Below are 140,876 nucleotides of genomic sequence, written 5' to 3'. Positions count from 1 at the left end.
AAAAAAAAAAAAAAAAAAAAAAAAAAAAAAAGAAGCAGAAATTCCTTCAGAGTAGTGTTCAAATTCTAGTTTGTATCTGTGTGCTTGCCTGTAAGATTTCACTTATCAATATATTATCAATCTGATAACAACTATCCCATGGTGACAAAAATCAGAGAAAAGTCCTCATTCCTTCCCAGCACTATAAATAAGTCATCCTTTGATGTATATGTGTGGGGGAGAGGGGATTAGTTCTAGGACTCCTACAGATGCCAAAATCTGTGAGTGCTCAAGCCCTTAAATTGAATGGAATACATAGTATTTCCATATAACCTATGTGCTTCCATATACTTTAAATCTCAGTCAGGCATAATGACTGACTCATGCCTGTAATCCCAGCACTTTGGGAGGCTGAGGCGGGTGGATCACAAGGTCAGGAGTTCAGGATCAGCCTGGCCAAGATGGTGAACCCATGTCTACTAAAAATACAAAAAAATTAGCTGGATGTGGCGGTGGATGCCTGTAATCCCAGCTACTCAGGAGACTGAGACAGAGAATTGCTTGAACCCGGGAGGCAGAGGTTGCAGTAAGTTGAGATCGCACCACTGCACTCCAGCCTGGGTGACAGAGCGGGACTCTGTCTCAAAAATAAAAAAAAACAAAACCTAATGTAACATGAATGCTATATAAATTGCTCGGGCTGGACACAGTGGCTCACGCCTGTAATCCCAGCACTTCAGGAGGCTGAGCCAGGCAGATCACCTGAGGTCAGGAGTTCGAGACCACCCTGACCAATATGGAGAAACCCCATCTCTACTAAAAATACAAAATTAACTGGGCATGGTGGTACATGCCTATAATCCCAGCTACTCGGGAGGCTGAGGCAGGAGAATCACTTGAACCTGGGAGACGGAGGTTACAGTGAGCCAAGATCGCACCATTGCACTCTAACCTAGGCAGGAAGAGCAAAACTCTTGTCTCTAAAAATAAAAATTGTTACACTAAATTTTTTTTTAATCTGTATTTATACTCTGTGTACCATTCTCTCCTATGATGCGAAGAGTTTGCTCTAAGTCTTTGAGTTGGTGACAAGACACTACATTCATCAAGAAAATATTCTGTCCAAGTGTGATGGCTTGAGGCTGAGGTAGGAGTATTGCTTGAAACCAGGAGTTTGAGAACACCCTGGCCAAACGCAGTGAAAGCCTGTCTCTATAGAAAAAGAAACTATTTTCTTACATCTGCAGGAGACCAAGCCTTCCACTTTCTAATTACCAAGTGGCTGGGAATGTGCTATAAGAACCAGTACAGTGTGTGAGGTGGAGGGGAAAGGGGTTGTCTAGAAGCCTCCAGGACCTCCTGTGAGATTTTACAATCTGCAGCTGTTCTTGATGGATCCCCAGGTCTTAGTGATGAAAGCCAAGTAGTCCCCTTTTGTCCACCAGCTGCCTGACAGCTGCTCTCCCTTCACTCAATTAAAATTGCTGAACCAAGTTCACAACAAAGGAGAAACTGTAGTCCTTCCCTTAACTAACTCTTTGTAAAAATTCCTAGTGAATCCAAAAGCTTTGAGAAAATTCCTCCTCTCTTATTTTAATTCTCATGCCCCTGTTTAGGGATGTTTCAAATCAAAATAAGATTGGATTTTAAGTACTGATATCTAAGGGAACCAAGAGGCTAAGAAATGTGAGTTAAGTAGACAGAAGTGACATCACCATAGGCTGCTGGTTAGGCTAAGAGAAGGGAGAAGAAAAGATAGCTCTTAAAAAGAGGCTGGCAATCCTGGTGGGCATGGTGGCTTATGTCTGTAATCCCAATACTTTGGGAGGCTGAGGTGGGTGGATCGCTTGAGGCCAGGAGTTTGAAACCAGCCTGGACGACATGGCATAACCCTGTCTCTACTAAAAATACAAAAATCAGCTAGGCATGGTGGCGGGGGCCTGTAATCGCAGCTACTTGGGAGGCTGAGGCAGGAGAATCCCTTGAACCTGGAAGGCAGAGGCTGCTGAGTGGAGATTGTGCCACTGCACTCCAGCCTGGGCAACAGAGTGAGACTCTGTCTCAAAAAAAAGAAAAAAAGCTGGCAGTCCTAAAGTGGGAGGAAGTTAAGGCTACAAGTTAGAAAACACCTAAAACTGCAGAAAAACATACTGAGGTAGACTGGATATGTATGCCCAGAAACGAGTCCAGAGGAGAGAGGTCTGTGAGGGAGAAATGGGGAACATATCACCTCTGGGGCATTAGTGTTGCTGGAAAACTGTCTTAGGATTTTACTTCCCCAGTGGTCAGGCCACCTCACAACTCCCACGTCTAACTACCACAGTGCTCTAAAAACAAACAAACAAAAACGTATTCTGTTTCCACTGCCCACCTTTCTCCAATTTCTAAAACCCTTGAGTCTCTTGGAACTCAAGACCCATCATCGGCAAAATCTATATCCTCACCCATTCCTCCAAATGTTTCCTTTTCTTTCTTGCTCTTAGAGAATCTGGCTGTGCCTTGAGGACATTGCTTTCTCAAGTGGTGGCTGTTTCTTTACTCCCAGAATCTCATGTCATCAGATTATATCATCCATTAGCCTTCCTTTTCCCTGTCATCCCTGACTCTTGGTCTATCCTACCTATTTCTTGAAGATTTTAGCTCCTATAAATGTTCCTTTCTAACACTACTCCTATTTTATTGATTGATTGGTAGAGACAGGGTCTCACTCTGTCACCCAGGCTGGAGTGCAGTGATGCCATCTCAACTCACTGCAGCCTCAACCTCCCAGGCTCAGGTGATCCTCCCACCTTAGCTTCCTGAGTAGCTGGGACTATGGGTGTGCACCACCACATTTGGCTAATTTTTTATTTTTTGTAGAGGTTGGGTTTCACCATGCTGCCCAGGTTGGTCTCAAACTCCTGAGCTCAAGCAATCCACCCACCTCAGCTCTCAAAGTGCTGGGATTACAGGCATGAGCCACTGCACCTGCCCTACTACTCCTATTTTAATAATGATTTTAATATCCATGTAGACATACATGATCTAATATCCTGACCTCTTAGACCCTCCCCTCCAATAACCTTTATATTCCACCCTACATATGACACTGACTCCCAGGATCCTTGTTACTACCAATACTGTAGTCCATCCATAATCTTGTATTAAGCATCCCATTCTCCCACTGTCACCTTTTAACTTTGTAGTGCACTCCCCAACCCCCCTTTTTTTGCTCATTGTAGATGATGATGGAGTATTCCCACTATTATCCTGATACAGAGTTCTTCCTCCACCACTTCCCACCTTACTCAGGTTAAATTCCATTGTCAAGCATTAATCACTCCACAGTCCCATGCTGACTTCATAGTTCTTGTTGGAAATCACAACCTTGACACAACTTCACCTACTCAGCAGCTATACTCATGTAGGTGAGTATGGCTGGAGGAAAACACACACAAGAACTGGCTTCACTATAAACTCATGAACACAAACAAATCTCAAGCATGCCTTTAACACTGCCTGGCAGTCACAGGACATTGTCCCAGTCCATTTACTCTCCCACTGTCCTAGAGGGGCCAGCACACGGCAGCCACACTCGCTTATGTGTTGTCCATGGCTGCTTTCACACTACAATGGCAGAGGACAGTAGCTGCAACAGAGACCTGATGGCCCACAAAATTTAAAACATGTTATCTGGCCTTTTACAGAAAAAGTTGAGCAGGCTCTCTCCTTCCCAACTATTTCATACCTTCTCTTTCCATAGTCTCCTTCCCCATCCTCTCTCAATTGGCCTTTCTTCCTACTTTACTGAGAAATTTGAAGCAATCAGAAAATCACTTCTGTAGGCTACCATATCACATGTGCTCACGTACAGCACATGTGATAAACCTTGATTTCCCTACTGTTATCATAAACTTCCAGCTCCTCTGACCAATCCCTCTACTGTTTACTAGATCCTTCACTGGTCAAGGACAGAGCTCCAGCAATTCATCCTCACTCCTCTCATCATTTCTTGCTCTGTTGAATTATTCCCATTAGTTTTCAAACAGGCTTTGTTTCTCCTACCTTAACAAAAAAAACTTTTAAAATTTCAGGACCCTAATTCCTTCTTCCAGTTACAGCTCCATTCTTCTGCTCTCCTTTGCAGGAAATTTCTAAAAAGAAATCTGTATTTTCTCAACTCTTTTCTGTCATTTGCTCAAATCCATTGCAATCAGGAGTTTGCTACCACTCCACAAAATCTGTGTCATCAAAATTACTAGTACCTTCCTCATTGCTAAATCTGCTCAGTTCTCAGTCCTTATCTTTCTTGATCTGTCAGCAGCATGCGACATGATGGATCACTTGTCCTCTCTGAAACATACTTTCTACTCTTGGCCCAAGGATACCATGCTCATGGTTTTCTTGCTACCTCAACTGACCACTCCTTATCAGTCTGCTTTGCTGGTTGCTTCTCATTTCTTCAGTCTCTACACATTAGACTCCCCAGGGTTCAGTCTTTGGACCTCCTCTTTCCTAACTACACTATCTTCATGATCTCATCCAGTCTTATGCTTAATATGTATAAGCTTGTGGCCCCCAAATTTATATCTCCAGTCCAGACCTGTTTCCTGAACTCTTGACACCTATATCCAACCAGCTATTTGACTAATCCTTGTAGTTATCTAACAGACATCTCAAGTGAATGTCCAGGACTGAATTCCACATCTCTCCCCACAACCCCCTGCCCCTAAAAAACCTGTTCTACCCAGTCTTCTCCAGCTCAGTGGCAATTTTATCCTTCCATTTGTTCAGGCTAAAAAGCTTGTCCTTCACCCCTCAGACCTATGCCCAATCCATAAGCAAATCCCAGTAGTTCTACCTTTGAAATATATCAAGAATATGCTACTTCTTACCCCCTGCTGCTACAGAAGGAACCAAGCCACCATTATCACCTTTAGTCAGGTCCCTGTAGGAACCTTTTAACTGTTCTCCCAGTTTCCTCCCTTACCCGCATTCAGTCTGTTCCTAATATAGTGGCCACAGGCGTCTTGTTAAAACACAGAACAGAACAGATCATTTCAGTCCTCTGTTAAAATTTTCCAACACCTCCACATAGAGTAGAAGCCAAAATTTTTACAATGGCCTATAAGGCCTTATGTGATCTGTCTTCCAGCCTCCACCCCCAGCCTTTCTCACCTCATCTCCTGCACCCCTCTAGATCACTTCTGTTGCTCCCACCTCAATCGACTTCTACACATGCAGCTCTTTCTGGAGTGTGATTCCCCATGGTTCCTTCCTTTGCCATTTTCTCTCTCTTTTATTTTTTAGGGAGAAAGGGTTTTGCTTTGTCACCCAGGCTAGAGTGGCATGGCTCACTTGTAGCCTTGACCTCCTGGGCCCAAGTGATCCTCCTACCTCAGCCTCCTGCGTAGCTGGGACCACAGGCGTGCATCACAATGCCTGGTTAATTTTTTAATTTTTCTAGAGAGCAGGTTTCCATAGGAAACCCATCACAAATGAGCTGGTCTCAAACTCCTGGCCTCAAGTGATCTTCCTGCCTTGGCCTCCCAAATGTTGAGATTACAGGCTGAGTCAGTGTCCCTGATTCCTTTACTACTTTCGAGTCTGATTCAATAGAGCCTTCTGGTATAGATTTCCTAAATGTCTCTATTTAAAATCTTAACCATCCCTCCAGTCCTTGGCCCTCCCTATCTTTCTACTTGCTTTATTTTTTCCCAATATCGTCTGCTAAATATATCATCCAATTTTCAATTTTACTGGCCATCTCTCAACAAGACTGTAAGTTTCATGAATTCATGGAGAGTATGGTCTCTGATTTGCTGGTTCACTGCCTGTGTTAGGAACGTGCTTGGCACGTATTAAACACCTCAGTAAGTAAATACTTATTGAGTGAATGAATCAGGAGAGCTGAGAGAGGACATTCTTTTGTACCCATAACAAAAATTGAACAGCATACTGAACGAACTGAATTAGGCTAGCCGTCAGGGCCCCCAAACTACTGCTTCTGTCTAGTCAGCCTGCTACTACAGCCCTGGCCAGCTAAACCCTGCCGCTCATGGTGCCAGCCCAGAGAGGAGCCAGCCAGGAGATGGTGAGTGGTGTGGGCGTGGGAGACCCAAGGAGAAGATGCTGAGGAGGAAACTGAAAAACAGGGTAGCAGCTCAGACTGCCAGAGACAGCAAGCTCAAATGAGTGAGCTGAAACAGCAAGTGGTAGATTTAGAACAGAACCAAAAACATATACTAGAAAATCAGCTTTTATGAGAGAAAATGCATGGACTGTAGTTGAGAACCGTGAGTGAAGATAGCACTTAGGCATGGTTGCCCTGGTTACTGAAGAGGAGGCGGAAGCCAAGTTAATTCCATCTATTTGATGCTTGATATCCCTAACTAGGCAGATGAGGCTAGAAGTTAGTTTTGGTGGGGTTGAAAGTAAACAAATATCTTCTCAGTTCCAGTATGATATCCTGTTGGGTATTCTGGACAACTTGGACCCAGTAGTGTTCTTCAGATGTCCTTCCCCAGAGTCTGCCAGCCTGGAGCAGCTCCCAGAGGTCCACTCAGAAAGACCCACCTAAGCAGCTTCCCTTTCTCTGTCGGTGGAGGCATTATCAGCCAGGCTCAAAGCTGCTAATGAACTCATTCATTTTGACTACATATATGCCAAGCCTGTAGTCTGAGACAGAGGGCCAAGCTAATGTGGTAGTGAAAATCAAGGAAGCACCTCTCAGCCTCTCAGAGAATGATCACCCAGAATTCATTGTCTGAGTGAAGGAAGACCCTGTAGAAGACTTCATTCTAGACCTGGGTATCTCAAATCCACTTTCATCCAGCCATTGCCTGAAGCCATCTTCCTGTCTACTGGATGTTTATAGTGACTGTGGGTATGAGGGCTTCCCTTTCCCCTGCAGCAACATGTCCTCTCTGCTTGTTGCACACCATTCTAGGGAGGAGACTTTGGCCAATGAACTCTTACCTTAGCTGGTTAGTGTCTAAGGAGTGATCCAATACTGTTGCCCTTTTCCTTGACTATTAAACTGCTTGGAGGATAACAGAGAAGCCTGCCTGTGCTTCATTCAGAAAGCCAGAACAGAAAGTGTACAGTCCTAGAGAATTCTCAAGTATTTATCTGTTCAAACCTCAGATAACCCTAAGTTTTGTCTTTTGGCATCCAGCAGTCCAAGGTATTCAAGATGTTACTGTAATTCAGAACTACAGCTTTTGAGGTTGTACTTTTTTCTAAAGAGTGGTACTTTGACCTAAATATTTATTATGTTAGGGTGATTAGACAAGTGTCTTAGAAGAGACAGGGAATTCACGAATGGCTCTTTATCATTTCTCCTCCCCGCTTCTTAGTATCTCAGGCTTGCCTCTAGTTTCAGGTCCTTTAGTTTGCTTCTGCAAGCAGAGAGAACACCAACCTGAGGGGCTCTTTTCCCTTTATGTACAGTTCAAGTAAAGATCAAGAATTTTTTGTAAAATTACAGAGATTTATGTAAATGCTTGATGGAATTTTTCCTGCTAGTATAGTTTCTGGAAGGTGCTTTCTCCATTTATTTAAAACTACCTATGCAATTAAAAAGTATAATGCAAAAAAAATTAAATAAACAATTAGAAAAGATGCACATGAATGTGAATATAGATGATTCTCTAAAATTGCTGGCTACCAAGGAAACTCATTTTTCCTAATGTTCTGACTGAATGCTCATTAAATGTGGCATGGAGGAAGTGTCTTGGGAAAAGTGAAGGGCAATAGGCAAAGACTTTGTAAAGAAATCCCAGAGTAATGTTGGCATTTGGCTGAGGGATGCTGTTGGCATTTGGCTGAGGGATGCTGATGAGACAAGAAGGCCAGGAAGCCTGTTCTTTGAGCCTAGTGTATCACATCTCTCACATGTGGAGCCATGTTGTTCCTCAGTCTTACCTTCTTTAGTGATGGCATCTGCAGTCTCCTTGGCTTTGTCTTTTAGGTCCTTGACCACACTGTCCAGCTGGGACTCATGCTTCAGGAAGAAAGGACGGATGATGCGCTTGTAGAGCAGTTCAGCCCCATTAGAAGGGCTTGGGGCCATGCACCACAACAGGAAGCCACACTGCACAGAATAAGAGCCGGCGTGGGTAACAGGAGGGTGGAGGGGGTGCATTCTGACAATACACACTGCCTTTCACTACTTTGGGGGCAAGAAATGCCTGTTATCTTCTCCAAAGGCATTACCAGTGTTTTCTGCAGGTTAAAGGTGGGCTTTCTTTAGATGGAAAAAACATGAAGAGTAATGAGCTGGTAAGGAAAAGCTGAGACTAAAAAATAAAAGTTCAATCACAGCAGGTCCAGGGGCTTAACGATCTTCCTAACTTGGACCACTTTTTAGTATATAGCTGTAAGAGGTTTTTATTAATCATAACAACCCTTAGAAATCAATTTAAGAAAATATAGTACTTATCTGCCTGTATAAAGCCCTGTACAGATAAGCCTAATATCTAGGAGGCTTGTGCTTGGTAAGCTTACCTTGGTAAGTTTATCCCATTTATTCCTCCTATTATAGAAAAACTACCTTGTCTGTTCTTGAATTCTTCCCTTGGTGGAACCTTGGTTTTGGGTAGATCTTTAGCCTTCAATGAATCTTTACAGCTGTTCTTCATCTTTCATCTTGAACACAGTTATTATTCCTAACTTTTTCTTCACAGCTCTACTTTGCCATTGAGATTATTTTAAAAATTGACAATTCTGCCCTAATAACTTAAATAAGGATTTTCACACTATGTCCAAAAAATTTTTGTTTATTCAAATAATAAATACCAACTTGCCACTTCAAGTCATCCATGCAATTTGCTCCTTTTTAAGATAAAAAAAATAATGAAAGAAAAGGGAATATTCAGAGTATTCTGCTCATTTCCCTAGAAAGTTTAATAAACAATATACTGGCTTATTTTAGTTTAAAAGATTCTAACCACATTGTATTCTACACAGCCTAGGTGGGTCTACAAAAATACAGAAGTCACTTACAGAGATTCCAAATCAGTATTTTTTTTACAACTTCTCCTTAAAGTAAAAACATCTCAATTTCTTCTGCTTTAAATTTAACTCTGAAAGACTTTGTCCTTTTTATTACAAACCAAGGGATGTGCTCTAATAATCCTTTTTATTCCAAACCAAGGGATATGCTCTAATAATCCTTTTTATTCCAAACCAAGGGATGTACTCTAATACATGCCTTTCTAAGACAGTCTTAAGTGCTTTAGAGATGCAAAGCTTATAAAGGGCTAACATTGACAGAGTTTCAGTTTAAAATGCACAAATAGCTCACTCCATCAGCACCATGTTGGCTCTGAGAAACATACTACACTTTGAACTTGTATTACACTCAAAATACAGAAACAAAGCTCAAATTCTCAACAAATTAGTATCTCCAGATAATTATTTTTGAGAGTCTTACTCTGTCACCCAGGCTGGAGTGCAGTGGCATGAACATGGCTTACTGCAGCCTTGAACTCCTGGGTTCAAACAATCTTCCCACCTCAGCCTCCCAAGTAGCTGAGACTACTGCAGGCACAAACCAACATGCGTGGCTAAGTTTTTGTAACTTTTTTTTGTAGAGACCAGGTCATAAAATGTTGCTTAGGCTCCCCTTACTTCAACTACAGTAACAAGTAACTACTGAAAAGTAACCTTTGTGAATTAAAATTTGCTACAGATGCACAGAGTTTTTAAAAGACAGAGACCTGCTTGGCATGGTGATGTGCACCTGTAGTTCCAGTGACTTGGGAGGCCAAGGTGGGAGGATTGCTTGAGCCCAGGAGTTGGAGACTGACATGGTTAGGCTGTGTCCCCACCCAAATCTCATCTTGTACTGTAGCTCTCATAATTCCCATGTGTTGTGGGAAGGACTGTGTGAGAGATAACTGAATCATGCAGTTGTTTCCCACCATTCTGTTCTCTTAGTAGTGAATAAGTCTCATGAGATCTGATGGTTTCATAAGGGGTTTCCCCTTCTGCTTGGCTCTCATCTCTCTTATCTGCCTCCGGGTAAGACATTCCTTTGCTTTTCCTTAATCTTCCTCCAAGATTGTGAGGCCTCCCCAGCCATGTGGAACTGTGAGTCAATTAAACCTCTTTCCTTTATAAATTGCTCAGTCTAAGGTATGTCTTTATTAAGAGCGTGAGAACAGACTAACAAAGAGACCATCCTGGGCAACACAGCAAGAGTTCATCTCAAAAACGAAACAAAACCCAGAGACTACAGGACTAAATTTTTTACAAAACCCCCCAACTATAGCTATATGCTTAAGAAACATACCTACAACAAAATCAAATAGGAACACTGAAAATAAAGTTATGGGAAAGAAATATCAGACAAACACCAACTCCCAAAATAGCTCATTAATAATACTAATACATACACATTATTTAAAGCAAAATAAGTAAATAGAATGATCATAAGGAAAGCAATTCACCAAAAATATTAAAATTCCTGAACTTGTATATACTTTTGAAATATGTAAATTATATATAGCTTTGTATATATTTGTATATACATATATACATAGAGCTTTGTATATATTTTTTAATATATAATTATTTCTTATAAAAAATTATATATTTTATATATAGCTATAGACAGCTTTCAAATATGGCTTTGAAATATGTAAATGTAAAAGTCAGAATTATATAGAAAAATGGACAAAATCTGCAGATTTTAACATTTTAACATTTCCATCAGTAATTTATATACTGGCCATGATCAGGCCTGTAATCCCAGCACTTTGGGAGGCTGAGGTGGGAGGATCATTTGAGCCCAGGAGTTCTGAGACTAGCCTGGGTAACACAGGAAGAACCCATCTCTACACAAAAAATTTTTTTAATTAGCCAGGGCTGGTGGCATGTGCCTGTAGTCCTCCCTAGAGGCTGAGGCGGGAGGGTGGCTTGAGCTTGGGAGGTTGAGGCTGCAGTGAGCTGTGATAGCACCACTGCAATACAGACTTGATGAGAGAGCAAGACCCTGTCTCAAAAAGACAAAAAAAAAAAAATTGGTATATAAAACAACCTAGAAATTAGTTAAAATACAGAACAAAGAACACAAAATTTAAGTCTTTTTTTTTTTTTTTGAGACAGGGTCTCACTTTGTCACCCAGGCAACAATGCAATGGCACAAACACAGATCACTATAGCCTCAACTTCCTAGGCTCAAGTGATCCTCCCAGCTCAGCCCCCCCAAGTAGCTAGGACCACAGGTATGCAGGCACGCACCATCACATCCAGCTAATTTTTGTATTTTTTGTAGAGACGGGGCTTCATTATGTTGCTCAGCGTGGTCTCAAACTCCTGGGCTCAATCGACCTGCCTAACTCGGCCTCCCAAAGTGCTAGGGATTACAGGTGTGAGCCACTGCGCGCAGCCTAAAATCTCAATCTGAAGATATATACAGATCTCTCAACCCAACAAACAGGGATTCTAATAGCCTAGTATATAGAGGGTAACAGGATGGGCTCAAAGAAACTTCCATTCCTGGTTCTGCCACTTACTAGCTGAGCAGACCTTGTTCAAGTTACTTAATCACTTAATGCTGTTTTTTCCTCTATAAAATAGGTATTAATTGAAAATTTAAAAATCTACCCCTATAATTTTTTAAGAAAATAAAATTACTGAGCATAGCAAGGACTTTCTCTGACCCAAGAATACTGTCTTTTCTACCAACAGCCATGAAACATTACTAACAGGATAATTTATTAGCTTTCAGTGGGGGAAAGCAAATCCTAGAACCAAAAACATTAATCAGATATTTATTTTTATTTTTTATTTTTGAGATAGAGTCTGTCTCGCTCTTTCACCCAGGCTGGAGTGCAGTGGCATGATCTTGGCTCACTGCAACCTCTGCCTCCTGGGTTCAAGTGATTCTCCTGCCTGAGCCTCCTGAGTAGCTGGGATTATAGGCACGTGCCACCAGGCCAGGCTAATTTTTTTTATTTTTAGTAGAGATGGGGTTTTGCCATGTTGGCCAGGCTGGTCTTGAACTCCTGGCCTCAGTTTATCCGCCTGCCTTGGCCTCCCAAAGTACTGGGATTACAGGCATGAGCCACCATGCCTGGCCATAAACAAATATTTTAGAACTCTCCCTTTAGTACATGAAATGAAATTCAAATTTATGATATACTTAATTACAAAAAAATAGTCTAACTACAACATAAAGGAGAAACAAAATGAAAGTAATTTGTAATATATATAAGTGTACAAACAAAACAATACTAGAATACATCATAAGATACTCATAAGTAGAATCAGTGACAGTTGCAGCTATAAACAAAATCTTCCAAGTATGGACTAAGCCAGGCATGGTGGCTCACACCTGTAATCCCAGCACTTTGGGAGGCCAAGGCGCGTGGTTCACTTGAGGTCAGGAGTTCGAGACCAGCCTGTCCAACATGGCAAAACCTCAACTATCAATAGAGAGACAGATGTCCATATTAAAACCAGAGGCATTAAGGTGAACTGAAAATGACTCATTGGATTAAGAATCAGAAGAGGTAAGGTGTGTTTTATGACTTAGGCAAATCAACCTAAGAGACCGTTTTCTCTTCTGCAGGGTTTTAGGAAAGTCACAAATTAATGTACTTGAAGAAGTATACAATACAGTAGTAGTATTACCAAATCCTAAAGTTCTTATTGTAGAAAATCTCTGAAATACTACCTGCCTACGTAAATACCAACCCTTGAGCAATCCAGACAAGCCGATTATCCTTTCTGTTTGAATAAGTCAAGTGTCCACAGTTTTGTACCTCTTCAGTGTGATTATTTCATAGGCTAGACTGCAGACTGTTAATTTACTACTTTCTGATACCCTCTAGCTATTGTCTTGAGACAGTAAAATAATTACTGCTCTCTAGCTACATCCTTAGCATTTTCCAGTTCTCAAATGAAATCATTTTCTTATATTAAAAATAAAGTTAATTACTGTTCAACCCTCAAGGTGATACTCAGCTGCTGCCTTTTACAACCCTCTCTTCTTAATCTATGTAACTATTCTACAGCCCAGGAATACCCTGAGTTTATTAAAATCACTCACACAGATCTGGCCGTCTTTTCAATTAACCTGCCCTCAAAGTGCTAGTTGATGATACTCCCAAGGAGACCCACAAGCCCACTGCTGCCTGTAGTTCAGAGTCCATACTATTTTAACTGAACTCTTGGCACTATTAGCACTGACACAGGGACTCCTTAAATTACAAATTATAACAGGCCATTCCATTCCATCTGTGCTTCTAATGCTGTCACCATCTGATTTTTCCCCAGAAGAGGTATTTCCCAGGTAGGGGTATGCTTAACATGCAGTTAGGGAACTGAGAATTAATGTCAGAAAAAATGCACTTTAATACTGACTTCCTGATTGCTACAATGACTTGATCAGAAATAGAAATCTAAGAAAGGCTCTGCAATGTAGCTACAGAATAGTTACAAGCTAAATTTAAAAGCTTAAAAATAACATGTTAAAGGAAATAAAACATGTTACTCCTCAGAGTGCACAAATAAAAGCTTAAAAGTAACATGTTAAAGGAAAGATTTCCCTGTCTTTTTGGCCTCCTAAAAAGATTAAGAAGAAAAATGTTGCCAGGCACGGTGGCTCACACCTGTAATCCTAGCACTTTGGGAGGCCAAGGCGGGTGGATCACCTGAGGTCAGGAGTTCGAGACCAGCCTGGCCAACGTGGTGAAACCCTGTCTCTACTAAAAATATAAAAATTAGCTGGGTGTGGTGGCAGGTGCCAGTAATTCCAGCTGCTCAGGAGTCTGAGGCAGGAGTACTGCTTGAACCCGGGAGGCAGCGGTTGCAGTGAGCTGAGATTACACCATTTCACTCCAGCCTGGGCAACAGAGCTCAGGGTGGTCTAAAAAAAAGAAAAATGTTATATTCTCTGTCAATGGGTGAAATACCACAGGTGACAAACTGTGTCAGGACTTAATCCTGCCAGAGTTTACTCAACCTTGTTCTAAAAATAAATCTAGAAAATGATTTAAATGAAGGTAAACATGGGATACAAAGATATTAATTGCAGGATTATGTATAATCGTATGACAAATGTCCTAAATGTCTTTCAATTGGGAAATGGGTAAATTATTGATAATAGATTAGACAGCTCTGTCAAAGAATATTTAATAACATGAGAAAATACTCATAATGCTGTGTTAATTGAAAAAAGCAAGACACAGAATTACATATGTGGTCTCAACCACACATATGTGGTTAAGATAGCAATACATACATACGTACATATAGATATACACACACACATACACACACAGAGTTCTGTTTGTATTTATACACATAGACCAATATATTTGCACGTTTTAAAAAATGGGAAGGCTACTCTAAGATGTAGCATTACAAATGTTATTTTCCTCCCTACATAAAACACATCCCAACACACACTCACAAATGTAAACAGCAGGACAGCAAGGACTTTGTTTTAATCACCAAAATATCTGCTAGACATAGAACAGAATCTGGTACATGGGGGCTCTAAATAAATATCTGCTGAATAAAGGAATGAGCATATGTAAATTTCATAATCAAGGAAAAAAGATTTTAGATTTATTTTTAAATCCTCTTTCTCAAGGCCAGATCTCAGAGCAAAGCTCAGTACATGCGTGATCCAATTTCTACCTAAATACATCAGATATTATCTTCTCGACTAAGCTTTGATGCCTAGCCATTGGCTCTTTTTATTTTCCTTCAATCTTACAAGCTGCTTTAGAAAAATGAAAATAAGGCCAACAATATTAACTCTGCAAAAAATATACATATATTAAACATGTCCTTGGGCCAGGAGTGGTGGCTCACGCCTGTAATCCCACCACTTTGGGAGGCCAAGGCGGGCACATCGCTTGAGGTCAGGAGTTTGAGACCAGCCTGGCAAACATGACAAAACCCCACCTCTACTAAAAATACGAAAACTAGCCAGGTGTGGTGGTGCGTGCCTGTAATCCCAGATACTTGGGAGGCTGTGGTGGGAGTATCACTTGAACTCCAGAGGCGATGGCTGCAGTGAGCCGTGATGGTGCTACTGCACTCTAGCCTAGAGGACAGAGCAAGACTGTGTCTCAAACCACGTCTCCCCCCCCCACCAAAAAAAAAAACGATCTTGCTTGTAAATTTCTTTTCCACACTTCCAGTCAGCATGCGATTCCAACAGCATAGGTAAGATAGATTCTACTTAAAATTTGATACTCTCCTGAACCTTCTACAGACTCTGCAATTCAGAGGCTTTTTCTCAGTCTGTTTACTAAGTGATTCAGAATATGCCACTAATGCAGGAAGAAAGCATTTTTATTGACAGCATCATGAATTTTTAATCCTTTCAAGTATATTATCTATTTGGAACATAGGCAATAAATTCACTCCCATGAATACTACGATGTCATGCAGCTGGAAACTACTAATGGATACACATTCATTTTAACAGTAGGGAAGAAAATTTGCTGCAAGGCAATATTTTAAATGAACTTCAAAACCAAATATATATGATTCAGTGACTATCATTTATTTTGGATCCTCTCTCTACCCCTGTGGCCTCCATTAGCAGAGGTGATTAGGAGCAGGCTAGAAGTCAAGCTTGCTCACATTTTGGAAGTTTGAGGTCAGGTACTACTGCAAGTAGTTCTTCTCACAAGATACTATTCACTGCCACAAGCAGGTGGGCCCAAAGCAAAAGCCAAGTTTCTTTCCACTAGGGACTGCATTGTGAAGTCCCTACCATTAGAGGGATCTTATTAAAGGCTTTAAAATTATTTGAAGTTTAAATTATGTCATGTCCAAATTAAAGATTATAAAACATTTTTATAAATGTTAAATGTCTTCGAATAATACAAACAAAAAAATCCAGTCTTTGAAATCTTAAATCTTTTCACAGACCAATTTTTATTTTCTTCCATCAGCTTTGAAAGGAAAATTCTTAATTGCCTTACAAGGCATTCTGTGATGATGTCATTCAAAAATAGAAAAGAATCTATATTGAGCATATTTTCATCTAATTTTTTAAACTTTAAAAGACAAGAACTATATATAATGTCTTGTCTTTTTCTTTTTTAACCATAAATGGTGTCATGCTGTATTTAATGTTCTATAATGTTTTTTCTTTTCTGAGACAGGGTCTTACTCTGTCACCCAGGCTACAGTGCAGTGGTATAGCTGACTACGGCCTTGAACTCCTGGGCTCAAACCATCTTCCCACCTCAGCCTCCTGAATAGATGGTACCACAGGCATGCAACACCATGCCTGGCTTTTGTTTGTTAGTTTTTGGTCATCATGCTGTGATCTGAGAGCCTGGCTAATTTTTCAATTTGTATGTGTGGAAACAGGATCTCACCATGTTGCCTAGGCTGGTGTCAAAGTCCTGGCCTCAAGCAATCTTTCTGCCTTGGCCTTCAAGTATGCTGGGATTATAAGCAAAAGCTAGCACACCTGTCCTCTATACCTTTTCATAATTACTAAATCATGCAAAAATTTCTGGGTCTGCACATATGGATCTATTTCATTCCATTTAACTGTATGGATATGCCATTAATTCATTTAATCATTTACCTGCTGATGGACATTTCAGTTATAATGTTTACATTATGCAGTTCATATTATATACAGTTTACGACAAAAAATGCTGCCATGAATATCTGTATGTAGCTCTTTAATGCACAGTGACTATTTTCTTAGAATTGTTACAGTATCTTTCAATTCAATAAAAAAATTGTTAAAAGGTCCCTTAAAAAGGTTATTCCAATTTATACCACTACCCTGTTAATATCCCTTATCTGAAATGCTTGGGACTAAAGGTGTTTTGGATTTCACATTTATTGATATTTTGGAACATGTAAATTATATTAACTGAGCATACCAAATCAGAAACTCTAAAATTTAAATGCTCCAGTGAGCATTTCCTTTGATCACCACGTGGGCACTCAAAAAGTTTGGGATTTTGAAGCATTTAGGATTTCAGATTTCAGATGTTCATCCTGTTCCATCACATGTCCGTTTACCTATACATTCACCAATACCAGATATTTGCAATCTTTGAAATCTCTGCCAGTTTAATGAACAAAATATGGGATTTCACTACTTTAACTCACATTTCCCAGATCACTGGTGAGCTGTTTACTAGCCATTCATTTTTTTTCTCTTCTGGGAAATACATATTTAGAACCTTTTCCCATTTTTCTTTTTACTTATAGAAATTGTTATGTATTCTGGATGTTCCTTATTTGGTGTAAATATTGTAAATCTGTCTTCGCAGTCTGTCATTATTTTAACTTTGTTTATACTGCCTACTGTCATATAGAAATTTAATTTTTAGACATTTTATTTAGTTGAATTTATCAATATCAAGTCTTTTTCTTTGTGACTTTTTTTTTTTTCTTGCTTCTATACCTCAAATTTAAAAAATACTGTCCTCTACTTTTTTCTAAAACAGAGGTTTTGGCATAAAAGTCCTGTCTTTGCAAGTCACTGAGGAAAATAGATGGACACTAATTAAGGGCAGTCACTTCCCTACTCCTCCTGCTTCAACCGCTGGAGCTGTGAACTATAACCCAGAATTACTTCCTTTTGATGCTGCTTTTCTGGGGTGGAGGGGGTCGGTACGGTGAAACTTTGACCTGAGGAGCTGTTTTGTAGGTGAAGACTGGTTAACTATGGTTCCTCTGTGCCTGGGGCCCCGCACTCCTCGGTCTCATCCACCCCCTACCCAGAACTTACTAGTACTAGCATGGACTGGGGCCCTCTCCATTTCAGTGCCTGATAGGATAGCTGATACTCATGGATGAAAAGGAGTTTGTAGAAAAAAATAACAATATATTTTAAGAGTACATTTTTTCTTTCCTTTTTCTTTTCTTTTCTTTTCTTTTTTTTTTTTTAAGAAATGGAGTCTCCCCCTTTCGCCCAGGCTGGGGTGCAGTGGTGCAAACTCGGCTCACTGCAACCTCTGCCTCCCTGCAACCTCTGCCTCCCAGGTTCCAAGCAGTTCTCCTGCCTCAGCCTCCTGAGTAGCTGGGACTACAGGGGCACGCTGCCATGTCTGGCCAATTTTTTTGTATTTTAGTAGAGACAGGGTTTCACTGTGTTGCTCAGGCTGGTATCGAATTCCTGAGCTCAGGCAGTTTGCCTGCCTCAGCCTCCCAAAGCACTAGGATTGCAGGCGTGAGCCACCACGCTCAGCCAAGAGTACATTTTAAAAGAAAAACAACACAGTCAGCTACAGATTTTTGTCAGGAGCAAGAATATTAGAAGTGCTGACCAACAATTTTAAACTAGGAAGCAGTAACCATACTAAAAGAAATGAGAAAATATTAGCACTATGAAACAAGAACAAGAAAACAGAACAGAGTCAAGCAAAAACATTAGGTATGAACAATATGATAGTTGAAATGAAGAATACAATATATGGCAGTAATAGCAGAATGGATATAATATAATCAAGGAATACAGTTGAAAATTAGAAGGTCAGATTGAGGCGGGGCACGGTGGCTCATGCCTGTAATCCTAGCACTTTGGGAGGCCGAGGTGGATAAATTGCTTAAGGTCAGTTTGAGAGCAGCCTGGCCAATATGGTGAAACTCCATCTCTACTAAAAAAATACAAAAATTGGCCAGGCATGGTGGCATATGCCCATAATCACAGCTATTCGAGAGGCTGAGACAGGACAGTCACTTGAACTTGGGAGGCAGAGGTTACAATGAGCAGAGATGGTGTCGCTGCACTCCAGCTTGGGCAAAAGAACAAGACTCCCATCTCAAAAAAAAAAAAAAAAAAAAAAAGAGGTTAGATTGAGAAATCTCTCAGGAAGAAGTGCAAATAAAAAAGATTAAAAAAAAAAAAAAAGGCTAACACCAAAGAAAAGAAATATATATCCGTAATTAGCCAGAACTAAAACCCAAGATTCTACCATTTGTGATGGTGGTTGGGGTGATGGAGCTTCCTATATTTAATTTCCTATATTTCTTTAGATAAAAATGTTTAAAAGAGTAGCCAGCTGCAGTGGTGTGTGCCTATTTAGTCCCAGCTACTTGGAGGCCGAGGCAAGTGGCTTGCCTGAGCCCAGGAGTTCAAGTCCAGCCTGGACAACAAAGCTAGCCCTCCTCTCTATAAAAATGTACATTTTTTAAAAAGTAAATAAACATTTAAAAAGAAAGTACACAGAAATGTAGAATAAGTAGGACAAACTGAAATAATAAGGATGCTACAAATAACAATGATTAATTCCAGGGGAAATAAAAACCTTCAAGAATAAGTATACTGTAAAGTCCAACTGAAGAGATTTTTTTTTTTTTTTTTGAGACAGGGTCTTGCTCTGTTGCCCAGGCCTGTCTTCTTCATAATCTGAGACAGAGTCACAGATGTACAACATTCAAGCATTTATTCCTACTTCTTCTTTACAGGTCCTGAGACGGAGTTTTAGTGGTAAGGAAAACCAACATACCTTCAGCATGTAGTAGAAGGGGAACCATGACAGGAAGAGATCTGAGAAGAATTCAGCAATGCTGAACACACCATACACTACCCAGTAGGTCAACCACTGGGTATCATCTTCTTTGTTGGGACTCTCTATAGCTTTAATTCTGAAAGGCAGTACAAAAGAAAGTATATCATTTAGTAAGATATCAATGAAACATTTTCAAACACACTTTCATAGCCTGTCCTCCGATACCACTGAGAAACTCAGGTACATATAGGCACTGTGTCACTAGATGCAAGAGTGTAGCTTAAAGACTCAAAGCAATGTGGATATTGGGACAAGCCATTATAACCACTTGTTTCTAGTCTCCTGGTCACCAGAGAAACCAGCACTAGCTGTCACTACCCTGTATCTCCCTCCTGTAAGGCCTCCCCCAAAGAATATACCACCAGTGATTGGAAACTAGAGCAATTTCCACTCTCAAGCTGGGTCCTGCCACCAGGGATATATCAGGAAGAATTCTCTTATGATAACCAAGTTCTTATGTGCTTTTAATGATTGAATTTAATAGGAATTTCCCATAAAGCAACATTTGGTACACAGGTTAGGCACTGCCAAAAATCCACAGCGTATTTTATAGTGAGTGAGTGAAAACAAACAACATGGTGTTCATTTAGCTCAGAATGTCTTTATCTGATCCACAGGCTGTGGACTTCCTCCCCTCCTCAATTAATAACAGGACTTTCCCAACCCTAACTATTGCTTAAACAAAATTCATTCTGCAAATGGATGGAAATAAATTTAAAATCATTCCTTCTTCCAAATCACAGACATTTCCTTCAGTCCTAGGAATCTCATTTTAAACCTGAAGCTCTGCAATTTCTTATCCTATCCTAACAGATCTATATGTTTATCATAACTGAGTTGGACTGAAAGAGTAAACTAAAAGAACTCTGAATCTTGTTTAGCCTATGAGACAGGTTAATGACTGAAAATACATTGGCAGGGAGCTAAGCTATGAGGATGCAAAGGCATAGGAATGATACAGCGGACTTTGGGGATTCAGGGGAAAGGGTGGGAGTGGGGTGAGGGATAAAAGAACTACACATTGGGTATAGTGTACCCTGCTTGGTTGATGGGTGCACCAAAATCTCAGAAATCGCCACTAAAAAACTTAACCATGTAACCAAACACCACCTGTTGCCCAAAAACCTATTGAAATAAAAAATTTTCAAAAAAACAAATGCATTGGCTGCTCCATAAAATCAGCTCCCCAAAGAGACTGCTAAATCATGCTGGGTCACTCACTAAGAAAGTCCTTCTACAGTTAATTGGAAGCAGCTATGTGAGTTTTAAAAAATAACCAAAGGAGAAAAATAGCTCAATGAGAAGATTACTAATGAGGAAGACATAGGCACAAGTGATAAAGTGAATGTTGCTCTGAACTTCAAGACTAGGCAAAATTTTTATTTTTTTGAGACAGGGTCTCTTTGTTGAGGCTGGAATGCAGTTGTACAATCATAGCTCACTGCAACCTAGAACTTCTGTGCTCATGTAATTCTCCTCACCTCAGCCTCCCAAGTAGCTGGGACTACAGGTGCACACCACCACACGTAGCTACTTTCTAAATTTTTAGTAGAGACAAGGTCTCACTATGTTGCCAGGCTGGTCTCGAACTCTTAGCCTCAAGCAATCTTGCCTCAGCCTCCCAAAGTGCCATGTGATGGCTCCCACACCTGGCCCCAAATTTTTCAGAGTATAAGAATCATATAAAATGAATTTAAGAGAGCTGATTATTAAAAAATGGCTTGTAATGTATGCACACAGTCTGTCTTTTTTTAGCTTCCTTCAGATAGAAGCTGGCTAATAGAAGGCCAAAAGAAAAGTGTAGGCAAGCACGTTAACCAAAGAACACAGTATACCCTTTATGTATACGATTTCTGCCCCCACTGTGTTTCATTTGGTATACTATGGCTTATCCATATTTAAGTGGATTTATTTAGTTATTAGTATAATAACAATTTGTTTCCTGTACATTCATTCTGGACAGAGGAGATACATAGTTATATTTCATGTAAGGTCTTAGTTTTGTGAACCAAAGCATTTTACGACTAAAAAACCTACTATGTACTTCCAAAGGAAGGTACTCTCAGGACATACCTGGGAATTAAACAGTCTTTTCTAGAATATGACATGAAAACTCAAAATGTGATGGGACTGTCATTATTACTTAATTCAGTGTCTTTTAAATTCTTTTAGCCACAACTTTCAGTAAGTGATCCAGTGAACATCGTGATCCAGTAAACATACATCTTCATATAAAAATATAAACTGAAATAGATGTTTCCTGAAACCATTCTGCTATTTTAAGTTCCATTCATTTCATTATTTTTTAAATGTTAGTCAGGTTCCACAGATTGAAAAACAGAAAACCTAACCGTTCAGCTCTTTTAGGAATAAAAAAAAATTTTTTAATTCATATCTACAATATGAATTCAAAAGTCCCCATGTTAATATAGTAGAAAACCGTATAGTAACATTAAAAGATGGAAATGAAAGAACTTCAAATTGAATGCATACATTGATCACAACTTTGTAGAAGACCAAGGCACATGAAGGAAGCCAGGAAAAGAACCACAGTCTATTAAGCTGAAGAGATTTTTTTAATAGGTCTTCTCATATTATTGAAGCCATTTAGTTATTATTTTAAAATAGCACAGTGTTCATTTAAAAAAAATGTCTTTATGTGTCATAACAATCATAAAATACCCAAAACAAGAAAAAAGGGAACAGATGGTCTAGCTCACTCAGGAACCTGAAGTTCAAAAAGGTGAAGTACCCAATGTAGTCATGGTGAAAGAAGAAAAAAGCTTAAAACTGAGGTTTTCTGAATGCTATTTACTTATATATCTTTTTTAAAAATATCGATTGATTGATTGAGACAGGGTCTTGCTCTGTCACCCAGGCTGGCACACAGTGGTATGATCACAGCTCACTGTAGCCTCAGCCTCCTGGACTCAAGCCATCCTCCCACATCAGCCTCTCCAGTAGCTGGGACTACAGGTGCACACCATCATGACTGGCTAACTTTTGTACTTTTTTATAGAGACAGGGTTTTGCCACATTGCCCAGGCTGGTCTTAAATTCATGGGCTCAAGTGATCCTCCTGCCTCAGCCTCCCAAAGTACTAGGATTACAGGTATGAGCCACCATGCCCAGACTAGTTATATACCTTCTGAATAGACTTCCTTGTCAAGTTCAGTGATTCTCCAACAATACACTCTACTGCCTTTTACATTTATAAATCATATTCCAACTTGGTGTATCAGAATAAAGAGGTAGCAATTTAGACAACATAGAGGATTCATGAAACCGTAAGATATGGTCTATGCTCTTATGTCCCTTGAAGCCTAACCAAAATGGCCAAGCCATAGAATGGAGAGGTAGAAACCTAATAATTATTTAATTTAACCTTCATAATAGCTGAGAGGGATAGGTACTGTTCCTGTATTTGAGAGGAAGAAACAGGCTTAGTGAAGAGAAATAACATGAGCAGGGCACCCAGCTACGAGTAGCAAGAATCGGATTTACACCTAAAACTAACTCCAAAGCCTGCGCTTTGTTCACTATTCTATGTTGTTTTCCTAAGAGAACAATTCAGTGGCAAGCTGCATAGCATTTAGCAAAATGTCTGGTACAAAGAAAGAATTTAATATTTATTGAATTAAGATACATATAATAGGAGGTCACAATCTTACTTTTGGAGGGGACCCCAGAGAAAGGTTAAACTGGTCACAGAGCAGAAAAATAGGAGGAAGGGTCATAGTCTTAATGTCCAGATCCCTGGAGGTCCAGTCTCCCCTCCACCCTACTCACCTGGGTGTGCAGCAGGGAACTATCAGAAGTGAACAGGATGGTGTTCTGAGTTGGTGTCCTAGTCCACTGGTCCTCAGACTTGGATGATCATCCACATCCGTCTAGAGAACTTATTAAAAATACACAGGCCGGGCGCGGTGGCTCAAGCCTGTAATCCCAGCACTTTGGGAGGCCGAGGCGGGTGGATCACGAGGTCAAGAGATCGAGACCATCCTGGTCAACATGGTGAAACCTCGTCTCTACTAAAACTACAAAAAATTAGCTGGGCATGGTGGCGCGTGCCTGTAGTCCCAGCTACTCAGGAGGCTGAGGCAGGAGAATTGCTTGAACCCAGGAGGCGGAGGTTGCAGTGAGCCGAGATCGCGCCATTGCACTCCAGCCTGGGTAACAAGAGCGAAACTCCGTCTCCAAAAAAAAAAAAAAAAATACGCATGCCTGGGTTCTTCTTCAGACTTAGTAATTCAGCTGTGCTTACAAGGCTATGCAGGTGATCATAATGCAGAACTGTGCTTGGAAACCAGCTCAAAGTTCCAGTCTTCACAGCACCTCCCCTACTTGTTCTAAGAAAGGAAATCTAAATGGCCAGTTTGGGAATAATCAGCTGTAGCCAGAGGGCAGCTACCCCTTTCCAGTAATGAGTAAGAGGCCAAAAGAGAAGAAAATTTGGACATAGAAGGCAAACTGAATAATGTCTCTACTAAAATTAGAATAAGTCAACTCTAATGATCTAGAACCCTCATCTGAATATTCTCAAATTTATAAAAAGATTCAAGATAACGATACTAAAATAAAACTGATCACTAAGATTTCAAGAACTGCATCTAAAAGCCCTGTAACTGTCTAGCTGGAACATCAACCTGCACAGTTCATTTCACCCCTAGCTAACCCCCAGAGGAGTTCTGAAATGACCCCATGGCAACTGGCAACGATTCCTACCACTCTCTCCACAGGCCTGGTCCACTGTTTTACAGGCTCCTCTCTCTCTAGTACCGCCTCATCCTCTGGCAGACACACTGACCCTGGGTTCAGAACTTCCAGAAGACACACCCAAATAACAGCTTCTGTGGACAGACACCACAGTCTTACTGCTCTCTGCACTCCTTACTGTCATATTCTCACCACTGTTCTAAAACCTGGCTACCTAGGCCCAGTGCTATGGCTTCCTTATTCTCTCTCCTGAGCCACCTACCATGTTTTGGGGCAGCACTTTGCTTCCCCTAAGCAGATATCAAGAGAAGCCAGGGATGGGTGAGCAGCAGAGGCACGACTACAGTGCAGAGGATGGTTGGCACAACTGTGGGAGCAGCTGGCAGCTCTAAAATTAATTGAGCAGAATTAGGATTCATCCATGTGTGGAGTTGGAAGACATCTCAGAGATGAACTAGTTTAAATTCTACATTTTATAGACAAAATGAAATATAAAGAAAGGAGTTATATTTAAATGAATTTTACTCATTTTAACTCATTAAACTAAAAGGTTACAGAGCATGTGTATATAAAGGGCAGTATTTACATTTTGACATATCCATATAATGAAATATTCTGAAGCCTTTAAAAAGGGTATTAATAGGGAAAGATGTCCAAGATACAGTGTTGAGTGTAAAGAGTGAATTCTAATTTTTTGTTTAAAAAAAAATGTTTTTAGTGGGTGTGGTGGCTCACGCCTGTAATCCCAGCACTTTCGGAGGCCGAGGCAGTTGGATCACTTAAGGTTGGGAGTTCAAGACCAGCCTAGCAAACATGGAAAAACCCCATCTCTACTAAAAATACAAAAATTAGCCAGGCATAGTGGTACATGCTTGTAGTCCCAGCTACTAGGGAGGCTGAGGCAGGAGAACTGCTTGAATCCGGGAGGCAGAGGTTGCAGTGAGCCAAGATCGCACCACTGCACTCCAGCCTAGGTGACAGAGCAAGACTCCAACTCAAAAAAACATACCACTCTGATAGGGGATGTTGATGGTAGAGGAGGCTGTGTACGTGTAGGCGTAGTGGGTATGTGGGAAATCTTTATATCTTCTGCTTAATTTCACTGTGAACCTAAAATTTTTCTAAAACATAAGATCCATTTAAAAACAAAAAGGAAAAAAATTCACTTACCACCTAGGCATTCTGTAATACCAGATTTTTAAAACTATTTTATTACCATCATGCCATTTTGGTTGTTTTGATCTAGAGAGAGTATCTGTCCCCATAAATTTAGATACCATGTATATGCTAATAACTTCCAAATTTGTATCTGCAGCTCAATCTCACCATTGTACACTACCTGACAGTTAACTATTGACTATTGAATGATGGTCACCAGCATCATCAGATTTTCACAATAACACTGCTGCTTCAGAAATCCTATTATAGCAACGGGTCACTATCACTGCTCAAGGAAACAGCAGACACTGTTCCTTGCCTATAAGTTAGCCAGTCCTTCCTCTTTCTACTCACCCACAGAGCCCTGATTTTATGTACCTGTACCTGGCAGATCTGCCTTGACTCAGGGAAGCTAGACTCCTGCCTCAGGCCTAGGGGATAAATCAAGGTTGGTACAAAACCCACCATGGTAATCCCATTGCCTTTTGTTAGATACTAACTTTCTTAGCGCCCTTGGAATTAAGGGTATCCACACAGTTCTGAACAATGAAACAGAAAATGAAATATGATAGCAGGCTTTGGGACAAAATTTTCCTCTGTTAATAAAATAAGAGAGGCTCACAAATAAAAGGTCTTCCAACTTCCTGCTCTTGAAGACCTTAACACTATATGGCAACAATCTTGCTGTATGTTGAGGAAACAGGCAGGGGCAAAAAAGATTATACTCCAAGGTCACTGGAAAAAGGGCAAAAATTTCTGCTGTACTGCCTTGAAATTTCAACCTCCAGACTTTTTACATGAGATAATTCAAGGTCATTATTGTTCAGGCCACTGTAAGTGGCTACAGCTCACTGAATTGACATAAAAAGTGTGCAGCAACACCAAAAGCTTTCTAAGCTAAGCTTAGGTTAATTATCTTGATACTGGTCAAAAACTGCTCTTCTTCTCTTGCTGAGGTTTCATCTATCAATTAATATTTCAAAATACTTACAGCTAATGCTTATTTGGAGGGGGAGACAGGAAAGACATAACCTTCCATACTATTTTTCAAATTATTTCAGACACAATAAATCATCTGGGAAAACATCCACTTTTACATGTTTTTAATTCAGATCTATTTTGTTCTTACTATGCAAAATAGATCAAAATGCCTTTCTTTTTTTTTTTTTTTGGGACAGAGTTTCACTCTTGTTGCCCAGGCTGGAGTACCTGAGCCAAGCATGATCTTGGCTCAACACAACATCTGCCTCCTGGGTTCAAGCGATTTTTCTGCCTCAGCCTCCCAAGTAGCTGGGATTACAGGCATGTGACGCCACACCCGGCTAATTTTTTTGTATTTTTAGTAGAGACAAGGTTTTTCCATGTTGGTCAGGCTGGTCTCAAACTCCGCACCTCAGGTGATCCGCCCGCCTCAGCCTCCCAGAGTGCTGGGATTGCACCACACCGAGCCAAAATGCTTTTTTATATGTAAACTGTACAACTTATTTATATTTCTGATTTGAGTTCTTACCTTTTTTAGGACCAAGTTCATATTTCTTGTGCATAAGATTTAATTTAATATTAAAAAATTGTTAGTCCGCTGGGTGTGGTAGTTCACACCTGTAATCCCAGCACTTTGGGATGCTGAGGCTGGTGTATCACCTGAGCTCGGAGTTCAAGACCAGCCTGACCAACATGGAGAAACCTCATCTCTACTAAAAATACAAAATTAGCTGGGCATTGCAGCGCATGCCTGTAATCCCAGCTACTCAGGAGGCTGAGGCAATTGTGGTGAGCCGAGATCATGCCATTGCACTCCAGCCTGGGCAACAAGAGTAAAACTCTGTCTCAAAAAAAAGAAAAAAAAAAATGTTAGTCCAAATTATACTCAATGTTTAGGAACATATATACCATTGTACCAATACAGAATGAAACCACTGGCCATATCACATATTTATAACTTGGAAGAACAAAACTTTATTGTGTTTTATTGTTGTTTAAATAATGATGTCTTCAGCTGATTTAAGTACAGGAAAAAAATAATACAAGGAACAAAAAATAAAAGTGAAAAACTAAATGAAAGAAAATACTATTTGGAAGGTTTTTCCTTAAATCAATTAAAAGCTTAATGACACAAAGTTAAAGAACTATGACTATTATTAAGTCAGTTTTCCTCTATGTTAATGAAACTAACTGCCCTTAATTAAGAACTTACAGACTACCTGATTTGTGCTAAACATTTGACGTATGTTATCCCAACTCTCCGGTACCCTATCCCCACCTTTTACATATGAGAAAATTTAATTTTGTAAAAAAATTAATTTTGTTTGCTCAAGAGGTAATAATCAGCTCCATATACACATGCTTATGACTACTCAATCCCAAGACACTTAAGTATATACTACCTATACTGTACATGGTTCATAAGTAACTCAGTTGCTACAATTCAAACTAGCCAAATGACATAAAATTAAGTAATAGTATATCTTCACAGCATTGGCTTTATTATTCAAACAAGTTGTACCAATATCAACTGTATTACCAGAGACTAACAGTGTAAAAAAAAAAAAAAACAACAGTTCACTAAAATATATATATATGTATATATCCATTTATATCCATATATATTTTAATTTTATCCAAATTTATGGATAAAAAGCTTTACGATGTGCTATTGGATCATCTTCTGGTCCATCTGCTTTATATTTTACTTTTAATATGGTAACTTATGTTTAATAGCAAATATTTGAGGTCAAGATAGCTTCTTTGAAAATTTAATATGAAGAACATGGACCATAATGTTTATAATTCTTTTTGTTATGGCAAATACATAACTTGACCATCCTCCATGCCCACCGTGCATGGGATTGCTTCTGGCTGTATTTATCAGAGAGTGTGATATAGGAATTCCTAGTAATTCAAAATGGTTTTCCTATGATCAGTACCTCAAATAAGAAGGAAAAAAGAATCAGACATTTTAAGACATAAACACTAGTTTGTTTCCATGTCAATAAGGAAAAGATTTTTCTCCTTCATAGAAAAAAAGAAGGTAGGAAGCTATGGGTGATCAGAAAGTTACATATCTTTTTCACTGCAGAGTATGTGAGTAACTTTTTAAAGCAAGAGAGACAACCAACAAACAGAACAAGAAAGACTTATAAAAGATTGGCTGGGGGTGATGGCTCACGCCTTTAATCCCAGCACTTTGGGAGGCCAAGGCGGGTGGATCAACTGAGATCAGTAGTTCATGAGACCAGCCTGGCTAACATGGTGAAACCTTGTCTCTACGAAAAATAAAAACATTAGCCAGGCATGGTGGCAGATGCCTGTAATCCCAGCTACTTGGGAGGCTGAGGCAGGAGAACTGCTTGAACCCAGGAGGCAGAGGTTGCAGTGAGCTGAGATTGCACCATCGCACTCCAGCCTGGGCAACAAGAGATAAACTCTGTCTCAAAAAGAAAAAAAGAAAGAAGAGAAAAAGAAAGACTACAGAGGCTGTGGTGTGAGGATAGCTCAAGCCTGGGAGGTCAAGGCTGCAGTGTGCCATGACTGCTCCACTGCACTCCAGCCTGGGTGACAGAGTGTGACCCTGTCTCAAAACAAAACAAAAAAAGTTTAAGATGAGTCTACAGAATACCTATAATGGAGGATGAAGTATATATATATATAAAAGCAGTCATTCAGTGGTCAAATCTTTTGGTGTTTAATTACAGTAATCTCATTTACCACTGTCTACCATTTTGTTTTTAAATGCAAAATGGAATAGTTGGTCACAGTCAAATATAACAATGTGGAATGTTGACAGGACACAGGCCAGGGGACTCAGACATCCCTACGCTTAGGACTGAACTGGTCCCAACACACTTGTGATCTGTGTTTATGGCCTTGATTTCCACATCTGTTAAAGGTGGCTATCACCCCAGAAGCTTAGTCTCTAAGACCCCTTTTAACTAACATTTTATAACTGAAAACTGAATGCATACAACTGTCTTATTTTTTTTAAAAACTGTTTGTTTTTTCATGTGTGTGTTTTTGAGACAGTAAGTGCAGTGGCATGAGTGCAGTCTGTCACCCAGGCTGAATGTAGTGGCATGAACACAGCTCACTGCAGCCTTGACTTTCTCAGGTTCAGGTGATTCTCCCACTTGAGCTTCTCAAATAGCTGGAACTACAGGTGTGTGCTAATATTTTGTATTTTTTGAAGAGATGGGGTTTCGCCATGTTGCCCAGACTAGTTTCAAACTCCTGGACTCATGCAATCCACCCATCTCAGCCTCTCCACCAGCCCTCTAAAAAAACTGTTTGATAGATCAATGGTAAAAAAGATTAGCACACATATGTTCATTGCAGCACTGTTTACAATGGCAAAGACCTGGAACCAACCCAAATGCCCATCAATGATAGACCGGACAAGGAAAATGCAGCATATATACTATACACCATGGAATACTATGCAGCCATAAAAAACATTGAGTTCATGTTCTTTGTAGGGACATGGATGAATCTGGAAACCATCATTCTCAGCAAACTGACACAAGACCAGAAAATCAAACACCACATGTTGAACAATGAAAGCACATGGACACAGGGAGGGCAGCATCATACACTAGGGTCTGTTGTGGGGACCTAGGGGAGGGACAGTGGGGGTGGGGAGGTTGGGGAGGGATAACATGGGGAGAAATGCCAGATATAGGTGACGGGGGGATGGAGGCAGCAAACCACATTGCCATGTATGTACCTATGCAACAATCCTGCATGATCTGCACATGTACCCCAGAGCCTAAAGTACAATTAAAAAAAAAAAGATTAATGCCAGAAGCAATAAAGGAGCAGAAGCATATCCTACTGGGACAACCCTTTGTCAATAAAATTAGTGGTTCTACAAATATCTGTGCAGATTGGTATCATAAAGTTTAACTTAACCTCAAGTACCCTCACAACTTACATGGGGAACCACCTATGCAGCCTTTTCCTAGGTAAAGGAGGGCCACCTTAGATGTGGACAGCAGTGTAGAGTTACCTCTGACATGTAAGTGGTCCCTTAACTAGATCACCAGGTCTGTCAGAGGCTGCAGGATATATATATAGCAGTCACATGACTCGGAGTGACTGATAAGTTCCACTCCCAGGAATCAGGAAAGTGTGCAAGTGACAGGATGAAGTCAGGGTACATTTCTACAGCCCCCACTTATATTCCAGCTGCTACAAAAAGTAATTTCATTCATAATTTTGAAATTGTTTTAAAACTTCTGCCATATTAATTCATATTTCTCCAAAATTAATTATTAATGTTATGAATTACCACTAAATACCTTAACATGCTACATTTGTATTTACACTTGTTTTAAATGCCATGTGAAAAAATTAAGTTGAAAACCGAGTCCTCATTCAAAGTCTGTCCTGAAAAAGAACAGTCCAGGTCAGAGGGAGATGAGGGAGGCTATGACAAAAAGAAGGACAAATAGACTAAATCTCTAGGGCCTTCATAAAGAGAAAAAAAAAGTTCATAAGGAACATTCCAGAACAGAGTAATAGAAATGAGATCCTCCTCTACAACCCCTTTAGAGCCCAGAAACTCAGATTATGAATAAATAATTTAAATCATTCATCTTCCTTGATTTTCAAAACTTTATTTTCTTTATGACACAGGCAAGGAGGGGAACCTTAACTGAAATGCTGGCTGTCATTATTTTATAAAATAGCCACACAAATTGTTATAAGGCTATTTTTGTTACTTTTTCATTTCTTCACAACACTTTCATCTTAAAAGAGTTCAGCCTCTTAGCAGTAATGTTAAGTAAAAACAAGGACATTAAAAAAGTTGACAAAGGTTAAATGTTTAAATGCTTAAGATTTCAGATTTAAATTAAGTAAATTAAAGATTTAAACATTTCAGTAAATTACTTAAGGGGTAATTTGCAGAATGCCAGTTATATTTTTTATCTAAGTCCAGATTGGCCAGAAGGCCACATTGGCTTGTGCTTCATACTACTCCAGAAGGCAACACGAAGGCATGCATTGCTCTGCTCTTAAACACTTTAACAAAGAACATATAGATGCAGACAGAAAAGCTAGTGTAATGGGAACATAAGCAGCTTAGTAGAAAACATGGCTGCTCCGAAGTTCCCATGAGTAAAAAAGAACAAAACAATTACAAGTTCTCAAAAAAACAACAACAAAAAAAAAAAACAACAAGAAAACAAATACACCCCTTACTGATGAGTTCAAGAAGAAAACTACAAGTACACATTCTCCAGTACTGTTAAGGAAACTTAGCTCTACTTCCAATGACTAGCTGCAAAACAAAGTGTTCACAATTGTCATTCACACCATGGCGACTTTCTCAAAGTCTCCTCTGGGTAGTAAACCTCTTTAGGAGTCTGTCATTGCATACCTTATGCAAGTAGACTGCAACTCTTTTTAACCTTTTTTTCCCAGAATGTGTCCTCCCTTTGTGTGCTGGGCATCATTAGCTAAGAGGATGCTGTTGCTTTTACTTGTGGTTAACTGTGTTACAACTCTTGTAGATCTTTTGTTTTTTTTTTCTTCTTCAAATTTACCCCCTCACCATCCTTTTCTGATCTGACCTCCATAGGGGTCATCCCCAAACATCTCCCCTTGAGATACACGGCCTCTTGAAACAGAACTAAAGGCAATGCTGCATTCCCCTGGGAAATCCAGTTCAGTGTGCCATTTTCAGGTGGCCTTGTGCTAGTAAAACAGAGCAAGCCTCCGCTGTCATAAGTCAAAACTACATAACAGATAACAAGATAAAGAAATTGTTAGCAACATATTCTAACTAATGTCTACAAAACACAGTCAATGCCTATGTGTGCAGATACATGATTTGGGATGGCAGTACCTTATTGAAGAGGAGAAAAATACACTGCACAAAGGTAATGTATTGACAGGGTCACACTGATTTTTTTAAAAAGCCTACATCAATAGTTCAATTTTCCTCTCTACATAAGGTTATGGTATGTATCTGTGGGATATTCAAAGAGCCACAAGGGAGGCAGTATAACATAATCATTAAAAGCATGAACTTCAGAGCCAGTTCATGCTGGGGTTTAAATACCAGTTTCATCACCTGCTAGTTGTGAGACCTTGATCAAGTTATTCAAATTCTCCTTCTGTGTTTCCTCATCTGTAAAAATGGGAATAATCATAGCATTTACATAATAGAGTTGTTATGAGGATTAAATGAGCTATATTTGCAAAGCACTTAGATATGTACGTGTCTCTTAAATAAAATGCTGCACAGATTTCAGGAGCCATGCAAAGAGCTAAATGCAATATAACTCTTTACACCAGCAGCAAAAGCTTAAAATGGCTGGTGAGGACACACAGAAAATAAAATGACACATCACAGAACTGGGCATGAGATTTCTAAAGTGTTGATTTCAAAAGATTAAATATATAGTGCTGGACTCTAAACATATTCAATTCAGTTCATATATATATATATATATAATATATAAACCTAACATATATATATTTATATATAAATTTGTTAGGTTTATTTAAAGAGAGAGAGAAACAGGAGAAGGAGAAAGAAACAGCTAAGTATCACAGTGAATGAGAGAATCCAGAAAGATGGAATCCAGGAGAGGAAAGCAGCTTCCACACTGAATGGAAGGGAATAGAGAGAGATGGAGTTTAGGAGGGAAAGACAGGCTTCCACGAGAGTGTGTGGAAGGGGACTCCAGAGGGGAAATCCAGGAGAGAGAAAAACAGCTTCCACGAAGGGAATGTTCGTGATCCACCTGCCTCGGCCTCCCAAAGTGCTGGAATTACAGGCGTGAGCCACTGCGACTGGCCCTTCAATTCTGTTCTTAAAAAACTTTTGAGACAGGGTTTCATCTGTTGCCCGGGATGGAGTGCAGTGGTGTGATCATAGCTCACTGCAGCCTCCAACTCCTAAGCTCAAGGAATCTTCCAGCCTCAGCCTCCCAAGTACTACAGGTGCATGCCACTATACCTGGCTAATTTTTAAATGTTTTAGAGAAATGGGGTCTGGCTATGTTGCCCAGGCTTGTCTTGAACTCCTGGCAAGCCCTCTGCCTTAGCATCCCAAAGTGTTGAGATTACAGATGTAAGCCATCATGCCCAGCTCCTTAAATATATTTAATCTTTCCAAGATTGTCACTAAAATATGCCTAAATGTACTTTACATTCCTGTGTAGTAACAGGGTTCCAGACCAAGCCTGGCCTCTGTGTGACCTTGAGAAACACACTCCACCTTTCTCTGTCCCTGAATTGTCAGTTTAAAACTAAAGGAACTGTACTACGTGTTTGATCTCTAAGGCCCAACTCTGGGTGGCAGCCCCCAAATCTTAAGGAAAATATGAAATAAAGAGAGAAAAGTAATAGACATTTTTATAGAATTTTAAACAAAAAGGTTGCTGGGTAGGACAGAAAGCAAACCTTCCCCCTTTCCTTAAATAGAGGATAAAGTCATTAGAGTTTGCTTCACAATTCTATTTGTACAAAGGAGCAAGTATAGGACTAGGACCCTGAGTCACTAGCGCCCACAGTGGAGGGACTGCACCAGGAGGACTGGCTCACGTATGAGGGTGCAGCACAGCATATACCCTCCAGAGGACTCTTATTTGTGAAATCCCATTAAAAGCAGGGCTGCAGCAGACATTAAAGGCCCTATATTGTATGATTCCATCTACCTGAAATGCTCAGAATAGGCAAACTTGTAGAAACAGAATGCAGATTCGTGGTTCCCAGGAGCTGGGTAGGAGAAAGAGGGAGTGATTGGTAATGGATTCCCTTTGGGGTGATAAAAATGTTTTGGAATTAGACAGTGGTGATGGTTATCCAACTCTGTGAACATGCTAGCCACTGAACTGTATACTTTAAAAGTGTACAATTTATAAGTATCTAAGTTGTATCTCAGCAAAGGTGGGAGGTCTATCTTTATAATAGAGATTTCTATGATTATCTAGTGGTCTGCCTCCTGTTATCAGTAATAGAGGAAACTAAGGAGATTAAGGTAATTATGTCAACAGTTCTTGATAAAAGGAAGGCTGGAATTAGATTCTGAATTGCGTATATAGAGTGGCCAAAAATTCTAGAAACTAGAAGTCAGAGATTAAAGGCCTTGTTCTCAAAGAGCTCAAAGGGAAATTATGCACACAGAAAGAATAACCAGTAGGAAGGGGAGTATACAATAAGATGGTACTGGTTGCTCCCCAGTGAGCACTGGCCAAGTCTTCAACCATCCACATGCTCCAGCACAGACCCTGACCAGGAGCCAGGTGCACCTGAGCTTCACTTGCAAACTTCCAAAGGGAGTGAGTCATAAGAAAAGCTAGGAAACCCAGTGAGCTTTTCCAAATTTCTTCTTTGCATCCTGCAGTCTCTTTACCCAATACTGACACTACTACCCTTCCTGTGATGGCCCAAAAAGAGGAAACAGCAAAAGCAAAAGCTGAAAGGTGAGAAAGGAAGGAAATTTCTGGCAATAGTTTGGCAAGATCACCAACTCCTTCCAGAGGTCACAGCAGCCAAAGTGACCTTAAAACATAAATTGTATCGTGTCATCCCCTAAGACAATCAAAAAATGCAATCAAAAAATGCAAACTCCCTACAACCATCTGGAATGAAATGCACACTTCCACCACTGGCCCTGCCTGCTGGCACCTGCACCTCTCTGGTGCCTCCCCCACCACTCTGCTTACACAGAGCTAAGCTGTCTGCTGCCTCAGGGCCTGACACATTCTCCTCCTTCTGCCTGGCTCTGCTCTTGCCTGGCCCCTTCTCATTCCTTAAGTCCTAGTATCTCAGATGAATAGCTGAAGAGGCTCTTTCCTGTTATTCTCTACCAGAGCTGTTTATTTACTTTAGAGGGTTTACCACACACTCACTACTTTGCCTATTTCTTGCCTGGGTAGACTGCTCATTCAAAAAGGACAGAGAGGCTGGGCGCAGTGGCTCATGCCTGTAATTCCATGACTTTGGGAGGCAGAGGTGAATGAATCACCCGAGGTCAAGGGTTCAAGACCAGCCTGACCAACATGGAGAAACCATGTTGGTCTCTACTAAAAATACAAAATTAGCTGGGCATGGTGGTGCACGCCTGTAATACTAGCTACCCGGGAGGCTGAAGCAGGAGAATCGCTTGAACCTGGAGGCAGAGGTTGCAGTGAGCCAATATGGCGCCATTGCACTCCAGCCTGGGCAACAAAAGCGATACTCTTTCTCAAAAAACAAACAAAAAGGACAGAGAGCAAGTCTACCTTATTTCTTGCCATATCTAAAGTGCTACCACATTGCCCTGCATGTGACTGGCATTTAATTTTTGCTAAATAGATTAACCGGTATCTTAAAAAATAACTCTGGCTGGGGAGCATAAGAGTTACAAGAGGTATGGCGAATAATTAAAACAAAGGTGACTGCTATGGTTTGAATATTGTGTTCCCCCAACAACCATATGCTGGGACCTATTACCCAATGTTGTTAGTATTAAATAGTGGGGCCTTTAGGAGGCAATTAAGACATGAAGGCTTGGCCAGGATCCCAGTACTTGGTGGATCACTTGAAGTCAGGAGTTCAAGATCAGCCTGGCCAACATGGCAAAACCCTATCTCTACTAAAAATACAATAAGTACCCAGGCGTGGTAGTGCATGCCTGTAATCCCAGCTACTAGGGAGGCTGAAGCAGGAGAATTGCTTGAACTTGAGGGCAGGGGTTGCAGTGAACCAAGATTGCACCAGTGTGCTCCAGCCTATGTGACAGAGAGATTCTGTCTCAAAAAAGAAAAAAAAGAAAAGGAAAAGACATGAGAGCTCTGCCCTCATGAATGGGATTAGTGTCCTATAAAAGAGACTTGAGGGAGCCTGTTGGCCCCTTTGACCATGTTAGGAAGCAGTGAGAAGATACCAACTTTGAAGAAGGAAGCAAGCCCTCACCGACCCAAATCTGCTGGTGCCTTGGTCTTGGATTTCCCAGCCTCCAGAACTGTGAGCAATAAATTTCTGTTGTTCATAAATTACCCAGTCTAAGGTATTTTGTTATAGCAGCCCAAACAGACTAAGTGATCATAGGTCACACTTTGGATTTTGATGCTACTAAAGAGCACCATTTTCAAACTTTTCTTTCTTTTGGACAGTTATACAATCATATTGGTTAAGCAATGAACAGACTTAATTAGCCTAATGTAACACTGACTGAATGTTTGCTCATGGGGGTCTCATGCTTTATACTGTGCACACAATCCCATTTTTCCTTGAGCCTCCTCCATAAAGCAGAGCCTAGGGTAGGCTTCAGGGGTGGCTACCTTTCAGTAGGTAAACTTTCTGGATATGACTAAGTGTCTTTACCAAACTAACACAGTAAATACTACTTAGGTAATTGCAATTTAATTATTCAAATCAGAGCTAACTTCTAAAACATGTTTCTTCTCGTAGTCATAGACTAAATTCTAGCCTGACTAGTTACAAACAAAAGGTGTAATAATGTGCTATCTGTATTTTAGCCTCCTAGTTGAAATTTTTTCTTCCTTTATTTTTACACCTGTGGTTGAAGAAAGTAGCAGAGACCAACTGAATGAAGGCAAAACCCACTGATTTTCTTGGAAAGAACTGTAGAGCACAACAAAATTCATTTGTGGAGAGGAATAATTCCTACCTGAACGAATGGAAAAGTGAAACTGTAGAATCAAAAATAAATACTTGGTAATAAATTCAGATCCTAATCACAAAAATTCATTTTTAATTAGCTCAATTATGTAAATGAATCACATATAACCAATGAGCTATATTATGAGCATTAAAAAAATTTTTTTAAATTAATTAAATTTATTTATTTTTTTTTTAGAGGCGGGTTTCACCGTGTTGGTCAGGCTGGTCTCCAACTCCCGACATCAGGTGATCCATCCGTCTCAGCCTCCCAAAGTGCTGGGATTACAAGCATGAGCCACCACGCCCGGCCTTGTTATGGAGCATTTTTAAATGTTTGTTTTTGTTTTTATACTACGGTAAGCATTTCCCAAGTTTGCCTGTAATGCGTGGCTTTTTCAAAATAATAATAATAAACTTCTCCCTAGTGTCTGAATTAACACAATTATAAATTAAGGAAAACCTAATTGATGGGGTTTTACTCTCTAGGTACATTTATATATGGTGAAATATTCATTAAAATAATTACTAGAAAGAAGTGCTCACCTCCCTGTACCTTCTGAGATCCTCCCACCAGTAAAGGCAGGACGACAGAGTGGTAGCGCTTTCCATTTAGTGTGCCAAAGAGAGAGGACACTGGTCACCAGCATAATCTAATGAAAATACCTTTAGGCTGATTGTCAGGAGATAGGGATTAACTTAAATTTCCAAAAAGGTGAACAGTACCCCCAACCCTTCATTTTCCTCCTGGTAAATGCAGATGTGCAGTCTACCGCAACAGCCCGGGGAGTGGGCGGGGAGGGAAGGGGAAGGCTGCAGGGTGTGTGACTTACGAGACGTAGGCTGGGTAGCCAAATCCTATCAGGTTGCAGAGGAGAGAGGCTCCATAACCGAACACAAGGTACAAGGCCACCAGTCCAATGACACCTGGGGACCACAAGGAGAGAAGTAGGTTGGGCGGCAAGAGGCGCTCATGCGGCACAGCCGCCGCCCACACCGCGAGGCTGGGCCTGTTCTAGGCGTTTTCCTCCCGACTCGATTAAAGGAGCGAGAAAAACAAACCACACCAAGGCTGGGCCTGCGCGTCCGCGGAGCCCTGCCTTGAAGTCTGGGGATACCACGCAGCTACCACCTTTGTGTTTCTCCTACCTCCCGCAGGGGGCCCCGGCGCTTCGCGCAACAACCCTGGGCGTCCGGAAAGGTCCGGGGCACCCCCGTCCGCCCTCTCGCAGGGCCCGTGGGGCAGCGCCCCAGCCCTGGAAGCTGCGGTCCGCGGGGAGAGTCCCGAGAGGCCCGGACTCCCGCACCCTCTGCAACAGCAGCCCCCGCCCACCCGAGGGGGCGCCCCTCCCCAGGCGGAGCTTCACCGAGGGTCGGATAGGACCGGCTACCTCCGTCACCTCACCCGCCCGCAGGGGCCCCGCCGTCCGCGGCCACCGTGCGGGACCGCGGGAACAGGGCGCCCAGCCGCGGAGCGGACACGTCAGCGCCGGCCTTTCCAGCTGCCAGCGCCGAGCGCCGCCGCTGCCCTCCAGCCCCGCGACCCTCAGTACCCGCCGCCCCGGCGGGGTCTCTGATCCCCGCGCTTTCCGGGAGGCCAGCCTGGTCTCTGAGGATGCTGCTCGTCCCGTCTGTCTCCGACTCCACCTCTCCCGAGTCCTCTCCCGCTTCCTTCCCAGCAGCTGTGGCAGCAGCGGCTCCCGGGGCCCGGCCAGCGGCGGCGAGCCCAGGCCACTCACCAAGCGCGATGAAGCTCCGGTTCACGCCGGTCTTGGCCTCGAGCTTGGCCAGAAGGTCAGTCATGCAGTTCTTCTCGTGCAGGAACCGGTCGAACCTCTCCCTCATGGCCGCAGACATGGCGGTGACCGTCGCGCCGCCCGGGCTGCTCCTAACGCCGGGTGGACTGGAGCGGGGACTGCAGCGGGGCGGTGGCAGGCGGGGACCGCTGCGCGTCTACGCGTCCTCCGCTCGCCTCTGCTCGCCCCGCCCGGCCTCCGCTCGCCCCTCCTCCCCCGCCCCGCGTCCCGCGGACAGCGCCACACCCGGGCGGGGCGGGCCTGCACCTCCGCGGGCGCTGCGAGGTGGCCTGGCTGTTGACAGCCTTAACTCATTGCGGAGTAAAAAGGGTGTGGTGCAGGGACATGTATTTTGTGTCTCTTGAGGGCCCCCTTCTCAAATAGGCCTATTGCAAAAAGCCAGGCAGAAAGGAGGCAGGCGTCTTTGTTGCTCCCGCCTGAAATTTAATGAGACGAGTTTGGCACCTACTTTGCTATGCTAAACCTGCTAAGGCATTTTTGATCTAAAAAATGGAAACGTATGAGCATCCTGAAAAACTCTTTGGATGCAGGCCTGCTTTCTCCCTCTTTGCCTTAACTCGGCAGTTTTTCTCACCTACAGACAATCGTTGCCTTGAAAAGACTCTCGAATAAATCTAACATATCCTCCCTGCGGTACGCCTTTTCCAAAAAAGCCCTGGGTTAAATTTTTTTTATGGTGGGGTTGCGTTGCCTTGTTGTCTGATGCCGAGGAAAGTATCCAAATTCTCTCTGTGGAGCCATGTTGCCCAGCCTGGTCTCAAATTTGTGAGCTCAAGTAATCTGCCCACTCGGCCTCCCAAAGTGCTGGGATTACAGGCATGTGCGGTTGCGCCCAGGCTCAAAATTTGATTGTTTTATTTATTATTTATCTATTTTAGCAAAGGAGCAAAATCCCTTTAAGTTAGATGTTTAAATCAACCTAGGTTTCTGTCACTACATTTCATGCAGTGGCAATATTTGTACTACATTAACTATGCATGGAGTATCTGGAAACATACTATTCATTTGGATTTCTTCCTTTTTTTCTTTCTTTTTTTTCCCAGACAGGATCTTGCTCTGTTGTCCAGGATCTAGTGCAATGATGCCATCATGGCTCACTGGAGCCTTGACTTATTGGGCTCACACAATCCTCCTACCTTGACCCCCAAAATGCTGGGATTATAGATGCCAGCCACTGTGCCCAGCCCTTGGCTTTCTTTCTGTAAATATTGCTCCCTCTTTTTGTGTAAAAATTGCTCTCTTTTCAATTTTCTCCTGACATAGATTCCAAATGTCTTCTTTTCTTAAGCATTCAACCAATGGTGAGGCAAAGCAGTATAGTAAGGTATAATGTATGGAGTTCTATCTCTGGATTCACTCTATATGAGCTAAATCCCAGCTCTGTCATTTAGCTGTGTGACTTTGGGCAAGGTACATTAGCTCTCTGTGCTTCTGGCATCTCATCTGTAAAACAGGGATAAAAATAGTACCTATTTCACCGAGTTCTCATCATAAGGTGAGTTACTATTTGTAGTGCTTTTAGAAGGGCACTCAGTGCAAAGTGTTTAAATCATTTAAGAAAGAAAAAAAGCACAGCTAAGTGTAAATCTTTTTTTGTTTGTTTTGTTTTGTTTTGAGACAGGGTCTAGTTCTGTCACCCAGGCTGGAGTGCGGTGGTGCAATCTCAGCTCACTGCAACCTTTGCCTCCTGGGCTCAAGCCATCCTCCAACCTCAGCCTCCCAAGTAGCTGGGACTACAGGCACACGCCTCCAAGCCTGGCTAATTTTTGTGTTTTTTGTAGACATGGGGTTTTACCATGTTGTCCAGGCTGATCTTGAACTCCTGAGCTCAAGTAATCCTCCCACCTCGGCCTCCCAAAATGCTGGGATTACAGGCGTGAGCCACCATGCCCAGCCTCTAAAATTGAGATAGCAAAATATCACATTATTTTTGCCTTTAGGAAATTACAATCAGATTCGGGGAGTATGGGATCCTAGTTTATCCTATCAACACTGTATACCTTAGACTCTTTCATAGAAGAGGAAAGAGATGCAGAAGATAAAAACCCTGCCAAAAGTCTCAGACTATTCACTTACTCATATTTACTAAATATATCCTGTGTGCCAGATGCTATTAGACCTGGGAACCAGATAGACAAGATCTGTTTTGGTGGCTGTGAAGACGGCTGGCCTGGAACCAGTTTACTTTGGCAATCTCTTTCTTTTTTTGGGGGGTGGGCGATGGAGTTTCGCTCTTGTTGCCCAGGCTGGAGTGCAATGGCCTGATCTTGGCTCACTGCAACCTCTGCCTCCCAGGTGTAAGCGGTTTGTCCTGCCTCAGCCTCCTGAGTAGCTGGGATTATAGGCACACACCACCATGCTCGGCTATTTCTTGTATTTTTAGTAGAGAGGGCATTTCACCATGTTGGCCAGGATGGTTTCAAATTCTTGACCTCAGGTGATTCTCCTGCCTCGGCCTTTCAAAGTGCTGGGATTACAGGTGTGAACTACTGCATCCAGCCAACTTTGGCAATTTCGTTCTTTCCTTTTTCTTCTTATTTTTTTTGAGACAGAGTTTCGCTCTTGTTGCCCAGGCTGGAGTGCAATGGCACGATCTCAGCTCACCACAACCTCCGCCTCCCAGGTTCAAGCGATTCTCCTGCCTCAACCTCCTGAGTAGCTGGGATTACAGGCATGCACCACCACGCCCAGCTAATTTTGTATTTTTAGTAGAGATGAGGTTTCTCCATGTTGGTCAGGCTCATAGCCTACAGGGTGGCATGAAGTTTTGCTTTTCTTTTTATGTAAGAGAAGGACCAGAAGGAGTCAGACCATTTTGCCCACTTCCTTTCATGATGAGACGCCAGAGAAAGTCAACACGAATAAAGAAACTGACCAGGCCAGGTGCTATGGCTCATGCCTGTAATCCCAGTACTTTGGGAAGCCAAGGCAGGAGGATCTCTTAAGCCCAGGAGATTGAGATCTCATCTCTGTAAGAAAAATTTTTAAAAATTAGCCAGGTATGATGGCATGCTCCTGCAGTTTCAGCTACTGAGGGGACTAAGGCAGGAGGATGGCGTGAGCCAGGGAGGTTCAGACTGCAGTGAGCTATGATCACACCAGAGTGAGACCCTGTCTCTTAAAAAAAAAAAAAGAAAGAAAAAAAAAAGAAAAGAAAAGAAAAAGAAACTGAGCAGTTATATTAAATTTATATTGCTACTGTAACAAATTATCCCAAACTTGATGGCTTAAAACAACACAAATTTTATTCTGTTACACTGCTCTGTGTCAGGCTCACTGGGTTAAAATCAAGGTGCTATCTGTAGGGCTTTGTTCCTTTTTGGAGGCTTAAAGAAAGGTCCGTGTTTTTTTGCTCACTGGGTTGTGGCAGAATTCAGTTTCTTGTGGTCACAGGACTCAAGTCCCCATTTCCTTCCTCATCTTCAAAGCCACTGCCAGCAGCAGTCAAATCTCTCTCATACTTCAAATGTCTCTCCCTTTTTCTTTCATCTAACCTCTCTGAGCCATCTGCTTTCTACTTCTACCTTTGAGAACTCCTGTGATTAGATTGGGCCCACCCAGGTAATCCAGGATAATCTCCCCCATCTTAAAGTCTATATAACTTTAATCCCATCTGCAAAGTCCCTTCTGCCATGCAAATTAACATCTTCACAGGTTTGGGTATTAGGGAATGGACATTTTTGGGTAGGGATGGAAGTCATTATTCTGCCTACTACACCAGTCTTACATGTGGGGCCCATAACTAGCATCAAGGTCCCTGGAAAGAATGAACATGTTGAGATCAGACAGCTTGTGTAAATCCTTTCACTCACGTCGAGCACCATCCCAGGACATGGCACAGGGTCAAAGCACAGGCCCTGGAGCAGATACCTTGGCTCCCTTACCTACTAGCTGTGCACTCTTGGGAAAGTTCTCAACCTCCAAATGCCCCACTGTTCTCAGCCCATAAAACAAAGATAATGCTAGTGTCTACTTCATATGGTTGTTGGAATAAATGAGACATTCCACATAAAGCACTTCCAGAGTCCTTATTTGAAGGACACATATATCAATTAAGTAGACATTAACAAGAGTTTATGCCCAAAATTATACTATCTTGTCCTATTCCTTTGATTCAAGGATTTGGTACATGTGAAAATAAAAATGCTCTCGCAAAAATAAGAGCACATTTTCATCAATAATTTGACTATGGGAAAGAAGGAGGAAAAGAAAATGTATACTGAGCACCTATTTTGTGTTAGACAATTTGTATGTATGAAGGAGCTGACAGCATATTTTCATTGAGTCAGGGGTCACTAATCCTCAGACTACCTGAGGATTAAAAAGTAGTCTTTTCCAAGGTACAAAGTAGGGAAACAAAACTGCTTATTTTTCAGTTTTGTCTATGATCCTTGACTAACCCTTGGCCAAGTGAAAGGGACCCTCCAGATATACACAGATGTGGGCAAGGAACTGACCTACAAACACATATCAGGTCAAAGTCAAGCTGTTCTCTGACATGCAGCCGGCTGATTTATGCAGCTCTTTATCACTTAGCAGTCTCTTAATGCTTCCTGTCTCTCCCCAGTCTCTGACCTTCAGCCTTTTTTGGATGAGTTTTGGCGAATGTTCCTCTGGCTCTTGGACCTCAATCATGCTGTTACCACACTGGATGACTCAAGTATGTACCTCTTCCTTTCACGACATAAATAACTTTTTCTTTATGATGAGCTCTGCCATGCAGTTAGGAAAGAATTACTTGACCACATAGGCTTTTGCTTTTTACCCAGGATAGTCTCTCTAAAATCCATGCTGATGGAGATTTATAACTAGTTAGTGTTTGGGGATTTGGAATAAGGTTTGGGAGGACACACTTGTTTTTGTTTTTTTCATACCATTTTTCTTAACACCTCTTTATTCACAGCCATAACAAAAACACCCTACTATAAGTGAGAATTCATTAGTCTAAAAAAATTACAATATATACTGTCTCCAAACAGCACCAACTATTGTATGCATCATGTTAACCAGCTTTATAGAATTTACTGATAGTCATTGCTTCTCTGCCTCTTGGCTAAGATCAAGGGTAGAATGTACTGAAAGTCACAAGTGAGACTCTAATTTAATACTTTTCTTTTTTGTTGTTGTTTTCTTTTTCTTTCTTTCTTTTTTTTTTTTTTTTGTTAATTGGGTACTTTTGATGGTCTTTTTTTTTTTTTTTTTTTTGACATGGAGTCTCGTTCTGTCGCCTAGGCTGTACTGCAATGGCACGACCGTGGCTCACTGCAAACTCCATGTCATGGGTTCGAGTGATTCTCCTACCTCAGCCTTCTGAGTAGCTGGGATTACAAGCACACACCACCAAGTGTGGCTAATTTTTGTAATTTTATTTTATTTTATTTTTATTTTTTTGAGACAGAGTCTTGCTCTGTCACCCAGGCTGGAGTGCAGTGGCATGACCTCAGCTCACTGCAACCTCCATCTCCCAGATTTAAGTGGTTCTTCTACCTCAGCCTCCCGAGTAGCTGGGATTATAGGCACACACCACCATGCTCAGCTAATTTTTGTTATTTTATTTTATTTTTAAGTTGGAGTTTCACTCTTGTTGCACAGGCTGGAGTGCAATAGCATGATCTCAGCTCACTGCAACCTCTCCTTCCCGGGTTCAGGCAATTCTCTTGCTTCAGCCTCCCAAGTAGCTGGGATTACAGGAATGTGCCACCACGTCTGGCTAATTTTGTATTTTTAGTAAAGATGGGGTTTCTTCATGTTGGTCAGGCTGGTCTTGAACTCCCAACCTCAGGTGATCCCCCAACTCAGCCTCCCAAAGTGCTGGGATTACAGGCGTGAACCACTGCGCCTAGCCTAATGGTCATTCTTAGGCATAGTTTGGACTTGGAAACATCAATAGTGATAACTGTAACTTCTAATGTTGTACAATAGTAACTGAATTGGTGTTTAATACAATGTACCCAGTCTATATCACATGTGTATTTGGTATGTTTATAACTCAAGACAGTGGCATATGGAATGGATTAAAGGAAGAGTCTCCATTTCTAGATTCTTTGGAAATGTGATTGCTTACAACCTGTCTTTAACATGTAGGAAAACCTTTTTACTTAGATTATTTCATATCAAGTTCACAGCTTGCAAAATTAAGTGGAGGATGATAAACTAATACGGAAAACAACATTGGCTTAATTTCAGAGTAATCTTTTTTAAATAAATCATTTTTATAGTTAACTCAAACCACTTTTCCAACTTGTATTTATTCAGAGAAAAAATGTTTAAAAGTTACCTGGACTAAAGACCAGGGCATCAGTTTATATGGTGTGAGTTCTTTTCATTTGCCTTAGATTGCATCTACACTGACAGAAAAAAAGTGGAAAGGTAAGCAATTATCTTAGGATTGTACTAGTAAAAATTATATCAATAATTACTTGGTATAGACAGCCCAGGCTGTCTTTCAGCATGGGAAAATTGGTCATGGGTAGATTTTTCAGGGTGACTTAGTTTGAGACCAAGAAATAGTCAATGCTGTTTTTGTCAAGTATAAAATAGATTCCAGAATGCATTCCTTCATCCTTGAAGGCCCTTCTCATTAGTATTGGACCTAATTATTTAGATAATTTGTTAAAGGATTTACACTTATTTAAAGAAGGCTAATGAGTCACCAGCATTTAATATTCATTCATTCAACAACTATTCATTGAGCACCTACTATCTGCTATGCACTGAAGATATACCAGGAACCCAGATAGATAGGTCCTAGCTTTATGGATCTCACAAATCATAACCACAGCAACATTTGATATCTGTCATTAAGAGTTTGAAACTTCAGTATCTTTTTTTGTGTTTTGAGATGGAGTCTTGCTCTGTTGCCCAGGCTGGAGTGTAGTGGTGCAATCTCGGCTCACTGCAGCCTCTGCCCCCAGGGTTCCAGCAATTCTCCTCCCTCAGCCTCCTGGGTAGCTGGGATTACAGGCACATGCCAAAATGCCCTGCTAATTTTTGTATTTTTAATAGAGATGGGGTTTCACCATGTTGGCCAGGCTGGTCTCAAACTCCTGACCTCAGGTGATCCGCCTGTCTCGGCCTCCCAAAGTGCTGAGATTAAAGGTGTGAGCCACTGTGCCCAGCACCAAACTTTAATATCTTTATTTTTCTTTTTTTATAATTTTTTATTTTTATTTTTTTTTAAGAGACGGGGTCTCACTATGTTGCCCAGCCTGGAGTGCAGTGGCTATTCATAGGCGTGGTCCCACTACTGATCAGCACAGGAGTTTTGACCTGCTCCATCTCTGACCTGGGCCGGTTCACCCCTCCTTAGGCAACCTGGTGGTGCCCCGCTCTCAGAAGTTCACCATATTGATGCCGAACTTAGTACGGTTACCCAATCGGCATAGCGCACTACAGCCTGGGCTCAGCCTCCGCAGTAGCTGGGACTACAGGCAAGCACCACCGCAGCAGGCAAACTTTAGTATCTTAACCTAATATTTATATTTTTCTTATCACTAAACAAAAAACTATTATCAATAAATTTGATAATTGATAAACTCAATTTGACTATGTTATCATATATCCTTTGTTCTCTTTACCAGTGACACTCTACTCTACTAGCAGTAAATTCTTTTTAACGCTGTTAGTTTTTCTTTTCCCTTTCCCACAGATCCAGTAGGAGTCGAGGGAGCACTGGCTTCATGGTTGAGTCATCACTGTGTTAAATTATATAATCAATTCATAAATACTAACAGTGGAAAAACTAAGCAGTGGAGGGAAAATCTATTTATCTTCATCTCCCAGTCTCCCAGTATTTCCCCAGTGGTGTCAGTTGTAAAATGCCAGACTCATAGGGAATAGGAGAGACAGCTAGTCAAGGACCTGACCAAGCATCTGATGATAATAATGTTTTTATTCTATAAGGAGACAATTAAAACTGTATAAATAGACATTTTATTGTTTTCCTCTAAATGTGTTTTACTCTAAAAATGTTTTCGTGCAAAATGTGTTAGCAGTTAGCAATTGTTTGTTATACTAGTGATCCAACATCTGTTAACAATGAGGTTCTGGCTGACCATCTGTATTAGTCCATTCTCATGCTGGTATAAGGAACCGCCTGAGACTGAGTAATTTATAAAGAAAGAAGGTTTAATTGACTCACAGGTCTGTGAGGCTGGGGATGCCTCAGAAAATTTAGAAGTATGGCAAACAGGGAAACAAACACATCCTTCTTCTCATGGTGGCAGGAGAGAGAATGAGAACCAAGTGAAGCAGGGAGCTGCTTATAAAACCATCGGATCAGCCAGTATGGTGGCTCACGCCTGTAATCCCAGCACTTTGGGAGACTGAGGCGGGTGCATCACCAAATCAGGAGTTCGAGACCAGCCTGACCGACATGGTGAAACCCCATCTCTACTAAAAATACAAAAATAGTTGGGCGTGGTGGTGTGTGCCTGTAGTCTCAGCTACTCAGGAGGCTGACGGAGAACTGCTTGAACCTAGGAGGCAGAAGTTGCAGTATGCCATGATTGCACCATTGCATTCCAGCCTGGGTGACAGAGCGAGACTCTGTCTCAAAAAAAGAAAAACCGTCAGATCTTGTGAAAACTTACTCATTATCATGAGAATAGCATGAAGGTAACTGCCCTTATGATTCAATTATCTCCCACTGGGTTCCCTCCATGACATGTGGGGATTATGGAAACTACAATTCAGGTTGAGGTTTGGGTGTGGAAACAGCCAAACGGTATCACCATCCCACACGAGTAACTCTGAAGAAAAGGAAGCCTGAGTAGCAGGGTAGCAGTCACCCCAAAATAACCCTGGGACTACAGCTTTGGGCAGAGCAGCCCCTAGGCAAAAGCTATGAAGCTATGTTTATTCATTAACTCCTCTGTTCTACACCTATCTATAGTGGCTATGATGTTCCAACATGATGAATGAGATTTATCGCCCACCCAAAGAAATTTACACATTTTAGCTTCCTAAAGTCAGCGTCTTGAATTTTTTACACTTACACACCCATAAAGCCAGTATCGTACTGTTCTTTGCTCTCTTGATTTCCTCCTCTTATAAAAAACTTTGCTTAATTAGCTACAAGTTGAGAAGAAGCTCATACTCAGTTCATTCTAAGGTATAAAAGACTATATGGCTGAACACATTATATTCTACTATCTTTCTCAGAGGTGTTTCCATTTTTAGAGAAGGAAATCCTTTCATCTGAAGGAATGAAACTAATGGTAGAACTCCAAGTATTAGTGAAGCAATACCAGAGATTTTTTTCCCCCTGAGTGCTTATAATTTCCCAAGATCCACCATTCGTGGATAAGGGTAGGCTGATTTTGAGTCTTGAATGCTCAGTTGACTTTTACTTTTTAAAAAAATTTTTTTCATTTTTAAGATGGAGTTTTGCTCTTGTTGTCTAGGCTGGAGTGCAATGGCATGATCTCAGCTCACCACAACCTCCGTCTCCTGAGTTCAAGAGATTCTCCTGCCTCAGCCTCTCAAGTAGCTGAGATTACAGGCATGTGCCACCAGGCCCAGCTAATTTTGTATTTTTTAGTAGAGACGGGGTTTCTTCATGTTGGTCAGGCTGGTCTCGAACTCCTGACCTCAGGTGATCCACCTGCCTCGGACTTCCAAAATGCTGGGATTATAGGCGTGAGCCACTGTGCCAGACCTTCAGTTGACTTTTGGATATGAACCCTAGATAGAAACCAAGCTGACTACATTTTTTTTTATGTCCTAGGTTTATTATCCACTTATTTGTTCAGCAAATGATTGCTGAGTGCCTATAAAATGCCAGTCATGCTGTTAAGCTAAAATAAACATTTTTTTTTTCACTTACTCTGTCACCTAGGCTGGAGTACAGTGGTGTGATCTCAGCTCACGGCAACTTCTGCCTCCTGGGTTCAAGCGATATTTGTGTCTCAGCCTTCTGAGTAGCTGGGATTGCAGGTGTAAGCCTCCATGCCTGGCTAATTTTTGTGCTTTTAGTAAAGTCTGGTTTTCACCATATTGGCGAGGCTGGTCTCAACCCAAGTGATCCATCTGCCTTGGCCTCCCAAAGTGCTGGGATTACAAGCAGGAGCCACCAAACCCAGCCAAAAAACTAAACATTTCTGTTGGCATTAATAACACAAAACAAAATGGATAAGTATAAATTTGACATGAACATGTGATATACTTATTTATTGATTTATTAATTTATTCTGAGACAGAGTCTCACTCTCTCTGTTGCCCAGGCTACAGTACAGTTGCATAATCTTGGCTCACTGCAACTTCTGCCTCCTGAATTCAAGTGATTCTCCTGCCTCAGCCTCCTGAGTAGCTGGGATTACAGGTGTGTGCCACCACACTGGGCTAATTTTTTTGTAGTTTTATTAGAGACAGGATTTCACCATGTTAGCCCAGCTGGTTTCAAACTCCTGGCCTCAAGTGATCCCCCTACCTCAGCCTCCCAGAGTGCTGTGATTACAGGCATGAGCCACTGCACCTGGCCTGTGATGTATATATTTAAAGAAAACTATATAACCTGACTGGGGAACATTATAGTCTAAGGACATATTCATATTATAAATAATTTTCCTCAAATATATATATATAAGTTTAACACAATCTCAACATTTGGGATTTGACAAAATGATTCTAAATTTCACCAGTAAGAATAAACAAACACGTGAAAGGAACTAGTAACATTTCAAAATAGAAAGGTCTGAGCAGAGCATGCCTTACCACATATATAGCTACAGTAATTAAAACTATGGGTCCTGGTGCAGGGATGGGCAAACCACAGAAATAAAATATGTGGACAGTTCAATATATACATGACATTAGCATGTCATATGGTTCGAAGTGTCTCCTCCACAATTCAGGTGTCGCCCATGTGACAGTATTAAAAGGTGGGCCCTTTAAGAGGTGATTAGGCCATGAGGGCTCCTCCCTTGTGATTAGGATTAAGTACCCTTATAAAACAGCTTGATGAGGGAGTCAGAACTGTTTTTTGCCCTTCCACCTTCTGCCATGTGAAGACACAGCATTTCTCCCCTCTGGATCAGGCAGTTTTCAAGGAATCATCTCAGAAGCAGATACTGGACTCTCAGTAGACAACAAACCTGCCAGCACCTTGATCTTGAACTTCCCAGCCACCAGGATGGAAAGAGAAAAAATTCTGTTTTTTTATAAATTATCCAGTATTAGGTATTGAGTTATAGCAGCACACATAGACTAAGACAGCATGTGAACAAAAGTGGAGGAGAACGGTGAAAAAACAGACAAAACAAACATGAATCTAAGAATCAAAAAGCAAACCTGGAAAAATACTTTATATATGTGTACTGTAAAAGGGATCAATAATTTTATATATAAGCAGTTATCTAAGAAAGCCATAAAAATTCTAAGAACAGTGGACAAAATATATGAATAGGAAAATACACAAAATAACAAAAATAAGAAAAATAGGCTGGGCGTGGTGGCTCATGCCTATAATCCCAGCACTTTGGGAAGCTGAGGCGGGCAGATCACCTGAGATCGGGAATTCGAGACCAGCCTGACCAAAAAGGAGAAACCTCATCTCTACTAAAAATACAAAATTAGCTGGGCATGGTGGGGCATGCCTGTAATACCAACTACTCTGGAGGCCAAGGCAGGAGAATTGCTTGAACCCAGGTATAAAGAGCTGTTTGTTATGTGTACTTTGATGATTTTCTGAAATAGTATTTTTTTTTTTAGAATAGATAACACAGATATATATAAAGTAAAAATTTGAAGCTTCCTCTACTTACCCACCCTTCCCTTCCATCTCATTGCCTAATGTTGAAAATCTGAGCCTGGGCTTGGGTACCTGTCAAGTACAGAAAAAAAAAAAAGAGAAAAAAAAATCTGAGCCTGGGCAACATGGCAAAACCCTGTCTCTACAAAAATTAGACAGACATTAGCCAGGCATGGTGCCATGCACCTGTAGTCCCACTTACTCAGGAGGCTGAAGTGGGCAGATCACTTGAGCCAGGGAGGTCTAGGCTACAGTGTGTGGTGTTGGCACCACTGCACTCCAGCCTAGAAGACAGACTGAGACCCTGTCTCAAAAAAAAAAAAAAAAAAAAAAAAAAAAAATTGGTTTGTATCTTGTCAGATGATTTTCTTTCCTTCTTTCTTTTCCTTTTTTTAGATGAAGTTTTTCTCTTGTTGCCCAGTCTGGAGTGCAATGGCACGATTTCAACTCATTACAACCTCTGCCTCCCCGTTCGAGCAATTCTCCTGCCTCAACCTCCCACGTAACTGGGATTACAAGCATGTGCCACCATGCCCAGCTAATTTTGTATTTTTAGTAGAGACAGGGTTTCTCCATGTTGGTCAGGCTGGTCTCGAACTCCCAACCTCAGGTGATCTGTCCACTTGGGCCTCCCAAAGTGCTGAGATTACAGGTGTGAGCCACTGTGCTTGGCCCCTGTCAGTAATTTTCTGTGCAAATAAAATCATATATCTGTGTGTCTGCATATGGATTTATATTTGTATCTACATGTAAACATACAGGATTCTTATTTTTTATTTTTTTAAAAGCCAGTCAAATTTAGCAGTGGAACATACAGGATTTTTAAATGAAATATGGGTCATACTATGTACATATATATTATTCAATAACTTGCTTTGTCTACAATATATCAAGAATATGATATATTAAAATTTTTAAGTAAGCAGGGGTAGAGAAAGGGGTATGCGTGCAGACCAAAAAAGTCTGGGCAAATAGATTTTTTAGTGGAGAGAGTACTGATGATTTTTTTTTTTTTTTTTTTCAGACAGAGTCTCACTATGTCCCCCAGGCTGGAGTGCAGTGTTATGTTGTGGCTCACTGCAGCCTCTACCTCCCAGGGTCAGGTGATTCCCCCACTTTAGCCTCCCCAGTAGCTGGGACTATAGGCATATACCACCATGCCTGGCTAATTTTTGTATTTTTTTTAAGAGATGGGGTTTCACCATGTTGCCCAGGCTGGTCTTGAACTCCTGAGCTCAAGGGATCTTCCTACCTCGGCCTCCCAAAGTTCTGGGATTACAGGTGTGAGCTACTGCACCTGGCAACTTTTATTTGTTTGATATATATTAATATATTGTTTAACTTTTAAAAATAATGAATACGTATTACATTTTAATATTACTTTTACAACCAGAATCAAATCTGTTTTCATTACAAAGGGAAAAAAACAACAATTCTACTGGAAAACCTGTAAGCCAGCATTTGGTTGAGGGCTCACTGATAAATGGTGGGTTATTGCCCTTATGACCTCCTGCCTCATCATAGCCTGCAAGTTAATATTCTATATTGTTGTAAATAAAAATGTGAACTAAGTAAATTGTATATATTTAAAGTGAATTGCAACTACATTTAGGATTTCTAGATGAGGTAGAGCTTGCATTTTTCTGGCTTATTGACTTGAATAGTTATTTCTAATAAATCCAGCAATAACAGGACAAACAGAAGCTACCACAACGGGAAGGAATTAAAAACCGCAATCATTTTGTTGCCATTTTTGTTATTGCTATAGCTGATGAGATTGATTTCCTTTTTGAAGCCAAGGAGCTGAGCTATAAATGACCCTTCCAAGGTGAACAGAGGGAGAATGGCTTCTATGCAGTCAGCGTTCCCTACCATTCATTTTGTTAGGCTGCAGGGCTGCAAGGAACACGGCCTACCTGGTGTGTAGATTGAGTCCTTGCTAAACTGGGGCGTTTACTTGGGCACGTCTACAGCCCCTTCAATGTATTTTTTCCTCTGAGGATGAATACTCTTCTACTCCCACCCTCGTTTTCTTTTTCTTTTTTCTTTCTTTTCTTTCTTCTTTTTTATTTTTGAGGCAGAGTTTTGCTCCTGTTGCCCAGGCTAGAGTGCAATGTCACAATCTCGGCTCACCGCAACCTCTGCCTCCTAGTTTTAAGCAATTCTCCTGCTTCAGCCTTCCAAGTAGCTGGGATTACAGGCATGTGTCATCACACCCAGCTAAATTTGAATTTTTAGTAGAGATGGGGGTTCTACTGTGTTGGTTAGGTTGGTCTCAAACTCCCAACCTCAGGTGATCTGCCCACCTCGACCACCCAAAGTGCTGGGATTACACGCTTGATCCACCACGCCTGGCCCTCATTTTGTTTATAAAATCTGCTTTTGGAAGAAGTCTGAAATGTACTTACAATGTGCTACCTTGACCCAGGTTATTTTATCTAAATAGGGAACAAACCTTAGGGCCGTGTTGAGGCTAGAATGATCAAGTCTGGCACAGTCTTTAGACCTTGACTAAATATCTGAAGATAAGGGCTCCAAGACAAGCTGCCCCTATATCTATATAGAGTCATGAGTTTGTAGCTATAATGAAATATTTTACTCCGTGAAGTTCTGGCCCTATGGATGTGGATGTTTTTAATGCCTTTGTGGATGTCTTTCTCCTCTATGTATGGCCTTGCTTTTTATGCCCCTATTTCTTTTTCTCTCATTTCTTTTCTTTTTCTCTTTACTTTTTCCTCTTAATTGGCCATAATATATTGCAAAAGCTGATTTCTTATTGACTTTTTCAAGTAATTTTAATTTCTATATATTTTATGTTAAGAGTGAAACTCAGCTGGCACTTATTTGGAGGTTAGGGGTCGACTATGTTTTATATTCCATTATCACTAATTGGCATTGCATTATTCATTTATTGGTTTATTTCTCCCAATAGGATGTAAACGCCCTGAGAGCTGGGCCTTGGTCTTATTCTTTGCTGTATCCCAATTGGGTCCACTCTGCAGCCACAGCAGAGGTCCTTCTTTTACCCTGTCCCAATCCCAATCCTTTCCTTTTCCCCTGAAAGTAATTACATCTTGAGTTTTATGTTCATTGCCTCCTTGCTTCCTTTATAGTTCTGTCACCCATGATGTACCCCTAAACTCTGAAGCTTAATTTGCCTTCTAACTATACATCTTTTAAGTCTCCTCCACTCTACCCCTTCAATTCCCTTTGCCTTACCTTTTACAACTTACTTCTGAAAGAAACTGGGTTGTTTTATTTGACTTGTAGAGTTTCCCACATCTGTATTTTGCTGATCACATTTCCATGTAATTTATGCTTTTCTGTCTTCTGCATTTTCTATAAATTGGTAGTGAGATTATGGGCTTGATCAGATTCAGGTACAATTTTCTGGCTAGACTCCTTTGTAAGTGACATGTAGAAAATGTGTAATAACTGATTGTCTCTCTTTGTGTGATGTTGGCAACCACTGATCCATTAATTCATCAGGAATGGAAAAACTTATCTACTTCTACTTTCTTACTTTGTATAGAAAAGACAGAATAAATGCTTAATGAAAATGCAACTTTAGGTCTACAAAATATTTAAAATAAATATATAAAAATAAGAGAATGTACTAATCATCCTACAGTGAAAGATCTACTAAAAAACACACTTCAGTTGAAGAACAGTAAACCCAGAGAGAGAAAATTAGATGTAAGCAAGAATGAAGATCATGGAAATTGATAAATTAAGTTGGTAAGTACAATTAACTTTTTTTTTTTTGAGACAGAGTTTCACACTTGTTGCTCAGACTGGAGTGCAATGGCACGATCTCAGCTCACTGCAACCTCTGCCTCCCAGGTTCAAGCAATTCTCCTGCCTCAGCCTCCTGAGTAGCTGAGATACAGTCATGTGCCACCATACCCCCGCTAATTTTTTGTATTTTTAGTAGAAATGAGGTTTCGCCATGTTGCCCAGGCTAGTCTCGAACTCCTGACCTCAGGTTGTCCACCCTCATTGGCCTCCCAAAGTACTGGGATTACAGGCGTGAGCCACTGCGTCCAGCCATACCATTAACTGTCAATATAAAAAATAATCTGAGGGTTAAAAATAATGTGGAGGCCGGGCACAGTAGCTCACGCCTGTAATCCCAGCACTTTGGGAGGCTGAGGTGGGCAGATCACCTGAGGTTGGGAGTTTGAGACTAGCCTTGTCAACATGGTGAAACCCTGTCTCTACTAAAAATACAAAAATTAGCTGGCTATGGTGGTGGGCACCTGTAATCCCAGCTACCTGAGAGGCTGAGACAGAATTGCTTGAACTGGGAGATAGAGGTTGCAGTGAGCAGAGATTGTGCCATTGCACTCCAGCCTGGGTGACAAGAGCAAAACTCCATCTCAAAATAAAATAAAATAAATAAGAATAATAATGTGGAAGTACTTAATAGATAATTAAATCACGTTTATCTTTGTGTCTTATTCAGGAGAAGGAAAAAACACTGTATAACTTGAGACTTTATAGGAAAAATGTAGAGATAAATATTTATGTTAAAAAATAGCAATGCAACAAAATAAAAAAAGAAAAAAATAGCAATGCTATGCATAGCTTTAAAACCAACAAAGAAGGAAAGAATATAGAAAACTTCATCAGTCCCAAAGAAGAGAGAGGAATAAAAGGAGAAAAAGAAGAAAAGAAAAAAGATAGTAAAGCGGAGACCTAATTTAGATGGTACAAATAAATTTAAATATACCAGGATGACTATATAAGTTAATTAGATAGAATTCATTTACTAATAGATAAAAATTATCTTGTTTGATTAACAGGCAAGCAAACAATAGTGTAAATAGGTCAAGAAGCCCACTTAAAACTATCCCGAAATTTGAAAATAAAAGTAAAGAAAAATATAACAATCAAATACAAATGAAAAAAACAGTATGCAGAAATGCTAATAACATGTAATGGAATTAAAAGCAAACAAATTGGAATTTTTTTCTTTTTTCTTTTTTTTTGAGACAGAGTTTCGCTCTTGTTACCCAGGCTGAAGTGCAATGGCGCCATCTCGGCTCACCGCAACCTCCGCCTCCTGGGTTCAGGCAATTCTCCTGCCCCAGCCTCCTGAGTCGCTGGGATTACAGGCACGCGCCACCATGCCCAGCTAATTTTTTGTATTTTTAGTAGAGACGGGGTTTCACCATGTTGACCAGGATGGTCTCGATCTCTTGACCTCGTGATCCACCCGCCTCGGCCTCCCAAAGTGCTGGGATTACAGGCGTGAGCCACCACGCCCGGCCGGAATTTTTTTCTTTTTATTTGAGATAGAGTCTTGTTCTGTCACCCAGGCTGGAGCGCAGTGGCACGATCTCAGTTCACTGCAACTTCTGCCTCCCAAGCTCGAGAAATTCTCATGTCTCAGCTTTCCAAGTAGCTGGGATTACAGGCACCCGCCATCATACCCGACTAATTTTTGCATTTTTAATAGAGATGGGTTTTTGCCATGTTGGCCAGGCTGGTCTCAAACTGATTACCTCAAGTGATCCCCCTTATTCAGACTCCCAAAGCTCTGGGATTACAGGCATGAGCCCTGAATAAAACTTAAGATAAAAAGCATCATTTGGGATAAATAATGAAAACTTTTTAATGACAGAATAATTTAAGTCAGGCATGGTGGCTCATGCCTGCAGTCCCAGCACTTTGGGAGGCTAAGGTGATTGGATTGCTAGAGTTTAGGAGTTCAAGACCAGCCTGGGCAACATGACAAACCTCATCTCTACAAAAAAATACAAAAATTAGCCAGGTGTGGTGACACACACCTGCGATCCCAGCTACTTTGGCGGCTGAGGTAGGAGGATTGCTTGAGCCCAGGATATAGATGGTTGCAGTGAGCTGTGATTAGGCCATTGCAACTCCAATCTGGGGGACAGAGTAAGACTTTGTGTCAAAAAGAAAGAAAGAGAGAGAGAAAGAAAGAAGGAAAGAAAGAAGAAAGAAAGAAGGAAAGAAAGACTGACTTAGTATGAACCAGCGCATCCTCAGCTGTTTGAAGAAATTCCTGTTTGAGAAAAGCAGAGGGAAAAGTAAATGAGACTTTATCTTGCTCCTGAGGTATGTGCTTCGCCACAGTGGGTATAGAGCAAATAAGAAGGCTCTTGGAGTCCCTGAGTCCAGGCCTAGGCACTTGGACAGCATTTCTGGACCCACCCTGGGCCAGAGGGGAGCCTACTGCCCTGAAGGCTGTATTGTGTTTTTTTTTTTTTTTTGAGATGGAATCTCACTTGGTCGCCCAGGCTGGAGTGTGCAGTGGCGCAATCTCTGTTCACTGCAACCTCCACCTCATGTATTCAAGCCACTCTTCTGCCTCAGCCTCCCAAGTAGCTGGGATTACAGGTGCCCACCACCACAGCCAGCTAATTTTTTCATTTTTAGCAGAGATGGGATTTCATCATGTTGGCCAGACTGGTCTTGAACTCCTGACCTCAAGTGATCCTCCCACCTTGGCCTCCCAAAGTGCTGGGATTACAGATGTGAGCCACAACTCCCAGCCTGGAGGCTGTATTTTTAGTAGAGACAGGGTTTCACCATGTTGGCCAGGCTGGTTTCGAGCCCCTGGCCTCTAATGATATGCCTGCGTCAGCTTCCCAAAGTGGTGGGATTACAGGCATGAGCCACCGTGCCAGGGCTAATCACTTCAATTGATTCTGAAAAAACATTTGATAAAATTCAATATCCTTCATGACAAAAGCCTCAAAAAACTCAGTATAGAAAGAAGGTATTTCAGTCCATGTATGATGGACCCACAGCTGGTATCATACTGAACAGGGAAAAATGGAAAGCCTTTCCTCTAATATCTGGAAAAAGACAAGGATCCCCACTTTCACTACTGTTATTCAACATAGTACTGGAAATTCTAGCTAGAGCAATAAAGCAAAAGAAATAAAGGTCATCCAAACTAGAAAGGAAGAAGTCAAATTATACTTTCTTTTAGATAATCTGATCTTATACTTGTAAAAACAAAAACAAAAAAAAATGCACCAAAAAAGTATTATAATTGACAAACAAATTCAGTAAAGTTGCAGGATACAAAATCAACATAAAACAATCAGTAGCATTTCTATATGCCAACAGTGAACAATATGAAAAAAAAATTAAAAAGTAATCCCATGTACAGTGGCCACAAACAAAATAAATACCAAGAAGTGAAAGTGAAAATTAACCAAAAAAGTGAAAGATCTTTATAATGAAAACTATAAAACACTCATGAAAGAAATTGAAGAGGACATGAAAAAAATAAAAAGATATTTTATGTTCCTGGATTGGGAGAGTCCGTAGTGTTAAAATGTTCATACTACTCAAAGAGATCTACAGTTTCAATGCAATCTCTATCAAAATACCAGTGACATTTTTCAGGAAAACAGAGAAAGGAATCTGGCCTGAAGTTTTCTTTTCTTGTTGAGTCTCTGCTGGGTTTTGATATTGCGATGATTTTGGTCTCATGAAATGATTTGGGAAGGATTCCCTCTTTTTGGATTGTTTGGAGTAGTTTCAGAAGGAGTGGTACCAACTCCTCTTTGTATGTCTGGCAGAATTTGGCTGTGAACCCATCTAGACCAGGGCTTTTTTTGGTTGGTAGGCTATTAATGCCTGCCTCAAGTTCAGCCCTTGTTATTGGTGTATTCAGGGTTTTGACTTCTTCCTGGTTTAGGCTTGGGAGGATGCACGTGTCCATGAATTTATCCTTTTCTTCCAGGTTTACTGGTTTATGTGGATAGAGTTTCTTGTTGTAATCTCTGATGGTGGTTTGTATTTCTGTGGAATCTGTAGTGATATCCCCTTTATCTTTTTTTTTTTTTTTTTTTTTTGCATCTATTTGATTATCCTCTCTTTTCTTTTTTATTAATCTGGCTAATGGTCTATTTTGTCGATCTTTTTGAAAAACCAGCTCCGGGATGTATTGATTTTTTGAAGGGTTTTTTGTGTCTCTATCTCCGTCAGTTCTGCTCTGATCATAGTTACTTCTTGTCTTCTGCTAGGTTTTGAGTTTTTAAAATCTTGCTCCTCTAGCTCTTTCAATTTTGATAATAGGTTGCCAATTTTAGATCTTTCTTTGCTTCTCATGTGAGCATTTATTGCTACATATTTTCCTCTAGACACTGCTTTAAATGTGTCCCAGAGATTCTGGTATGTTGTGTCTTCATTCTCATTGGTTTCGAAAAACATCTTTATTTCTGCCTTCATTTCATTGTTTATTCAGTGAACATTCAAGAATCAGTTGTTCAGTTTCCATGAAGTTGTGCAGTTCTGAGTTAGTTTCTTAATCCTGAGTTCTAATTTGATTGCACTGTGGTCTGAGAGACTGTTACGATTTCCCTTGTTTTGCATTTGCTGAGGAGTGACTTACTTCCAATTATGTGGTCAATTTTAGAGTAGGTGTGATGTGGTGTTGAGAAGAATGTATAGTCTGTGGATTTGGGGTGGAGAGTTCTGTAAATGTCTATTAGGTTTTCTTGATCCAGGTCTGAGTTCAAGTCCTGGATATCCTTGTTAATATTCTGTCTCGTTGATCTGTCTAATATTGACAGTGGAGTGTTAAGTCTCCCAGTATTATTGTGTGAGAGTCTAAGTCTCTTTGTAAGTCATTAAGAATTTGTTTTATGTATCTGGGTGCTCCTGTATTGGGTGCATATATATTTAGGATCATTAGCTCTTCTTGTTGCATTGATCATTTTACCATTATGTAATGTCCTTCTTTGTCTCTTTTGATCTTTGTTGGTTTAAAGTCTATTTTATCGGAGACTAGGATTGTAACTCCTGCTTTTTTTTGCTCTCCATTTCCTTGGTAAATCTTCCTCCATCCCTTTATTTGGACCTATGCGTATCCTTGCATGTGAGATGGGTTTCCTGGATACAGTACACTGGAGGACATTAAGTTAAGAGAAATAAGTCAGGCACAGAAAGACAAACATCACACGTTCTCACTAATTTGTAGGATCTGAAAATCAATACAGTTGGACCAGGCACAGTGACTCACACCTGTAATCCCAGCACCTTGGGAGGCTGAGGTGGGTGGATCACTTGAAGTCAGGAGTTCAAGACTAGCCCAGCCAACATATGAAGCCCCATCTCTACTAAAAATACAAAAATTAGCCAGGCATGGTGGCTGATGCCTATATTCGCAGTTACTCAGGAGGCTGAGGCAGGAGAATCACTTGAACCTGGGAGGCAGATGTTGCAGTGAGCTGAGATTGTGCCACTGCACTCCAGCTTCTGTGACAAAGACTCTGTCACCAAAATAAATAAATAAAAATGAACATTGAGCTCATGGAGAAAGACAGTAGAAGGATGGTTACCATAGGCTCTGAGGGGTAGTTGGTTGTGAGGAAGTGGGGATAGTTAATAGGCATAAAAAAATAGATAGAATGAATAAGACTTATTATTTGATAGTACAACAGGGTGACTATAGTCAATAATAAATTACTTGTACATTTAAAAATATTAATAAAGAGTATAATTGGATTGTTTATAACACAAAGGATAATACTTGATGGGATGGATACCTCATTCTTTATGATGTGATGATTACATATTGCATGCTTGTATTGAAATATCTCATGTGTTGCATAAATACATACATCTATATAACCACAAAGATTAAATATAAGAAAAATTTAAAAGAATTTACCAGAGGAAATAGCAATAAAGAGCCATAGTTTTAAAACAAATAAAAGGGAAAACGATCAAATTAGAATGTTGATGAACCAAATCTCAATCAAGGAAGAAGATGTTAAGCCTCCTCTAATCAATAAATCAAGCTGATCAAAAGAAATAAAATTAATAAGCTTGATTGAATTGATATAAAAGAAATAGAACAGAGCTTGCACTTGATGGGCCACAAGATATTGATCCCCATAAGCCATGCAGTGGGTAGGGTAGGAACTGGGTTGCTGAAGCCTCTGCACTGTGACAGACTGTATTAACATTAATCAAGACAGGACATGGGGAGATGGGAGTTCTCATGTTTTACTTGTGAGAGTCTAAATTGTTATAACCATTTTGGAGAGTCTTTGGCATTATCAAAGTTGGAGATAAGCATACTGAGCAATTCTACTTGTAAGTCTATACCCTAGAGAAACTCGACTGTGTGTGCATAAGTAGGTATGTATAAGAACATTCCTTATAGCATTTTTTTTGACCCTGGGAAAAAACTGGAATTAACTAAAATGTCCATCAACATGAAAATGGATTTACTAAAATGAAATTCTAGATAGCAGTTAAATGATGTAGAGTACTGCATAAATATGAGATAAACTACAAATATATACTGCGATGAGAAAAGAGAGACTGCAGAGTGCTAGGTAGAATAATGGTAACACATAACACTAAAAAATTTTTTAAATGTACTGCATTTTATTACATAAAATTATAATCAGTAAAATAATATACTAATTTAATTTAGTTTAATTTTAACTAAAATTTAAAATGGTTTTCTTTTATGGTAATGCAGAAAATTACTCTGAACACCTAACTCATACATCACTCAATATTATAAGTTAAGCACTTACAAAGATTATGCATCTTACATTTTAATGTCCTTACTCTTCTAAAGGTCATAAATAATGCTGACCTAATAAAATATTTCATATCACTGATGTAGCTACAATTGACTACGTGCTTTCACATGTGAATACAATATAAATGAAAAAATAGTATGAAGTAATTTGTGAGTTCAGTTACATAATTTGCTTTTCAAAAAAATGTATATTTTTGAAGGAAAAAAGTATACTTCAAATGTGAGTATAACTCTCCAAACAATCTTCTACTCCTTTTAAAGTCATATACAAATGAACCAGGCATGGTGGCTCCCGCTTGGTAATCCCAGCACTTTGGGAGGCTGAGGCAGGCAGACCACCTGAGGATAGAAATCTAAGACCAGCCTCGCCAACATGGCGAAACCCCATCTCTACTAAAAATACAAAAATTATCTGGGCGTGGTGGCATGTGCCTATAATCCCAGCTACTCGGGAGGCTGAGACAGGAGAATCTCTTGAACCCAGGAGGCTGAGGTTCAGTGAGCTGAGATCATGCCACCGCACTCCAGCCTAGGTGACATAGCAAGACTCTGTCTCAAAAAAATAAATAAATAAATAAAGTTATATACAAATAATTTATCTAACAACTTTAGATTTGGATTATTTTCTATATTGAACACTCTGATTTATTCTAATATCTGAAGCATCACGGCCACATATTGATTTTACTGAATTGTCCTTCACTTTGTTTTTCATTTATAAATACACTCCAGTCAAGTCAGGTTTGCCTGACTTAGGTAGAATTAATTAGTCAAAAGTTGCACATTTATTGAATGTTATCTCTGCAAAGTCCTGTAGGAAATTCAAAATAAATATAAGATTTTTTCCCTATTCTCAAATAATTTAAAATCTAATCCTAGGCTGGGCATGGTGGCTCATGTCTGAGATCCCAGCACTTTGGGAGGCTGAAGCAGGAGGATTGCTTGAGCTCAGGAGTTTGAGACCAGCCTGGGTAACATGGCAAAATCTCATCTCTATAAAAATACAAAAATTAGCTGGACATGGTGACATGTACCTGTAGTCCCAGCCATTCGGGCGGCTAAGATGAAAGGATTGCCTGAGGCTGCAGTGAGTCATGATTGTGCCACTGCACTCCAATCCTAGAGGTAAGACCAGCAGAGAACAATAAAACAACATGTGGCCTACCCTTGCATGTTATGTGTTATGAGAATTTAGAAAAGTTGGAGGTCAGGGTGGGCTCTGATAGCAGTTGGTGAAAGATCATGAAGCAAGTGAAATCTGAGCTGGGTTTTTAAAAATAATAATTTACTCTGGTGCAGAGATGGAATTTAAAAGTAAGACTTTCCTTGCTTTATGTTCTACTTCCATATCTGAGGAAGATGCACTTCCATCAGACATTGCACTGGATTTAAAAGCAACTCAACCCCTTAAATATTGGTCCAGTAGGGAACCTTGGAGTTGGATAACTCAGTGCTCAGTACTTTCTCTGCCCCAACTCTTTACTTAGTTGGAAACCTAAATTGGAGTAAAGATCATGACATCCGGCCGGGCGCGGTGGCTCACTCCTGTAATCCCAGCACTTTGGGAGGCCGAGGCGGGTGGATCATGAGGTCAAGAGGTCGAGACCATCCTGGTCAACATAGTGAAGCCCCGTCTCTACTAAAAATACAAAAAATTAGCTGGGCGTGGTGGCACATGCCTGTAATCCCAGCTACTCAGGAGGCTGAGGCAGGAGAATTGTTTGAACCCAGGAGGCAGAGGTTGTGGTGAGCCAAGATCGCACCATTGCTCTCCAGCCTGGGTAACAAGAGTGAAACTCCGTCTCAAAAAAAAAAAAAAAAAAAAAAAAGATCATGGCATCCTTTCTCTCTCCTCAGAATCTGATATAACTTATTGCAAGAAGCTATAACCATTCAGATGTGCAAAAGTGAAAAGAATTTACTAAACACATATTGAGGTTTAGTAGACATGGACAGTCAGGATTCAGAGGGTCCGTGTATTGGAACGTCAGGCTTGAAATCTATTCTCTCTGGCTCTCCCATCTTTCTTCCCTTTCTTTTTCTGCCTTAGTTCCTTGTTTTTGTTGTGTGGCTTCCTTTGTTCACTCATCTTGAAGATAACCCAAAATGTCAGCCTTGATTTATCTAAACTTTATTGATTGATTTTTTAAAATATATATAGAAAGACAGGGTCTTCTTATGTTGCCCAGGCTGGTCTTGAACTTTTGGGATCAAGGGATCCTCATGCCTCGGCCTCCCAAAGTGCTAGGATTATAGGTGTGAGCCATCACACCCAGCCAGATCCATCTAAAGTTTAGATGCACATTTTCTTTGCTTTTGCAAGTTTACTCCTTGGAATTTGTACTGTAGATTCTCATACAAATGTGGAGAAATTAAATGTATAAATATCTTTGGGGTAAAAAGCTGAAAACAACCTAAATGTCCATTACCAAAGGACTATGTAAATAAATTACGGTATATACATTCCTCTTTTTTTCTTTTTGAGACAGAGTCTCATTTTGTTGCCCAGGCTGGAGTGCAGTGGTGTGATCTCAGCTCACTGCAACCTCTGCCTCCTGGGTTCAAAAGATCCTACTGCCTCAGCCTCCCACATAGCTGGAATTATAAGCGTGTGCCACCACACTGGCTGATTTTTTTTTTATATATATAAATAGAGATGGGGTTTCACTATGTTGGCCAGGCTGGTCTCAAACTCCTGACCTCAAGTGATCTGCCCACCTTGGCCTCCCAAAGTGCTGAGATTACAGGCATGAGTCATCTCACCGAGTCAAATTATGGTATAACTCATTCAGTAGATTTCTAGTGGTTACCAATATGTCTTTTCTCTTTCTTTCTTCTTTCTTCTCTTTTTTATTTTGAGACAGCGTCTTGCTCTATCATCCAGACTGGAGTGTAGTGGTGCGATCACAGCTCATTGCAGCCTCTGCCTCCCGGGCTTAACTCATCCTCCCACCTCAGCCTTCCGAGTAGCTGGGAGTACAGGCATGAGCCACCATGCCCGGCTACATTTTTGTTGTTGTTGTTGTTTTGTAGAGATGGGGTTTTGCCATGTTGCCTAGGATAGTCTTGAACTTTGAGACTCAAATGATCTGCCTGTCTCGGCCTCCCAAGGTGCTGGGATTATAGGTGAGAGCCACCCCACCAGGGCACTGGTCACCAATATTTCTTGATCACTTCTCATTCTGAGTACATGGAAGGAATATACATGTCTTCCCCTTTGAGGTTCAGCTTGCCAATGTCATTTGCTTTGGCCTCTGAAATTTGAGAAGAATTTTAGCAGCCCATTGAGATTGTCCATGCTCTCTTTTGCTGCAGCAATTGTAGAAACACATAATGGGACAGAGGGTCATGAGATGCTAAGCATCCCAGACCACTGATAGAGGACAGCAGGTTTCACATGCACAAGAAATAAACTTGTGTTCTGTTAAGCCACTGAGATTTTGGTGGTATTTATCAAAGCATAACCTAGATCATTTTGATTGACACAGTATACTGTGGAGTCGGTAAAATAAATGAATATATGTAATTAAATGGAAAATGTCCAAGGTATATTAAATAATAAAAAAACAAGGGACACAGCTATGTTGAATTGTTCTATTTGTATTTTTTTTTTCAAAAAAGTTGTCTATAGAAAAAGAAAGACTAAGGAACTCTTCCAAGTTAAAGGGAACTAAAGAGGCTGACAACTAAATGGCATATACATCTTGGATTAGATCCTGGACCAAAAAAAGTTCTTTTTCTTTTGCTATAAAATATGCTAGTAGAGTAATTAGTGAAATTTTAATAAGGTCTATAGATTAGGTAATATTACATTGATGTTAATTTCTTGATTTTTATAATTATGCTATGGTTATAAAGGAAAATGTCTGTTTTTAGGAAACACACTGATGTGTTTAGTGGTAAAGTGGAATCATATTTGCAATTCAATCCAAAATTGTTTAGAAAAAATATACAGAGAGAAAGGATAACGAAGCAAATATAGTAAAATGCTAATATTTGGGGAGTCTGGGTGAAGAGTATATTTTTTGTGCTATTTTTATAATTTTTCTGTAAGTCTGAAATCATTTTCAAAACAAAATTCCAAAATATCTTTCTATATACATATATGTGGTTATATATGCTTAGAATTTTTTTAAAACTATAGAATATGGTTATCTTTAGGTAGGGAAATGGGTAGATGAAACCGAAGTCATAGGGTTGAAAATAGACTTTTACTTTTCTTTGGGTACACTTGTATTCCACTTGAATTTTCTAGAGATAATAAACATTTGTTGTGTTCAGACACAAAATTTTGAGGTGGCTTGTTTTGTAGTAATGGATAACTAATGTTGTCGGAGAGAGACAACAACCTAAACCACGGCCAAAAGAATAAGAATTTATCAAGATTCAATTATAACAAGAAACACAATTTCTGGAAACATTAAGCATAGTTTTCTAATTTTATAATTTAGTAGATAAATTTTAAATAAAGGTGGTAATGGTAAAATGAATTAGTGGTCTAGAAAATTATGTGGAAGAAAGATTTCAAACCACAGGGAAAAACAGTAGAAGACAGATTTAAAGATATGGAGAAGAAATAAGCAATTGAAGTGGTGAAAAAATATAAAAGACTTGGAGGATACTGAAGATACAACATGTAAATATGATTATCAGAGGCAGAAAAGAAACAAATGGAGGAGACGCAATAATTAAACAAAAAAAGAAGAAAATTTATCTGAGTTAAAGAACATTTTGAATTAAAAGATTACAGGTTTACCTGAGTTTCAGTTAGTTGCTTTTTGGTTTCTGATTTTTTCTGAGACAAGCTCTCACTCTGTCATCCAGGCTGGAGTGCATTGGGTTGAATATGGATCACTGCAGCCTCAACCTTCTGGTCTCAAGTGATCCTCTTGCCTCAGCCTCCCCTACAGCTGGGACCATAGGTGCATCCTACCATACCTGGCTAATATTTTTTATTTTCTATAGAGATGGAGTCTCATTATGTTACCCAGGCTAGTCTCCAACCCCTGGGCTCAAGTGATTCTCCAACCTCAGTCTTGCAAGGTGCTGGGATTACAAGCGTGAGCCACTGTGCCCAGCTTTCAGTCAGATTGATTAAAAAATAATAGCAACAATGACAAAAATATATACCTCCATAGAGCATATTCTGGTACAAATCTATAACTCCAAGAATCAAAAGTAATAATGTTAGAATCTGTTGGGTATAGAGATAACATTAGTTTAAAAGGAAAAATATCAGCCTGGCATCACTTTTCTCATCAAAAACCTGAAGCTAGAGAAAATGAAGTAAAATCTACAGACTACTGAAAGAACAAACAATGCTACCTGAGAATCTTTATCCAATTGAGCTACTGTTAGGGTAAAGGAAAGGTCTATGTGGATCTACAAAGGCTCAGAGATCACAGAAGTGCCCCCTTGATGATACAGACAACAACTGAATCAGAACTGTGGTGAAGGGCAGCCAGCACACTTATTTACTGTGAAGTAAAAATGAATCTTACTCTGATCCAGAACTCCTTGTGTGTGCATTCAAGATAAAATTGATAAACATGAATACATAAAAATGAATTAATAAAGATGAATACCATGAATAGAGATAAAATCCAACAATCACCTTTTACCAAGATGTAATAATTGAAAAGAATAGTAACTCCTATGACTGGGGGCAATAGAGGTGACTACAAGAGTGGACATGCTTGTCTGCTAAATTTGGATAGAGAAGTTCAATAGAGTCCATTGGGAACACAATCTGGCAGTACCTATTAAAATGCATTTATTTGTTTCTATTTTATTTTATTTTTGAGATAGGGTCTTGCTCTGTTGCCCAGGCTGGAGTGCAGTGGCATGATCTCAGCTTACTGCAACCTCTACCTCCCGGGTTCAAGCAATCCTCATGCCTCAGCCTCCCATGTAGCTGGGATTACAGGCGCACACGACCATAGCCCAGCTAATTTTTGTAATTTTAGTAGTGTTGGAATTTTGCCATGTTGACCAGGCTGGTCTTCAAGTCCTGGCCAGAAGTGATCCACCCGCCTCGGTCTACCAAATTGCTGAGATTACAGGCCTGAGCCACCACATAGGCCTAAAATTTAAAATATGCATTCCTTTGCTCCTCTAATCTCACTGCTGCTAGTCCTTAGAAATAAATGCACCAGTACATTAGAACTTGAATAAAAGGATTTTCATTGCAGCACTTTTTGTAGAGACAAAAAGCTATGCGCCCTTCAAGAAGAAACTATTACTAAGTTGTGGTATGTTCACCTCAATTAATATTAAGAAACACAGAATATTAGCTACTTAAAAGAATGAGTGAACTCTCTACCCGTTGACTTGGAGAGATGTGCACTATGCGTTTTTAATAAGAAAGGGAGGCCGGGCGCGGTGGCTCAAGCCTGTAATCCCAGCACTTTGGGAGGCCGAGGCGGGTGGATCACGAGGTCAAGAGATCGAGACCATCCTGGTCGACATGGTGAAACCCCGTCTCTACTAAAAATACGAAAAATTAGCTGGGCATGGTGGCACATGCCTGTAATCCCAGCTACTCAGGAGGCTGAGGCAGGAGAATTGCCTGAACCCAGGAGGCGGAGGTTGTGGTGAGCCGAGATTGCGCCATTGCACTCCAGCCTGGGTAACAAGAGCGAAACTCCGTCTCAAGAAAAAAAAAAAAAAAAAAATAAGAAAGGGAAATGCAGATAAATTTGTAGTCTTTTATTTTGTAAACAGCGGGGAGAAAAATCCCCATGTATATATGTTTGTTTAAAGAGTAGGGAGAAGGTATGTGAAGATACACACTGGGTTGTTAACATTTCTAGGAGTAGAGGAACAGGGTTAGAAGAAAGAGGGAAGAGAGAAGAGGTAAGTAAGACTGGGGACATAAGCAGGGCAGGGGAAATGAGCAATAATCCAGTATTCATGATAAGCATAGCACCTGTTAGAGTGGGCTGATGCTTTGCAAATAAAACTTTAAATTTGTGAAAACTAGCATATGTTTTCGTATAGCTTTTATGGTTGTTTTCTAATTATAGAGCTCTGGCAGAATGGATGTTTTACCTAAATTAGGGATGCATGCTGTATTATTCAAGTTTAGCAATGCAAATTTTCTTCTGTAGGAAATTTAATGAACAGAAAATTTTAATGTAGGTACTGAAACAATGCCAAACCAGCAATTCTTTTGAAACTTGGCAGTCTGCCTGTGGGACGTTATTTGTTATTCTTTCCCAAACAAATATCTCTGAAGAAATGGCATTCAAAAGCCAGAGGTAGATAATCTTTAAGATTTATATACATTGGGTTCACATAAACTCACTCTCATGAAAATAATGGTATATATGGCCAAATGTATGGAAATTGACAATCCCCTTTTGCATGTTAATAATATCATGGCTTGGTCTTTGTAAGCATAAAAAATGCCTACATTCTTTATTCGCAGAGTGAGACCTTTCATTGATTTGTATTAATTTTTCATATTCAAAGTTAGGAAAATTAACTTTTAGAAAGTCATTTACTACTAAAAACAGTGAAACTCTTTTAGGTAGTAAAATAGTGTATACTAATTTTTGCTTAAAAAAGAAATTTCTTGTTAAGAATGTCTATGTTAGTGACGAAGGTTAATGTATTAACTCCCTTCATGGACATCTGCATTTATAAAGGGAAGAAAGCTTTAGGACAATGGGATAATACTCTAAAATGCTATTTTCAATGTTAGGGAAAACAAGGATTGGTTCCCTAAAGGGCAGGGAGCTGTCTACTATGCAAATAGCTAGAGCCTAGAGAAGAGGGCCCTGTTCCTGGCCACCTGGCTCCCTGTCCTTAAACCAATTCCATCTCTCAGAGGTCACTAGCCAGCAAAGGCCAGATGCAGACCCTCCCAGTTTAATCAGAACAGTTACCAAAATCTTGTTCATTTCTTTGTCTCTGACTTGGAAAGTGTAGTCGTCTTACCCAACACCTCCATTCCAATTCTGCATCTCCTCCCCAAATTCTGATTCTGCTTATGGCCATCTATATGTGCTATTTGTACCTGGCTTCCAGGGTGCTGTTTGACTTTTCATTTTCTCAAATGGTTTTGATCTGGACTGTCTTCATCTCTTTTGCAGGGCCCTTTGACATGCTGACAGAAAGTTACATGGGATGGAAAAATGTAATTTCAGGGTTGCTTGAAGAGTGTTGAATTGAAATGAAGCCTAAGTGGAGTGATTTTCAAGGTTGAAGGTCCTATTAGAGCCATTATATGCAAGTACTGCCAAGCAGATGGGTAAGTTGGTTACTCAGTGTTTCTTTAGTCTGTGGGACTTGAGGCACAGTGCCAAACACTGCAGTTCAGATTTCTTTCAGGCTTTCACCTCTGTACCTTGTTGACTCATTGTTTTCTTAGAGATGTGAATAATGTTAGTGAACTGTCTAATTCAGCTCTTCCCACTCGGACCTATGAGACAGTTTTCTGCAGATATCATATTTCACTTATGATATAGATTTTATTATTGTAAATCAGAGTGTTCCCAATTTCTCCAAGTGTTGGTGGTCATTCTTGTTTCTGTCAAATTAGCGGGTTCTAAGCTTCTATGTCTATTTCCAAGTTTGTCCTCTTGCTTTGGACAGTTGATCCACTCCTGCCAATCATCTTTTGCTCTCATCACTTTTTTTAAAATGCTTTTTTGCTTTCCTAATAACCATATATTCCAAATGTAGCTACAGACCTCTCTGTTGATTCCCCAAAACATAGTGAGAGCAGACTTAGTGTGTTGGTCAGGACTCTTGATTGCAAGAGACAGAAATTCTATTCAAACTGGTTTTAAAGAACAACAGCTGGGCTTGTTGGCGTGTGCCTGTAGTCCCAGCTTCTCAGGAGGCTGAGGTGGGAGGATCACTTGAGCCCAGGAGCTCTGGGCTGTAGTGCACTATGCTGATTGGGTGTCGGCACTAAGTTCAGCATCAATATAGTAACCTCCCAGGAGAGGGGACCACCAGGTTGCCTAAGGAGGGGTGAACCGGCCCAGGGTGGAAATGGAGAAGGTCAAAACTTTCTGCTGATCAGTAGTGGGATTGCACCTATGAATAGTCATTGCAATCCAGCTTGGGCAACATAGCAAGACTGTGTCTCTAAAAAAAAAAAAAAGAACAACAACAATGACAAAAAAGAGAATGTGTTGGCTAAGGTAATGAAAGATCCAGGGAATATATGTAGTTTGAGGCTCATTTGGATTCTGGGGCTCAAACAGTAAGATAAGAAATTGGTTCTTCAGAGTAATGGAGTTTGAAAAAGAAAATAAAAAAGACAAAGAAAGTGGCTTCTCTTCATCCTTTTCCCCTGCTCTCTTCTGTTTCGGCTTCATTCTCCTGCGGGCTCTCCTGAGTGGTAGTAGAGAAAGCACTAGAATCCCCAGGCTTATGTTCCTAGCACTGGAGCAAGCCCAGCAGAAAGAAGCAGCTTTTCTTTTCCAATCGGTTCAGAAAACATCCCCATGTTGGGTCTTTGGCAGCTTGGCTTGGGTTAGTAGCTTCTTTCTTTCTTTTTTTTGTTTTTGAGATGGAGTCTCTGTCACCCATGCTGGAATGCAGTGGCATGATTTCGGCTCCCTGCAACTTCTGCCTCCCAGGTTCAAGTGATTGATTCTCCAGCCTCAGCCTCCTGAGCAGCTGGGATTACAGGTGGGTGCCATCACGCCCAGCTAATTTTTGTATTTTTTAGTAGAGACAGGTTTCACCACATTGGTCAGGCTGGTCTCGAACACCTGACCTCAGGTGATCCACCTGCCTCAGCCTCCCAAAGTGCTAGGATTACAGGCATGAGCCACTGCACCTGGCCTCCTATTTCTTAATCAAGGTGACAAGTGCTCTTGGAGGTTGGTGTGAGGGTGGAGGGGTGGGAGGTGAGGAATGAAACGCAGCCAGAGTACATGAATGAGAGTGGGGAAGCAGTTGCTCCTGAAGGAAAAACAGGTTTATATTTCCAGAGAGAAAATGAATGCTGAGAAGTTTAAAAAAAAAAAAATGCAGATACTCAGTACACTTGGACAATTGCAAAGAAAATTACCTTGCAGAAAAGGAAAAAGAATCCCCCTCAAAATGAAAGCATGTTGATATTCTAGCTCCTAGATCCATCTGTGCAGCAGGCTGCTCTTCTGGCTGTGACCCTCCTTAGGCCTCTGGTGCCAGGAGCATCTTTGAGATCGTAGGTGAGAGATGGGGATTCTCTGACCTGGAGTTCTACGCAGGCCACCACACCCAGCTAATTTTTGTATTTTTAGTAGAGATGGGGTTTCACCACATTGGCCAGGCTGGTCTCAAACTCCTGACCTTTTGATCTACCCGCCTCAGCCTCCCAAAGTGCTGGGATTACAGGCATGAGCCAGTGCACTCAGCTGCTAATCAGCTGATTTTAAGATAGGGATCATGGGATCATGGATCATTTAGGTGGGCCTGATATAATCAGAGAGGATCTTAAAAGTGAAAAAAGACCAGAAGGAGTGAGTCAGAGGGAGGAGGAATGATGAAAAAACTCAGAGTGATGCAGCGTTAAGAAGGAATCACTTGTTACTGCTGCTTGGAAGATGGGGGAAGAGGAGCGTGAGCTGAGGAAGGTAGATGACCTCTGAAAGCTGGAAAAAACAAGCACATTGATTGTTTCTTACAGGCTTCACTAGGGAGCACGGCCTTGCTAACACCTTGATTATAGCCCAGTGAGATTTCTGTTGGGCTGCTTACCTACAGAACTGTGAGATAATATGTTTGTTTGTTTGTTTGTTTTGAGACGGAGTCTCACTCTGTTTCCCCAGCTGGAGTGCAGTGGCGCAATCTCAGCTCACAGCAACCTCTGCCTCCCTGGTTCAAGCGATTCTCCTGCCTCAGCTTCTGGAGTAGTTGGGATTATAGGTGCCTGTCACCATGCCCAGCTAATTTTTGCATTTTCAGTAGAGAAGGGTTTTTTTTTGTTTTTTTTTTTTTTGTTTTTTTTTGTTTTTTTTTTTTTTTGAGACGGAGTTTCACTCATGTCACCCAGGCTGGAGTGCAATGGCGCCATCTCAGCTCACCGCAACCTCCGCCTCCTGGGTTCAGGCAATTCTCCTGCCTCAGCCTCCTGAGTAGCTGGGATTACAGGCACGCACCACCATGCCCAGCTAATTTTTTGTATTTTTAGTAGAGACGGGGTTTCACCATGTTGACCAGGATGGTCTCGATCTCTTGACCTCGTGATCCACCCGCCTAGGCCTCCCAAAGTGCTGGGATTACAGGCTTGAGCCACCATGCCCGGCCAGAGAAGGGGTTTTGCCATGTTGGCCAGACTAGTCTGGAACCCCTGACCTCAAGTGATCAGCCTGCCTCGGCCTCCCAAAGTGCTAGGATTACAGGCATGAGCCACTGCACCCGGTCATACATTTGTTTTGTTTAAGCCAGCAAGTCCGTGGTGATTTGTTATAACAGCAGTAGAAAACTAATTACAGAGTGAGACTGTATCACTGTTTGTCAGTGCTATAATGACTAAAAGAAGGGTAACTCTAAGGGGGAGGTTTCACTGTATGAGAAAGGGTTTCTTCAGAGACCTGAGTCATTTAACCAGAAAATACTGCCATTTCCTTAACTCCTTAGAAGTGGAGTCCTATATATGTCAAAAGCTGCAGTTTTAAAGTCGTGTTCTTGTACTAAAAATGTTACTCAGCAGTATGATGCAAAATTTAAAAATGGAAAAAAAGGAATGAACACCCTCTGCTGGTAGCAGATAAAACAGACTTGACTTCTTGTGGATTCTGGAAGTAGGTCTACCCAGGTCGGGCATCTGGAGAGGGTTACACAACTGGGGATTTAGGCAGTACATGAAGACCAGGCAGCATAGAGTTATGGGGCCAAACATAGCTGAGTTTACCAGTGAGTGATTGGAGAGGTGCTTCTTTGTATTTCTTTGGGTTTGTTTGTTCATTTTTTTTTTTTTTTTTTTTTAGACGTAGCTTCATTCTTGTTGCCCAGGCTGAAGTGCAATGGCATAATCTCGGCTCACCGCAACCTCTACCTCCCAGGTTCAAGTGATTCTCCTGCCTCAGGCTCCCGAGTAGCTGGATTACAGGAATGTGCCACCATGCCTGGCTAATTTTTGTGTTTTTGGTAGAGACAGTGTTTCTCCATGTTGTTCAGGCTGGTCTCGAATTCCCGACCTCAGGTGATCCGCCCTCCTCAGCCTCCCAAAGTGCTGGCATTACAGGTGTGAGCCACTGCACGTGGTCTTCATTATTGTTTTTTTAATAAAACCTCTTCTTTTAAAGAATTCAGTGTAAGGGGCACTATAAGACAAACCCATTTTTCCAGTTAAGATGCTTACAAGGCCATTAAGAAAAGAAACACCAGCCTTGGCCAGGGGTGGTGGCACATGCCTGTAATCACAGCACTCAGCTAAGGAGAGTGGATTGCCTGATGTCAGGAGTTCAAGACCAGCCTGACCAATATGGTGAAACCCCGTCTCTATTCCAAATATTAACTGAGCGTGGTGACATGCGCCTGTAATCCCAGTTACTTGGGAGGCTGAGGCATGAGAATTGCTTGAACCCAGGAGGTGGAGAGGATTGTGCTACCTCCTTAGTAGCTGGGATTACAGGCACTTGCCACCATGCCTGGCTAACTTTTGTATTTTTAGTAGAGATGGGGTTTCACCATGTTGGTCAGGCTGGTCTTGAACTCCTGACCTTGTGATCCACCCACCACAGCCACCCAAAGTGCTAGAATTACGGGTGTGAGCCACCGTGCCTGGCTGCTTAAAGCTTTTCTACTTGGATCTGACAATTCCATTTGTCCCCTTTCAGCTGCATGCTCCCATTCTGGGCAAATATATCAGTGCACAGGAGTTACACATGACAGGGAACAGGAAGGGGAGAGCAAAAGGAAAGGGGGACAGTCTAGAGTTCAAGAGTTGTTTTATGTACAGTGTAAAATACATTTATACATATTATGTTTATATTTCACATACATTTGCATATTATTACATACTTTTATTTATATTTGTTAGAATATTATATATCTAGTGTATTTAATATATACAGATAGAGCAAGTGAGCTCTGTATTAGGACTGTGGTCAAAGTAACAAAAACCTAACTGAGCTAGAATGAGTTAATCTTTTCTTACAGGTTAGAAAGATGAGATTCACCCTTAGAAAGCAGAGATTCACTCTGGTTTCATTTTATTTTGAGCTAGGGTCTTGCTTTGTCACCCAGGCTGGAGTACAGTGGCACTATCATGGCCCCCTGCAGCCTTGACCTCCCAGGCTCAAGCAATTTTCTGTCCTCAGCCTTTCAAGTAGTTGGGACCACAGGTGCCACCACGCCCCGCTTATCTTTTTTGTTTTTTTGTAGAGATGGGGTCTCTCTATGTTGTTCCAGCTGGTCTCAAATTCATAGGTTCAAGCAATCCTCCTGACTCATCCTCCCAAAGTGCTGGGGTTATAGGCATGAGCCATCATGTCTGGCCTCTTTCTGTTTTTTAAAAAGAGATTCTTACTCATTTTGAGGTCTTGCATCTCATCACCTTCCTAGTCACCTCAGCACATGTTTGGTGATAACTCACTCATTTGCCTATTCTTTGGTTAACAAATGTTTATAGAGGTCATAGATATGACTGCGATATTCTAAGCACTGGGGAATCAGTGGATAAGTTAGAAAAGATCCCGCTTTCTTATAACATATAGTATATTGGGGGAGAGGATTGAAAACATTTTAAAATGAAGAAGCATAGTATGAAGGAAACAAAAACATGTAATAGGTAATGACAGTAGAGACTATTTATTTATTTACTTACTTATTTAGAGACCGAGTCTCGTTCTGTCACCCAGGCTTGAGTATAGTGGTGTGATCGCAGCTCACTGCAACCTCTGCCTCCTGGGTTCAAGTGATTCTCCTGCCTCAGCCTCTTAAGAATCTGGAAGTATAGGCATGTGCCACCACACCTGGCTAATTTTTGTATTTTTTTTTTTTTTTGGTAGAGACAAGGTTTCACCATGTTGGTCAGGCTGGTCTCAAACTCTGGACCTCAGCTGATCCACCTACCTCGGCCTCCCAAAGTGCTGGGATTACAGGTGTGCACCACCGTGCCCAGCTGAGATTATTTCAGTAGAGTGGCCAGGGAAGGTTTTTTGAAGAAATGACATTTAACCTACACATAAAGATGAAAAGGAGGGAATCATGGAAGGTGGGTGCAGCATCCCAGGCAGAGGGAATGGTATATGGAAAGAGCCTGGGGTATTTGATGAATTTCAAAAAGACTAATGTGGCTGGAGTATAGTAGAGACAGATGAAGATGGGACACAGGATGAAGCTACAGTGACATTTAGTGCTCTATCATGTAAGGTCTCTTAGGTAGCAAACTAGAGTTTACTCTGAGGGTCATGAAGATTTTTAATCAGGAAAGTGATGTGATTAAATTTATGCCATTTTTTGGTTTATTTTTATAGAGACAGGGTCTTACAGAGATGCAGTCTTGCTATGTTGCCCAGGCCAGGTTGGGCTTAAGGGACCTCCTGAGTAGCTGGGACTAGAGGCACATGCCACCATGCCCAGCATTCAAATTTGTGTTTTAAGATGATCACTCTTAGGCCAGCTGCAGTGGATCCTGTCTGTAATCCCAGCACTTTGGAAGGCCAAGGCAGGAGGATTGCTTGAGCCTGGGAGTTTGAGACAAGCCTAGGCAACATAGTAAGACTGTCTCTCCAAAAAAATACAAAAATTAGTGAGGCATGGTGGCACACACCTGTAGTCCAAGCTACTTGTGAGGCTGAGGCAGGAGGATCACTTGAGCTCAAGGGTGTGAGCTATGACCATACTACTGCACTTTAGCCTGGGCAAGTGAGTCAGACCTTGACTCTAAAAAATTAAAATAAACAAATAAATAAATAAATAAAAGATTATTACTCTTTTTTGCCTAGGCCGGAGTGCAGTGGTGCAAGGTTACAGTGGTTCATAACTCACTATAACCTTGAACTCCTGGGCTCAAGGGATCCCCCCGCTTCAGCCTCTAGAGTAGCTGGGAGTATGGGTATACGCTACCACACATGGTTGTTTTTTTTTTTTTTATATATAACTTTTGTAGATACAGGATCTTACTATATTGCTCAGGCTGGTCTCTAACTCCTAGCCAGGAGCTATCCCCAAACCTCAGCTTCCTTAAATGTGGGGATTACAAGAGTAAGCCGCCATGCCCTGCCTGATCACTCTTGCTGCTATATGGAGAACAGATTAAAATGGAGCACGGGTACAAGACAGGAGACCAGTTAGAAGCCAATTGAAGTGGTCTAAGTGAGAAGTGCTATGGCCTGGACTAAGGTGGGGAAAGCTGAGTTGGAGGAAGTGGGGATGAATCTTAGATTATGTTTTGGTGGTAGACTGGATAGGAATTGCTGATATATTGGGCATAGTGATATATGAGAAAAACAGGAATCAACATACGCTCTAAAGTTTTCTGGTTTGAGCTACTGGATGGAGAGAGGAACATATAAATTAAAATGGTTTAGGCTCAAATAACAGATGGCTTTGGCTTAAGAAATATTTGGTTCATTGTAAGTTCAGAGGTAGCACAGACTTTGGGTTTCACTTAGTTCTTGAGGAGTCCAGCTCCTGGTTAAAAACCTACATGTGGTTTTTCAGGTCTGTCTGACCATAGGTGATTACAGAGCCTCTACCTGGCAGGCCTCATGGGGGAAAGCTGCCCTCCTCACCACAGACTTGGTACACAACCAGTGCGCTGCAGGCGCTGATACAGTCACGTGCCACATAACAGCATTTCAACGAACAACATATTCGAAGGTGTTGGTTCTATAAGATTATAATACCATATTTTGACTGTGCCTTTTTTGTGTTTAGATATTTTTAGATATATAAATCCTTACTATTGTGTTACAATTGCCTACAGTATTCAGTATAGTAACATGCTGTACAAGTTTGTAGCCTGGGAGCAATAGACTGTACTATATAGCCTAGGTAGGTTATGCCATCTAGGTTTGTGTCAGTATAATCTATAATGTTCACACAATGACAAAATTCCCTAACGATGCATTTTTCAGAACGTATCCTGTTCTGAAGCAACTCATGACTGTAAATATTTGCATTCCTATCCCTGGTGCCTCCTTCATTCCTAGGTTTCTTTATCTGAGGCCTTGAGCAGAGGCTTTTTTTTTCTTTTGAGATAGGGTCTGGCTCTGTCACCCAGGCTGGAGTGCAGTGATACAATCTCAGCGCTGGAGTACAGTGGTGCAAGGTTACAGTGGCTTCCTGGGTTCAAGTGATCCTCCCACCTCAGCCTCCTGAGTAGCTACAGGTGGATGCCACCATGCCAGGCTAATTTTTTGTAGCTTTTGTAGAGACAGCATTTTTCCATGTTACCTAGACTGGTCTCAAACTCAGTAGCTCAAGCAATCTGCCAGCCTTGGCCTCCTGAAGTGTTGGGATGAGCCACTGTACCCGGCTGGGGAGAGGCTTCTTTAGGCTTCCCTGCTGAGGCATCCTTATGGGGAGGGAAGGAGAAACCTTGACATTCTTCTCCAGGTTGTCTAGGTACTCAGTACTTTTCCACTCCTAGCCCATTCCCCGTTGCCCTCCCTACTCCACCTCAGAGGCCATAAAACTGCTAGAGCTTTTTCTTCGGGGATTTCTTAACAATGATATGACTCCATGACCCCCCACATCTATGCTGACCCATGTGACCCTTGGCTAGTGCCAGTTCTATGGGGGAAATGGAACAGAAACAGTAGGCACTTTCTCTGGTTTTAGACTCTTGTTTATATCATTGTAGTAAAGGCTACTCTTTCATTTTTAGCTTGTTGGTCTAATTGGCTACGCTAATACCTGTTAGCTCAGCTAGTGCTCTCTCTCTCTCTCTTCCTCTCTCCCAGCCCAGTTCCTGACTGTTCTAGATCCATTTTCCTATAGCTCTTTCAGCTTTGTCCTACTCCACATGTTAGCTTCAACCTCAAGGTGATAGTGAGTAGTAGTATCTCAGTCACTGAGTACTGGCTGTAGAAGTTCCAGACATCATATCCTGACCTGATGACATCTTGAAAGAAGAGAGACTTTTTCATCATGAGGTTTTAAGCAAGAGTTGTACAATGTACACTGACTGGACTATGTAGGTATGTACCTGTCCAGAGAATGGGTACATTTCCAGGGAATGGAGTGTAGTTTTTGACTTACCAACCAAATCTTGGCCCTTGATCCAAAAGTGTTTCTGCTTCCCCAAAGTCACATGTGCTGTGGAAGGAAGCTAAGGAATACATGTCTTAATCAGGATTCTGTTAGGAAAGAGTAAGGGGTTAATTCAGAGTCTGCTATTAATATATAATTGGCAGAGCCTATTCCCTGCATGAGAAAATATGGCGCTCCTTATTCAAAAGGCAGGAAAAAAGTGTCACTAAAGGTACTAGAAAGCCAGGTGAAGTGGCATACACCTATAGTCTTAGTTATGCAGGAGGACTGCTGAGCCCAGGAGTTTAAGTCTGGCTTGGGCAACAAACCAAGACCCATCTCTTAACCACATCAACAACAAAAATACTAAAATATAAAGCCTTTTCCTTTCTTTCACAGTTTATCTCTTGACTTATGGTGTTTTGACATTTAATGTCATTCTTTTTTTTTTTTTTTTTTTTTTTTTTTTTTTAGACGGAGCCTCACTTTTGTTGCCCAGGCTGGAATGCAATGACACAATCTTGGCTCACCACAACTTCCACATCTCGATTCTCCTGCCTCAGCCTCCTGAGTAGCTGGGACTATAGGCGCACGCCGTCATGCCCAGCTAATTTTTGTATTTTTAGTAGAAACAGGGTTTCACCATGTTGGTCAGGATGGTATCAATCTCTTGGCCTTGTGATCCACCCACTTCGGCCTCCCAAAGTGCTGGGATTACAGGCATGAGCCACCATAATGTCATTCTAAGTAAAAACAAATTAACATCATTACAAAGAATTTCACCATCTTTATATTATGCAATGATAGTTTTAAATGCAAATATAAAAACATTTAACTTGTATGTGGAATCACTGAAATTACACAATTCTTATTTATACTTTACACATATATGATGTATTTCATTATTACCAGAACAGTAGAAATGCTGTACAAAAGTCATCTGTTGTTATGTCACTTCTTGACATACACAAACATATTCTACCACATTCTGTACCTTCTTATTGATGAAGAAAAACTGAAAAGAAAAGGAAAAGATGGGTTGCTCTATCTTCCCCTTTCCTTCTGTGTCATCATTTTCCGTGTAAGTGACTGGCTAAATCAGAAAAGCAATAGGAAAAGATATGGTAGAGTTTCTTGGTTCTTTGTGTTTTCTAGACTGCCATTATCTTCTTGCATTGGAACAAGCTCTGATTCACAGGAAGCTTGGCCTGTTAGGGCTGACAGTGATCTCACCTACTCAGTTGTAATGTGCCTATGTCGTTCTTACTCTGAATCTTGCTGAACTTTCATGCATTGTGAGTTCAGTGAAATTCTATTTAAATAGGACAATGCAAATGCTATATGCAAATGGCATGGCAAGGAGTGAACGGACATGCATATTGCAAGTCTCAGCTCTGCTCATGCTCCATTGTCCCTCCACTTTCACTTACAAAGCCCAAGTTCAAAAACAAAACTGAGAATTTCAATATGGTAACAGCAGAGCATTAAACCAAACATGGGGCCTTTCTGAGTGCAGGGTTCAGTGCAACTATACGGTTTATACACACAAGCATGCAGCTGGCCCTGGGTAAATGAGTGTTGGGTAGGCAAACAGGAATGACCACTCCAATGGAAAAGAATTTGTGTGTAAAAAGTAAAAAAAACCCAATAACAAAAAGCAAGATACTTTATGCAGCAAGTGTTTATATTTTGCTCATGCAGAATCTGGAGCAAATGCTCCAGGGTAGCTCTCCTCCAAGCAGTAAACTTAAGGGTCTGTGCTTTTTTCGTAATGTGACTCTACTATCTAAAGTGTTCTTTGCTTTCAGCTGGGAAGAGAAAAGAGAGAACATAAAAATTACATGAAAATTGCATGAAGCATTTCAGGAGCTATACTTTGAAGCTGGGTATATTACTTTATCTTTATTCCACTGGCTGGAACTCAATTGCCTTTTCCCCTCTAAATGCAAGGAGGCCTGTGAATCCAGGAAAAGGAAATGGGATTGTCAGTGACATGGTTTGACTGTGTCCCACCCAAATATAATTCCCATGTGTCATGGGAGGAACCTGGTGGGAGGTAATTGAATCATGGGGCTGAGTCTTTCATTTGCTGTTCTCGAGGCAGTGACTAAATCTCACAAGATCTGATGGTTCTATATAGGGGAGTTTCCCTGCACATGTTCTTTTTGCCTGCTACCATGTAAGATGTGACTTTGCTCCTCCTTCACCTTCTGCCATGATTGTGAGGCTTCCTCAGCCATGTGGAACTGTGAATCAATTAAACCTATTTCCTTTATAAATTACCCAATCTTGGATATGTCTTTATCAGCAGTGTGAGAATAGACTAATACAGTCAGCATCTAGTAAGACTCTGCCAGAGAGATCAAGGGAGATTTTCGTTTCTTGGTAGATGTTACTAAAACATTTTACATGCTTTGGGAGATGGAATACTAGAAAGAGGGTGGGGCTAACAGAAGTGGTAATTATGTGTTGCTCCGTAAACATTGAGTTGAACCATAAGAACTTTGTAGGGATGTGAAAAAGCTTTGACAGATTTAATTTAACCTCAGTGAATTTAAAAGGCCAGTAAGCAAGTTAAATATTTTTAGGATTCTCTCAGCCCAAAATCTCCTGAAACTGATAAGCAAATTCAGCAAAGTCTCAGTATACAAAATCAATGTGCAAAAATCACAAGAATTCCTATACACCAATAACAGACTTAAAGAGAGCCAAATCAAGAACAAACTGCCATTCACAATTGCTACAAAGAGAATAAAATACCTAGGAATACAACTAACATAGAATGTAAAGGACTTCTTCAAGGAGAACGACAAACCACTGCTCAACAAAACAAGAGAGTACACAAACAGATGGAGAAACATTCCATGTTCATGGTTAGGAAGAATCAATATCGTGAAAATGCCATACTGCCCAAAATAATTTATAGATTCAACACTATCCCCATCAAGCTACCAATGACTTTCTTCACAGAACTGGAAAAAACCACCTTAAACTTCATATGGAACCAAAAGAGAGCCCACATAGCCAAGTCAATTCTAAGCAAAAAGAACAAAGCTGGAGGCATCATACTACGTAACTTCAAACTCTACTACAAGGCTACAGTAACCAAAACAGCACGGTACTGGTACCAAAACAGAGATATAGACCAATGGAACAGAACAGAGGCCTAGGAGGCAATGCCACACATCTACAACCAACTGATCTTTGACAAACCTGACAAAAACAAGCAATGGGGAAAGGATTCCCTGTTTAATAAATGGTGTTGGGAAAACTGGCTAGCCATGTGCAGAAAGCAGAAATTGGACCCTTTCCTGACACCTTACACTAAAATTAACTCCAGATAGATTAAAGACTTAAACATAAGACCTAACACCATAAAAACCCTAGAAGAAAATCTAGGCAAAACCTTTCAGGACATAGGCATAGGCAAGGACTTCATGACTAAAACACCAAAAGCATTGGCAACAAAAGCCAAAATAGATAAATGGGACCTAATCAAACGCCACAGCTTCTGCACAGCAAAAGAAACAGTCATTAGAGTGAATCGGCAACCAACAGAATGGGAAAAAATGTTTGCAATCTATCCATCTGACAAAGGGCTAATATTCCAGAATCTACAAAGAACTAAAACAGATTTACAAGAAAAAAACAAGCCCATTCAAAAGCGGGCAAAGGATATGAACAGACACTTTACAAAAGAAGACATATATGAGGCTAACAAACATATGAAAAAATGCTCATCATAACTAGTCATTAGAGAAATGCAAATCAAAACCACATTGAGATACCGTCTCACGCCAGTTAGAATGGCGATCATTAAAAAATCTGGAGACAACAGATGCTGGAGAGGATGTGGAGAAATAGGAAGACTTTTACACTGTTGGTGGGAGTGTAAATTAGTTCAACCATTGTGGAAGGTAGTGTGGCGATTCCTCAAGGACCTAGAAATAGAAATTCCGTTTGACCCAGCAATCCCCTTACTGGGTATACATCCAAAGGATTATAAATCATTCTAAGGACACATGCACCTGAATGTTCATTGCAGCACTGTTTACAATAGCAAAGACTTGGAACCAACCCAAATGCCCATCGATGATAGATTGGACAGGGAAAATGTGGCACATATACACCATGGAATACTATGCAGCCATAGAAACCAATGAGTTTGTATCCTTTGTAGGGACATGGATGAACCTGGAAACCATCATTCTCAGCAAACTGACTCAGAAACAAAATCAAACACTGCATGTTCTCACTCATAGGCGGGTGTTGAACAATGAGAACACATGGACACAGGGAGAGGAGCATCACACACTGGGGTCTGTGGAGGGGAACTAGGGGAGGGACAGTGTGGGGTGGGGAGTTGGACAGTGATAACATGGGGAGAAATGCCAGATATAGGTGATGGGGAGGAAGGCAGCAAACCACACTGCCATGTGTGTACCTATGCAACAATCTTACATGTTTTTCACATGTACACCAAAACCTAAAATGCAGAAAAAAAATATTTTTAGGATTCAATGACAGCTTGTTTTAAGATTATTATACTTAAATTTTATACTATAATGTGCTGTACAGACATGGATAATAATTGTTGTGTCATTCTCCCTAAAGCAGAATTCCTCCTATGAATTTAGAACTGAATTCTAGTCCTGATTCTATTACATACTGTCACTTAATCATTAGTGTTTGAGTCATTTAATCTTTATAAGCCTCATTAATCTCTATTTCATGTAGTAATAAAGACTAAATGAGGCCAGGCATGGTAGCTCATGCCTGTAATCCCAGTGCTTTGGGAAGCTGAGGCAGGAGGAATGCTTGAGGCCAGGAGTTTAGGACTAGCATAAGCAACCTAGTGACACCTTGTCTCTACAAAGTTTTTTAAAAAAAATAATTAGTTAGGCCTGGTGGTGTGCGCATGTACTCCTAGCTACTTGGGAGGGTGGGGTGGAAGATGGAGCCCAGGAGTTGGAGGTTACAGTGAGCTATGATAGTGCCACTGCACTTCAACCTGGACAACACAGTGGGATCTTTTTACAAAAAAAAAAAAAAAAAAGAAGAAGAAGACTAAATGAGATAGCATATTTTGAAACTATAAAGGTTTTAATCAACCCAATTATTTAAAAATCAAATTAGTATCATACTTTAAGAATCCTACCATCTCCTGTTCTCCTGCTCCCTCAACTCCAAGCTCCACTTTGTTATTCTTATCACCTGGGTCCTGTGAACAATTGGATGGAATTGAGGCCTTGGTGTCCCTATTAACTTTAACAGGGATGGCACCAGGTTCAAGAGGCCGAAGAAGAGACCCAGAGCCAGCAAATGAGTCATATGGTTTATTGAGGGGAAACTTACATACAGAGTGGGCCACCGGCAATAGGCTGGACACGAGAACCACACCACCTGCAGAAAGCATGCAGTTTATATAGCATTTTCATTTAGTGCCCTCTCACTAACAGCTTCCACCTGGCAACCTTCATTTAGCCCAAAACAAAGGGCCTAGACCTCCTGTACGGCCTGCATTCTACAGGGCTCAGATGTTCCTCGTAGATAGGGAATGAGTCTTGGTTGTCCCCACTTGGAACTGCGAACACATTCAGCTTGTCTGCCATACAGAGTCATTTCCCTGGGTATACTTAATTTACTGCAGTCAGGTGCCTCTACCATATACTTGGGTTCTTTGGAAGCCATGGCTGGGGGGCGGCTATAAGGCTTGCACTAGTCTAGTTTCTGGAAATCTGTGTGTGAGGAGGCAGTGGAGGGATGGGAAGTGGGCAAGATAATATCTTGGACCACAGACATCTCAGAAACTTTTTTTTTTTTTTTTTTTTGAGAACGAGTTTTACTCTGTCGCCCAGGCTAGAGTGCAATGGTGCGATATCAGCTCACTATAACTTCTACCTCCCGGGTTCAAGCGATTTTCCTGCCTCAGCCTCCCCATTAGCTGGGATTACAGGCACGTGCCACCACGCCCAGCTAATTTTTTGCATTATCAGTAGAGATGGGGTTTCATTGTGTTAGCCAGGATGGTCTCGATTTCCTGACCTCATGATCTGCCCACCTCGGCCTCCCAAAGTGCTGGGACGACAGGTGTTAGCCACCGTGCCTGGCCAGAAACTCTTTTTTTTTTAGACAGAGTCTCACACTGTCACCCGGGCTGGAGTGCAATGGCATGATCTTAGTTCACTGCAACCTCTGCCTCCCAGGTTCACTCGATTCACCTGCTTCCCGAGTAGCTGGGATTACAGGCGCACACTACCACATCTGGCTAATTTTTTGTATTTTCAGTAGAGAGAGGGTTTCACTATGTTGGCCAGATTGGTCTTGAACTCCTGACCTTGTGATCCACCTTCCTTGGCCTCCCAAACCGCTGGGATTATAGGCATGAGCCACTGCACCTGGCCAGAAACTCTTATTAAGGCAGATTGGTTTAGCACTGTATGAGAGTTTGGGGACTTCTGGCCCCTAAGAGCCAAAAAGGAGTTGTATAGCTGCCCCTAAACTGGGAGACTCAAAAGGTAGTAGGAAGACTTCCTCCAGGTGCTTCAGCAAGTGGCTGGTAACCCGCTTCTTTCTACTAATATACTATTGGCCCACGTGGGTAAGCACCACTTTGCCTTGAACTATTGTTTCACTGCCATCATTTAGAGTACTCTAAAGACTAGACTTGAGCTCTAAGTAAGAAAACTAAGAAAACCATCATAGTGCCGCCAGTCAGAGAAAAGACATTTAGTCAAAACAGGTAGAATGCACACCCAGCAAAATAGAACTGAAGGGGCTCACTCTTACCCTTATCAATCCATTCACTACACTGGCTGGATGTTCAACTGCTAGCATCTGCATTTCTTTGCCTGAGGGCTTTTTCTGGCCACCAGAGCCCATCTTGCTGCCCATGTAGCAGGCTGGAGTGCAGGCCCCAGGAGCTGCCCTCAGCCAATGAAGGAAGTTGGTATATAAATCCCCATCTTCCTCAGCCTTTGAGTGGGGTAACTCTGAGGTATATATTTTACACTGGCCTCCGGAGTTCTCTAGTGACAGTAAGCTCCAGTTAACCACAGTGCTAATTTCCTTGATAATAAACCCATTGGCTTTCTTCCCTTCCCTGATTCACTTTCCTGCTCTGCTACCAGTATTTCCCAGGGTCACCTCCCTCATAGGCTATCTGCACTCAAAACCTTGTCAAAGTGCCTGCTTCTTAGGAAATCTAAAATAAAACTTGGACTGTGCTAGGAGAACTGAATAAAGTAAATGGAATACTGAAGCTTCTGCTTTGTACTGGACTCCCAGAATACTTGAAGCTATGCCTGGAAGCATTTTTTCTTTAGGGAATTTGATCAGCAGGAGAGAATTATGTACAGACACTGATGCCATGTGTTCCCAAACAACAGCTCAGCCAGATCATCCTCCAGTGAAGCTCTCAGGAAACAAGTCCCACCTACAAGCTGCGAGCTTCCAATTAGCTTCCAAGGCACTTGACTTCAAGTTAAGGCTTTACTCTTAAGTGTAAGTGAATAGTCAAGGACTACAGAAGTTTCTAATAGGATAGATGAGACCAATATAACAGCAAAAAGCAGCTGAGAGGAATAAGACTAGACAGGGAGAAGAAAACGTCAAAATCTAATATCCTCAGGAGGATAAAATATATGAAGCAAAAATATGACAGCACAAGAAAGGGACATTTGAAGAACAAAATGGAACTCTGAAGAAGTAAAAACTGTAGTTGTCTGGAAGATAAATTTGAGGAATTCTCCAAGAAAGAGGAGGAAAAAAAGATGGAAAACAGGGTAGCAAAATAGATGGTGACGGGCCTCTTATGCTAAGAGAACTTGGGCTTGATCATACAGCAGAAGCTGAAAAGATAACTTGTTCATATCTGAGTAGAACAAAATGAAACATAGGCAGTTGCACAGGCCAAGAATGGGGGGCAGGGTCACTGGTTAGGCACCTCTTGCTGTAGTATGGAGAAAGGATGCAAAACTGAGGTATACAGCGGCATTTACAAATTTAGACGAAAGATGGGAGATTAAATGGTGGAACAGACTAAACTTGTGACGGAGCAGGTGTGTATGGGCCTGTGGGTCTGATGTAAGACGAAGAAGAACAGATGGATCCAGTTTCTCCGAAGAATCCAAACGGATTGGACGCCATTAAGCAAGATGAGGAATGAATAAGGACGAACAGGTTGGGGTTGGTTTGTGCAGGGGGTGGAACGCAGATCAGAGTTCAGGTTAAATCAATATTTGCTGAGATTTCACTAGGTTCCAGATACGGACATAAAGTCCTTCATACTTGGAACCAGGTGCCTCAGGAAGGACAGAGGTGAGCCGCCTCGAAAACAGATACCCTCTCCAGGGGTTTGTAGTTGAAGAGGCACAGCTCTTGTCCAGGAGTTGGTGGGGGCAGCGATAAGTGCAATATACTTGGTGACAGGAATCACGAATACACTCTTGTGTTGAACAGGGTTGGCCCTGCAGAGGAACGAGCGACTGCTCAGTCACCACGAGGTCCTTCAGAACATGCCAAAGTCCCAGATGTGTGTCTCGGGGTCCACACTGAAGCCCCGAACCCTCCAAACTTCCTAGAAGCGCGCAGGGGGCACGGTGCGCATGCGTATAGCCACCCCAAAGGCGGCGGGAAGTTGGTTTTCTGAGTAGCAACAGAGCAGCTTGAAGACGGATTGGAAGTGGCGGACCAATAAACAAAGGTCTCATTGGCTTAGAGCGCTCAGGCTCACGACTCTTCAGCTTCCCATTGGACCTTTCAAGCGAGCAGGGGCGTGACTCCACTGGCTCCGCCCCGAGCCTTGGCCCAGTACCGGGGTCCAAGGCTGAGGGAGCGGGACGGAAGTGAGCGGGTCCCGCCCCTTCCCCTTCTCGTCTCGTTTGGAGTCGTCTTCACCGCGGCTGCCTCGGCTGCTCGCTCTCCGGCAAGCCGGAGTCCTCGTGCAGTACCCTCAGTCCCCGGCCGCGCGGAGCCGGGATGCACTGTTCCTGCTGTGGGTCCTCATCATGGAGACCAAACGGGTGGAGATTCCCGGCAGCGTCCTGGACGATCTCTGCAGGTACCGCGCTGCCTGACCCCTTTCGCCCCCGCCAGGTTTTCTCAGTTTCGCCGATCCCCAGAGGCCTCTGGGTCTCCTCCCCCGCTCACGTCCAGGTCCTGGCTTTCCTTGCCCGCCGCTGCTTGCTTTCCACCGTCGACCCTGCTCACCGACGACACCGCCCCTCTCTTTCCGTCGCAGCCTCCCTGTTTCTCACGGCCCTCCATCCTGCCCCGCGGAACACCCGGAATTTCCTCATTTTTTAAGTTACCCAACTGTTTTGCTTTCCCGCAGGCTCAGCCGCTTCGCCGGAGCCTGAGTCTTAGCGTTTTTTCGCCGCCGCCTCCCTCTCCCATTGTTTTTTCTGCTTCTGTGACTTTCCCACACCGTGCAGCACTCCCCCTCACCCCGTCTCATTCTCCCATGCTGAAGGAAGACCCCAAGGTAGTAATTTAAGCCTTAGGATCCCAGGTGCGCGGACCTGCGCAAGGAGCAATTTTCGGACTTACTCTGACGCCTGCGTGTTGTCTATGGCATTCTCTGTAAATTCGTGCAAGGAATTACTCTCTTCCACATCCCTAGATTTGTCTTTAGGGGAGAGAGGGGAAAAGTCTAGAGCTGCTTTTCTTTTTATCCTTGATTATCCTATTTTAAAGGAACTTATCAACCGCGGGGTTTTAACTCTGGGTATGTACTTCACAGAAGTATTTGTCAACTCTGATTTCAGATAGCCAGACACGTGTATGTTACTTAAAAATATTTCTTTTCCGAAGGTAAAATTTGGGGTGCAATGATACCCTGAGTTGTCGCCAAGTGTGTGTGGATTCTGAAGTAAATTTAGATTACAAATGAGTAAAAGCTCTGATAAATATCACCTTTTCGCTCACACTAACTGTATTTATGTTTTAAAAGGCAGGGTTTTAGTAATTGTATCTCCTTCACGCTGTTTTTTTAATGGGAAGGAAAGAACTGCTTTTGTGGAGGTATTCCCCCCCTCGCCCCGAGTCAGTCTCGCTCTGTCGCCCATGCTGGAGTGCAGTGCAGTGGCGCGATCTCGGCTGTCTGCAACCTTCGCCTTCCGGGTTCTAGCAGTTCTCTGCCTCAGCCTCCTGAGTAGCAGGGATTACAGGCGCCCGCCACCACGCCCAGCTAATTTTTGGTATTTTTAGTGGAGACAGGGTTTCACCATCCTGGCCAGATAGTGTAGGTCTTGAACTCCTGACCTCGTGATCCACCCGCCTCGACCTCCCAAAGTGCTGGTATTATGGGCGTGAGCCATGGCTCCCCGCCTGGAGTTTCTGCTGTGCGCCAGGCGCTACACATGTATTGTTTTATTTAATCCTCAGTTAGCCCTGTTTGGTAGGTGCACTTACTGTATTTCCATCTTCATCTGCGCAGACAGATTCAGAAACTTTGTAATTTACATAAAAAAGTTAGGTGACATTCATAGTAATTGACAAAATCAAGATTTGAAACCTATTCCTTTTTTTTTTTTTTTTTTTAATGTTGCCTGTGCTTTTTCTCTCACACCAGGAGGATGTAATAAGTTTAACGTTTACCTCACAGAAGTACATGCAGAGAAGTCAATAGCCTAATTTTACACCTAGTAAGAATGGTGTTGTACTTCTTTGGTGATGGTAGATTTATAATTTTTGAATTATGGTAGAGTCAAATGAACCACTTGAAAAGGCATTTAGTTTCTTGTCTCAGATTTTGTTAAAAAAAAAAAAAAGGAAATTTGATATGTGTATATTGATAAACAACTAGAAGCACATGAACCAATAGTGGGATTATGAGATTGTGATCGTTATTTTTTGTTTCCAAGGTTTTTTTTAACGGGTATGCATTTTATAGTTAGAAAAAAGTTGAAGATAAGTATTTAGAAAGGCGAGCAGTAATTAGCTGTGGGTTAATAGGGATAAGAGTTGATGTAGAAAAAGGGGAGGTAATCTTACACATTTTACAGATATCAGAGCTAGTCTTCCTACCAGTATTGAGGTTAATTTGCACGTTATCTAGGATTACATCATTTAAAGAAGTGGTGTCAGCTATTATGATTTTGTGTATGGAAACTATTCACAATATAATTATGTTGTGTTTTGTAAACAATATGTTAAACACCTGTCAAGTGTTAAAGATACTTGGTTTCCCAGTGAGTGTGTTTACACTATTATACAAATATTTTTGAATGAAATAACATTTGTTTCCTTTCAAGAAATTTCTTTTTGCAGTTACTGTTTTTGGCTGTTTAAATAAGGATATGATCTATTTAAAAATTAGGGTTAGCTTTAATAATGAAACTAAACCATTTCTCAAAACTTCAGGTTTTAAAATAAATACCATTTTCAAGTTGCTATTTATAGCTTTAATTAATTGAAAGATTTTTAATGTCACTGATTCAAGCTTTTGATTGTGGGTTAAAAAATTGTTTACACTAAGAATTTGGTAAACTTCTGTACAAATAAAGCTGAATTTGAGGTTAATTTTTCTGGACTTCTTTGTTCTTTTTTATGTACCTTTTGATTTATGAATTCAATCTAGATGCTTGTTTTTACTCCCTTCATTTTTTGCCCCAATTCTGTTGCTTGTTACTGTATTTAGGAAGTTTTTTTTTTTATGTGTTACTTTGTTTTTTGATAAATTATGTTTCTGTTAAATCTTGCCTTTTGATGTGAAAAATTAAAGCAGGAGACTTAAATTTTCAAAATGTGACTTTGTAACCATTAGACTGCTCATAACCTAAGGCAGAGTGTTATTTTTTCAGATGCTTTACTCTGTAACATTTCATTTGTTGGAATATTGTGCAGCTATTATAAATTCCTCGGGCAACTAGCACATGGTAAACTGAGGGAAAATGTTTGTGTATTAAAAAGACATACACAGTATACTGAGTGAGATACTTATTTAGTCCCTTGGTGCCTTTTGTTAAATTTTTTTTTTTTTTTTTTTTTTTTTTTTTGAGACGGAGTTTCACTCTTGTTACCCAGGCTGGAGTGCAATGGCGCGATCTCGGCTCACCGCAACCTCCGCCTCCTGGGTTCAGGCAATTCTCCTGCCTCAGCCTCCTGAGTAGCTGGGATTACAGGCACGCGCCACCATGCCCAGCTGATTTTTTGTATTTTTTTTTTTTTAGTAGAGACGGGGTTTCACCATGTTGACCAGGATGGTCTCGATCTATTGACCTCGTGATCCACCCGCCTCGGCCTCCCAAAGTGCTGGGATTACAGGCGTGAGCCACCGCGCCCGGCCCTTTTTGTTAAATTTTTAAGCATGCGTGTGTGTGTGTGTGTGTGTGTGTGTGTGTGTGTGGCTGGGGGGGTGGGTAATTTGTACATGTATTTGTATGCGGAAAGAATATGCACCAAACTAATAACATTGGCTGGGTTCTGAGTGGAGTGGAATTAGAGGAGAGGAAGAAAAGAGTCTTTTGTCTTTTTAAAAATTAATTAATTAATCAATTTATTTTTTAGAGACAGGGTTTCACTATGTGGGCCAGGATGGTCTTGATCTCTTGCCTCGTGATCCACCCCCCTCAGCCTCCCAAGGTGCTGAGATTACAGGCGTGAGCCACCGTGCCTGGCCTGAGTCTTGTCTTTCAGTATTCTAATGAACAAAAACTGCCTCATAATTTAAAATGTATGTGTAAAGGTAAATCTGCAGCATTTTATGGTGATACTTGTTTTTGATGTACCATGATTTTAACATTAAAACTCAAATACGGAGTTTTTTTTAATACTGTTTAAACTAGCTTATTGAAGAATTGAAAAGCATGTTTTTAAAGTAGAAACTGAAAACTATAGTTTAAGTTATTTGCTTCAAAGAAATTCTTGGAATTTTTTTTAAGCCCTTTGAAGAATTGGGTATACTAAGGCCTAAGGCCACACTAGTGTTAAAAGGAGAAAGGTATTTTCTGGCAACTTGTGTTGCTGCTATTTTGGTGATAGTATAGGTTAATTAAATAATTTGTGCTCATCTTCAGCTAACCATTTTAGTGTTGAATTCAACTGGAACATTTTTGTACTAATTGTAATCCTTGGGCTAATGTTGTATCTGTAGGAACATTGAGAAAATAACATTTTGTGTGATGCAGTTTTCCCATAACAAATTGTAGTTGAAGGCATTTTATTTCAGCTTTTATATTTTTATATTACTATATACATGTATATGTACTTTTAAATCTTTAAAACAGATCAAAAGCATTCACAGAATGACAGCATTAGATGTTTAATTTTCATACATCAGCTTTTTCTTTTAAGTCAGCTTTTTACTATTAAAAATATGTAATCCTGTATGGTTTTTTACTATTAAAAATATGTAATCATGTGAAAAGAGAAAGACAGATTTATAAATGACAGGCAACAGTCTTAGTTTCTTACCCTACCCTTTTCTATTCCTGTTGAGGCATTGACTTTTTTTTTTTGGGGGGGGGGTGTTCTTCTGGTGGATATGCCAGTTTCTTGTTTTAACTTTAGTTATTGAATTGGGGATTTGGTTCGACTTGGTAGATGCTAGGTGAGAGCTCAGTTTACCACACCCACTATTGCCCCCATCCTACTTCTCATATGCCTGTATCAGTATTTTAAATTGTTCCATTGTTTACCTTTCTGATTTTATAATTTTTCTTTTTTTTTAAGAGATAGGGTCTTGCTGCATTGCCCAGGCTGGAGTGCAGTGGCATGATCATAGCTCACTGTAACTTCCAACTTATGGGCTCAAGCTGTCTACTTGGCTTAGCCTCCTGAGAAGCCAGGACTATAGGAATGTACCACCATGCCCAGGTATTAAAAAAAAAAAATTTTTTTTTTTTTTTTTTTTTGTGTAGAGCTGGGATCTTTGCCCAGCCTGGTCTCAAACTTACTTATAGCCTGAAGCAATCCTCCTGTCTCAGCCTCCCAAAATGTTGAGATTACAGGTGTGAACTACCATGCTGGCCTCTTTGTGACTTTAATATACTTAAAATTATATTTCTTTTTTTTTTTTTTTTAAACCAACTTACAGTGTTTCTTGAGTCTCTGTTTGATAAGATGAGATGACTAGTGCCTCTTTTTTTTCCTGTCCATTCTCTTGGCTTCTATCCAGATTAACTTTTAAAAAATTAAGATGGATAATCTTTATATCCCATTTTGTAAATTTAAGTCTGTTATATTTTGTACTATTGATGGTAAAAGCTGAACAATAATAATGCAGTGTAAATAGGTACATACTTTTTACAGTAGAGGCAAGTCTGCAGTGACTAGTTTCTTTTCCATTGGGGCATAGTCAAGATCCCTTTCTAAGTGTCTTACAGGATATCTGAATGAATTCTCCTTTCTTCATTCTACAAATTGGTCAAAATGATGCTACCATTTAGTTTCTTCTTTGGGGAAAGAAATATGCTTTCATTATTATTGCCTGATGCCTTCTAGTTTTTTTTTTTTTTTTTTTTTTTTTTTTTTGAGACGGGGTCTCACTCTGTTGCCCAGGTTGGAGGCAGTAACGCAGTCTCAGTTCACTGCAACCTCTGCCTTCCGGGTTCAAGTGATTCTCCTGCCTCTGCCTCCCAAGTAGCTATGATTATAGGTGCCTGCCACCATACCATTTTTTATATTTTTAGTAGAGACAGAGTTTCACTGTGTGTTGTCCAGTCTGGTGTTGAACTCTGACCTCACGTGATCCACTCGCCTTGGCCTCCCAAAGTGCTGGATTTACAAGTGGGAGCCATTGCTCCTGGCCTCTTCTGGCTATTCTTGAAATTCATTTGTTGAGGGGGTGGTGGGGGCAGTTGGCTTTCTTTTGTAACTTTGGCGTTTTTGCTTCACATTTGGGCTGCGATTCTGTTGTATGTGTACTCCTCTCTCCAACATGTCCAAAGTTTCTAGCTGCTTTTTTCACCCCTTCTCATCTGCTTCCTTATTTTATCCTCATTCATACTTTCTACAGAATCCTTTTTTCCCTTTAGACTGCGCTCTTGGGGACCTCTATCCTCCTAGTCCATTCTGGACTGGTTGCTCCCTAGACTTGCCAAGCAACTGGCATACTAGAATTCACTTTCACAACTTTCCAAGGTGGTACTTATTCTTTCTTGAATCTCATGTTTTATCTTTTCTTGGTTTTCATTCTTGTTTTGCTTGTGTACATTTTAAGTTAATTTCTTTTGGGGGTCATTAGGAAGTAAACTGAGTCCTTTAATGTCTGAAATACCTGTTTCTCTTTTCACACTTACGTTCCCACATGGTCTAGGGTCCACATTTTGAGTACCAGTGTCCAGGCTGCTATCCTCAATACTGTTTTCCACTGCTTCTGTTGGTTATAGTAATGATAGTCTTTCCCCCTGCCAAAGGATCTTACTTAGTTATTGTATATTTAAAAAAGGAAAAATACAGTTGTTCTGAAAAAGGCATAGTCTCTTCTAAATTTCTCTTAGGATAATAATTTGACCTTTCGACCCTCACCCCCATTTTCTTATGGTTCCTCAATTAGGTTTTTGTCAGGGTCAGTTAAAAAAATTTTTTTTCTTGTCATGCTTCAAATTTCCCTTAGATGGTAGGTGATTTTTGGTTGCCTTTTTATATTAATGATGAGACAGTTGAGGGGTTCATTCATTAATAGGCTTCTTTATGTGAGTAGGGAGCTGGCTCTTACACTTGAGGGTTTTTCATTTTTTTTTTAGTAAAAATAAAGCAGACTTTAAACGATAAAACTGGTGGTTGTCAGTTTTGGTTAATCAAGTTGGGCTCAAGTGTTTCACAGATTTTAAATGCCATCACAGGGACTGGCATGCCAAGGGCATTCTGAATGCCAATTACAGATTGAAGTTCTTTCAGAAACCAAGATGTTACCAAAAACTGGTGGAGTTTGAGTTTCTCTTAAAGCCAGACTAATACACTTCTTAACTAGAGTAAATAGATTACTTGGGTCTGAAAGTTAAAACACCATGCTGAGTAATTCCCCTCCCTTTCTCCACAAGTCCCTAAGGCAGTATTACAGTTGCAGCTGGCAGTTAAAATTTCAACATTTCAGCAGAGCAGGGCTGAGGAGAATGGGAAAAAATGAAAAGCAAAATTAATGTAATTAATATAGGGAGCTTAAAAAAAAATGTGTGTATATATATATATATGGGGTCTCACATTGTTGACCAGGCTGGATTTGAACTCCAGGGCTTGAGTAGCTGAAATTGAGTAGCTGGAATTTTAGGCATGTACTGTCATGCCTGGTAAGGCAATACAGGAACATAAAGACTCATAGTAGGATTGACTTATGAGACCTTTGAGTACTGAAGGATGTGAGTTTTCAAATTCGTATGGTCTGTGGAATGACAGTGCAGTGGATCAAAAAAAGATACTGCAGAATTTCACAACATTGGGGACAGAAGGAAGATGTTAGAAGCATCCAGACTGAAAAAAAATGTCATACACAACACATTAAGAATCTGAGTGGCTTTTGTCCTTGGCATGAATTAGAAGCAGAAAGAAAAAAAACTAAATGGCTTCAATCTTCTCAGTATCAAAATTGGAAGTTGAAATGAGAGAGCACTGTTGAAAATTCTGAAAGAAAATCATTTCCAACTTAGAATTCTTTACCCAAATTATCAAATGTGAAGATAAAGACATTTTCAGATGTATAGTATCTCAATATTTATCTCCCCTTTGCATCCTTCCTCCACAAGATATGTGAGGATGTACTTCATAAAAACAAGGAGGTACATTAGGGAGGATGAAGAGAAAAATAAAAGAAACATGACCTCTGTGGGATAAATGCCTAGGGAACTATAGGATGCTAGTGAAAGGGCAGTGTAGTGGTGACAGATGTGTAACAGGTGTAGAGGACAACCGGTTTAGACTAGAACAGATCATAAGACTAAAAGTCTTCAAGATGAAACTGATGGATCTGAATTGTGAAAAAAAATCACAATGGAGATGGTTATATCCAAAAAGAAGCTGGGTGGGCTTAAGGAGTTGGACCGCAGTCACATACACATCCAGATGGAGTTTCACCTGCTGAACTGGGCCAAAGTGTAAAACTAGCTGCATTTGATTTGAGCTGTATATACTGGGCCTGATCAACCTTCTGGAGAGATAACCATGCCCAACTGCAACTATCATTGACTAGAGACATCCTAAGCTGACAACTAGCCATCATTAATCATGGCCTGTGCCAAAACCTTCCAGATATGTAAATTTACAGTAGCCCTTAAAAGCTCTGCCTAACCTTGCCTGGATGGAACATGATTTAGCTGCTTGCTAGATTTATGTCTCCCATATTGCAATTCCTAAAAACCGGATTAAGATGCCCTTTCTTTCATTTGCTACTCCAGTGTTGTTTTTATTTCTTAATTTAAAATATATATATATATGTGGGTGTGTGTATATATATATATATGTGTGTGTGTGTGTGTATATATATATATATATGTGTGTGTGTGTGTGTGTATAAACGTATATATATATATATATATATATATATATATATTTGAGACAGTGTTTTACTGTCACCCAGGCTGGAGTGTAGTGACATGATCATAGTCCACTGCAGCCTTGAACATCTGGGCTCAAGTGATCTTCCTGCGTTAGCCTCCCCGGTAGCTAGGACTGCAGATGCATACCACCATGCCTGGCTAATTTTTAAATTCTTTTGTTGAGATGGTTCTCTTGTAATTGGAGAAGAATATTCTTACTCCTTAGAGTTTTAGACTGTGAGTCCCCATTGCTACCACCTTTGTAACTATGATGGGATTGCTTAGGAGCTGTGGTGTGATAGAATGGAGAAAAGGGAAATTTTTGCCACTGTCTCCTGAGTGTTAGTCTCACTACGTTGCCCACGCTGGTCGCAGACTCCTTGCCTCAAGTAATCTACCTGTCTTGGCCTCCCAAGTGTTGGTATTACAGGCATGAACCACCTTGTGCAGCTTATTTCTCATTACTTGACAAAGTTAACACCCTGAGAAAGAAGTGTAGGAAACTAGTGGCAAGTGTAGAGAAAATGAAGCAAAGGCAGTGACAACAGTTACTAATTATGAGGAAAACAAGGGATTGTACAGGAAAATAATCAGGTTTGCCTTCACATGCTTTGTTGTGAATTGCATTTCAATCATTGCAATGTAAAGGCTGAATTTTTTTTTTTTTTTAATGGAGTCTTGCTCTGTCACCAGGCTGGAGTGCAGTGGTGTGATCTCAGCTCGCTGCAAACTACCTGCATCTGGGTTCAAGTGATTCTCCTGCCTCAGCCTCCCAAGTAGCTGGGACTATAGGCATGCACCACCAAGCCCAGCTAATTTTTGTATTTTTAGTAGAGATGGAGTTTCACCGTGTTGGCCAGGATGGTCTTGATCTCTTGACCTTGTGATCCACCGGCCTCAGCCTCCTGCTGGGGTTATAGGCATGAGCTGCCATACCTGGCTAAGGCTGAATTTTCATCTAACCTAGTAATTATCAGCTGGGAGTGATTTTGCTCCCCTCAGGGAATATTTGACAGTACCTGGAAATATTTTTGGGTCACAACTTGGTGGGCAGTACTGTTGACATTAAATGGGTGGAGGCTGGGGATGTTGCCAAACATCCTACAATGCTCAGGACAGCTCCTTTTAACATAGGATTATGTGTTCCAGAGTGTCAACAATGCCAGAGTTTAGAAGCTAGCAAAAACTATAATTTTGTTGGGAGAATGTAAAGATGAGAAAGGTATATGGGATGGAAGTAGACATAGAGTTAATTCCTCATCTTTCATAGTGGAAGTCTGTAGAAAATTTTCCAAACTGAAAAAATAGCTTTTTTTTTTTTTTTTTTTTTGGAGACATGGAGATACATTAAATACAACTAGTTAAAAGAGGGCTAGTTTTTGCAGTGCTGTTTTCCTGTGTGTGCCATGCCGTGGCCAGTATGTGACTTGGGCAGTGGTTTATATTGTAATTTAGTTCTCAAAAGACTATGATCTGTTTATTGTCGAATCATAGCATGTGTAGCTCAGGGTTTAGCCCCAAAATCATACACGATTTTATGGGGCCATTTTCCTGAGCTGCTGTCTCTCTCTCTCCTATCTCCATTGTGTTTCTTAGGTCTCCGGGGCTCTCTTTTTGGTTCCATGGCCAGAAAACCACTCTTAGTGCGAGTACCAGTATCTGGGACCAAGCAACTGGAGGACAGACAGAAAAACAAGCAGTGGTTGGCCTTACTCTTGGGAACACACAGCTCTTGTAATTGGAGAAGAATATTCTTACTTCTTAGAGTTTTAGACTCTGGTCTAAAACTGCTACAACCTCTCTAACTGTGACGGGATTGCTTAGGGGGCGGGGTGTGAGAGAATGAAGTAAAGGAAAGAGAAATTTTCGCCACTGTCTCCTGAGTGTTAGAAGACCCCATTAGACTCCCTTCCTGATCCTTGAGACAGAACTAGAGGGCTTCTGGGGCACTCTCTGCAGATGCCCACTTCTAAATCCTAATCCAGGCCAAAGGGTGGGAAAATGGTAAATTTACTCTGAATACTAGTCTTCTCCAGTTATCCTACTTTTTAGGATTCTCAAACAGCTGTTCCATGCATTGTGTCCAGGTTTTATAGCTGCATTTTATGGAAAGGACAGAGTAATGTGTGCTTATTCCATCTTATCAGGAAGAGGACTCTCTGTAAGCATTTAGAAGATAAACTATATCACTCAGCATGTGTTAGACAGTTTGCTAGACTGTGGGAGTAAATTATGCAAGGATACGGTATTACTGTCTCAGCGAACTAATTTGGAAGGGTTTGTGGATGATAGTAAAAATCAGATAATTGCTGTAATGGAGTGGGAGACTGAGAGTATGTAAGACTGTTCAGGGTAGTCTGATATACCTACATAAAATAAATAATGTTTGTGGGAGCTAAGCTATGAGGATGCAATAGCATAAGAATGATATAATGTGGCCAGGCACCATGGCTCATACCTATAATCCCAGCACTTTGGGAGGCTGAGGCAGGTGGATCACGAGGTCAGGAGATGGAGACCATCCTGACTGACACAGTCTGTACTAAAAATACAAAACCCTATCTCTACTAAAAATACAAAAAATTAGCTGAGCGTGGTGGCACTTGCCTGTAGTTCCAGCTACTTGGGAGGCTAAGGCAGGAGAATCACTTGAACCCAGGAAGTGGAGGTTACAGTAAGCTAAGATCGCATCATTGTGCTACAGCCTGGGTGACAGAGCCAGACTCTGTCTCAAAAAAAAAAAAAAAAAGAAAAAAAAAATGTAATGGACTTTGGGGACTCTGAAAAAAGAGTGGAAGGGAGATGAAGGATTAAAAAAACCTACATGTTGGGTACAGTGTATACTGTTTGGGTGATGGGTGCACCAGAATCTCAAAAGAAACCATAAATAACTTACCCATGTAACCAAAAACCACCTGTTCCCTAAAAACTATTGAAATACAATAAAATAAAAATAAAGGTCGGGGGTGGTGGCCCACACCTGCAATCCCAGCACTTTGGGAGGCTGAGGCGAGCGGGTCACTTGAGGTCGGGAGTTTGAGACCAGCCTGCTCAACGTGGAGAAGCCCCATCTCTACTAAAAATACAAAATTAGCTGGGTGTGGTGGCACATGCCTCTAATTCCAGCTACTTGGGAGGCTGAAGCAGGATAATTGCTTGAACCTGGGAGGCGGAGTTTGCAGTGAGCGGAGATCACGCCATTGCACTCCAGCCTGGTGACAGAGCGAGACTCTGTCTCCAAAAATAAATACATGAATAAATTAAAATTGAAAAGGAGATAGTGTTTGTAAATCTCAAAGGGATGAATTAGGAGTTTGCTAGATGGGCAAGAGAAAAGAGTAGATAGAGCATATGGGTGGCAACTTATGATAGTTTTGAGAATTAGGTGTCTGTGGGTATAAAGAACATCAGAGTCATAAAAGAGGTTACACATGTGGGCAGGGACCAATCCCAAATGCCATGTAACAGAATTTAAGTTTTTTTGTCTTAGATAATGCCGTAAGAGTTACATGTTACATTTTTTGTTTTTAGTGTATATTCAGGCTAAGCTCCTTTTCCCCATGGTTGTTCTGTATCGAGATGATTACTGTACAAACAGCCCTGTCATTCATTTCCTATTAAAATGTTACATTTATTTTATAGTTTAAAAGTACATTTTTGAGATTTAGTTTGAAACCTGTAAACAGCCGACAATTATTTAGTGTGTTAGTACTATTTAAGAACATATATATATATATATATATATATATATTTTTTTTTAGAGACGGAGTCTTGCTCTGTCACTAGGCTGGAGTGCAGTGGTGCGATATCAGCTCACTGCCACCTCCGCCTCTTGTGGGTTCAAGTGATTCCCCTGCCCCAGCTTCCCGAATAGCTGGGACTACAGGTGTGTGCCATCATGCCTGGCTAATTTTTAGTAGAGACAGGGTTTCACCTTGTTGGCCAAGATGGTCTTGATCTTCTGACCTCGTGATCCACCTACCTCGGCCTCCCAACATGCTGGGATTATAGGCATGAGTCACCATGCATGGCCATTATTTTTAATTTTAAAAAATGACTCTAAAAACCAGTGGACTTGAATCTGTCTCTAACAGTTACTGGGAAAAGGGATTACCAAAAATGCTTAACAGTGGAAAAAGTAATTGATAACTGCTTAATGACTGTTGTAAATTGATGAATTTTAACTTGTATGTTTCATAATAAAGGAGTTTATTTTCTTAATTACATATGCGTACATGCAATATACTGTGTATTTATATGTAAAAGAAATATGTCTTTCCCTCCTTTCCTCATTGTACATGGAAAAGACAATTTAGGGTTTTCAAAAATGAATATATTTGAAAGCTAGAGGTTCTGCAGATGAGGCTCTTTGGGAAGTCTAGTGTATTAATGAGCAACAGAATATTGGTTTCTTATCCAGTATTTCTTGGTAATATTTTATATGTGAAGATTATGTAGTAGCAAACATTTTAAAATGTAATTTTATGAATATATTTACTTGTGTTCTTGGAAATGTTGCCAGACATGAGAGGAAGTGGAGTTTTTGTTGCTCACTTTTGTTAGTGAGCTCTTAAGCTTATCTCTGCATTTGTGAACAGAGGGTCCACAGATTCAGAACAAATTGTATTAAAAGTGAGATACATTTGGTATCTTCTCTCTAAGACTCATCTTCCCCATAGTAATTTCCCTCAAATATTAATCGCTTCCTTGAACAGTACTGCTTTTGGTCCCTTTTTTAAGTTGGTGGGTCAGGTATGAAGCACTTAAATAGGTTAAGATAAATCATTAATAGTTTGTAAATGTAATTTTTGTATGTGTTTTGTTTTTGACAGCCGATTTATTTTGCATATTCCCAGCGAGGAAAGAGACAATGCAATCCGAGTGTGTTTTCAGATTGAACTTGCCCATTGGTTTTACTTGGATTTCTACATGCAGAACACACCAGGATTACCTCAGTGTGGGATAAGAGACTTTGCTAAAGCTGATATCCTTTTTATTACTGTAATGACTATCTTTCTTGTTAGTAAAATATTTTAGCAAAATTTCCTTTTGCTTGTCTTTTCAGATTTTAAAACTAACAGAGAAAAACCTCCTTGATTGCTAAAAATTGTCAAACATAAACAGTAAACACAGTTTAATACTCTTTTATGCAGAGCACTCCTTGAAATGTACACTGATTACATTTGATTTTTTTTTTTTTATGAATAGCTATCCTGTAACTTTTACTCTTGCTGCTCCATGTAACCAGATGATCTTTAATCAGATTACTGCCTTTCTAATTTATTTTTCTTTTTTTTTTAAGAGACAGGATCTTGCTCTGTCGCTCAGACTGAAGTGCAGTGATGTGATTCTAGCTTACTGTAGTCTCGAACTCCTGCTTAAGCAATCTTCCCGCCTAGCCTCCGAATAGCTGGAACTACAGGCATGCACCATCCCTGCTAATTTTTTTAAATGTTTTGTAGAGATGGGAGTCTGTCTTTGTTGCCCAGCTTAGATTTGAACTCCTGGCCTCAAGCACTCCTCCTACCTTGGCCTCCTAAAATGCTGGGATTAGAAGTGTGAGCCACTGTGCCCAGTGAAATATATTAAATATTTATTGAATGTTTACTATGTTTAAAGCAGTATTTTTAGTTCTGTGGCAAATAAAAAGTCCTTGCTTGGTGCGGTGGCTCATACCTGTAATCCCAGTACTTTTGAGAGGCCAAGACTGGTGGATTGTCAGAACTCAGGAGTTTGAGACCAGCCTGGGCATCATAGAGAAATCTCATCTCCACCAAAAATACAAAATTACCTGGGCATGGTGGCGTGCACCTGTGGTCCCATCTACTCGGGAAGCTGAGGCAAGAGGATTGCTTGAACCTGGGAGGCACAGGTTACAGTAAGCTGATACCGCAGCACTGCACTTCAGCCTGGGCAATAGAGACTCCATCTCAAAAAAAAAAAAAAGTCATCCTTGCCTTCAGAGAAGCTTTTCGCCCCATGTACTTTCCAGGCAAAAACTTGTCATGATTTATTAGTTATGAAAGTTTCACTTGAATATTTAAGATTATAAAAGAAGCTGTGTCATAAGGCAAAGAATTGAATAATTGCTCTTGGTTCTGATAGTACATGTTTCTAGAATTTGGAAAACTAGTGGAAACATTTTAGGCAAAGCTATAGGATTTCTCCAGAGAACTGGAGAAATCTTCTCAGAAATGGGGAATATGTTTTAGATAAAGAAAAACTGGAGATTTGAAAAAAGGTTATCTCAAGAAATAAGTTTGCATTGAACAGGTCTTCCCATGGGGCCAGAATATGGTTAGAAAGTCATATGGGGAGATGATGGGATTGTATGGGTTCTTAAATCTTGAGCCAAAGCACTTTGATTTTTATTTATTTATTTATTTCCAGACAGAGTCTCGCTTTGTTGCCCAGGCTGGAGTGCCATGGCGCGATCTCGGCTCACTGCAGCCTCCACCTCCAGGGTTAAACTAGAGTTGGAGTAGGGCTTGAGAACCTGAAATACCCTCATTCTCAGCCACCTATCACTTTGCTTTAGCTTCATGAAATATGGAACCCTTAGGTCTCTGTAGAAAATGGATGAAACAGTATGTGTTCTATAATAGTTAACTGTTAACCATAGCACATTTTTGAGCAAGGGTAAAGAATATTACTCTGATCATTTGAAAATGGTATCCAAGATTTATTGGTTGATCTGTTACATCACTTGAGATTCAAGGCAATAAGGTCGTGAACTATAGTAGTGGGAGTAAAAAGGAAACACTGATGCCAGACAGATTTCAAAGGAAGAAATGATCAAACCATTTGATTAAATGTATAGATGTTAATGAGGAATCAAAGGGGAATAGAAATATATTGAGCACTATCTTTGTTAAATGCCTTGGTGATAGGTTCTCTGGAGAAATCATAGTAGACTGGTGTTCAGGAGTTATCATCTAGTTATGGAAACATTAAAAAAACCAAGTCCTCTTTTGCTTTGGTCATGTCGTATGGACTTATAGCTCTACTAGAGCAACTTTACATACTTTAGGGTTTTCAGTAACATTTTGTGTGTGTTTGTATATGAGTTTTACACTTTTCCTGCTATTAAAAAACACCAAGAGGTGGCTTATGCCTGTAATCCCAGCACTTTGGGAGGCCGAGGCGGGCAGATCACAAGGTCAAGAGATCGAGACCATCCTGGCCAACATGGTGAAACCCCATCTCTACTAAAAATACAAAAATTAGCTGGATGTGGTAGCGCGTGCCTGCACTCCTAGCTACTTGGGAGGCTGAGGCAGGAGACTTGCTTGAACCTGGGAGGCAGAAGTTTAAGTGAACCGAGATCACACCACTGCATTCCAGCCTGGGTTACAGAGTGAGACTCCATCTCAAAACAAAGAAACAAACAAAAACCAAAAACATCAAGAATCTTTGTTTTAGGTTTTTGTTTTTTGTTTTTTGAGACAGAGTCTTGCTCTGTCACCCAGGATAGAGTGCAGTGACGTGATCTCAGCTCACTGCAACCTTTGCCTCCCGGGTTCAAGCAGTTCTGCCTCGCCTCCCCAGTAGCTGGGATTGCAGGCATGTGCCACCATGTCTGGCTAATTTTTTTTTGTATTTTTAGTAGAGGTGGTGTTTCACCATATTGGCCAGGCTGGTCTCCAACTCCTGACCTTGTGATCTGCCTGCCTTAGCCTCCCAAAGTTCTGGGATTACAGTGTGAACCACCACGCCTGGCCCTAGGTATGTTTCTTTTTTTTTTTTCTTTTTTTTTTTTTTTTTTTGAGACGGAGTTTCGCTCTTGTTACCCAGGCTGGAGTGCAATGGCGCGATCTCGGCTCACCGCAACCTCCGTCTCCTGGGTTCAAGCAATTCTCCTGCCTCAGCCTCCCGAGTAGCTGGGACTACAGGCGTGCGCCACCATGCCCAGCTAATTTTTGTATTTTTAGTAGAGACGGGGTTTCACCATGTTGACCAGGATGGTCTCGATCTCTTGACCTCATGATCCACCCGCCTCGGCCTCCCAAAGTGCTGGGATTACAAGCGTGAGCCACCGGGTATGTTTCTTTTAAGTTAATTAACTAAGAATAGTTATATGGAGAAGGAATGTTTAATGTGGTACACTTCAGTAAATAACTACATGGTTACTCTGTGCCAGGCATTATGCGGTGAGCAGAATGGACTCAATATCTTCCAGAAGATTAGACAAAGACAGGAAAGGAAATGATTACAGTGCAGTGTGGTAAGATGTGATACGGAAGCACAGTGTTCAGTGGGAACAAGAAGAGGGATACCCACTTAAGATGTGGGGGCTGTGAGTTTGATTCACATCTTGGCCACTCAAAAATCTTGGGTAGGTTTTAAAATTTCTCTTAGATGAGGATCCCAGTTTCCACCTAAAAAATAAGGTTATTAATAGTGTCTAATTTGAAGGGTAAGTTTGAGAAGCAAATATATTTGTAAATGTAAATCATTTACCTGGCAGAGTGATCAATAAAGTTAATAAGTAGTTGATAAATGTTAACTAGTACTCCAGTAAAAAAGATTTGGGAGCTAGGTAGAAGCCTTCTTTGAGATAGTGATTTATGTGAGGAAAATCTGAGGAAGTGAAAAAAGTTAGTGTATTTTAGACTAAATGAGAAAGATAAGAGATGATGCTACAGAGTAATTCAGGGGCTTAAACACGTAGGGTTCTTGTGAACCATATTTCTTTAAAAAAAATAATACAAATTAAAAAATATCTTTTAGTTTGGGAAAAAACTTCAACTTTCAGAGATGGTGAAAGCACATGACTGAACTGCCATCATACCCATCCGTTTTCTTCCATTATTAACATTTTTCCACATTTGCTAACTTCTCCCTATAAGGGTGTTTTGCAAGACCACTGTGGAATAGTGTGAACAGTGAATTGGAGGAAGTCAAGACTGGATTCGGGGAATCTAGTTAACATGCTATTTTATATTTACTAGAGAGAGAAAGAAAACCTGTGGTAATAGAAATGAATAAAAGAGGTCAAATTTGAAAGATATTGAGGAGGTAAGATTGGTGATGACTTAGATATCTGAGGAGAAGTAGAAGAAAGGATGGTACCCAGGTTTCTAGTGTGAGCAGTTGAGTGTATGAGAATGCCATCCCATTGATAAGAAAATGAGAAATGTTGTTGGGAATTGATGGGCTCAGTTGTGGGCAAATTGAGTTTATGTTTCATGTGGGATATTGCAATAGAGAAGATTGTACTTTGATAAGAACATAAGTTCTAGAGTCATGCATCCTTTGAGTTAGCATCCTTTCTTTGCCACTTACTAGCTGTGTATCCATATTGTGGAACTTGTTTATTTCTCTTTTCTCTTTTGTAAGTTACGGATAGTTTTGTGATTTTTTTTTTTTTTCTTCAGTAAGCACTCAGCAATGTGGATATAGACAAGGGTATCCCAGATTTGCCCCTTGGCTGAAGTTGTGCTAGGGATTTTTACTAAACATGTAAAGCCAGACTTTTAATACCTGTTAGAATCTTAGCAGGCCCTTATAGAACCGTAGAGCTTCCTGGAGTGGTTAATGTTGTATCCAAGCCTTTTTTTTTTTTTTTTTTTTTGAGACATCATCTTGCTCTGTTACCCAGGCTGCAGTGCAATGGAGTAATGTTGGCTCACCACAACTTCTGCCTCCTGGGTTCAAGTGATTATCCTGCCTCAGCCCGAGTAGCTGGGATTACAGGCGTGCGGCACCATGCCTGGCTAATTTTTGTATTTTTAGTAGAGACGGGGTTTCATCATGTTGGTCAAACTGGTCTCGAACTCCTGACCTCATGACCTGCCTACCTCGGCCTCCCAAAGTGCTGGAATTATAGACGTGAGCCACCGCGCCTGTCTGTATCCAAGCTTTTATCTTTTTTCCCCTCCCCAAATGAAGGCATGAACTAATTATATTGAGATTAACTTTGCACCTGTCTTTAAAAAAAAAAAAAAAGTTATAGGGACAGGGTCTCACTATGTTGCCCAGGCTGGTCTTTAATTCCTGGGCTCAAGCATTCCTCCTCCCTTGGCCTCCCAAAATGCTGGGATTATAGGTATGAGACACCACACCCAGCCAAATTATAGTGTTGTCATAGATGGCTGACTGGCTTGGGCTCTGAGGACCTATTTCATTTTTGCTACAACTATAAAACTGAAACAAATTTTAAATTACAGAATTGTAGAACAAATAAAATTCAAATTAATGAATTTGACATGATTTTTTAAAAAAAATCATTTTTCATCACAATGTGAATATTAATGTTGACGACTTTGAAACATTCCTTTCTGTGTTACGTTGTGTGTCATTTGATCGTAATGCATCATTTGTATATTAGGTTTATTTCTGTTTTTAATAGTCTGTAGCAATTAAAGTAGTGCTAGTAACAATATGGTCTCTGAAATCAAGTGGTAGTATTTGATACATATCATCATCTAGATAACTGAAAATATGCTCAGATTGCATGTTAGATTAATATCAAAATGAAAACATGGAGTATATACATATTTTTTTCCCCATAGCAGAGACAAATGAACATTTATTTTTGTGCCTTTCTTCCTATGTGTATTTCAAGTCTTTTTCAAAACACGGCCCCAGGAATCTCCAGATTCAGTTATATCCTTGGGCCTGGTCAACTGCTACAGGAGTCTTAGGGAGCCTTGTACAAATGCTAGAGTTAACTAATTTACCAACATTAAACCCTAGGATAGAAGATGAAATAAAGCAGTACTCCTTCCTCCATGGAATGTGCTGATTTCACATGAGGTGGCAGCCAATGTAAAAAATGCTGGAATTTTTCCTTGGAACTGGACTCTGATGAGAGGTACTTGCTGCCTCCCGGGTTCAAATGATTCTCCTACTTCAGCCTCCCGAGTAGCTGGGATTACAGTCATGTGCCACCAATGCCTGGCTAATTTTTGCAATTTTTGTAGAGACAGGGTTTCTCCATGTTGGTCAGGCTGGTCACGAACTCCTAACCTTAGATGATCCCGCCTTAGCCTCCCAAAGTGCTGGGGTTACAGGTGTGAGCCACCGTGTCTGGCCAGCTACTACTGGCTTTTCCTAGGCCCTACCTTTCTAGTTTTTGAAGATAAAGCAGGAAATCATCTTCTCTGAAGATACTTGATAAAAATTCTCCAAAAACAAAAACACATGCTTCTACTTGATAAAAATTTACTGCAGTTTGGTACCTGGGTCTAGTTGAGATGGCGGATGAGCTGATTGATGTGTTCACCCTGATAGCAAGGTGTGCCCATCTTCTTGAGGAAGCCCATTCTATTTTTCGTAGCATGATGGGGCCCCTGAGAGGTGGAACGGGCACAAGAACCATGAGATCTGGAAATACTTCCCCAAGAAGGCAATTTCATGAATGAGGTCTTCTAAGCAAATGACATCAAACTTCTCCAGGAGTTCCTCAATCACTGAGTTGTCTGTCAGAGGGATGGTCTTATTCCTGACCTTGGCTTGTCTACGTTTCAAAATGAGTCCCTGGACTGACTTCAGATTTGGAAATCCCCAGGTCACATAAGATTCCACTATATGCAGCATTTTTAGGTTCTGGGGGTGACTGTAAAAGTCACCATGAAAAATTTTATTTAGGTGAAGTCTTACAGTGGTTCTCTGCACCAGTAAACTCATGCCATCCCTCCTTTCAATGCGTATAGCAAAGGTCAAGGAATTTTTATTTGGCAATTCCAAGGCATGAGGTTTTACTTTTTGTTATCTGAGGTACACCTTGTCATGTTTCTGCCACCAGGAATCATATATGAATTATTACAGTCTCTTAAACCTGAGCCCTTTTCCTTTCCTCTGCTCCTCCTTTGCCAAAAGTGGCTGCTTTGCCTGGGTGGCTTTGAGGGCTTCGTGAGCCTTCCTCTTTTTCAGGAGATTTTCTGGAATAAAAGGAATTTTTCTTTGCTCTTGCACTGCCATCTTTCTAGTATCGCAACTATGATCACGCGCAACCCCACCACGTAGGGAAAACAGCATTCGCTGTGTTTCTCTGCCCTCTTTGTTTTCTGCCTTCTTCCCTTTCTTTCCCCCTTTCTTCCCCCCTTCCTTTCCCTTCCTTCTCCCTCCCCTCTTCCCCTCCTTCGTCCCCCCTCTGTTGCCCAGGCTGGTGTGCAGTGGTGTGATCTTGGCTTACTGCAACCTCTGCCTCCCAGGTTGAAACAATTCTCCTGTCTCAGCCTCCTGAGTAGCTGAGATTACAGGCGCATGCCACTGTGCCCAGCTAATTTTTGTATTTTTAGTGGAGACGGAGTTTCACCATGTTGGTCAGACTGGTCTCGAACTCCTGACCTTGTGATCCGCCTGCTTTGGCCTCCCAAAATGCTGGGATTATAGGCATGAGCCACCACACCCGGCTGAGTATACAAGTTTTTACTGAAGAATTGAGAACCCTTATAAGTGTGACCTCAGTTTGAGAGATACTATTATAAATTATTTACTCCACTCCATTTTTTATAATTAACAGTATTATGGACATGAGGCATTTGATAGCATGTAGTGTTGGAGTCTGAGCATATAATTTCTGGGTTTAGATTTTACATACTTTATTAATCTTTTACAGTGCCCACTTTTAGAGGGAGGCATCCCTAGTTTCTTTGAAACTGGCTGTTTTCCTTAATAACTAGATTTACCTCTCTGTAATCCTTAAAGTAAAACTTCATAAAAGTGTTCTTCATTATGGAAACAATATATATGTGGTAAATAGTATAGAATGGCATACCTCATCTGTACTTCTCCTTCCCAGAATTAATCCCTTTATTTTCTGATGTAATAGTTTCCTTCTCTTAGCAATATATTTTCTTCTGTTTCTTGCTATCATTTTATGTATGTACCTCTGTTTCTTATTAACATATTAGTATCTCTAACTACCTGGTATTATGAATTTGACTCACTTGATGAGAAGTGTTCTAGGTGTTTACATGGTCCAGAATTAATTTGTGTTAACTCAGGGATCCAGGACTGTGAGTACTCAAAACTTGATTTGTGTGTAGGCTATAAACGCAAAAGTTAACAATGACTTTTTAAGAAAAAACAAATGTGGAAAAAAAAAACACCACCTGCCTCAGCCTCCCAAAGTGTTGGGATTACAGGTGTGAGCCACCATGCCCAGCCAAAATGCTGCACTTAAATGAGGGAAGATTAATTTCACAAAAAATACGCTATTGATTTAAATAGGTCTCTTTCTATATATAATTTCTCAAACCATATTAGGGAGAAAGTAACTTCCTTGACACTCTTTATACTCTTCAGTCATTGTCCGTTTTTGCTGCCTCAAGGTGAAGATGTGGAAAAAGTTTTGGATGAATGGAAGGAATATAAAATGGGAGTACCAACATATGGTGCAATTATTCTTGATGAGACACTTGAAAATGTGAGTGTAATAAAAGATTTTTATTAAATGGTGATTGTTAGTCTGCTAACAAAATTTATTTATGTAGTGTTCTAAATTGAGGTTTTAAAATATGCTTAGATTTTTAATGCTAAAAGACCAGGTTTTATATATTTTATCTGCATGCTAGGTCTGCAGATTTTTTACTTGTTGCAGTTATGGTGTGCTACAAAAAAGTGTCGCTTTATTGTTGAAAAAATACGTTTTGAAATAAGCAGAATGCTTTCACACTAGTGGTGTATATTCAGACTCATGGAAGATACTTCAACCAAATACTGTGTAAAATTATTGACGATAACAGTTACCTCAAGTAAGAAGAAAAATGCCTTTGGTTTTTAGAAAGGAGCATGGAAAAGGAGGGCAAATTTGATTTTTACTTCTGTTTGTTTTGTAGGTACTACTGGTTCAGGGGTACCTGGCAAAATCAGGCTGGGGATTTCCAAAAGGAAAAGTAAATAAAGAAGAAGCTCCTCATGATTGTGCTGCTAGAGAGGTAAGTTATTCCAATGTGATACACAGTAAATTTGGCTGTTAGGCTCTGAATGTGTGGTTTTTTTTTAGCCATACAGACTTACTTCTTTGGACTGTCTTAACTCTTTCCAGAACTTGAGTGCATGAATTAACTTAAATTTTTTGACAACACTGTTGTTTCTTTTATCTGCATCTCTTTTGATTTATTCTTCTCTTACCTGTTCCGTTTTTTTACTGTCCATTTTGTATTTTGTTCCCTTCTTTGTGATGATATTTTTCCCCACGTTTCCCTTTAGAATTAGATTTGCACTTGGTGAAACATTTTGGCTATTATACTTCTTGTTTTATGTTTGTAATCTTGGCTTTCAGACAAGTGCACAGTTTGGGCTTTTCTAAGAAATTTAAATTTGTTGCTGAAAACCTACTCAAGCTTCCCACTGCCTATAGGATCAAGTTTAATTCTTTAATTATTTAAACTCTGTCTCCCCTCCCCAACAGAAATATTAACAATTTCTGAATTTATCGCATTCTCAGTCAAAACAATTTATTCTCTGTCGCTTGAACTTGACTGATTTGTTTCGGCCTTTAAATTTTTGCCGTTATTTCCCTACCTGGAATGTCCTCTTTTGTTCCTTCCTGCTCAGCTCCTATCTAGATATGTTGCTAATCCCAGCTAAAATCACTTTTCCCTGGAAGACTGCCACTGCCACCAACTAACTCTATGTATAGGGCTTAAGTTTCTTTTCTCTGTCTGTCTGTCTGTCTGTCTCTCTCTCTCTCTTTCCATATATATGTGTCTGTGTGTGTATATATATCTAGCTCTATATCTGTATGTGTGTGTATATAAATATACACACACATACACATATTAGTTTTGGTATAGGATCTCCCTTTGTTGCCAGGCTGGAGTCCAGTGGCACCATTATAGCTCACTGCAGCCTTAACCTCCTGAGTTGAAGTGATCCTTCTGTCTCAGCCTCCAAAGTAGCTGGACTACAGGCATGCACCACCATGCCTAGCTAATAGTTTTGACTTTTTTTTTGTAGAGGTGAAGTCTCACTATGTTGCCCAGGCTGGTTTTGAACTTCTGAGCTAAAGTGATCCCTCCTCTTCAGCCTCCCGAAGTGTTGGGATTATAGGCATGAGCCACCCTGCCTGGCTAGGCCTTAGTTTCTTAAAATGGAGTTTGGAATGGATGTTCTTTGTAGTTCATTCTTTTTTTTTTTTTTCTTTTTGAGACAGGACCTTGTTCTGTCATTCAGGTTGGAGTGCAGTGATGTGATCATAGTGCACTGTAGCCTCGACCTCCTGGCCTCAAGCAATCCTCTTGCCTCAGCCTCCCAAGTAGCTGGGACCACAGTTGCATGCCACCAGGCCTGGCTAATTTTTTAATTGTTTATTTATTTTTATTTTTTAGAGATGGGGGTCTCACTATGTTGTCCACGCTTGTCTTGAACTTCTGGGCTCAAGTGAACTTCCTGCCTCAGCCTCCCAAAGTGCTGGGATTATAGGCATCAGCCACCATACCCAGCCTTCATTCTTATGTAGAATTCTATTTTAAAATCTTACCAATTAGCTGTAGCAAACAGTAGTCTCTGAACTTCAGTAGCAATTACTGTCTTTACTATTCATGTGGCATTAATTGTGTAATACCTTGTGATGGATTGTTTACTGTATTATTATTAATTTCTTACTGTTTATCACACAATTTATCATTTGTTGCACAATTATGTATTCTTGAGATTTGAGAAGTAGAACTACTGTTAATCACACAATTTATCATTTGTTGCGCAATTATGTATTCTTGAGATTTGAGAAGTAGAACTAATAGGAAGTATGAAATAAAGGAAAGCAGATTGGCCTAGGAGTTGAAAGATTTTTGTTCTAGGATAGATTTTGTTACCCAGTACCCTCAGGACTTTAGACTTAACCTCTGTGAGCTATAAAGACCTTTAAGGAGATTCAGTCAAATCCTTTAGAGGTAGTATCTTCAAGGAAAAAACTGAGGTGTTAGTGATTTGAATTTAAGACTTTTTGAAATGGTAATATGGAGTTTGTGGCATGTTTTGTTAGTTTATTGCCTTGAGTGTTTACTGCTTACTTTAAGTTTGGATGTAACTATTAATGAGGGATAACAGTTAAAATTTTTTAAACTGCTGGTGGTTATTTATTATAGAAAAACCATTAGGGGTTATTCACTTTGGAAAAGGATTAAAAAAAAGATTGAAAATGCTGTATTTTAAATTTGTTATGGAACAGGTTTCCCATGCTATTATTTACAACAGCCTATAGACGAAGCTGTTGTCTATGAGTATGAAGATCATTTCACACCCCTTAAAATTGAAAGAGAAGGTGAGGAATTGCCACATACCCGAAGAGCTTTTCTTGGTATAGACGGTAGGAAATGAGACAGAGCATTTGTAAAAGTTTTCCCTTTTATATCCACAAACGTGGTAGTTCTCTTACTCATAAGCAAGGAGAAAATAGAAATCAATAGTATCCTACTTAGAGGAATTGATTGTAGTGCTGTACATGAAATTAGACTGGTTTTACAGCAGTAAGGTGGTTGTCCAGGTAGGAAGAGGATATTACATAAGTTGGAATAATGAAACAATTTCATTTTAGGTTTTTGTCTTGCTTTGGGGAAGTACAGGCATTCCGAGGAACCATAGTCTCTTAATTTCAGGGAAATTTTTTTCTTTTTTATAATAAAAGTTAATGTTAACCTCTAAACATTCTTTTTGATCTCCATGACACCCTTTTATAGCTGACCAAGGAACTTCAATTTCAGTAAATTTTTGGATTAGAATTTTTAAAGGCAAGGCTGACTTTTACTGTTTTTTAAATGACCTGCTTTGTCATAAAGTTTGGGATTAGGGTGAAGTTTTGCTGTTTTAGTCTTCTGGGGCTACTATAACAAAATATCACAGACTGAGTGACTTAAACAATAGAAATTTATTTTGCAACAGTTCTGGAGGCTGGGAACGCCAAGAGCAAGGTGGCTTACAGACTAACACCTTGCTGAGTGCTCTCATGGCCTTCCTGTGTCTGTAGAGAGAGCTCTGGTGTCTCTTCTTCTTCTTGTAGAAATGGCACCAGCCCAATCAGATTAGGCCCCTGCCCTTATGGATCTCATTTAACCTTTATTACTTCCTCACAGCCCTATCTCCAAATACAGTTACATTTTGGGTTAGGGCTGCCACAGATGAATTTTTGGGTGGGGGTACATAATTTAGTCCGTAGCAGTGGTCATTTTTGAATGATAGTATTCAGCTAGAATTACAGTTTGTCCTTCTGCCACTTGGTGGTGCTGCGGTATAAAAGAAGTTGCAAGGCTTGACAAAGTGACACCAGTTGTAAACCAGATGGTTATTCCGTTCTTTATAGTTTATTAATCCTTCGTTTTTCCTTTTCATTTCCACTTGTATTAACAAATAAGGAAAGATTTTGTTGTAATTTTCTGTCTAGTAATTAGACTTAGAATGATGTCTTAAGCACTTTTCTTTTTTCTTGCATTTAAAGTTACAGTTCTACCATGAGTGCTTAAAATTTTTAGTTGCTAATAGGATTTTTATTTAGCTTACTATAGCATTTATGCAGTTATATTAGTGTTGTTGTTTTATTATATATGGCAATCCAGACATGTTTTATTACACTGTAGCAGACTTTGACACATCCCCAAACGGGAGGTTATGTGGCAAACAAGCTGCTTGGAAGGTGTAAGTAATTATCAATAGAAAGCTAAGGGAAAACTGACTTTTTTTTTTTTTTTTAAAGGGCAGTCTTACTTAGTAATTTCAATCTTCTGTTTTACCTTTTGGTTCACCCTTGTTAATTTGACTATTTCTGAACAGTTTATTCAGTGAAACAGATTTAGTACTGTCCAGAGACAAAATCACAACAAATTTAAAGATTGTGAGGGGTTTATTTGTAATTTTAGAAATAGGCAACTTTTGGCCAGGCATGGTGGCTCATACCTGTAATTTCAGCACTTTGGGAGGCCGAGGTGGGTGGATCATGAGGTCAAGAGATCGAGACCATCCTGGCCAACATCATGAAACCCCGTCTCTATTTTAAAAAGTAGTATTCTTTTTTTATTTTTTAATTTTTTATATTGCACTTTAGGTTCTGGGGTACATGCGCAAAGCATGCAGGATTGTTGCATAGGTACATGCATGGCAGCATGGTTTGCTGCCTCCATCCCCTCGTCACCTATATGTGGTATTTCTCCCTGTTATCCCTCCCCAACCTCATTACCCGCCGATGTCCATGCCCTGTTCCCGCTCAACAGACCCCAGTGTGTGACGCTCCCCTCCCATTGTCTAAGAGTTCTCATTGTTCAACATCCATTTATGAGTGAGAACGTGTGGTGTTTGTTTTTCTGTTCTTGTGTCAGTTTGCTGAGAATGATGGTTTCCAGATTCATCCATATCCCTACAAAGGACACAAACTCATTTTTTATGGCTGCATAATATTCCAGGGTGTATGTATACCACATTTTCGTTGTCCAGTCTATCATTGATGGGCATTTGGGTTGGTTCCAGGTCTTTGCTATTGTAAACAGTGCTGCAGTGAACATACGTGTGCATGTGTCTTTATAGTAGAATGATTTATAATCCTTTGGATATATACCTAGTAATGGGATTGCTGGGTCAAATGGAATTTCTATTTCTAGATCCTTGAGGAATCGCCACACTGTTTTCCACAATGGTTGAACTAATTTACACTCCCACCAACAGTGTAAAAGTGTTCCTATTTCTCCACATCCTCTCCAGCATCTGTTGTCTTCAGATTTTTTAATGATCGCCATTCTAACTGGCATGAGATGGTATCTCAATGTGGTTTTGATTTGCATTTCTCTAATGACCAATGATGATGAGCATTTTTTCATATGTTTGTTGGCTTCATAAATGTCTTCTTTTGAAAAGTGTCTGTTCATGTCCTTTGCCCACTTTTGAATGGGTTTGTTTGTTTTTTTCTTATAAATCTGTTGTAGTTCTTTATAGATTCTGGATATCAGCCCTTTGTCAGATGGGTAGATTGCAAAAAATTTTCCCATTCTGTTGGTTGCCAGTTCATGCAAATGATTGTTTCTTTTGCTGTACAGGAACTCTGGAGTTTAATTAGGTCCCATTTGTCTATTTTGGCTTTTGTTGCCAGTGCTTTTGGTGTTTTAGTCATGAAGTCCTTGCCTATGCCTATGTCCTGAATGGTTTTGCCTAGGTTTTCTTCTAGGGTTTTTATGGTGTTAGATCTTATGTTTGAGTCTTTAATCCATCTGGAGTTAATTTTAGTGTAAGGTGTCAGGAAGGGGTCCAGTTTCTGCTTTCTGCACACGGCTAGCCAGTTTTTCCAACAATGTTTATTAAACAGTGTTTTTATGAGGTTTGTCAAACCCTTTCCCCATGCTTGTTTTTATGAGGTTTGTCAAAGATCGACTGATTGTAGATGTGTGGCATTGCCTCTGAGGCCTCTGTTCTGTTCCATTGGTCTATGTCTCTGTTTTGGTACCAGTACCATGCTGTTTTGGTTACTGTAGTCTTTTAATACAGTTTGAACTCAGGTAGTGTGATGCCTCCAGCTTTGTTCTTTTTGCTTAGAATTGTCTTGGCTATGTGGGCTCTCTCTTGGTTCCATATGAAGTTTGAGGTGGTTTTTCCCAGTTCTGTGAAGAGTGTCATAGGCAGCTTGATGGGGATAGTGTTGAATCTATAAATTACTTTGGGCAGTATGGCCATTTTCACGATACTGATTCTTCCTAACCATGAACATGGAATGTTTCTCCATCTGTTTGTGTCCTCTCTTGTTTCGTTGAGCAGTGGTTTGTGGTTCTCCTTGAAGAGGTCCTTTACATTCTATGTTAATTGTATTCCTAGGTATTTTATTCTCTTTGTAGCAATTGTGAATGGCAGTTTGTTCTTAATTTGACTCTCTTTAATCTGTTGTTGGTGTATAGGAATGCTTGTGATTTCTGCACATTGATTTTGTATACTGAGACTTTGCTGAAGTTGCTAATCAGTTTCAGGTGCTTTTGGGCTGAGAGGATGGGGTCTTGTAAATACACAATCATGTTGTCTGCAAATAGAGATGGTTTGACTTCCTCCTTTCCTAATTGAATACTTTATTTCTTTTTCTTGCCTGATTGCTCTGGCTAGAACTTCTAATAATATATTGAATAGGAGTGGTGAGAGAGGGCATCCTTGTCTAGTGCCAGATTTAAAGGGAATGCTTCCATTTTTTTTACCCATTCAGTATGATATTGGCTGTGAATATGTCATAAATAGCTTTTATTATTTTGAGATACGTTCCATCTATACCTAGTTTATTGAGAGTTTTTAGCATAAAGGGCTGCTGAATTTTATCAAAGGCCTCTCTGCATCTATTGAGATAATCATGTGGTTTTTGTCTTTGGCTCTGTTTATGTGGTGGATTATGTTTATAGGCTTGAGTATGTTGAACCAGCCTTGCATCCCCGGGATGAAGCCTACTTGATCATTATGGATAAGCTTTTTGATGTGCTGTTGCAGTGGGTTTGCCTGTATTTTATTGAAGATTTTTGTATCTGTGTTTATTGTGGATATTGGCCTGAAGTTTTCTTTTCTCTTGTGTCTCTGCTGGGTTTTGGTATCTGGATGATGTTGGTCTCATAAAATCATTTGGGAAGGTTTCCCTCTTTTTGGACTGTTTGAAATAGTTTCAGAAGGAATGGTACCAACTCCTCTTTGTATGTCTGGTAGAATTTGGCTGTGAACCCATCTGGACCTGGGGTTTTTTTGGGCGGTAGGCTCTTAATTGCTGCCTCAACTTCAGACCTTATTATTGGTCTATTCAGGGTTTTGACTTCTTCCTGGTTTATGCATGGGAGGATGCAAGTGTCCAGGAATTTATCCATTTCTTCAATGTTTACTGGTTTGTGTGCATAGAGTTGTTTGTAGTAATCTCTGATGGTAATTTGTATTTCTGTGGAATCAGTGGTGGTACCCCCTTTATCTTTTTCTTCTTTTCTTTTCCTTTTTTTTTTTTTTGCATCTATTTGATTCTTCTCTCTTTTCTTTTTTATTAATCTAGCTAGTGGTCTATTTTGTTGATCTTTTCAGAAAACCAGCTCCTGGATTTATTGATTTTTTTTTTTGAAAGGTTTTGTGTGTGTCTATCTCCTTCAGTTCTGCTCTGATCTTAGTTATTTCTTGTTTTCTGCTAGCTGTTAAGTTTTTTTGATCCTCCTCCTCTAGCTCTTTCATTTTTGATGATAGGGTATCGATTTTAGATCTTTCCTTGCTTCTCGTGGGCATTTATTGCTATAAATTCTCCTCTAGACACTGCTTTAAATGTGTCCTAGAGATTCTGGTATGTTGTGTCTTCATTCTCGTTGGTTTCGAAAAACATCTTTATTTCTGCCTTCATTTCATCGTGTATCCAGTCAACACTCAAGAGCCAGTTCAATTTCCATGAAGCTGTGCAGTTCTGAGTTAATTTCTTAATCCTGAGTTCTAGTTTGGTTGTACTCTGGTCTGAGAGACTGTTGTTATGATTTCCGTTCTTTTGCATTTGCTTAGGAGTGACTTCCAATCATGTGGTCAGTTTTAGAGTAGGTGTGATATGGTGCTGAGAAGAATGTATATTCTGTCGATTTGGGGTGGAGAGTTCTGTAGATGTCTATTAGGTTTGCTTGGTCCAGATCTGAGTTCAAGTCCTGGATATCCTTGTTAATTTTCTGTCTCATTGATCTGTCTAATATTGACAGTGGAATGTTAAAATCTCCCACTGTTACTGTGTGGGAGTCTAAGTCTCTTTGTAGGTCGTTAAGAACTTGTTTTATGAACATGGGTGCTCCTGTATTGGGTGTGCATAAATTTAGGATCATTAGCTCTTCTTGTTGCATTGATCCTTTTACCGTTATGTAATTCTCTTCTTTGTCTCTTTTGGTCTTGTTGGTTTAAAGTGTATTTTATCAGAGACTGGGATTGCAACTCCTGCTTTTTTTTGCTCTCCATTTGCTTGGTAAATCTTCCTCCATCCCTTTATTTTGAGCCTGTGTGTCCTTGCATGTGAGATGGGTTTCCTAGTTACAGCACACCAATGGTTTTTGACTTTTTATCCAGTTTACCAGTCTTTGTCTTTTGATTGGGGCATTTCGCCCATTTACATTTAAGGTTAATATTGTTATGTGTGAATTTGATCCTGCCATTTTGATGCTAGCTGGTTGTTTTGCCCATTAGTTGATGCAGTTTCTTCATTGTGTTGATGCTTTTTACCATTTGGTAAGTTTTTGAAGTGAGTGGTACTGGTCCTTCCTTTCTATGTTTAGTGCTCCTTTCAGGAGCTTCTGTAAGGCAGGCCTGGTGATGACGAAATATCTCAGCATTTGCTTGTTTTTAAAGGGTTTTATTTCTCCTTCGCTTATGAGGCTTACTTTGGCTGGATATGAAATTCTGGGTTGAAAGTTCTTTTCTTTAAGGATGTTGTATATTGGCCCCCACTCTTTTCTGGATTATAGGGTTTCTGCTGAGACATCTGCTGTGAGTCTGATGGGCTTCCCTTTGTGGGTAACCCCACCATTCTCCCTGGCTGCCCTTAGCATTTTCTCCTTCATTTTAACCCTGGTGAATCTGACAATTGTGTGCCTTGGGGTTGTTGTTCTTGAGGCATATCTTTGTGGTGTTCTCTGTATTTCCTGGACTTGAATATTGGCCTGCTTTGCTAGGTTGGGGAAGTTCTCCCGATAATATCCTGAAGAGTGTTTTCCAGCTTGGATTCATTCTGTTTGTCACATTCAGGTACACCTATCAAATGTACATTAGGTCTTTTCACAGAATCCCATATTTCTTGGAGTCTTTGTTCATTTCTTTTCACTCTTTTTTCTCTAATCTTGCCTTTTCATTTTATTTCATTGAGTTGATCTTTAATCTCTGATATCCTTTCTTCTGCTTGGTTGATTCAGCTGCTGAAACTTGTGTATGCTTCGCAAAGTTCTCTTGTTGTATTTTTTAGCTTCTTCAGGTCTTTTATATTCTTCTCTAAGCTGTTTATTCTTGTTAGCATTTTGTCAAACCTTTTTTCAAGGTTCTTCGTTTCCTTGCATTGGGTTAGAACATGTTCTTTTAGCTCAGAGAAGTTTCTTATTACCCACCTTCTAAAGCCTGTTTCTGTCAATTCATCAGTCTCATTCTCCATGCAGCTTTGTTCTTTTGCTGGTGACAAGTTGTGATCCCTTGGAGGAGAGGCATTCTGGTTTTGGGTGTTTTTATCCTTTTTGTGCTGGTTTCTTCCCATCTTTGTGGATTTCTCTACCTGTGGTCTTTGTAGTTCTTCACTTTCAGGTTGGGTATCTGAGTGGATGTCCTTTTTGTTGATGAAATTATTTCTGTTTTTTAGTTTTTCTTCTAACAGTCAGGCCCCTCTGCTGTAGGACTGCTGGAGGTCCACTCAAGACCCTGCTTGCCTGGGGGTCATCAGCGGTGCCTACAGAAGAGTAAGGGTTGCTGCCAGTTTCTTATTCTGTTATCTTCGTCCCAGAAGGATATTTGCCAGATGTCAGCCTGAGCTCTCCTTTATGAGATGGCTCTCTGGATCTTCGGGGGTCAGGGTGCTGCTTGTGGAGTCAGTCTGTCCCTTATAGGAGCTTAAGTACTGAGCTGTGAGCTCTGTTGTTCTGTTCAGAGCTGCTGGGCAGGTACGTGTAAGTCTGCCGCAGCAGAATTCATAACCACCTTTTTCCCCAGGTGCTTTGTCCTGGGAAGATGGGGCTTTATTTATAAGTTCCTGACGCACTGCTGCCTTTTTTCAGAGATGCTCTGCCCAGCTAGGAAGTAGCCTAGCCACAGTCTGCCAGCAGAGGTGTTGCTGAGCTGTCCAGGGCTCTGCCCAGCTGCTGTGTGAACTTCCTTGTGGTTTTGTTTATAGAGGTATAGTTAGAACTCTCTCGGTAATGGCAGTCTGCCTCAGTAATGGCAGTCTGCCTCAGTAATGGCAGACTGCCTCGGTAATGGTGGACTGCCTCTGTAATGGCAGATGCCCTTCCCCCAACAGAGCTGGACTGTCCCAGGTCCAGCTGCGCTTGCTGCGAAATTCTCAGTAGAGAACATTTCAGATTGCTGGTCTTTGTGGGAGTGGGACCTGCCGAGCCAGATCACCTGGCTTGCTGTTTCAGCCCCCTTTTTTTCAGTTGAATTGGTGGCTCTGTCTCCTCCGTGTTCCAGGCACCAGTTGAAACAACCACACAGATTTGTGTGAGTTTTTGTGCAGAGACCCACTGTGCTGGCTGAAACAGCCAGGCTGAAAACTGGTGGCGCTTTTCACTCTGGGAATCTCCTGGTCTGTGGGCAGTAATAACTCGTTTGGAAATGCTATGTTTACTCACCCTTTGCGTTGTTCTCACTGGGAACTGCACTCCAGAGCTGTTCCCATTCGGCCATCTTGGATCTGCCTCTCAGGCAACATTTTATTCCATAAAATGGAATGAGCATTTCAATGAGCTGAGCAAAGGAGGTTGGCTTTAAAGACAGAAAAAAGCTGAGGAAAGCAGAACTGAAAATAAAATGCAGATTGGCGTTTCAAAATTACTTTTCTTCTAAAGGTTAAAGTGGAGAGGGCTTCCTTGTCATGCTAAAACTGGCCTGTTTTAGGATTTGGCTATTAGCTCTTTTTCTCCACATTTCTTGGAGGTCAGCAAAACAACTTAGTTTTGGTTTGGTGACATGTAATGTTAGCATGAGTAATTCCGTTCTGCTTAGGTCTCTTGGGGCCTACTGCAGGAGTGCAGTCCATACCGTGGCCTCCTGTAAGTTTTATTTAACAGAACAAAGATGTTTTCTAGATATTGTCAAAGGCACAGTAACCTCAGTTGTATTTTTGTTGTCATTTGTGTTGAAACATCAACTTTCTTGAGAAAAAGCAAGTAATACTTAGCTGTTGACTTGTGGTTTGAAGATTTAATATTGTTCCTTATTATTTGGCAAAACAATATGTTTTATTGTAATGAAACTGACTTTAATATGCACTTATATAATTTAATAGAATTTTTACAAAGCATCTGTTGGTCAGTTTATTCTGCCTCTTCCTATAGGTTTATAGGATGAAGATTATAGACAGGATTTCGTTGTCTTTGTACACTGCTGCTCTTTGGGTAACACTTTAAAAAAATTTTTACATGTAGATTTTTATCTGACAACATGTGAGAAGTTGATGCTATTCCTTGTGCCAGGAAAATTTATGTATTACAATACAGGAATAGACTTGATTCACTTCACAGGAGATGTAGTAAGAAAATTTTTGTCTTTGGTGTCTGTTCATATATTTCAGCTATTTAAACTTTTTCCTGGCAAATATTTGATGAGAATACTTGACTAATTTTAGAGGCAAATCTGTCTTACCACTTTAAGAATTGATTGGACAGTTTGAATCTAACTCTTCTAGTGCTGGTGGCTCCTGCTTTTTTGCCTCATATTGTACTAAACCCTCCCATGTAATTCTTAAGCTATAGCCATTCCCAGCTATCTAAACAGAAGGCCTTTTTTCTCCTTGTTGGTTTGGCAAACTCCTATTTATCTTTTAAATCTAGCTCCTGTGTATCCAGTGGATGGGATGCTGTCCATAACCAAAAGTGACCATTCCTGAACTCTCAAACACGTATACTAAAGGCTGAGTTAGGCACCCTCTTTCTACTTATAATACGTACATTAAATTTTTTTCTGTTGTAGGCTGAACTCCCTAAAGGGCACTGCTTGCTTTATTCATTACTAAATTCATTGCCTAGGACAATGGATGTCACTTAACTATTTTTTGAGATGGAGTCTTGCGCTGTCACCCAGGCTAGAGTGCAGTGGCGCAATCTCAGGTCACTGCAACCTCTGCCTCCTGGGTTTAAGCAATTCTCCTGCCTCAGCCTCAGCAGGGACGATAGGCGTCTGGCTAAGTTTTGCATTTTTAGTACAGACACCATGCCCAGACGCCTGTCACTTATTAAGCACAAATTACATAATTGAGTGAAATCACTAAAAAGAACTAAACATGGCTGGGGGTGGTGGCTCATGCCTGTAATCCCAGCACTTTGGGAGGCGAAGGTGGGTTGATCACGAGGTCTGGAGTTCAAGACCAGCCTGGTCAATATGGCGAAATCCTGTCACTACTAAAAATGCAAAAATTAGCCCGGTGTGGTGGCGGGTGCCTGTAATCCAAGCTACTCAGGAGTCTAAGACAAAGAACTGCTTGAACCTGGGAGGCAGAGGTTGCAGTGAGCTGAGACCGCACCATTGCACTTCAACCTGGGTGACAGAGCGAGACTCCACCTCAAAACAGAACAAAAAACAAAACAAAAAAACTAAACATTCTAGTTAAATGTGACCCCATAAAAATTACATTAAGGATGAGATAATTTCATATGTAGAGAAGCATAGATTAATTCATAGAATAGACTAATGTTTTGCCATATTTGCTATATACTTGTGTGTGTAGAGTTTTTTATTATTGCTGAATTATTTAAGAATAAATTGCGGACATAATGCCCCTTTGTCCTTAATTGCTTTTGCATGTATAAGAACGAGGAATCTTTTTAGGGTAATGACAGTGAAATTCTCAAATTCAGGAATGTAACATTGATATGGTGCTGTTTGTTATCTGATGGACAGTTTATATTCACATTCACTAATTGCGCATTATGATTCTTTCAGCAGTTGCCACCCGCTTGTCTATCCAGGATCCAATCCAGGCTCATTTGTTACATTTGCATTTAATTGATAGGTCTCTTCAGTCTCCTTTAATCTGAAACTGTTCCTCACTTTTTCTTCAGTACTTTTTTTTATTAAGCATATATTTAGTTGGATACTATTTGTAACACAAAGATAACAGGCTCTGCCCACGAGGAATTTAGATTATAAAATTTACTTTTAGCATAATTTCTGATTATGCAGATTCACATGACTAGCTATGTATACTTCTGATTTTTGAGGCATTATTCAAAGAATGGAGCTAAAGAGAATATAAAACTAGAAATAAGAACTATATAAAAATTACTTTTTAAACCTTTTTCTGTTTTTTTTTTTTTTTAAAGACAGGGTCTTGCTCTGTCACCTAGCCTGGAGAGCAGTGGGGCAGTGATCATGGCTCTCTGTAGCCTGGAACTCCTGGGATCAAGCAATCCTCTCACTACTGAGTAACTAGAAAAATAGGGTGGATCACCCAAGGTCAAGAGTTTAAGACCATGTGGCCAATATGGTGAAACCCTGTCTCTACTAAAAATAAAAAATTAACCAGGCATGGTGATGGGTGCCTATAATCCCAGCTATTCAGAAGACTGAGGCAGGATAATTGCTTGGAATTGAACCTAAGAGGTGGAGGCTGCACTGAGCTGACAGACCCTGCCATTGCACTCCAGTCTGGGCAACAAGAGCAAAACTCCATCTCAAAAAAACAAAACAAAACAAAAACAAAAAAAAACAGGTGTGCACCACCATGCCAGGCTAATTTTTATTTTTATTTTTTGTATAGATGGAGTCTCACTGTATTGCTTAGGCTGGTCTCAAACACTGGGCTCAAGTGATCCTCCCTTTTGGCCTCCCATAGTGCTGAGATTGCAAGTGTGAGCCACTGCACCCAGTCCCATTTTTTGAAGTCCAGTTTCTTGTCTCATGTGCACACACACACATACACCCCCTCAGTTTTTAAAATATTCTGAATATTGAGTGTATTGTCACTTCTGGTTTATCTTTTGACTCTCTTAATGGTGTCTTTGAAGACAGTTGCATCTACTGGGAAACTTTTAAGTAAACCAGTCTTAATTGTTAAAATTATAAATCTAATCCATCAAGATTGATTTATTAACCAAAAACATTAAGCTCTGTCTTAAGCAGTAGATTAGACCTTAGTTTTGAAGAAAAGGAAAAGCATCTGGACTTTTACTCTGATGGGAATGCTCAGACACCATGTATAAGTCAAATTCACATGATTGATGGTTTAATTACCTTATCTTCTGTATATAAATGTTAAATTTTGGGGAATGGGAAATTTTGAAACCTCTATCACTAGCCTTCATTCAGAATTTTATTCTGGGAAATATGTATAGTTGTGTGTTTGAATGACAGTGATCAGGTCTACAGTGGACTCGTTCTGTATACACCTATAATACCACCTGTGGATACGGTATTAGAAACAATATCAGACAAAAGAACTTTTCTTAAAATCTCATATACACTTCTATACTAGTCTGTCATTTCTAGAAATAGTAAATACAAATAATGTCCCACTTTTCTGAGTTTTTGTTTTTGGAATAAATTTTAATGAATTGGAGACCTACAGCTAAAATGAAAATTTCATCTGAATGTGTTATTTCCAGGTATTTGAAGAAACTGGTTTTGATATCAAAGACTATATTTGTAAGGATGATTACATTGAACTTCGAATTAATGACCAGCTTGCTCGTTTGTACATCATTCCAGGAATTCCAAAAGATACAAAATTTAACCCAAAAACTAGAAGAGAAATTCGGGTATGTAACAAGAATATTTTCAGGTTACTGGACAATATCCCAAATGAATAAGTAGGGAATTCCATTTATAAACTCCTTGATAAGAACTAACTAAATTATGTCCTTCTGTATTTCAGAACATTGAGTGGTTCTCCATTGAGAAATTGCCTTGTCATAGAAATGATATGACCCCCAAATCCAAACTTGGTTTGGCACCTAACAAATTTTTTATGGCCATTCCCTTTATTAGGTATGTTCATATTTCTTGAAATATAAAACTGACTATCATGATTCTGATAGTCCTCTTCTATCTGTAGCCATATTTTGAAAGTGAATTCTTACATTTCTGCAGACCATTAAGGGACTGGCTTTCTCGAAGATTTGGTGATTCCTCAGACAGTGACAATGGATTTTCATCAACTGGTAGCACACCAGCTAAACCCACTGTGGAAAAATTGAGGTAAAGAAATATGTTCATGGAATCCTGATTTTCTGATAGTTTTAAAAGTAGAATAATAGTATTTTGCTTCCAAAGTTTGCAAAGGGCGTAGGATTTCTTTTTATAGATACTCTTGTTACTGTTCTCACAGATAATAGAAGATTTTTTAAAGGGTTTCTTTTGGGATGAAAAAGGTTAATTGGAGTTGGAAAGGAGCTTCAGGCACATTTTAAAATAGTATACTCAAGAGGATACCAGCTTCTTAGATGGATAGATAGAAGACTAGGAAAAGAAGAAAAAGTCCTGTGTTGTGTGTTCTTAGTGTTACTTCTCTGTTTTCATATCCTACTTTTAAGATAATTGAGTTTTCTGTAGCAGTTTGGATAGAGGGTATATTGAGATTTGTTTTCTTCTAGGGATAGAAAGGGTGCTAATATAGCTTGTTAAATTGGAGATAGAACAGTGAAGACTTGGGCTTTAATAAAAAAAACTTCCCTATGAGAGACTATATATTATTAAGAGTAACTACTACATGGACATGAACCATGAAGAACATTTTCTTGCTTGGAACTTTTTGTTTTTGTTTTAGAAGGAGGGTCTTGCTTTGTTGCCCAGGCTGGAGTACGGTTGGTGGTATGATCATAGCTCACCATAGCCTTGACCTCCCAGACTCAAGTAATCCTCCCACCTTAGTCTCCTGAGTAGCTGGGAACATAAGCACATGCCGCTAAGCCTGGCTAATTATTTTTATTTTTTATTTTTTGTGGAGATGAGGCTCTCCCTATTTGCCCAGGCTGTTCTTGAACTCCTGGGCTCCAGTGATTCTCCTACCTCATCTTCCCAAATTTTTGAGATTATAGATATGAGCCATCATGCCCAGCCTCTGACTTACAACTTAATTGCATCCCAGTCACAGTTACAGAGTAGGCTGGGGAAGTAACTTTGTTAAATAAGCCTGTATTTTTAAGCATACATGCATGTTAAGCATAATCACCTTGTTAGAAAGTTGCCTATGTTAGATTCACAGAGAGTTGATTTTTACATTTTCTGTAATTGGGGTTTGTTTTTATCACAGAGCTTCAGAAATTAAATAGGAGTAAACCACCTCTATAGTATTTCTTAAATAGGTAGCATTCTGTTTTAGATGGGTATTGGGAGGACAGGAGCTTGGACTAAATGCCTTGGTGTCTTTTAGAATATATGGTTATAGTCACAAAAATACATAATATTAGTCAAAGGTGTAACAGTAGAGAACAAGGAGGCAGGAATTGCAGTCATGATTTAAAAGAAGCAAAGACACTGCCAGAAAGTTATTAAATAGTGACAGTGTTTGAAAAAAGAGTGTATGTATGTTCATGTTTGGAAGAACCTATTCAATATAGTGTGTGATATGATTCCCCTATCTTTTAGTCTAGAGTTTGTGGTCTTGGGGAGTGGGTGGGGAAATGATAAAGCAACTTCTAATCATATTTCATGTTTTTTAATGGAGAGTAGTATGTATTTTTTAAATACAGACTAATGTCTATGATGATGTATTAGAGGAAATGTCTAAATTTTGTTAAAAGAGGATTGTCTGAAATTTTATTATGATTTTTAAACGGGAAAGAGGAATAACTGAACTGAAGTAGTCTGAAACAATCTTACTATGACATGATTCTTGGGATCAGTGACTCTGAACTATGTTATACATGTAAATGGTACTATCTTACCTTATTAACTACTGCATAAGTACAACCTTTTTTTTTTTTTTTTTTTTTTTTTTTTCTGAGATGGAGTCTCTGTTGCCAAGGCTGGAGTGCAGTGGTACGATTTCAGCTCAGTGCATCCTCTACCTCCCGGGTTCAAGCAATCCTCCTGCCTCAGCCTCAGCCTCCCAAGTAGCTGGGACTAGCACGCCATCACACCCAGCTAATTTTTGTATTTTTAGTAGAGATGGGGTTTCACCATGTTGGTCAGGCTAGTCTCGAATTCCTGACCTCAAGTGATTTACCCTCCCATCAGCCTCCCAAAGTACTGGGATTATAGGTGAGCTACCATGCCTGGCCTACATGAATACAACATTTTAAAATTAGATTCTTTTGCAGAAGAATTCAAGACTGGCTCTTCACTTAATTTGCTCATTCATTATCTTGTCCTTTTAATTTTTTACTTTAGAGGGTAGCTTACTTTCTCAGATCCCCTTCCAGCTAGGATGTGGTCTGTAACTTGACTTGTGCAGGGTCAAAAAATTAGCAGGGCATGGTGGCATATGCCTGTAGCCTACTTGGGAGGCTGAGGTGAGAGAATGGTTTTAACCTTAGAGGTTGAGGCCGCCTTGATCTGTGATCATGCCATTGCACTCCAGCCTGGATGACAGAGGGAAACCCAGTCTCAAAAAGAAGGAAAATGTACATTCATTTACATTCTCCATATTTTTAAAGAGTATACTATAATCACTTATAGGGAAAAGATACTGGATAATTTTTTAAAGTTTAGGATGAAAAATAATAATGGCTTATTAATTCATTCAAGAAATATTTACTGAATACCAGGCACTTATCTGGGTGTTGGGGATAAAGCAGTAGACAAAACAGATTAAAATCTCTGCCCTTATATAACTTATTTTCCAGTGGGAGAGATAGACAATAAGAAAATATATAGTCTGTAAATTATTAAGATGTTAAAAGAACTGTAAGTGAACATTTTCTGATCTGATTATTTTTTAAATCTTGGTATAGTCGAACCAAATTCCGCCACAGTCAGCAGTTATTTCCTGACGGTTCTCCTGGTGACCAGTGGGTAAAGCACAGGCAACCACTGCAGCAAAAGCCATATAATAATCATTCTGAAATGTCTGACCTTTTAAAAGGAAAGGTGAGTGATACACAGTTACAGTCTTTTCAGAAATTTAGATCATTTGGCTTTGAAATCATTCTCAATTAAGGAATTACATCTTTATAATTACAGAGAGCTCTGAGTTACTGATCAAAGTCTCTATGTTCCTTACTTGTGATTTGAAGCAGGGCTGAGGCTTCTTAATGTTTACAGTTCTGGTGTAAATCCAGTGCAGTGGATAATAGGACTTAACATCTGACTTTGGTGTAAAAGCTGCCAATGAAAGGTTCATTTAAAAACAAATCATAAGGAAAATATTTTCCAAATTAAGATAAGTGGGATCTTTTGGCTTTTGTTCAGGAAGAAGTAACAGCATATTGTGAACTTGCATTTTCATCGTTGTATTCTAGTGCATAATTACACTGCCATTAATATGTATTTTCCTTTTTCCACATGTTCTAAGCACCACAATTTATTTATACCACTGTTAATGCATGTTTTGGTTGTTTCCAGTGCTGCTATGAACATTTTTTATACATGTCTTTTGATGAATATACACCATTCTATGTAACTGAAAGGAAAGAAAAGTAGAATTGTTGGATCACTAGATGTGCCTGTGTTATCTATTTGCCAATTTTCTCAAGTTATTTTTATCCTCAGCAAAATACATGAGAGTTCTTACAAATATTTGGTATTATCTGTCTTTTTAATTTCAGGTTTCAATGTTACTCTTGTTTTTGTTTTTCTTTTTAATTTAAAAAATATACTGGGCTTGTTAAAATTAAACTTTTGTGCTTCAGAGGACATTATCAAAACAGTGAAAAGACAGTATACAAAATGGGAGAAAATATTGGCAAATTATATATATGATAAGGGGTTAATATCCAGAATATGTAAAGAATTCTTAGAACTCAACAACAAAACAACCTAATTTAAAACTGGACAAATGACTTGAATAGACAGTTCTCCAAAGAAGATAAGCAAATGGCCAGTAAGTACACAAAAGATGCTCAACATTATTAATCATTAGGGAACATTATTAATAATTAGTGGTATATCGACAGTGAGATACCACTTCTTACCCATTAGGATGGCCATAATAAAAAGAAAAATAAAATAGAAAACAAGTGTTGGTGATGATGTGGAGAAACTGGAGCCCTTGTGCATTGCTGATGGGAGTGTAAAACAGTGCAGCTGCTATGGAAAACAGTTTGGCAATTTCTCAAACAGTTAAAATAGAGTTACCGTATGACTCAGTAATTCCGTTCCTAGGTATATACCCCAAAGAATTGAAAGCAGGAACTTAAACAATTAATTTGTAACCAGTGTTCATAGCAGCATTATTCGCAATAACCAAAATGTGGAAACAACCCGTATGCCTGTCAATAGATGAATGGATAAACAATGTGGTGTATACACATAATGAAATATGATTCAGCCTTAAAGAAGTGAGATTAAGAAATGAAATTCTGCCCAGGCTCGGTGACTCATGCCTGTAATCCCAACTCTTTAGGAGGCCAAGGCAGGCAGATTACTTGAGCCCAGTAGTTGGAGACCCGCCTGGGCAGCCTGGCAATACCCTGTCTGTACCACTAAAAATATAAAAAATTAGCCAGACATGGCTGTAGTTCCTATAGTTCCAGCTACTTGGGAGGCTGAGATGGGAGACTTACCTGAGCCTGGGAAATCAAAGCTGTGATAGCGCCACTGCACTGCAGCCTGGACAACGGGAGTGAGATCGTGTCTCAAAAAAAGAAAATTCTGAAACATGCTACAATATGGGTGAACCTTGAGGATATTTTAAGTGAAATAAGCCAGACACAAAAGGATAAATATTGTGTTAATGTTACTCCATTCCTAAATAGGCATATTCATAGAGATACAAAGTCAGAGATTACCAAGGCTAGAGGGAGGGGAGAATAGGGAGCTATTGTTCATTGGATATGAAGTTTCTGTTTGGCATGATTAAAAAAAAGTTAGTGAAGTGGGTAGTGCTGACTGTATACTTAATGCCTCTGAATTATACACTCACAAATGGCTGATGTGGCAAATTGTATGTGTATTGTGCCACAACTTAAAAAGCATACTGGGAAGAGTGGAACGAAAGTAAATTAAAAGTGTGTAGTAACATGAGTCACTCAAAGCCATATTTCCCTCACATCACTTACTTAGGTTTTTGTTTTCCAGCAGTGTTAGCAACTGGTTGTTTTTTTCTATAGGTAAGAATATAAATATTCTTATTTATTTATATATATATATTTAGAAGTTCTTCCTATTTATACTGTTTTAGCTAGTCCTCAAATAGCTGTCATTTTAAGGTCTCAAAGGACAAATTAATGTTTAAAATGTTCATTTTAATTTAAACTTAAGAATATTTTGGTGGGAAAATTAACTCATTTTAAAGCAATTTAACAGCAAGATTTAAACTACTGCATGTCTAACTAGGAATAATGGTCCAAATTTTAAAAACAACAGTCTTGGCTGGGCATGGTGGCTCACGCCTGTAATCCCAGCACTTTGGGAGGCCGAGGTGGGCGGATCACTTGAGGTCAGGAGTTTGAGACCAGCCTGGCCAACATGGTGAAACCCCGTCTCTATTAAAAATACAAAAATTACCTGGACGTGGTGGCATGTGCCTGTAATCCCACTACTCAGTAGACTGAGGCCGGAGAATCACCTGAACCTGGGAGACAGAGATGGCATTTAGCCAAGCACTGTGCTGTAACCCGGGCAACAGAGTGAGACTCCATCTCAAAAATTAATCTTTATTATTATTTTATAAAAAGTGATTATTTACTTAATAGTGCTTATTAATAATTTAAAGCTGATTTCTTGGGTAACAGTTGATTACATACATCTACCCATTTCCTGCTTTAAGAACTGTGGCCAATGTGCCTCAGCATTCCTTTACAGAGAGGTTCCATTTATGCATTAGAAATGAGATCTATAAGCAGATATGGGATAAGGTAAGAGGTGTGGAAAGATTTCTAGGGGCAATTGTATTTGCTATTTCATACCTTTATAGAACTCTTGGTTTGGGAAGCACTGACTTTTATAAGAAAATACATTGATAGGGTGATTCATGAAAATTTTGGGTAGGAAAAGCTTTGCTAAAAAAACTTCATACAGCTAAATGTAATTCATGGGTATTTTTTTGTGCTATTACATTATACTATAGATTCATATTTTATTTCTTATTGGAAAAACAGAATCAGAATATGAGGGGAAATGGCAGAAAACAGTATCAAGATTCACCTAATCAAAAGAAAAGAACAAATGGGCTTCAGCCAGCGAAGCAGAATTCTTTGATGGTAAGAGTTACAGTTCTCACACTAAGTAGGCAATTCATCCTTTGAAGACTGAAACAAGGGCATTGCCAAGGCACAGGAATGTTACTTGCTTTGTTCTTATTTTAATTGATATACTGATAGGATTTTTATGTAGCTGAGTTGTGCACTATTCACACACTAAAAATCTCTTTGGCTCCTCTTATTACAAATTTGTAATGTTGATTTAACTGCACATCTAATGTTTTTATGTGGCTATTTACATTTATTTTAATACCAATGTGTAGTCAAACCTGTTCTCAAGAGCAGTTATTTGGCTGTTGTTCTGTTTTTCTAAATACTCTATATTATTTCAGTGAAGGTAAAAGTTTGGGGGAACTTCAATATGTATTTTATTTCTTCAAGTTGATACAGTTTAGAAAATTGGAAAAAAAAAAAAAAAAAAAAGCACCCACAGCCAGTACAGTTGTCATTAGATTAGGCCTAAAGATAAATATCTGAATAATTTAAAGCATTTTCTTTCATTCTTTTGTTTAGTCAGTCCTCCAAAAGTTACTTCATAACTAATAGTCTCCTGTGTTACTTTTCTGTAAGTCCTGTTTTTGTATATTGGATTTTCTTATTGTACCTTCTCCTGCTTTTCATTTATCAGTGAGTAATAATAGTAATTTCAAATTTTTAGCAAAAATATTTTACCTGAGTTTCCTGGGTGTTTCTTAATTTGGGTTCTAATGACTCATTTCACTACTGTACTATCATTTCTCTTATCTCTGATAAAAGTGGTGACAAAAACAGAGAAGACAATCTTAGAAAATTAAAAGGCTTTTAATAAAGTTCAATTTTACATTAATGAGACAGAAAATTAACAAGGATATCCAGGACTTGAACTCAGACCTGGACCAAGCAAACCTAATAGACATTTACAGAACTCTTTACCCCAAATCCACAGAATATACATTCTTCTCAACACCACATCACACCTACGCTAAAATTGACCACATAATTGGAAATAAATCACTCATCAGCAAATGCAAAAGAATGGAAATCATAACAAACAGTCTCTCAGACCACAGCGCAATCAAGTTAGAACTCAGAATTGAGAAACTAACTCAGAACCGCACAGCTTCATGGAAACTGAGCAACTGGCTCTTGAGTGTTGACTGGATAAACAATGAAATGAAGGCAGAAATAAAGATGTTCTTCAAAACCAGCAAGAACGAAGACACAACATACCAGAATCTCTGGGACACATTTAAAGCAGTCTCTATAGGAAAATATATAACAGTAAATGCCCACATGAGAAGCAAGGAGAGATCGAAAATTGACACCCTATCATCAAAATTGAAAGAGCTAGAGGATCAAGACCTAAAAAACTCAAAACCTAGCAGAAGACAAGAAATACCTACGATCAGAGCAGAACTGAAGGAGATAGACACACACAAAACCCTTCAAAAAAATCAATAAACCCAGGAGCTGGTTTTTCGAAAAGATCAACAAAATAGACCACTAGCCAGATTAATAAAAAAGAAAAGAAGAATCAAATAGATGCAATAAAAAATGATAAAGGGGATATGACCACAGATTCCACAGAAATTCAAACCATGATCAGATTATTACAAACAACTCTATGCACATAAACTAGTAAACCTGGAAGAAATGGATAAATTCCTGGACACTTGCATCCTCCCAAGCCTAAACCAGAAAGAAGTCGAAACATTGAATAGACCAATAACAAGGTCTGAAGTTGAGGCAGCAATTAAGAGCCTACCACCCAAGAAAAGCCCAGGTCCAGGTGGATTCACTGCCGAATTCTACCAGACATACAAAGAGGAGCTGGTACCATTCCTTCCGAAACTATTCCAAATAAGCCAAAAAGAGGGAATCCTTCCCAAATCATTTTCTGAGACCAACATCATCCTGATACCAAAACCCAACAGAGACTCAGAAAGAAAAGAAAACTTCAAGCCAATACACATGATGAACATAGATGCAAAAATCTTCAATAAAATACTGGCAAACCGATTGCAACAACACATCAAAAAGCTTATCCACCATGACGAAGTAGGATTCATCCCAGCGATGCAAGGCTGGTTCAACATATGCAAGTCTATAAACATAATTCACCACATAAACAGAACCAAAGAAAAAAACTACATGATTATCTCAATTGATGCAGAGAAGGCCTTTGACAAAATTCAACAGCCCTTCATGCTAAAAACCTTCAATAAACTAGGTATTGACGGAATGTATCTCAACATAATAAAAGCTATTTACGACAAACCAACAGCCAATATCATACTGAATGGGCAAAAATTGGAAGCATTCCCTTTGAAATCTGGTACTAGACAAGGATGCCCTCTCTCACCACTCCTATTCAATATAGTACTGGAAGTTCTAGCCAGAGCAATCAGGCAAGAAAAAAAAATAAAGGGTATTCAAATAGGAAAGGAGGAAGTCAAATTGTCTCTATTTGCAGACAACATGATTGTATATCTAGAAGACCCCATTGTTTCAGCCCAAAATCTCCTGAAACTGATAAGAAACTTCAGCAAAGTCTCAGGATACAAAATCAATGTGGAAAAATCACAAGCATTCCTATACACCAAAAACAGACTTAAAGAGAGCCAAATCAAGAACAAACTGCCATTCACAATTGCTACAAAGAGAATAAAATACCTAGGAATACAACTAATAAGGAACATAAAGGACCTCTTCAAGGAGAACTACAAACCACTGCTCAATGAAAGAAGAGAGGACACAAACAGATGGAGAAACATTCCATGTTCATGGTTAGGAAGAACCAATATCATGAGAATGGCCATACTGCCCAAAGTAATCTACAGATTCAGTGCTATCCCCATCAAGCTACCAATGACCTTTTTCACAGAACTGGAAAAAAACCACCTTAAACTTCGTATGGAACCAAAAGAGAGCCTGCATAGCCAAGTCAATTCTAAGCAAAAAGAACAAAGCGGGAGGCATCACACTACCGGACTTCAAACTATACTACAAGGCTACAGTAATCAAAACAGCATGGTACTGGTACCAAAACAGAGATATAGACCAATGGAACAGAGCAGAGGCCTCGAAGGCAACCCAACACATCTACAACCATCCGATCTTTGACAAAGCTGACAAAAACAAGCAATGGGGAAAGGATTCCCTGTTTAATAAATGGTGTTGGGAAAACTAGCCATGTGTAGAAAGCAGAAACTGGACCCTTCCTGACACCTTACACTAAAATTAACTCCAGATGGATTAAAGACTTAAACATAAGACCTAACACCATAAAAACCCTAGAAGAAAATCTAGGCAAAACCATTCAGGACATAGGCGTAGGCAAGGACTTCATGACCAAAACACCAGAAGCATTGGCAACAAAAGCCAAAATAGACAAATGGGACCTAATCAAACTCCACAACTTCTGCACGGCAAAAGAAACGGTCAATAGAGTGAATCGGCAACCAACAGAATGGGAAAAAATTTTTGCAGTCTACCCATCTGACAAAGGGCTGATATCCAGAATTTACAAAGAACTAAAACAGATTTATGAGAAAAAAGCCCATTCAAAAGTGGGCGAAGGATATGAACAGACACTTGACAAAAGAAGACCTACATGAGGCCAACAAACGTATGAAAAGATTCTCATCATCACCAGTCATTAGAGAAATGTAAATCAAAACTACATTGAGATACCATCTCACACCAGTTAGAATGGCGATCATTAAAAAATCTGGAGACAACAGATGCTGGAGAGGATGTGGAGAAATAGGAACACTTTTACACTGTTGGTGGGAGTGTAAATTAGTTCAACCATTGTGAAAGATAGTGTGGTGATTCCTCAAGGGCCTAGAAATAGAAATTCCATATGACCCAGCAATCCCATTACTGGGTATATATCCAAAGGATTATAAATCGTTCTCTACTATAAGGACACATGTACACGAATGTTCATTGCAGCACTGTTTACAATAGCAAAGACTTGGAACCAACCCAGATGCCCATCGATGATAGACTGGACAGGGAATATGTGGCACACAGACACCGTGGAATATTATGTGGCCATCAAAAACGATGAGTCCTTTGTAGGGACATGGATGAACTTGGAAAACCATCGTTCTCAGCAAACTGACACAAGAACAGAAAATTAAACACGGCATGTTCTCACTCATAGGCGGGTGTTGAACAATGAGGAAAAAAATAAAAATAAATAAAATTCAATAGCTGTTTCTAACAAAAACTAGACAGATAACTTATTGATAATATTGTACAAGTGTTAATTGTCCTCAAATTAATGTATAAATGTAATATGATACCAGTAAAAATTTCTGATAGATTTTTTTTGGGAGAACTTCACAAATTACTCTCAGATTTGTCTAGAAGAACTTGAATAGATTTTAAAAAGTTGTTTTTTTTTTTCTTTTTTTTTTTTTTGAGACAGAGTTTCGCTTTTGTTACCCAGGCTGGAGTGCAATGGCGCGATCTCGGCTCACCGCAACCTCCGCCTCCTGGGTTCAGGCAATTCTCCTGCCTCAGCCTCCTGAGTCGCTGGGATTACAGGCACGCGCCACCATGCCCAGCTAATTTTTTGTAGTTTTAGTAGAGACGGGGTTTCACCATGTTGACCAGGATGGTCTCGATCTCTTGACCTCGTGATCCACCCGCCTCGGCCTCCCAAAGTGCTGGGATTACAGGCTTGAGCCACCGCGCCCGGCCTAAAAAGTTGTTTAAGAAGAAAGTTAATGATGGAGAGCAAGTACATGAGCAGTTTTTAAGAGAAGAAATAAAAGGCACTGATAAACATAAAAGTCTTAAATTGTATGTGTAGTCAAAGAATGTAAATTGAAATGGGATACCATTTCTCCCATCAGATTGGCAAAGATGAAAACATTGGTAATAACCCAGTTGTGTATTGAGTATATTGATAACACATAAAAATTACTAATTGGTACATCCTTCTGGAGAGGAGTTTTGCTGTATCAAAACCCTAAAAACAGTGCTCACTTTTTCCCTAGAAGAGGAATTTAAACAATGTTCACCCTCTTTGTAATAACGAAAACATGGAAAGTAATCTAGATATCCAAGAAGATGATATTAAATATAGTATCGTAGATCTGTGCAGTGGATTACCATGAAGTTGCTAAAAATGTGCATTTGTTGAAAAATTTATTTACAATATATTCTATTTTAAAAGATTATTGGACACTAGTATGTATCATATAATTCCATTTAAAGTTTGTACAATTGTATGAAAAGATTTTAACACACATCTTCATGTCAAGAAGCTAGAAAGATGTAATAGTGATTAACTTTGAGTTGAGAAATGTAATCAATAATCTTTTTTTTTTTTTTTTTGAGACAGGGCCTTGCTCTGTCGTCTATACAGTGGCACATTCGTTGCTCACTGTAGCCTTGAACTCCTGGGCTCAAGCCACCTTCCTGCCTCAGCTAATTTTTTTTTTTTTTTTTGAGACAGGATCTTGCTCTGTCATCCAGGCTGAAATGCAGTGTTACAATCTTGGCTCACTGCAGCCTCAGCCCTCCTTGGTTCAAGCAGTCCTCCCACCTCAGCACCAGAGTAGCTGGGACTATAGGTGTGTGTCACCATGCCTGACTAATTCTTGTATTATTATTCTTTTAGTAGAAATGGACTTTACCATGTTGTCCAGACTGGTCTTGAACTCCTAGGTTCAAATGATCCTCATGGTTTGGCCTCCCAAATTGCTGGGATTACAGCTGTGAACCACTGTGCCTGGCCGCCTCAGCTAAATTAATTAGCTCTGGATGATTTTTATGTTTTAGAAATACAAATAAAATGTTTGCCAGGCTGGTCTCAAACTCCTGGCCTCAAGCAATCTTCTTGCTTTGGTCTCCCAAAGTGCTGGGATTACAGGCATGAACCACCACACCTAACCATTACTTGTCTATTTTTTAAAAATTTCTTTATAATATATATGTATGCAATCCAGGCCTAAAAAAAAAAATTTAGGTGTAAAAAGTAAAAATACAAAAATACTGGTGAGAGAATGGGATGGTGATTATATTCCTGGTTCAATTTTCTCCCTGATAAATTTGATAATATATCTTTTGATTTTTAATAAGTGAAATAACTGGTAACTATGTTGTGTGTATGTTTGTGTTTTTTTTAAATAGAAGTGTGAAAAGAAACTTCATCCACGGAAACTTCAGGATAATTTTGAAACAGGCAAGTCATTTCCTATCTTTTTATAATCTCTGCCTTGTGGGATTTGCTTTGGTTTACCTAACTTTGATTTCAGTGGGCATATGCAATATATGATAGTTAAGCAGGAAGAGTTGCATATGTTCTGTAGAAAGAGTTCATAGAGTTCTCTAAATAAGAAAGGGGCTGAAACAAATTCATTTAGATGATGAAGTTACTTGCCTTCACACTGTGCTGTTTGTTTTATGAATATTAAGCCTTAGTGCTGTGCATGAATTTTTTAAATAAGCAATTGCATAGGGATTTGTGGGGAGGGTAAAAAAATCCAGTATTGTTAAGGGTAGGAATCTCATTCTCACATCTGTATAAGGGGTACACTTACTTTAGAAGGTGAACATTTTTGGGGTAATCACTCTTGTTCTTCCCATATACACATTAGTAAATTTGTATGCCTTTTTTCCAATTAAAATAAAAATTTCACCCTTTTTGAAAGTAATGTTCAGCTTTTTAAGGTGATACTAAGTATAGGTTTTATTAAAAATGCTTGCAATTTGTCCTTCCTCGATTATGAAAAGTAGATGTGTTATATGATTTGCAAAGTAATCCTGATGAATGTAGAAAGCTCTTTGTTAAATACTGATTTAGTATATCCTACTTGGAAGTGCAGTAGACTATTTTTTCTTAGGTGCTATTTTGAATTGTATGAAATTCCCATTTATTCACCATCTAAATTTAAGGCTTTCATGTAGAGAAGTCTAAGAAATGAAAAGCATTGTCATATTCTTTTTCTGTAATACTGTCTGTGATTTAAGCAAGATAATACTATTTTAAAAGAGATGCCTTAACCCTATTATGGAAAGTGACTGTTAACTGTGAAGAAAGGAACTCTCATTAGAATTTAGTTTGATATAGTCCCACTTGTTTATTTTTGTTTTTGTTACCTGTGCTTTTGGTGTCATAAAAAAAAAAAAATCATTGTAAAGATCGGCATCAGAGAGCTTTTTTCCCTGTTTTCTTCTAGGAATGCTGCAGTTTCATGTTTTGCATTTAAATCTCATCTATTTCAAGTTCATTTTTATGTCTCATATACAATAAGGATCCATTTCTTTATATGTGGATATCCAGTTTTCCTAGCACCATTTATTGAACAGTCTATTATTTCTCCTCATTGGAGTTCAGTATAGAGAAGTTAATGGGGGTTCAAGTCCTCTTAATAGGATTTTTTCTGGCCGTTTTGGGTGGTGGGGACATGATAGGCTGATAGCAAAATTTTATTAACATATATTCAGAAATTAGTTACTTCACAGAATCTTTTAAAAGCCCTAAGTTCAGGGACATTAAAAAAGGTACACCATGCCAGCCTGGGCAACATAGCAAGACTCCATCTGTATAAAAATTAAAAATTAGCCAGGTATGCTGGCACATAACTGTAGTCCCAGCTACTTAAAAGGCTGAGGCAAAAATATGTCTGTCTTAGTTGGGCATTATGTGGATACATAAAATTTTGAGTTGTCTTGAGAACTGTAAAAGAATTTGTGTCCTGGGAAGCCTCATCCTCATTTCAGAGGTTATTTCTGCCCCAGCTTCTTGGTGTTCATTCCAAACCTACTTTCTAGTCAAGTCCCTGATCTATTTAAAAGGGGTGGGGGTGGGGGGAAAGCCCAGATAAATTGGAGTTTTGTTGTACTATTTTGAAATTTTGAATTTTTCTTTATGTTGATAAATTTCTGGAAATCTTGGTAAACCCCACCTTTATTTTTCTATGAGAAAACACACATATAGGAGGTAAAGTTACTCATTTTGAAAGCAAAGGAATATCTAGGGTCTTAACTGCTGAGATTAAGATTTTGAATATGAGGAAATAGTAATAGATTGAAAATGTAGTTGAGCACCAGTTTAGGGAAAGGAAAATACATATTTTGGTGGTTCTCTTTAGGGTTAAATTTAGTGTGTGGGAAGATAAACGTATAGTCAAAACTAATTCTTTTGTAACAAAAGGCAGAGGACAGTATTTGATTTCTTACTAAGGTTACTGAGCTTATTTATTTTGTTTTTTTAAACAGATGCTGTATATGAATTACCTAGCTTCAGCGAAGACCAGTTGCTAGAACATGCTGAGGGACAGCCTGTGGCGTGTAATGGACATTGCAAGGTCCCCTTTTCATCCAGAACTTTTTTGAGTTTCAAGTTTGACCATAATGCTATAATGAAAATCTTGGACCTTTGATAGGAGCAGATGTATTGTAAATGTCGCAGGACCAGAGACCTGTTGCATTTGAGTGGGTGTCTCCTCAAGCCTTACCTTTCTCAGGTGTTTTAAAGAAATGCAGGGAGGCAATGTTTCTGAAGACATTTTTTGTTTATAAGAGAGAGTAGAAAGAAACACGAGTTTGCACTGTAAATGCAGTTATAACCTTTTATACAGATATACCTTTTCAGTGTTTAGTGCAAGTTTAAGTTGCTTTTGTTGAGGGCATTTATTCTGTGTGGCTGTGGGTTTTATTTTATATTCTGGTTAAGAAAATAATGTATTGAGTTACTGTCAAATAGCCAAGTTAATGGGAATGCTCCATCTACGTATTACAGTGATTGCAATAATGAAGTTTTTCAAAGAGACTTAAATAATGCCCAGTTATTAATGCAAGAGCTGAGATGTCACATTCGTCAAGATTACAGGTGATCTACTTTGGTGGCATTTTGTACTTCTGCTTCTAACCACTGAGGCTCTCTAATCTTCCTCTGGTGTTTCGTTGAAAGGATTTATCGAAAGCAGCTCCTGGAATATAATATGCATGTCCAAAATGAACTCTTAGCACTTCATAAGGACAAAGTCTCTAGCCTGGAGGGGATTGAGTGGATGGGAGTTGATGCTGTGATTTTGAGCTTGGTTGCATGCAGTCAATAAACCTGTGAGACTGCTGAAGAAAATGTAGCAGAGAGTATGGAGGCTGGGACCCAGCAGCACTTTGGGTCATGTGTTTACCATCCTGCCTCCAACCCTTGAGTATTATAGACTTTTGTTCTTGTGGAAATTTCTTCTATATTCCAGTTGTGTAAATATGTATGAAAAACTGACATTACTAGGTTTTACATTACATCTCCAGTATTGATCTTTGGAAACTGATGTTATTATTAGGTTCCAGTTTGCAATAATAGCAGAGACTGACATGCTTTTATTGGCTTGCTAAGCTCCTGGATGATGGAGTGAGAAGGGAAGGGGTACGCAGTTTACCCAAGTCTAAATAAAGCATTTCACTAGGTTACATGTTATGTATATGTGTTATGTAACAGTAACATACATAACTCACTCCTAGGAATGTATTTTGCTTCAGGATTTTTAACTTCAAATAAGGATGGCAGTGCCCATTTTAAGGAGGATTTCAGCTATAATTGAGGACAATCACCAGGGTGTTAAGGGGGCTTTAGTGTTTTGGCTGCATCTGACCTCATTAAAGGAATTTCTTTGGAATGGGGGGGTGTTTGAGTATATGTGTGTGTGTGCATCTGTCATGTGGGTTTTAAAAATCCTTTTTTACAGTGGTATCCACAAAATACTTCTCTGCTTATAAATGTTATTGTAGAAATCTTTATTCTGTATAGGTAGCCTGTTTAGTCAGGTTCCACTGAACCTCGTGGGACTTTTAAAAGAAGGGCTATTTAAGGAATTCACTTGTTCGTACTTTGCTTTAGCTTTTAAATGGCTTGATTTTTAAAGGAGAAATTCTATTTATTAATGAAAGAGTCACCCTTTTGGTGCTAAGCAGGAGAATTCACAATTACAGCAGTGTGTATAGAATTATGATAATTCAGAATCCTCCATCTTTTAATGTGACAAATTTTTGAATCCTGTGACCTTTGCTTTTTAATGCATTATATGATTGTGTTTGAAAGCTTTTACTGTTCTTTTCAGAAATATAGCTGCTTTGCTTGGGTCTCTTTGAGCCATATTTATAGTTGGTCCCAGCATTCCAGACTTCTGTTAAATTGTTAAAGGAGTGAAAATGTAGTTTGCCTGGCAGATGAATAATTTTCACTCATTTACTATCTTCTGGAAACCATTTAACTTTTACTGCGCGCACGTGCGTGTGTGTGTGTGTGTGTGTGTGTGTGTGTGTGTGTGTGTGTGTGTGT

At 40.0% G+C, this 140,876-nt stretch overlaps 3 protein-coding genes across 9 annotated transcripts in view; 2 read left to right on the top strand and 1 right to left on the bottom strand.

Moving 5' to 3' along the window:
* The window catches only part of SRP19 (signal recognition particle 19), a 55,959-nt gene extending 18,928 nt beyond the window's left edge, over window positions 1-37,031 (top strand). For 2 of the 4 annotated variants that reach the window (XM_032274408.1, XM_032274391.1), the window contains one exon: window positions 6,413-7,549. In XM_032274408.1, the coding sequence (XP_032130299.1) occupies window positions 6,413-6,423 (11 nt within the window). In that variant the 3' untranslated portion in view covers window positions 6,424-7,549. Of the gene's footprint in view, window positions 1-6,412; window positions 7,550-36,870 lie in introns of those variants that run through there. The other 2 variants (XM_032274404.1, XM_032274394.1) reach the window with 2 other exon arrangements.
* The window catches only part of REEP5 (receptor accessory protein 5), a 40,533-nt gene extending 1,395 nt beyond the window's left edge, over window positions 1-39,138 (bottom strand). The window contains exons 1-4 of the mRNA XM_032274383.1: window positions 38,702-39,138; window positions 37,796-37,889; window positions 19,416-19,554; window positions 7,885-8,053 (exon numbers count right to left, since the gene is read on the bottom strand). Coding sequence (XP_032130274.1) covers window positions 7,885-8,053; window positions 19,416-19,554; window positions 37,796-37,889; window positions 38,702-38,819 — 520 coding nt within the window. The 5' untranslated portion in view covers window positions 38,820-39,138. The remainder of the gene's footprint in view (window positions 1-7,884; window positions 8,054-19,415; window positions 19,555-37,795; window positions 37,890-38,701) is intronic.
* A 47,868-nt stretch (window positions 39,139-87,006) lies between these two features.
* DCP2 (decapping mRNA 2) lies at window positions 87,007-140,015 on the top strand. 4 transcript variants are annotated; one of them, XM_032255145.1, is made up of 11 exons: window positions 87,007-87,286; window positions 100,532-100,683; window positions 108,947-109,074; window positions 109,487-109,585; window positions 123,893-124,045; window positions 124,162-124,274; window positions 124,377-124,484; window positions 127,181-127,316; window positions 130,487-130,588; window positions 136,718-136,769; window positions 138,809-140,015. In XM_032255145.1, the coding sequence occupies exons 1-11, from the start codon at window positions 87,234-87,236 to the stop codon at window positions 138,970-138,972; spliced, it is 1,260 nt and encodes a 419-aa protein (XP_032111036.1). In that variant the 5' UTR covers window positions 87,007-87,233; the 3' UTR covers window positions 138,973-140,015. The 4 variants fall into 4 exon arrangements, with proteins under 4 accessions (XP_032111036.1, XP_032112475.1, XP_032111737.1 ...); XM_032256584.1 differs by lacking the exon at window positions 138,809-140,015 and adding an exon at window positions 131,102-131,153 and having other exon boundaries at window positions 136,718-136,741; XM_032255846.1 differs by lacking the exon at window positions 130,487-130,588.
* The last annotated feature ends 861 nt before the right edge of the window (window positions 140,016-140,876 follow it).

The sequence above is a fragment of the Sapajus apella genome, unplaced genomic scaffold (assembly GCF_009761245.1).
Source record: "Sapajus apella isolate SASKATOON/1434 unplaced genomic scaffold, GSC_monkey_1.0 scaffold1, whole genome shotgun sequence".
Classification (NCBI taxonomy): domain Eukaryota; kingdom Metazoa; phylum Chordata; class Mammalia; order Primates; family Cebidae; genus Sapajus; species Sapajus apella.
The sequence above is the reverse complement of the archived record's forward strand: the minus strand, read 5'-3'. Positions and strand labels throughout refer to the sequence as shown.

Excerpts from the sequence above, each read along its gene's own strand:
- DCP2 (XM_032255145.1), top strand. The coding sequence starts at position 87,234 with ATGGAGACCAAACGGGTGGAGATTCCCGGCAGCGTCCTGGACGATCTC. Across the intron at positions 124,046-124,161 it reads AAACTAGAAGAGAAATTCGG|AACATTGAGTGGTTCTCCAT; the intron begins GTATGTAACAAG and ends TCTGTATTTCAG. Across the intron at positions 127,317-130,486 it reads CTGACCTTTTAAAAGGAAAG|AATCAGAATATGAGGGGAAA; the intron begins GTGAGTGATACA and ends TTGGAAAAACAG.